Source organism: Echiichthys vipera (assembly GCF_963691815.1).
Source record: "Echiichthys vipera genome assembly, chromosome: 8".
Classification (NCBI taxonomy): domain Eukaryota; kingdom Metazoa; phylum Chordata; class Actinopteri; order Perciformes; family Trachinidae; genus Echiichthys; species Echiichthys vipera.
In genome coordinates this window covers 4,971,671-5,093,107 of record NC_139833.1, presented here as the reverse complement: position 1 = coordinate 5,093,107, position 121,437 = coordinate 4,971,671, and the positions used below count along the sequence as shown (strand labels likewise).

The window sequence follows — 121,437 nt, the reverse complement described above, 5'->3', positions numbered from 1 at the left end:
GGATTTAGAGAGTCTACTTTTACCGGTTTTGTGGTCATGTTCGTCTCTATGTGGTCAGTGCACTCTTATTTTTAGACAGTTTGTGGTCATTTTGTTTGTTTTCTTTGTGGTCATTTTACGTCATTTTTTAGTTCTCTGTGATTGTCTTTAGTGATTTTGCATCTTTTGTGGTGGTTTTGCATCTATTTTTAGACATTTTAGGTTTCTATGTTGTCCTTTTGTTTCTTTCTTTGGTCATTTAACATCTATTTTTAATCATTTTGTGTGTCTTTGGCGTATTTTTTTGTCTCTATGTGGTTGTTTTGTGTCTTTTCAATCATTTAGCATCTCTTTGTGTTCATTTTGCATTTCTTTAGTCATTTGGGGTCGTTTGTAGTCATTTTGTGTATACTATACTGTGTATACATTTTATGGGCCCCTGAATTTAAAGGTCCCTTTATAGGCCTGTTAAGTAATCCTGCCATGGTTCATAGTAATTAAATAACATGTCAGTCAATGCAACAGTGTGGCTCGTAGGTCCAACTCAGAGTGAGTCACCTACTTCTTCAGTGCCCATCAAAGGAAATGCAACGTACGTCTTGTTAATAGTCGGATCTCTATGGCACTGAGGTTAATGTTAGCAGGTTTTAGATGCACATAGAATACTCTGTCTTTTCGCTGGATTAGTTAACAATAAGAAAAACAAATATTCATAGGCCGCACCTCTGTTTTCTTTCACACAATGAAGATACTCGCATGCCAGTTCGATATCATTGCACCACGTGCATTGGCGTAAGAATGTGTTCTGCTCACTGGGTCGAGTACAAATCACATCAGCAGTGGTCAGGAAAATCTTTGAACGCTCGAATGCACCAGACAACTCCACAAACATCACCCATGATGCACTGACGGCTGCTACACTACCTGGAGAAAATGCACGATTGTGTTTCCCCCTCTATCGTACACCTGGAATCAGATCATCTACTACATTTTAAAGTGAAATGTCTTTTTAAATGGTGGCCTTCATCTGAGTTAGTGATACATTCAAGGGGCACATCTTTGGATCCAGCTTTCATTGTTTACGGTTTATACTTACTCCAAATCGTGAAATTTATCTTTTTGCAAGCAGTTACATAGTGACACAATGCTTTGACAGGAAAAGAAAAACATTTGAAATTCCCGTCCTTCATTTAATAATACTCTTATTTGAATACATATTGTGTCTGATGTGTTTTTTTTTCAACAAAAATCCAGATCTGCACAAATTAAGAGTGCGTCATGTCTGGTTTTTGTGCAGCCAATCTGAGTAATTCCAGTTTAAAATCTATAAACTTTTCAGAAAGCCTCTGGTGTCATCACTATCACTCCTTTTCAGCCAACTATCACAACAAATAAAATAAATGTGTGGGAGCAGATACTGAATGTTGCTGGTGAGTGTTGCTTTCATCCACCTGTGCATTTTAAGCTCTTGTTGTTAGCTTGTTGTTAGCTGTGTAGTCATCCTCCTGTAAACATAGTGTTAAGTTAGCTGACTAGCTAACGTTAATGTCCTTGTTATACCGAACCTACGTGCATTCAGCACTCTTTGCTGAAGAGCAGGGACAAAGCTCTCTCCGTAACCTGCCAGTGCATTTCTGCCAGAGGAAAAGCTATATGGACCCAGGCCCTTAGCTTAGCATAAATACCAGAAACGGGAAAACAAAAGGGTAACAAAAACCTCCCAGCACCTCTAAAGCTCACTACTTCACACGCTATGTCTTGTTTCTTCAACCCTTGGCAGGAATACAATAATTGTTGGTGTCTAATGTGTCTTACATCTAAATAATGTCATTCCCCCTTTATCCTTTTATTCAAAATTCACACATCAGCAAACGCATACAATTTTTCTGTAGGACCTTCTTTTTCTTCATTACATGGCAGATAGGAAGAGCGAACACATGGGATTTGCTCCCTCAGGGCCACAGAATGTTCCAGTGACTCATGCTGTGATAATATAGTTCAATGCTCTGCACCAACTGTCTGTAGGGGGACAGAAGGGAGTCCCACTACACACATGCATGATTGCAGTAAAAGTAGAAACATGCAGGCTGTACGATGCTCTATAGTGGCTGCATTGTTATAGTGGCTGCAAATTATGAACAACAGGATGGTGTGTATGATAAACACACACTACTCGCATTTACCGAGCTCTCTGAAAGAGTATCTGAACACGTGTACCACTTACCTTGCACAGAAGCCGAACTCTCACAATAACACAAGAGCACCTTCACGTCACATGAAAAACCATCTTTTTAGGCTCCAAGTTATGCGTTTATGTGGTCAAATCGAAAATGAACCGGCCAATCAGCATCCGATGAGGAGCTACTGGCAGCTTGGGGAGGGGGGAAAGTGGTGACGATGACACGAGAAGCATCCGCTCTTTAAAACAACGTTGGCGGCTCCTTAAGAGGTTAGCTTTGATGCTGCAAGTTAGATTGAATTGTTATGAAAGTCAAAGTGTTGTAATTTTTACAAAATCATGTCAATAGTTTTTTTTATCATGAAAGGGAAGAAAAATGGCTTTTCGGTAAAGATCATAGATTCTCCGCTTTGTCTCAGCAGGAGGGGAGTGTTGTGTCTGTTTTTGTTTGACAGCAGCTGGCAGGCTGTGCTCCAGCAGGGGAATGACGGAAAAAATAAAAGTTGCATTCTCACCATGCCAGCATCTAAATGGACCAAAGTGATACTTGCAGGGACATTTAGATCTGAACACCTTATTGGCTGCAAACTGCCGCAAACAATGCTTTTTTTCTTAAAGAACAGGACACAGGCTAATTGTAGCCACCCGTGACATTGCGTTTCCTCCAAAACATATTTTCAAAAGCAAATGTTGTGTATATGATTGTAGTTTGGGGAGTGTGAATTGTACATGTGCTTTTAAAATACTCAGTTAAAGCAATTACAATTGTGTCTTGGACATGTGACAGTCGGGATTAGTACTCCCTCCACATACCGGGACATTTCCTGAAAATGGCAGCCCACAGGCTAATATGAAGTGTTTGTACATTAATGTCAGTCTTTTTTCACTCTTAATGCTCTTTTGCTTCAGCCTGGGGATGTAATCTGACTGAGGGAGACCCAGCTGTCCATTATCTTGCCGGCATCAATGTGGCCTCAGCCCCACGGGAAGGAAGACCCAGGGTCAGCCTCTGTTGATGCACAGGACAAGACCTTACATAATGGTCCCATTATGATACATGGTGTTCTACACCAGACTTCACACTCAGGCTATTTATAGCACAGTGTGCCAGAAGTGGGGTAGATTGATGTGTTTTGGGCTGCTGACAAAGTCAGGGGAGTCATGGTTGTGATAGAGTCACCAGCGCTCCTCTGAGTAACAGGGGGGTTCAATTGGATCTTAGAAGTTGTAATGTTGATTCACGTAGCGGTGCATTTATTCGACAACCCATCTGCTGCTCACAGCAGACGGTTCGGGCTGCAATATGTACCACATGAGAAGTGCTGTAATCATCTATGCATTAGCATCTCTTAGAGAGTCAACACGACACAGTGTTGGACCTCACTGGCCAAAACATAGTTGCCAAGGTATAATAATAGTGATTTGAAGTAATAATCTCTGACATACGGTATCTATGTAAATAATAACATGATCTTGATACTGTTTCAACCCATTAGTTAGCATGAGTAGCAATTAACCACAGCTGCACAGAGAAAAGAAAATGAACCATCTAGGCATTGAAATTTGACCAAGCAAAATCTAAAGGAAAAAGGAAAAATATGTAAACAATAAAAAATAATTAATACATTTTCTCCTTTGACCCTTTGTTTTCACAGTCTTTCTTGCTGTCCGTATTGTCCTCATGCAGATGGTACAACAAATCTGACCATTAGCTACTAGTAAAGGGCACACAGTCCTGTACAGTTATAAATGGAAACTGCTTTCACAATCCATTGTCAGAAAAAACAAAAGAAACACTCACCTCAAGCATTGATCCTCTGAGAAAACAGTCTGCTGACTCAAGATAAATAAATAAAAGCCATTGTACTGTCAGGTTAATGTATGAGTCTATAGTTCAGCTTGGCTACAAGTCTCCTATGGCCTCGAAATGATGCTAATGTTGCTTGTTGCTATGTTAGTGTATATATCAGAGCAGACACCACATTTCAGTGTTTATGGAGATGATGCTGAAGTGACAAGTTTTCATTGATCGCAGTGTGTGATGCAGTCAGTTGCCGGGCAGGCTACTCTAACCTGCCTACAGTATGCCTGACCCACATGCATAATGACCTCAAGAGCTGTCGTGATGATGCAGGTCTGATGCACTCAGCAGTGACGGGCACATACGTATGATGGCTAAATACAACAAATCGCAACAGCAGAGGTTGTTTTTTGTAGTACCTTGGCTGAGGGCTGTCTTTCAGTTAGTGTAAGGGATGTAGAACGAGCAGGGTTTTGCAGGGACCACGTCGTAAATATTAATAATTCTCAATTTATCAGTCATAGGTCTTGGTCCAGATAGGACGATGGGTCCGGACCTGCAGTCTATTAGTGGCCTCGAGGCAGATGGGAGGCATGGCAGGTCAAAGAGGGGGATGCATTTTGGTCATTTTGCTAAGGAATGGCGTCTTCCGTCATATCTCCAACTGCTTGTAATTACAAATTCACAGAGACGAGAACTTTTCAGCTCATTGTTTTAGTTAGGGTCCAGATGACCCATAGTAACCCACTGACAGTCGCATGGGAAGGGCAGGTCAATACTTCAACTGCCTCTGCCTCTCTGATACAAATGTAAACACCCACATGACCTACACAGGCAGTCCTGAGGCAGCACTCAAGCACAAACGTTATTTGCACACTGGTCAGCTGCCACCCACGCACACCACCCATATCTGTGTCATTGTTCAGCGATCTTTCATGAAACTAAATCCATGCTGAGGCTCGTGGGTCGGATTAAATAGTGGTTCCTGTGGGCGGAAGGCTACGTAAAAGATGTGAGCGATGTAAAAGGTTATCTAAAGGTGGGTTGGTAAATGTATTGAAGATATTAGGTTTGTTCCAGGTAGCAGCATGCTTATAGCTAAGGCCTTTTATCCTTACAGCCTTGTCTGAAAGGCAGAACAGCAGGAGTGAAACTGGTATCGAGTAACCTTTATGTCTCCCACAGAAAAGTTTTGCTGTGAACATAGGCTCTAAAAATCTAGACATTTATATTGTAGAGAAGCTCCACCGTGGCTGGAGGTTAAATGTGTGATACAGTAGTCCCTGTGGAGTGGAGAATATGATTCATTTATTTTAAAGTCCTCTCTAGAAAATGGATAAAGGTGTCCTTAAAATAATACAAACACTATTGACCTTAAATGTTTTCCAACAAAACCTTGTACTTGTATATGAAGTAGTTCTTAAGACGAATACTGAATCGCAATTGAATCATCAGACGTATGGATTTGTGGCCTGCCATCTTCCAGAGTCAACATCAGTTACAATAAAGGTAAACCCTGACCAAAAGTAGAAAGAAGACCTCATTCAGGTCATCCTACTGTGCTGTTTTGGGTACCACAGGGCTCAATACTTGGTCCATTACTTTTCATTGTTTCCATGTTTTCTCATTGTGATTTTATTTGTAACTGTACCATAATGTTCCACTTATATGCTGACGACACTGAAATATTCATATCTATCAAACCTAGCAGTCCCACCTTCATATGGTACGTCATTGCATATATACTTTATAAAACCCTTGTGTGAAATTAAGAGATGGGTGTGCACTGCAAACTAAATCAATTCAAAACATGGATCAAACCGATACAACATAGCAAACAGCTTTGGTTAAGAGAAAGCAGCGACGTTCAAGGCCACTGAGCAGCGTTTACGAGCCCTTACTATTAGAAACATATCATATTCATACGTCTAGGCACTGTAAGCAGCGACCGTTGAAGGGGCAGCTACAGCATTTGAGAAACACTGTAACAGGTTGTTTTCGTAGTGGAAATTAAATATCACTAAGCAGAATTGCAACTCTTACAACAGCTACTTCTTATTTTATTTAATTTAATTTTAGGCAGTCCACATTTGTTGCATTTCATTAGCATTGTTTCTGTCCAATTTTCTAAAATGTAATATTATTCTAATTTTCTCCTTTGTATTCATTTCTTGCTATGCATTAGTTTTAAGCCTGTGTGCTCATTATGAGCACCTGTCCCCCTGCATCATCTTCATCCTCTTTCTCTCTCTATTTGTCCTCATTTCTCATCTTTCCTTCCCTCTCTCCCCGAACCCCTCCTCCCCTCTCTGTCTTTAGCTTTCTCTTTTTCCCGCCTTTTCATAGCCCTCTAAGGGTATCCCACAGGTTGCTGCACTTACCGCCTGTCGTGTTGAATGCTAATGCGGCCGGCTGATGCGTGCCACAGTGAGTTCGGAGTAGAGATGGCTTGAAAAGGAGTGGGGAGGTGGGGGTAGTAGTACTGAGAGAGATATGAGAAAGACGGAGAAAAAGCAGGAGAGCAGAGGACCTCTGGGCTTTTTTTTTTCAGGGGAGGGAGGGGAAGGTGAGCGACTGAGGGGAGGGATGTGACGTGAGCGAGCGGGAGTATGGAAACTGATCGTTGCAGGCAGAGCAGTGTTGGATCATTCTGCTCTCCCTCTTTCTCTCTAACCACCCCCCACCCCCCTGCTCTCTCTCTCTCTCACCACTCCACATCCCCGGCGATGCTGCTCTGACCAGACAGCACCGGAGAAAAACAAACACCATCCACATACTCATACACTGGCACGCAGCGGAGAGGGCTGCTGCTACTTCGTCTCCTCTCTTTCATACACATATACTCGCACTCCATCTAATTACAAACCCCCACTTTTGCCTTGCAGTTGACAGGAGACTCAGGGGAGTATACGGCAGGAATGTGACTGAGGAGCTTCATCTGAAAACATCTGTGTGGAGGACTCCTCCCTCATCCTCTCTTGGAGGTTAACTCCGTTTCTGCAGCAGGTGAGCTTCATGTTGATACATCTCATTCATGGTGCTGTATGTCGCAGTGGCCACTACCTTCTGCATCTGTGTGTCATGGCATCAGTGGTGTGTCAGCTTTGATCTTCTGTCAGTGGCGTGTATGGCGGCGTGAATCCACGCTGAATTTCACTGCATCACCGGAGGACCATAAAGCTGATCCTATGATGACATTTGTGGAAATTTATTTTGGTTGTTGAAAGGATGCCAGCCGAGTGCCGTGAGGATGCACTGCAGTTAGGCAACACCGGAACGAGAGAGAGGATGATTACAGTGCAGTGCACAGCAGGAATATACTGCACACATCAGTACTATATCAGAGATGCTATCACTTTGTTGGGATATGACTCACTCGAGACTCAAGCGAACAACGTGATTCTCTATCAGCTCCTTTTTGCTGTCTGTGCGAAAACATTAAATGAGACCTTGCAGAGCGTTTTCTAGTTTAAGCTCCAGCGGTAGATCAAAGTTTATGCGAGGGAGGCTGATTCCCACGCAACCCAGGGTGTTCACACGGAAACATTGGTGGCTGCACATTGCGTTGGCTGTTGCTTTCCCCTTTCCTGTGTAGTCCACATAATAATGATGCTCCCCTCTTAATTTATATGGCTTTTGTTTGAGCAATTACCCTTTCATGCAGGGGTTCATCACGGTAACATTTCCCTGCACATGGATAAACACACACACACACACAAACACACGCACACACACACACACACACACACACACACACACACACACACACACACACACACACACTAAATTTATGCCTCACTAAAAGCATCAGTGTAGATCATATTTTATACCACACACATCCATTTTCCACATGAACGTACACGTCCACTTGTTGAGCCACAGTTTCGGTAATTGGAACAAATGCTTTACTGGCAATGTAACATGTACACACACACACACACACACACACACACACACACACACACACACACACACACAGACACACACACACACACACACACACACACACACACACACACACACACACACACACACACACACACACACACACACACACACACACACACACACACACACACACACACACACACACACACACACACACACACACACACACACACACACACAGACACACACAGATGCTTGAGTGACATCTACACAAACATACAATTACATCGTGCTTACTCAAGAGGGAATTCAAGGCCTTATAAATCTCAGCAGCTGTGATGTACCAGCATGGTGACTGTTGTGTTGAAAATGGTGAGACATGTTACCCACCCTTTGATATCTTAAACAGTCCAAAAAGATGATGCCTTAAACGCTCTTTTAACACCTTTTTTGAATGCTAGTCAAATAGGCACGCTGACACCTTCTACCTCCAGTGAAACACTAGATAATGGAAAAGGATTCAACTTGAACTCGATCGTGTTGTCATCATAGCAACCAGTCGGGCTGATGCAAGGTCATCTGAAAAAGCAGCACCAACGCAGCTATGAATGCCCAAATTAGGCTTTTATTTTCACACGAGGACCCTTCTGCTTACCTTCCACTTGTTGCAAACATATCACAACGCTTCACTCCCAGCCGGTCAGTTGAGCTGGCAGAAATGAAACATGAACCCTACTGTAGCTCACTTGATCCTTTTTTACTGTCACAATCAATCACAAATATCCCTGTACATGTGGATAGTCTGGATCTGCAGGTGTAATAGTAGAACAAGGACTTGAAATGCAAAACATGAGTGGGATGAGCAGTGATATTTCACTGTTTCCAGATGTTGCATTGACATTGCACACTGGGTTAGTCATCTGGGCATGAAAATATAGATGTATAATAGTATAAATCATTTCTATTTTGTGATTTGAACTATTAAAAGGTCTCCATAATTTTCTCATGATGGTGGATTCTGTACTCCGGCCTCATCCTCCTCCACTGGCTGACAGACATGAATGTCAACGCCTGAAATGTCAAGTCCACGCAACAACTTTGGAAAACATGGCGAGCGGGAGACAAAAGGGGACGTTTTGGCTGTCGTTTTGCTGGGCGTTGACATGACAGTTTCAATAAGAGGAGCAGGCAGAGACATATGACATATCAGTGTGACGGGAAATTAGGAAAAATGACATTTAGTTATATCTGTATGTATTGATATTTCTACAGTACTTCTGACCTTTTACAGTGCAGAAACAACCGCCGTCTCTAATTGCAAACAAGCGTCTCCAGCTCCGATTCAGCCACATGTTTGGTTCATTTAACCCGCTTTGTCAGTTTCACAGCCATTAAGTAATAAGAGATGTCTGCAGGTGATCTGATGTCTGTTGTTGTTGTTGTTTCCAGCGCGTGACGCCCCGCCGTGTGTCGCTGCCCGGGGAATGCTCAGCAGACGGATAGACAAGGTCTGAACACAATGAGCAGCCAGGACAAATGGGTCACACTGACCCCAGCTGAATTCGCCCTGCTTCAAGAATACACTCAGTGTGAGTCTCTCCGTACGTGTGTGTGTGTGTGTGTGATCCTGTTTTTCAAGACCGTGTTATTTTCCAGGACATGACGCCCCCACATACAGACATCACTTAACTTTTAATTGGATGTTCAAATCTTCGTCATGTGTATCTTAGAACATAACACAGTATAAACTGTTAATGTTGTGCATGCTATAACGTTTGCCGCAGATTTAGTTTGGATTATGTTATCATCTTTGCAACCATAGCTGCACTAATCCATAGTAATATATCAAATTGCAAAATGTAAACGAGGTCCCTTGTAGACAAACCCTACATACACCAAATTTCACACAATCTGCAGTTCTTCTCAGCTTTTCAAGCCTTTTTTAGTGTCTTAAAGCTCATTATTTTGATTTTGCAGCCCTTCTAATGCGGCAAACCGTTGCGGTGCGGCGCAGAAATTGGTTATCATGGGTTTTATGTCGCTGCATTTGGTTTGGAAGGCCCATAAAGGTGCAAATATTTCCCTCAGGAGCTGGTGGAGCAGTCCGCATCCTAAATGACTCCTCATACAAACGGATAAATTCATATGCGCTACCTATGAGTGATTTAAAAGTACGTGTTGCTTTTACTGACTTCCTCCATATACAAAACTGAAGAGAGGTCTGGGCCTGTCGTACCAGTCGGGCACGGAGATCGTTCTTTCTCCACACAGGAAGAAACACTTTGACTGAGCAACTAGAGCGCTGTAATCTAAATGAAATATGAGTGTTGTGCGATTGACATGACAGCAGAGTGAGTTAATGTCCAGGTGAACATCCTTTATTATAACACCTGACAACATCGCTTACTGAATAACAGTCTCTCATCCCTCTCCGTGACCCTCTTGACACCTTTCCTCATGGGCCGAGGTTTATGTCGAACCATTCATTTTGTGGAGTGATGGTGTCATGTAGGGGGAATTTCTTTGGTTCACTGGCGGGTGGCCATTTTTATGAATGAAACTTGCCCTTGAATTAAAGTGTAATAGGTAGCTGTAAGTTCTGACCGTAGAACAGGTGTCATTCATCAAGTTTACACGACCTATTTAGGACAGTTAAGGTGGTTTGCTGAAGCTGTTGTGGCGTGGACCAGTCTGTCCATGAGATACACTGAGCTCAAATTCATATGAACCCTCTCACCTTAGTCCTCGTAAGAAAGCAAAATAACGCATTTCCCCAAATCTTAACGTTCTCCTCTCCTTGTTACCTTGGGTCCGTGTTGAGTCTCTTCTGTTTACCCTCCGATGTTCACCTTATCAGTTGAGTCAGACTTCTGCTCTCAGATCTTCAGTAATCCTCACATTAACAGAAGAAGACACCCTGTAAATTCTGCCCGATAGCATCAATCCACCAACTTAACAATAACAAGAATGTTCCTCCGTCTGCTGTAAACTGCAGTATTATTCAATTCACTACACTTAATCTCAAGCATCTTCTTCTTTTTCTTCGTCTTCTTCTTCTTGTTCTAATGATGAAACGTTGACGTAATTGCACACTGCATGTCCGTCTTGCTGACGGAAGGAAGCTCAAGCTGCTCAAGCATTTAATCGGCGTGGTGCCGCTTTAGCTCTGAATGATTCATTCGCAACCCAACAAATGGCTCCCCTGCTCACCAGACTGTGCTCTGGATGCCTGGAGTTTATGTTACGCTCCAACATGTTGACACATTTCATCATTTTGAAATGGTACCGGGGATGGAAAATGTGACGATACCTGGCAGGCTGACGGTGGGATGTTGCGCACCACCCACACATACTTTTGGGCCGACTTTGAAAGCACAAGTCGCAGTAAATCGTTTTGTAGGCAGACAAACGATGGAAGTGACTTCCAACAACAAGAATTAGACTCGTTGAGGTGTCCAAGTTTTTTTTTAGATCCTAAGTGCTTTTTTTGTTTCAGGGTAGAAAGTGGTGGACTATATTCCAGAGCTGTTTCCAGTGGCATACGAGACATCTTAAATGCATTTCAACCTCTGCACCAAGTATGGATCTTAATTATTAATGCTTTTCACCCGGGATCTCTTGTTCCACTGTTTCACTTGGTAATGACATTCCTGCCTTTAATTGCTCTGTGCCTGGTGACACCATTGTCCCTTGCTCTGAGGAGCTTCCCTGCTCTCACCGGTGGATGCTGCGCTCCAGAGCCAATCCGTTTCTGGTTTTTGTTTCTGCGTTTTTCGCGTTTGCTTCGTGGGTGGCTAAGGAGTTTGTTGAATTAAACAAGAAAATGAGGCTTAACAATGCAGCTTAAAATGAAAATCGTGTGGGAATAAAAGGCGTAATGAAAGAAAGCGAAGCAGCAAGAGAGAACTAAAGAGTTTTGGTGATTGTGTGTGCCTGTGTGTGTTTTTGTTTGTGTGCGTGCGCGCAGGCGAGTGTGCATGCTAGACAGATTTGGATAATCATGTTTCAACGAGCTCTGGGCTGCTCTTTGTGTGCTGTGCAGCTAAAGGTTATAAAATATCCCATTCTCCGAGCGGCAACAATAGGCATCACCTTCCCTCCTCATCTCGCCTCCTACTGTATCTCTCCCTTCCTTCTCATTAAAGTGAGCCGTGCACACTTTTCATAACATTTTAATAGCCGTGCGCAGTCAGGCTCCTCACATCTGACTCACAACTGTTTAGAGTTTCTCTTTATGTGATACCGCTGCTTTACGGAGTGAAAATGATTTTGCTTTTAAGGGTAAAGAAGTTATTATGTATGTTTATGAACCAAAAAAACATCAAATGAGTCTTGTGCTCTGATCACTGCGTGCCACACAGCAGTTTAATCATTAGCCTGATTGAGAAAATACATTGTAATTGAGCAGTGCCTGTTGAATGTGACGGCCAATCAGTGGATACATAATCACTCGGCTTCATAGTGGTTTTTGTGTAGACGGTGTCCTAATGAAGGCGGTCAATAACGATGACACACACTCAGTCCAGTGTGAAGCTATTATCTGCAGTCACAGCTGTGTAAAATGCATCCGGAGGAAACCAAAGGTCCAAAGCCATTAGGTGAAAGAGGGTACACAATGTTACAACCGACTAAAAGCTGTTCGGGGGAGCTTAGATGGAGCGCACTCGCACAGTTTATGTCTACTTACTAATGGAACTGTAGGGAGAGATACATCTGTGTAAAGTCTGATACGTCAAAGGTAATGTAGAGCGAGCTGGTCATTATTGGGAATTAAACCCTAACGATGATGCAGGACTGAGGGAGTTTTATTCACCACACAGTCCTGCTCGCTCTACATTATCTCATTACACGGCTGCTCACCAAAGAAATCAATCATATGACACGAAATATTTGATTTCATTTATTTAAATGTGGTCATATGATGAGGACAGATGACCAAATAGAATCGAGTATTCAATAAAGCTGTGTCGTTTGTTTTCATTCATTCATTCATCTCTTGTCCCTGTCGGGGTCGCGGGGGGCTGGAGCAGATTTCAGCTGACATTGGGCGTGAGGCGGGGTACACCCTGGACAGGACGCCAGTCTATCACAGGGCACATAGAGACGAACAGAGACAGACAACCATTCACACCTACAGGCAATTTAAGAGTCATCAATTAACCTGACACCTGCATGTCTTTGGACTGTGGAAGGAAACCGGAGAACCCGGAGAAAACCCACGCAGACACGGGGAGAACATGCAAACTCCACACAGAAGGGATTTGAACCAGGAGCCCTCTCGCTGTGAGGCGACAGTGCTAACCACCACATCACTGTGTCGGCCCTCATTTGTTTTCAAATCTGATTTAAAAAAAAACGTATCAGTGTTGTATTCCCTCAGTTTGAGAGGACACACAGCATCCTGTAACATTTACGGTGCAGTTTCACCGACTTTGAATGATTTTGTGGGTAAAATCCGGTTTCCAAGGCTGAACTCTCAACACACCTGCTGATTATCAATCAGTGACGTGCTGTGCAGCTTCATGAACAGCAGCTTTACCTCGGGCTCCCTGGCTGCTCTATTTGGTTGATGGGATGCAGCTTTTACACTGCAGAACTGCCTGAGAAGCAAACATTAAAGTACCAACGGTATGAACCTAAGATGCACGTTTTTGTGCTCATTAAGCCGGTGAAGAGGCAGCTAATATGAAGCACTAACTTAAACAAGCAGCTCTGTGAGAAATGAACCAGGCCCTCCAGTGCATGTGAGAAAACGGTACTTCTAATTAACTTCTGTAACATTTAGAAGCTGGTATCTGTGGCGCGGCAAATTGATTTAGCAGCAGGGCTCGTAAACGCTCTGCAGCATGCAGTAATTATCACAGCAAATCTCTGTCTGTTCAGGTTATTTTTGTATTTTGTAACACAATCTAACACCATCTAGCACCGTCTCCTATTTTCTTAAAACGTGAAATAAATCCAGCTGAAACGTCGGAGCTGTGTGAGTTTTTCGTCCTTTTGGGTTTTGGACTTTTGCTCCGACAAAATAAGACGTTTGTAGAGTTTTTAAAGAGCAGAAAACACCCGCAGTTCATTTTGGATTCAGTCAAATATCCACGTTTGTGTTTAAAAAGGAGAATAAAAACATATTTATCGCCACAATAACCAGTTAAACCAGTTAAACACCTGAACACGACTGATTATCCATCAAACACAGAAGGCTACAGGATGTTAAAGGGTGTGTCTTCATATTACTTTCACCTCCGTCGAGGAGGTTATTTTTCTGTTTCTTCTTTGTTGGTGGGATGATTTACAGCAGCATGTGCTGAGGGAACAGCAGATCAACGTGAGAGGAAGCCAAACTTAACACCAACACAAATGCAGTAACTTGTCCTCAATCTATTTCCCTCAGACTCAACCAAGAAGCTGAAGGATGTGCTGCAGGAGTTCCATGGAGATGGTGTGTTGGCTAAATACAATCCAGAGGAGGTATGTACAGTTTATACTTGATTATATAACAGATTTAAAGTTTATAGTCTGTTGATCCAACTGCGCTCACATCCCCCAGATAGCACACGATCTGCATATTCACAGAAATGACTAGTTTCTACTTCTGTTCAGCTGCAGATGATTGAACATGGTTACCATCTAGATACGACTGTAATCCTCGTATTTACTGTAGAGATGATGTCCAGAACAAAGAAGGGAAATAAGGGGCCGTACTCACAAAACATGTTGTCTTGGTGCTAAGAATACTCCTAAGGAGCAGTCATAGTTCTTAGATCAGAGTCATTTCTTCAAACCTACTCCCCAAAGCCTCTGAGACCAACTTTAACTAAGGAGTGAGAGGGACTCCTGAGCTCAGACCAGAGGACAGGGTTGACCTCATTGCTATGGATGACATCATGTTCATCCCTTTTATGCCCACTGTGAGTGGATGAGAGGGAATGAGTCCCTAATTAATCTCAATATCTGATAATATCGGGTGTTTTTTACTGGTTGGTGATGGGATGGCATCCCTGACCAGCTCTACCACGCTCATAATGCCATCTCTAATAAGGTGATACCTTTTTAATCTCTCCAAAATGTTGACTGCAGCAGCCGTGTTAGGTCCTTCCTGATTTACTCTGAGTGACTTAGGGCGCACTCTCACTGTCCATCCGTACCATGCCCCGTGCTTTAGGGTCCTTGTCCCCCCCTCCAGGCCCGTTTGTACTCACACTGCCTGGGCCTCGGCAAATGCTTCTTGCTGCCTATACGTCATCACGTCGTAACACGTCACACGCATTGATTGACGTCATCGCGATGCTTCGCTTTGTGAACTCTGAGTTTTTGTGCGTCTTGTCGACTGTTTTTGAATCTTTTCATCGACCAAATCTGCAGTAAACACTCCACCTCTGCATCACACCAACGTGAACCTATTGCCGCCATTGTTGTTGTTGTTAAATGTCCGCGCGTGATCCGTCTTTTTTTTTCTTTTTTCTATGTCTGAACAGGCGCACATAAAATGACGTCAGAACCGCCGTAGGCCTCGTGCTCGTACACATGCGCACGTACAAAACCCCACCTCTCCCAAACGGTCGGTGGCTGGCAAGCTGGCCGCAGCTAGGTGCGGTGCGGTTGCACTCACACTGGTCAAACGAACTAGGCTTTACCTGTAAAACCTGTACGGAAGGACAGTGCGAGTGCGCCCTAAGAAGCCTGCTTGAGGACTACGTCATAGGTCATAGGAGAATGTTTTTTTTTTTAATTTGAGCTCCTTTTAGCAATAAGATGCTTTGTTAATTACACATATCTTCAAAAGTTAGCTTTGAACCTTGCATTGTAGCATTAATGGGGTTTGGAGAACGATTTTACATACAATTCACTACTGAAGATGGATTCCCCATGTTTTTTATTTTTAAAGGGAAATCTGTAAATTCCAGTTTCTTAATTCATAGTATTCAATACAATTTGTGATCCACTTTGCATGCATTGATAGTTACTGCATGACAGTTGTAATACGCTTAATGTCGTGGCAGTTATTCAAGAGAGCTTGAAATCTGCATTCAGAGGCGTCATGTCTTTCTGCTTTAGCCTATTTTAAATTTGAAAAACTGTACGATAGATCCATGAACATGTTGGGTATCTTTCTTTCCCACAATGCTGCGGGTTTAGAAGCAAGACATCCTCAGCCAGGTAACTACAATCTCTCTCCTCTCTCCTCCGATTTTATTGTTGTTGTGTGCTCAGTGATCATGTTTCACATTTCTCATGTTTCTCGTGCATAAGTCAACTCTCTCAAGCAGAGGAGAACGCAATAAAACATATTTTTTTAATGAGAAACAAAATTAAAGGTGTAAATGGGGGATGCCAAGCTATTTACAGGGAAATATTACTCATCTAAAATGTGTTTCTTGAGCTTGTAATAACTGTTTATTGGTTGGAAAAAACCAAAGCATGCACTGAACGCAGAACGTTGAAACCACTCTGAAATAGATCTTCACCGCCCACAGCAGAGAAAACACTTCAGCATCTTTCTGAGAGCAGAAATCTGAAACATAAATCGTGCAACGATCACTGATCCCCCCCCCCCCCCCCCCCCCCCCTCAAAAACTGAACATACCAACACACTCTCCTTATCTGTTTTCTTGAAGCCTTTAAGGTGTTGCCTGCAGCTCACCGGGACAAACAACTCTATTTCTGTTGTGTTTTTTTTAGGAGATTGACTTTGAAGGCTTCAAGGTCTTCATGCAGACGTTCCTGGAGAGCGAGCTGCCCGAAGAGTTCTGTCAACACCTCTTCATGACGTTTAGCAACAAGGGACCCAAACTCAGTCCCTCATCCTCTGACAAACCCAGAGTGTCTGGTAAGTGTAGAAAGGAAGTCTTTACCATAACAGACCCTCCATTTGTAAACACAGCGGGTTGCTGTTCTGTAGCCACTGATATTTAGAAGAAATCATTGCAGCTTTTGTTGCTAAGGTGGTGCCGATGTGTCACTTCAGCCTTCATCCTCACAGCCTTTCATCAATGACTCGTTCGTCTTAACTTGTGTAAAAAACGGCACTATTTCTGTTTATCTGTTTTATGTGTCATCACATAATAATAGATTTTCTGGCAAGTTCAGTCCGGTGGCACACAATGTAAATAGGAGTGAAGTGGCTGCCAATTGTCTTGGCAATTGTTTTGTTTGTTTACAGTATAAATACTAATATCTTTGGTGTGGTAATGAGTTACTGGTTAATATAGCCAACACTCCCCTGCACTGACACTTGGCTTCACACTTCTTTGACTGCCTGATATTTCTGATGTCTACTTGATTGGACCTGGAACCTCATCATTCCCAGGGTGTCAAATGCTGCCGTTTTGTCACGGCCCTCGCTGTTTGATACCAAAACACAAGCATCTTGAGCATCTGCATAAAATGCATAAGGCATAATGAGCCGCTTGGAGCAAGTGCTAGAGATATAAGAGTGACATCTGGAAGGAGGGTGGGCCAAACAAACACAGGAGTTTCACCCAGTGTGTCCCGAGTGTCACTGTAGTTTTAGCCTGGCTTACTGGATATACAGTAATGGGATAAAGCCTGACATCCAGTGCGCGGCTGGATGTCAGGCCCTCTCCTGCACTGGAGTATGGTCTGACAATGTGAGACTACTGCAGTAACCCACGATACTTTCCTGACCAAGTGGATTTATTTGAATTTACCACAATAACCACCTAACAGCGACAACGTGGGGCCAAAGGGGTCCTGACAAAGCATCCATATGTGATGGGTTTGGATGAGAACAAGATGTTTGGAGTGTGAAATCTCAGCATGTGTTGTTAGGTTATAAGAGCATTTTACACTTTGTCCATTGCCTCTGATGAAAGCACAATAAGCGCTCACATTTTAAGTGCGTTTGAATGAATTATAATGACTTTGGAAATAGGACACAAGAAGGGTCTAAAAAGCAATGTTATCATATCTATCTCCAAATACACTGTGGTGTTTATTAGTTGAATGGAAATGGATAATGCATAAATGCTTATGTGTGTGTAGCAAACACCTGAGTCATCAAACTGTGAGATTCCCGCTGACAGAGATGCAACTTGTCAATAGTTCCTACATCTTTTTAAGGACGATGTTTCTCGCCAACACAACAACCGTGTAGTTTTCGCTCATTGGGCCGACAACTGATGCAGGCTTAATGAGCTACAGCCGCGGAGGAAGTGTGTAAACAAACTGTACTCGTGAATAGACGTTGATGTCCAAAACAAAAAAGCACAGATTCATTGAAATAATTTAATTACCTTTTAATGTTTTGTTGTTATTGTCTGCATTTGCCCCACATCACTACAGCAGAGAGTGTCGGGTCACTGAAAAACAGATTTAAAAGACTGTATTTTAAGATAACATAATATTGGCTGGCAGCAGTCAGGGGCAGGAAACTCCCCCCGGTAGGTTGATCAGTACTGAAGCGCATTTGCAGTAAACAGTAGGATGCTACAGTACAGCTGTACATCTGTGAATGCAGCAGGGGATTCCCACGCTGGCACAATTTCAAAAACCTTAAAACAAGTTGTTAACCTTTCTTTTAAACAGTATTTGACCCGCAGCGTAGCACTGAATAATCTATAATTTAGAGTCAGTTTATGCTATGAAAGCTTTATTTCAGACTAAAAATGAAAACAACTCAGAGTGGGATTTACAAGAACAGCAATGATACTATTCCCAGATTCCTCCAAATGTTTCATACATTTGAACATAAGATTTATTAGTGTGCATGGACTGTGCTCACTCCTGCAGTGACCGACATCTGGCTGGCACTGCCCCCTCTGGGTATCTTTAAAAGGATGCGCGTAGAATCACTGTATGCAACATGTAGCCTCTGCATGCTAGATTTTGTGTAGCTTGATCATAAATGGGCGGTGTAAAGAGGTGGACAATATGCTTAGAACAGGGCGACCTTCACCTGTGTTGAACTGAAGCTGAACTTGCGTGCAATGGTGTTTGCCTGGGCGTAGAGTTTGCAGCATGAAAGCAAGTAATCAATAGAGAAAGCAATTTCACTTTTAAGACAGTTTGACTCACTAAACTCACTAAAATATTATTCTAAAACATCACAAATGCATTCTGACACTGACATACAGAATATACCCTGATTATTGTTTTTATTTGTTGCAAAGCTAAAACTTCTTACTATCTTATTTGTGAAAAATACAAATATTTGCGTATTTTCCTAAAGAGTAAAAGACCCAAATATTCTGTACATTCATGTCATTTCACAAAATCTGACCATAGACTTCAGCCTCAAAGCTGTAAAGTCTAATGAGTAAATTAAAATGTGGGTAAACTAAGGATCACCTCCACATGATTCATCCATTTGGTTCTAGCTTCACTCGTGTGAATTCAATATTTAATGCACATTGTTTGCTCCAATTACCTCACAGAGCACATGGGGGACTGTATCAGTGCAGCCTGCTGTATGTGAGTGTGTCGATGAGGCCTCATTGATCCAGCTGTTAACACCAGGTCCTCCCACCACCCCAGATGCTCATCCGAGTGCAGAACTAGCAAGTCCTGTCTCCCATACACTGCTGCCTTCTGCAAACAGGAGCCTCTAGTTTCCTACCTTAAGGACCAAACCGCGTAATTACTTGTTTGAGGGATGAATTTATGGCTGTAGCCAGATGTTTACACTGACTTTATGAATAAATTACCATCGCATAGCTCCTTGGTGAGAGGTGAAGTGAAGAATTAGCAGATTCCTTCACAGCTTATCCAGGTCTGGATTACATCCTTTTCCTTAGCCATGTCCTCCAGCTGTTCTTAGGGGATGCTGAGGTATTTCCATGCCAGATGTGATACATAATCCTTATAGCACCAGCACGTTCTGGGTCTGCCATGGGTCTTGGTATACCAACGCAAAGAAGGACAGATCTGCTCCAAGCTCCTTCCGTCTTTCTGAGCTCACCCCACTCACTCAAACATCCAATGGGTTTTGGCCGCTTGTATCTGCCGTGTCAGTCTTGTCATCTTTACCCAAAGCTCATGAGCGTAAGTGAGAGTTGGAAAGTAGCTCCACCAGTTAATTGACAGCTTCGCCTTCAGACTGTGTCAATCTCCCTCTTCACCAGTCTGCAGCGATCTTGATCTTTACATTCACTGTGGCCTGAAACACATAAGGATGGCACAGAGCACTCAGGTTACTGATTGTGTAATAGAAAATGTTGTCAGAGGAAGGTCAACGTTACTGCATATTGTCACCATGTAGCTGTGAATTTGGGTTTAAGCATCTTGAATAACAAATTGACCAACATGTCGTGTTTTCAGGCACTTCGGTTGTGCCAAATATTGGAGCTTTCAGAAAAATCCTAATTTCCTTGAAACTAAAATATTAATACAAGCCCATCCCAGCTATAGGCTAATATCTTAGCCTGCTAATGTATGCTAATATTTTTGCATGCCAGCTTGTGTACCAGAGTAAGTGCTTCCTTGTTAGTGAGAAAGAGAAACATTTTTTTGCGTGTACCACTGGACTGGAGGTGCTGCTAACTTCGACATAAGCCTGTAATCTAATAAAACAGACAACATAATTAAAGTGTTTATCTCTCATTTTGTTAAATAATTTTCAGTGTTTGTTGCTATGTTAAAACGTATATACCATTGTGTGTTGCTATGCTAACTGTTTCCTTGTTTAAGCCTCAAATTAAATATACATGGGGCAGAAAAATGAATTGGGTGACGTAGTAGAAGAGCTCTAAAATCCATGTAGGGAGGAGGGCCGAGGCGGTGACAGGGTCCAGTGTTCATAAAACCTTGATTTAATTGGACTGGTTTGAGTGTGCAGTCTTTAAGACCACAAACACTCTGTGCTGCCTTGTGTTGGTCTCTCCCATATCACCACTGAGATAAACTAGTGACTACAGTGCCACTGAAAACGCTGTATGTGGTATTGAGCTCGAATCTGGATTTGATTGCTGAGAACTAGCTGGTGTACGTTAGCCGGTTAGCTAACCAGATTGGGAAATCGATAGGGGCAGTGTTAATGACTTTTACGCCATGTATTGATCGTTACGGTGCTGTGCCATTAAAAACAAAGAGAAAAGGTTGTAGTATATTATGTATATTTCATCCATTTAATATCACTTGCAAGAATACAGCCCTGCTCTGAAAACAATGTCTTGGATAAGGCTCAAACTGGAGGATCTGTTCGCCTTTTGGTGGACTGGACTCCACCCGCCATTGATCAGTCCGACTGTATGACTAATGTCAGGCCAGCAGGTTGTTGAGCTAACATTAGAGGCATTGTGGAGGATGTTTTGACCTTTCATCTCCGTTTCCCTACAGGGCTGAAGCTGATCAAAGGCACCTCGACCCCTCTGAAGATGGCCGCACTGCCCCAACCTCTGGATACGGTGCAGCTGAAGGACATCGTGTGTTACCTCTCGTTGCTGGAGGGCGGTCGTCCTGAAGACAAGCTTGAGTGTGAGTGTCACCCTAGGTCACATGACTTTAAGTTCTTCTCTTCATTGCAACGAGCATCTGAAATGGCAGAGATACAAGAAACACTGTGAGCCGAGGCAGAGGTAATGTCGCCTGTGCAAACGTCAGTGGGAGGAAGTGCATTTTTCAGGCTCATTAAGGTCAGACTCAAAAAGACAAAGGGTAAAAGAGGACAAAACCATGAATGTTTGCTCTGCTGCTTTGTGGAAAAATGCAACATCATGCCACACTAAGATGATCTTTCAAGTTTAAGTAACCGCAGTAGCCTTGAGCTGTCTGGGTAATTCGATCTGAGAGCTGCCTCTTGCCCTCTTTTTGTTTTAAGAGAAAGACAAATATGCAGATTTAAACCCTGATCCAACTGGATTTATTACAGTGACTTTCAATCCATCCTGGAGCGCCAACATGGTCATTTTTCACCCCACACCCAGCAATAACTATAGTGTGTTAGTATTATTTTTACCGGATGCTTTTCAGCAACCTGATCTTTACATAGAGGTGTTTTTCTTGAATTGGCTCAGTGAGAAATTTGACTATTAAAATTGGAGGATGTCGGAAATGTTTTGCTAATTTGATAACGATGATGTTAACAGCCTGTGACGATGTTAACACCAACATGTAGGATTATTTAGGATACGTCATGACATTGTTAAAGATTAAAGCCATCAGGGGATAGCTCATCAAATGGGTTGCTGTATGTCAGCAACATGTTGGTCCTGATATTGTCTGTTGGCTAGTTTGGAAGAAAAATGACTGAGGAGCATAGTGAATATGGGGGTTGGGGAGGCTGGGGCCACATGCAATTTGAGGAATACCCCCTGCCAATTGTAGATTCCTGTAAGGATTGCATTTTCGGCAACTTGGATGACGATCATTTCTGTTCTGGGAACTGCTGAGAAACCCCTTTTATTGTCAATATACCTATGAAAGCCATACATCCACTAAATGCCCTAAGTCTCTAGTTTGTGGCTGGAAACATGAATAAAATGGGGCTCATTGAATCCACAAGACTCTCAGCTTTCCCCTCTTAACCAATTTATGCATATTACTTTTTAATGGTGTGCAGAAATATTCAAACACACCGATTGACAACAGGCGAAAACTCACATTTGCACCGCACAGGGAAAAAAAAACATGCACTGCACGTGATTATCATAAAGTAGTCGTGTCTGTAAAGGGGAGGCTTGTTTGATTTTCATTCAGATATCTTGAGGTCAGAGGTCCAGGCTCCAGGCTTAATGTTAGCGGGCACTGATCCCTCCTTAGAGACCCCGCTGAATGTGCTTTGAGACGTTTGCCTTTACTGTTATATTACAATAATAATGATGAAGGATATTCAGACTAATAACTCTATTCTCACTGCCTCAATACAGAAAAGCCCAACCCTAATTCATTTCATGTTATAATGTGAGCTTTAAAATGCGATGTAGAGTCCTAATTACAGTTTAATCGATAAGCTATTAATCAAGCAGTTAATCTGCAACTGTATTGATAATTGATTAATCATGGAAAGTGTTCTACAGTCACAATTAGGGCGCACTCACACCGTCCATCCATACCGTGCCCAAGGACACTTCACGGCTAAAGTCTAGTTCGTTTGACCAGTGCGAGTGCAACCCTCCTAGGAGCGGTACGCTTGCCGGTCACAGCCCGTTTGGGAGAGGTGGGCTTTTGTAAAGCACGTTTGCACATGTACGAGCACGAGCGTGCGCACGTATACAAGCACGAGGCCTACAGGGACTCTGACGTCATTTCCTGTGCACCTGTTGGGACATAGAAAAAAGAAGGAGGGACCATGCGCGGACATTTAAAACAATGGCGGTGAAAGGTTCACGTTGGTGTGATGCGGAGGTGGAGTGTTTACTGCAGATTTGGTCGATGAAAATATTCAAAAACAGTCGACAAGACGCACAAAAACTCTGAGGTCTACGGAAAGATTTGTAAACAAAGCGACGCATCGCTTTTATTCATCGTGGTTTATTTGATTAACAATAAGTAAATGAAAACTGACTTTTACTACTCAAAACAAACAAAGTGGGCTAAGGCATTGTGAAAAACTTGTTGCTGTGTACTCAGCCACACCAGGCACTCTGCAAAACTCCATTAAGAACACAGTCACTCAGGCCCTGTAGAGGACGCCAAAAACAAGCATTGCACACAAATAAAGTTGAGGTGGTTCGGGATCATCTAGTAAGGATGAACCCTGGGCGCCTCCCTAGGGAGGAGTTCCAGGCACGTCCAGCTGGGAGGAGGCCTCGGGGAAGACCCAGGACCAGGTGGAGAGATTATATCTCCACACTGGCCTGGGAACGCCTCAGGATCCCCCAGTTAGAGCTGGTTAATGTGGCCCCGGGAAAGGGAAGTTTGGGGTCCCCTGCTAAAGCTGCTGCCCCCACGACCCGACCCCGGATAAGAGACTGAAGATGAGATGAGATGAGATGAGAAAATGGCTCCTACAATCACTATTTTCTCACATTAAATGGACAAAACAAAAAAAAATGATGGGCTGATTTATCAAAAAATGAAAATAAGTGTTAGTCGCAGCCACAGTCCTGATGAACACAAGTAAAAGACGAGGTGGAGGCTGTAAGCAGTCTCACTCTTCTGTACAGGGAAACGTTGTGCTTATGTCATGGCAACTATGATGGTTTAACTCACGGTTGGGTTGGTGTGATCTGGTAATGCAGCATCGGGCAGAACTCCTGTTGCTATGGTTACCTGCAGAGTGATATAACTTTCACATTCACTGTTTAACAGTTTGACTGGATCTGTGTTTGACATGTTCTGTCACACACCTGCCAGCCAATCAGCAACAAGTGTCATCCAAGGTAATGGCCTTCAACACCTTTAAAATGTAGCTTCGTCTACTGACAGATATGTAACTTTATTCTTTAGATACACGTTGGTGATAACTGCCATAACATATAAGTCATATTCACATTAGTATAGATATTATTATAGTCTCTGGAAGTGTGTCTGTCTCTGTCTTTGTGTCTGTCTTTGTCTCTCTCTCTCTCTGTCCGTCTTTTCTCTCTCTCTCTCTCCCTTTCTTCCTCTCTCCGGTGCAGACAGATGTCCGTCCTCCACAGAGCTGGGTCTGTCTGACGTTCCTGTCTGTTATAGTGAAGGTTTTCGTTGCCACCGTACTCTACGGGGGAATTGTTGGGTCTATGTAAATCATAAATAAGTCATAGAGTGTGGTCTTTACCTACTCTGTAAAGTGTCCTGATATAACCTTTGTTATGATTTGGCACTGTAAATAAAATTGAATTGAACTGAATTGATATACTCATCTGAACATTTCGAATGACCACCTCCATGTTACACTTAAGTACTCAAATCGTTTATTTAAGTCAAAGTAGCAATACCGCAAAATACACAGTTATAAGTCCTGCATTCACAGTTTTATATTAGCATCATAAAATAAACTTAAAGTATCAAAAGCTACTATAAAGTAGAATGGCCCATTTCAGCATAATATATGTTCTACTATTGCATTTTTATTATAGATTCATCGATGTGTAGATCATGTTAATATATGTTATATATCAGGGGTGTCAAACTCAGGCCCGTGGGCCAAATCTGGCCCGCGGTGTAATTATATTTGGCCCACAAGATCATATCAAGGTTCTGTGAGAGCTGGCCCGTGAGTATAAAGCACATACATGTCTACTTTTCTGTTGACAAACATGAGCATCCATGCTACCTGTGTCTTCGGACTAACTAAACCCACCCCTCCCTAAAAACGGCCAAAAGAAAGATGGAGGACAGGAGCTTTCAGCAGCGGTGGGAGGCAGATGATCTGTGTCTGAAGGTAAAGAGCTGTTTGTCACCGTGGCTGTAACAAAACAATAAAACATAAGAAACACCACGACAGGAACAAGGACCTGCACTGGAAAGGTTCAACATTACACATCTGGAGAGAAGGGAGAACATGCACATTTGCAGTTTTTTTTTGTAGATATTGAGTTTGGCCTGCAACTTTGTCCCAGTTTTTGAATTTGTCCCACTGTGAGTTTGAGTTTGACACCACTGTTGTATATAAAGCTTTCACTATATAATACAGTGCGTACATGCATACATGGACAAAACCTGAGTTAATGTGCTTTCCACCACTGGTCTGCAGCAGCTTTGACATTATTTTTCCTGCTGCTCCCTGTTCGCCACCTAAACCTTTGGCTCTATTGTCTGAAATGAAAGAATGAAAACACAAAACAGCTATTTTGTTCAGGTGCCAAAAAACCTGTAACCGTGAATTTCATCTCCTCAAAGGACCCGCGACACTTCTTTATCACACGTTTGGAGCTCAAACTGGCTCCGTGTCAGGCACAAAAGAAAGGACGCACATTAAAAATCAATTAATCCTTCATATTTAATTATTTATGTTGTTGTTGTTTAAGTCTCGTTCTCCACGGAGGTTTCAAACTCACCCGATGACATTATTCACGTCTCTGTTTCTTAAGGCTCTGAGAAATTCTTATCCGAATCAAATCCTGTCTGAGAGGTTAACATGACACAAGGTTCATGAGCCTGAACAAGCACAGGAGCCTGACGATACAGATTCATTATAATTACAGCCTTTAAATATATCAACACGTCGTCAACAGGTATGCTAGGAACAGACTTGGATTATAGCTTAGCCAGTGGCTCTGGCTGAAGCGAAACGACCCCAGTTGGGCCCCCAAATAGTGTGATATGAGGTATGCGGTCAGCTGGATGCCCCTGCCATGCAAAGTCCCCTGAGATGTCCGCCACTTGACAACAAGGTGACTCTCACGGCTAATTGGGCTTGGGACGCAAGCTCAGGGCTGATCACCCTGTGGCTGGCCGCCTCTGGGGAGGGTGTATAGTGTAAATGGCCGAAACACCCCACGATCCAGAGGAACACTACTGATGATGCGTCCCGTAAATTCAGTTCTCCTTCAAGTCATCCACCATTCACCGATAAGTCCAGCAGCTAATTGTATGTGCTTGCACAAGGATAACAACATTTCATCCCTACGTGGTCTCATTGGAGGGCGTATAAATAGCACGCCACTTTTCATGACTTGCATGACTTTTCGCGTGCATGTCTACGCATATTAAGCTTTTCGCGTGTCATTTAACGCCCGTAGTTCCCCAGGGTTAGGGTTAGGGTTAGGGTTAGGGCTTAGGGTTAGGGTTAGGGGTTAGGGGTTAGGGTTAGGGGTTAGGGTTAGGGGTTAGGGTTAGGGTTAGGGCATTTCACGCCCGTTATTTCAGCCATCCTTCACATGAAATATTGATTTAAAAACAACCCTCTGACAGAAAGCTCCACCACTTCGTATTTCTCTGGAAAGTAGCGGAGAAATACGAACACGTGGGTTTTCCCTCAATGACATTTGTACGTGAAATGACAACGCCCTCTCTGCACTACACAAGTCAATTGAGACTACATGGCGTGAAATGACACACAAAAAACATGACATGCGTTGTAATTATATGCGAGATGGCTTGAGAGAAATAGCGTGTCATTCACACACCTTTTGGTGATACCAGGCTGCTCATCCTGTGTATTCTGGAATCTATAGCTTACAAAAAAATCCATAATTATCATTCATCTTTTAGTAATTCAAGTGTTTTAAGGGAAAACTAGACTTCTGCACCATAGTTTTTACATTAATAATAATACATGGGTTACATACGGATTGCAGTACATTACTTTTCGTAGCTAAATGTACAAACAGTGAAGGGTTTTCATTCAAACTGCATCTTTCCTGTCATATTTTTACTAATTTTGTCCTCCTGGTGAAAACAATAACTCAAATAAGTTCTTTGAGCTTAAAACCAAAGTTTAAAATCACACCAAAGTATAAAATATGGAGCTTTTGATGTCTTTATTGATCCTCCCTGTGTCTTTGTTATCCCCTTCCTCTGCCGCTCCCGTAAAACAGTTTATTGACACATCCTCCCACATCTCTTATTGCATTTATCACATCACTTATTCACAAGGTAACGTTGGGCTTAATTGGACACGCGTTTTTTATTTTCCCGTGTTGCTGTAATTCTCATCCATCTGCTGAATTATTGAGTAGAGTAGCTCTCATTAAGGACGACTAAATAATTCAAGAGATGTTGCCTGTGTGCGTGATTGAGCTCTCTCTCTCTCTCTCTCTCTCTCTCTCTCTCTCTCTCTCTCTCTCTCTCTCTCTGTCAATTTTCAATTTTTTCAATTTCAATTTCAACAAGCTTTATTGCCAAAACTTACAGAATTACAGAAAAAAAAATTAACAATAATAATAATGATGATGATGATGATGATGATAACAATAACAACAATAATAAACATCATATCAGTGTGCCGGTAAGAACCCAGTCAGGATCAGCTGGTTCATGTGGAGGAAATCATGTCAGGTGTTTTTGTGCAGGCCGTCTCTTCTACTGTGGCAGGCGTTCACAGTTGTCTCTCTCTCTGTCTCTGTCTCTGTCTCTCTCTCTCTCTCCCAGTCTCTCTCTCTCTCTGTCTCTGTATCTCTTTCCATCTCTCTCTCTCCATCTCTCTCTCTCTCTCTCTGTCTCTGTATCTCTCTCCATCTCTCTCTCTCTCTCCATCTCTCTCTCTGTCTCTCTCTCTCTCTCTCTCTGTTGTTATTACTCAGGTGGATGTTTCCCTCTGCTGGTTAGTTTGAGAACAGCTCTAAAATGTTTAAATGCATCTTGTTCCTGAGCTGATGTTTTTCTTCCATCATGATCAAATTCTGGTCATTGAACACAAATGTCTGCACGGCAATAAACACGTTTGTTAATAACTTAGAAAGTGCAAAAAACTACAAACTACAAATACTGTAATTTCTCCCATATAGTTTCAGGTATTTGTTTAGTGACAGTACATTGAGACAGCAGAATCCAAATTAATTAAATTAAATAAGTATATATATATATATATTTAACTTTGTAATATCCTGTTAAGATTATATTATTGGATTTTTTTAAGCCATGTCCCGCACAAGGTGTCACTGAAGAAGAGAAATCTCACGAGAAAATGGCTTTTAAGATAAAATAAGATAAGATAAATTCATCTTTGACAGGGCAGGTTCAATTTACACTAAATAAATAAATACATACAAAACAGACAGACTTCTACGCATTACATTATTATAAAAGTTTCCAAATCACCTTGACATGGAGAACACAATAAGATTATTTTAAAATGGAGTATTTCAGTGAAATACAACAAAAAAGGATCCGATGAGCACAAAAAAGAGCAAATGTTCAAAGAGAGCAGCCAATTAAACATACTTTTATGTTTACATTTACTCTGACGTCCAGTTAAAATCAGTAGTTCATGTTATAAATACACTTTGATAGCCTTGAGTTCATTCTCAACTATCAAGTTAATAAATGTGGATATTCATTGTTTATCACTATTTTGAGTCGTTTTGCATTTCTCTGTAATCATCATGCAGCTATAATTGATCCTCTTGCATCTCTTTGTGGTCGTTTTGCATCGATTTCTAGTCTTTTTTAGATTTTATATTTCTTTGTACTAATTTAGCTTCTCTTTGTCGTCATTTTGTGTTTTTTGCAGTAACATTTTGTGGGTCAGGGCCCCCTGACCCTATAGACCCCTGAGCCTGTACCAGGCCGTCCCCCTTCAGTTACCCATCCCTGCTTAACAGCAGTTTAAATTAAATATGTAAACAATTTGTCCCAAGCTTTAATTATAAGATGTCACAGGAAAAGCGTCTGTTAATTACAACTCATCGGGAAAAGACTTAGTTTTCCCTGAAACTAATTTGTTTCTTTGTCTCATTCAATGATTTGGTTCAATACATATTTATGTTTCCCTGCAGAGACAGTGCATGTCTTATCTCTGTATTTAAATCAATTAATCTCTAAACAATAAATTCCTATATTGATATTTAAAAGGTTTAAGTGATTCAGAGAGTTCTTTACTTTCATGAGAACAGTCGTGGAGGAAACTCTGTCCGACCCATTTGTACTGCAGGCAGACGTTAACAACTATCCTCATCATCTTTAGCACTTTATTGCCTCTTTGGGTCGCCGCAATCACCTCCTTGTGTCACCGTCAGCCTCCACCCAACATCAGACACCAGCATCACTTCCCCTCCCTTTGCCGCCAGGAGGTCACACCCCCTCAGGAAACTGGCACTTAGCTCCTCGTTAGTGGCCTGACGAACGGCCCATCTGACGTCAACTCCTTGTGATGTCAGCACCCACCCTCTGGCTGCAGCTCGCCCGCGCTCACACGTAGGGCGGGGGTGGGGCAGCGGTGGCTTCTAAGTATAGACATAAGTGTGGAAATGATCTGCAGACAGGTCATGATGTTGTTGTTGTTGTTATTGTCACGATTCTGTTACGTTCAGCATCCCTGTGATGTAAGGGGAAGGGCCAATCACAGCTGTGATGTGGGAGCTGTCTGTTTCCATGGCGACACTTTTGACTGGTAATTGGGGGACACTTAAAGTTGCAGCAGTCAGATGCTTACGAAGGCAGAGATTTGGGTTTTGCTTGTGTTCGTATTCAGTGAAGTACACAGTGAAATAAAAGCCGTTTTGTGGAGCGGTGGGTGCTTCTGCTGCCAATAACGGCTTTAATGTCCACTTCAAAGGTGGGAGTGCAGGGTGTTAACGCTGTAGCTTGACAGTTCTTGTGTTTTTCTGTCTCCACAGTTATGTTTCGCCTCTATGACACTGATGGAAACGGCTCTTTGGACAGCTCGGTAAATATTTCTCCTCTTTAAAAGCAACTTTGAAGTCTGAAATTTAATGTTCAACAGGGAAACATTTAAACTGAAATATGTCGCAGGTGTTTGTGCTGTTGCAGTGTTTCAAATCTAACCCAAGAAGTTTCATTTTGATGTGTGCACTTCCAGAAAACTAGTCAGGTTTTAAATCGCCTGTGTTAAAATAAGAAGCTGCAGCAACGAACAAGGGAAACACAAAGTACAGTTATGAGAGGAGAAACCTCACAATTATCTTCATTATGTGATTATTTTCTTTATAATCACGTCATTATTTAGATTATAAAATGTCAGAAAACAGTGAAAATTCTGCCCAAAATTCCTTTACTCTCGGAGTAATTTCATCAAATGTTGTGTTTTGTCTGACTAACAATCAGAACCCCATAATATTACATTTATTGTCTCAATGGAGGCCTTTAAAAATAATTTACAGATGATTATTCTCGTGGATCTTTAGCCCCTTTTCAGTGGCTCCCTGTAGCTTTGCTAAAAAAATAACATGGAAATAAATAGCATGTTTTTTTTGCACAGTACACAATCTTGCAGAGGGAACACCTGTAATCTTGGAGTTAAAGGTGATTTTGAAAAAAAAAAGTTATGTCAAACTTAAATGTGCGCCACATCCTTGGTCTATGGCCCAGCGCCTTTCACTGCAGGTGGCTAATATTGAGTTTCAGACACATGCTGTCCGTATGCTAACCCTGGATGAACCCCCCCTCCCAAAAAACCTATCGTGATGATGGCTTGATATGTGCTGAGAAATTAGCGAAAGACAATTTTTAAACAGGTAATAATAGGAATAAAATGTCAACAATTTTCTTTATTGTCGTTCTATGATTTCATAAGTAGCATATAACTATATAGAAACCTTTATTAACTATATACTGTGACATCAAATATGTTTTACGGCTCCAGACACATTTTGATTGGTGGAAGAGGGGGCAAAAATGGCTCTTTTGACAGTAAAGGTTGCAGACCCCTGTTGTGGATGAATCAACTACTTGTTTCAGCCCTGTGTGTTTGTGTACGTGCATTAAAAACCCTATATAGTTCTTAGATTTTTACATTATGATACTGATAAAAAAAGATGCATAAAAATAAACCTACATGATAATAAAACATATGGACATGGGTAATACAGTTATAATGGGTAATAATTCACTTAAGCGCTATATTTAAGTACAATTTTGAGGTACTTTACTTGAGTCTTTCCATTTGATGTCACTGTATTCTTCAGAAATCTATTTTTTACTTCACAACATTTATTTAACAAATAATTGCAACTACTTATTTTTAATGGTGCAGATTAAAGGTTGAGGATACAAATATTATATATTGATTTAATTCAAATTCAGCTTCAACACCATTAAAATGCTGCTTAGTAAAAAAAATCTTTAAAAGCGGTACATGTATATATTAGATGCTTTAGGTACTTCTGTCGATCTTCAGGGTTCCTGTGGAGACTTAAAAGTCTTAGATTACATTTTTAGAAAGCCATAAAAGGTCTTGAAATATTCTATATTCCTATCTATGGTCGGTCTGAAAATTAAATCAAATCAAATCAACCTTTATTTATTTATTTGGCGCTTTTCATACAGAACAGTATCGCAAAGTGCCAAGTTACAGAAACATCAAATAAAATCAGGAGAGAGAGTTAAAAGAACCCTCCCACCCCCACAGTCATGCACAGAGACACACACACGTATGTATACGTTCATACACACAATCACACACACATACACACACAGCCACGCTGACACACAGACGCACAGACACACACACTCACACCTACACAAACACTGGCTGTCACAGAGACATGGCCGGACAGCGAGACCTGAGGTACAGGGGAGTCAAGTTGTGAGAAATACCCCCCCCCCCCCCCCCCCCAGATCCACTTATTTAAATGTTCTTTAAATGTTCTTTTATGGTTCTCCACAGGCGAGCTGCTCACACAGGTATCAGGATTAAAGAACAGAACAGATGATGCTACGCTAAAGACAGTTAGCACGGGGGTCCAGAGAGGACACAAAGCCCTCTTAAAATTTAAAAATGAAAAATATTTTTCTTTAAGAGTTGTATCTAATGTATAGTGTAACAGTGGGACAGAGTGTGTTACACTTACATTCATTTGATAACTTTATCAGATTTTACATATGGCAGTTACATCCATCCCTAATCATATTGTCAAGTTAATTAAAAACATAAAGATGAAGCCCTAACATGCACTTGTTTTGCTGCAGAAAGAGTACTAATTTTCTTTGTGGAGGTCTTTAACAAGTCTTAATCTCTTAAGTATCTTTTTTCTACGCTGGGATCTGCTGATGCAACAACATGATGCATATTATTAGATATTATACAAAGGCTGTTTTCCGTGGGGAGAGTTGATGGTTACCTTTTAAGGGAGGGAGTTTGAATCATAAGCGTTGAGTGTCAAGAGTCTAGGTTTTTTTTTGCAGTAATTTGTTTTGTATGTTTCCATGTATTGTGTTTGTTGTTTCTGTCGAGGACCACTTTGGAAATTAATATGTTTTGTAGTTGTGCTATCCTCTGGGATAATTGTGATACTCATTTGTGCTTTTAAATTTCAAATACAAGTGTGCAGCAACCCTATGTTATACTCTATGTATACGTAATGAGACAAACATATGATCTATCTCCTCCCCTTAATTCCTCAACACATGGTCCATTCATGGTCAACACATGAATGGATGCATGACAAAAAAGAACAATTACAGAGAGGGTTTGGGTCTATTTATGAATGAAAGGGTTTTAATGTGTATATGTCGGCCTATAGAAAGTGCGTGGGAGGGAGCTGTGGTGGTGCGGGGGGTGCGGTGGGCGTGGGGGGTGTAATGTATCCCATTATTAGAACGCTATTATTGGCTGGGAGAGGGAGTGTAATGAAAAAGGGGACGGAGAGCATTCGAAAAAGGAGATATTAGGAGATATAATAGGACCAGACAATGGTTGGTAATGTGTGTACTCTCGATTTGAACTCAACATTTTAAAGAAGTCCATAGTGCATCATAGTGATTCAGGATAATAGATAATAATATCACCCCCCGTTGCACCCCAAAAAGCAACCATTGTAATTAAACCATCAGCCTCGGAGCTCTTCCCACGCTGCCTTTGTTTTTCTCTGTGCAACTCTTCTGTGCAGGAGAATGAAAACCCCAACCTGCTATTACACACTGTTTATCGGTCTATTCAAGCCAAATACACTTGGCAACATCAACGTGTAAGGCTGCAATATACAGAAAGGTAAATACAGTTATTTCTGTGGCTGTGATTGACTGTCCGTCTGTGATCTCGCCGCAGGAGCTGGAGCACATTATCTCCCAGATGATGCACGTGGCTGAGTACCTGGAATGGGACGTGACGGAGCTGAAACCAGTAAGAGAGACATTTCACCCACTTTACAGAAGGTCTGCAGCTTTCTGAGAGCTGTTTTTTCCCTCAACAATGACATTTTTGTGGCTGAATTTTAACACTTAAATCATGACCCTGAAAGAAAATTAAAGATGGCCCTAAAATGCAATATCACAATCTAAGAGAAGACGCTTCTTATTTTGACTTCTTCTTTGTTTATCCTGTAGATCCTCCAGGATATGATGCGGGAGATCGACTACGATCACGACGGCACGGTGTCACTGGAGGAGTGGATCCAGGGAGGCATGACAACCATCCCACTGCTGGTCTTGCTGGGCCTGGAGACGGTGAGTGAGCACCGGGATTGATTTGCCTCCAGTTTTGAAACTAGTAGGTCTTCATCAGTCAAAATGAACAAAGGGAAACAATGCATACATTTAAAGGCTCAGTAGGCAGCTTATTTTTGGCAGTATTAGGCAAAAACTTCCATAATAACCTTGGGGATAATGTAAATGAACTGATGCGAGAGAGGATCAGACCTCTGCGCCTCTCCTAGGCTTTATTTCTAGCCTGCAAAGAATCTACCCCATGACGGAGAACTTTGACCAATAAAGCAGATGTGCGTTCACGTCTCTTCGATGGAACCCGAACCCAGAGAAAGATCGTGATTCCACGATTGGAAACATCCGCGTTCAGTGCAAAACAATCTAAGAAGAGGAAGAAGATGGATCCGTCAAAAAGGAATCTAAAAGAGTCCGACAACAATAAAACGTGTATAAATGTTGCCGTTGCGTTTCAAAGATGGAGAGAAGTCGGATAACCTTGGTGTGAACTTGGACTCGGAGCTAACTGTTCGTCTCTTGGACAGGTAAACTGCTAAATGATTTTTCCTCCAACAACTCCAGCTGCTGTGATGGGGTTTGGTTGTGTGGGCGGATTCACCATGGAAACAGCCTGGTCACAGCTTCTACCCATAACACATTATCTGAGGTTGCTAATACGTTAGCCTCCTGCTAACCGTAGCCAAAGGCTAATACAAGCTCAGGTTGATTCTGCTACGTTAGAGTCCTGAATCACACTATTCCACCTCAAACGTCTTCACATACCTACAAGTTTGCCAAGAGTGACAGTAAATTTCCTTCTTTAACAATCGCAGTCATGATCGGGACGATTGAAATGAGTGAGGCAAGAGCAGACTGATACAGGTGAACACATGAGTGAAGTTAGTCATCCATTTCAGTCACCCCGGCCGTCTAATGAACTCATTCAGCACTGTTCAGCATTCTCAAATCATCATCTCATCTTCAGCCTCTTATCCGGGGTCGGGTCACGTGGGCAGCAGCTTTAGCAGGGGACCCCAAACTTCCCTTTCCCGGGCCACATTAACCAGCTCTAACTGGGGTTGCCTCAATATAAATACTATTTACTATCGCTCATGTGTTCAAAAGAGGATTTTCTCACCTGTGACTCAGACATTATGGAGGATAACGTGAAAAAACCAGAAGCTTTGGCAAGTTGGCGATCGCCTCGGGCAGGGACCGCCGGGTGCGTGTATGAAGCGTGTGCATCAGATGCCCGTGCTTATCTGATGGGAAGAGCTTGGGTCAGAGCTGAGGAGATGAGACCTGTGCAGACTCAACAATCACCCTTTTCTAGGTGTCCTGCCTACTCAGCCTTTAATCAACCTGGGATACAGTAGGAGTGCATTCACAATTAGTTATATTAGTTGCACAGGTGTCAAAATGTGTGATGCAGCTTACATAGGTCGTCTCTTTGGTCTTCAGTTATGCATTTCAGACCTACAGATCAGCTGTCAAAGTGACTGTCTTGAGGTGTGTTAGTTCACTTCACTGAATCATTTGGGCGGATATCACAACAACGGGGGGAATGTGTGAATTCCTCTCCTTGCTTAGCAACTGCCACAGTGTACAGCGTGTACTGTTCGAGGCATCTCACCCTGCTTAGAGGGTTCAAGTGTGGTGCTGACATTAAGGGCGCTCTGTCAAATATGAATAAATGTTCATTATTTCATGTTCATTATCAACGTGACACATATTACTAGAATGTACGAGTGTTTCTACACAGTTTTTGGTTGATCCCCCACAGGCTGTTCTCATTCACTGATCGTACATATAACTATGAAAGGTAATGCACTGTAAGTCGTGTGTAATCCATGTATTTATAGGAATTGCGTCCGGACCAAAACGGAAATCCGGTGAATAAGTATAAGAAGAAGAAGATCTTTTACTTTTATTCAATTTTTTCACTCTGTTATTATTATACAGGTTACACACACACAGGCCCAAAATACACACACATGCACAGGACCTATATACGTGCAATTAATGGAGAGATTTCGGAGCGAGGGGGCTGCCAATGGTGCTCCGACAGTGCTCAACAGTACCTCGGCAGTGCCCAGGAGATGAACTGGCACCTCTCCAGCAACTAATCCACACTCCATTCATGGTCCACACGTGGAGCAGCGACCCTCCGGTTCCCAGCCGAGTCACCTATGGGCTGAGCTACTGCCGCCCCAATAAGAGCGCTAAAATCAACATAGGGAGGAGGGTCAGGGTGGTAGACGGGTCCCAAAACAGGACTTTCATCAGGGAGGACTGGTGTTTGTGTACCAGCAGTACCTAGCCAAACCACAGGGTCATATTTCTGTGAGAATATGTTGATCATCCTGCAAGAGTAAACTGTTTCTCTCTCTCTGTGTCTCTGGTTTACTCATTTTACTTTACTTCAACTCATTCCTGAAAAAGATGATTACGCTGCTCACCCAAAGGTCACTGTAATACTTTTACATGCATTCTCTAATAGCCCCTTGTTAATTATAGTGTCAGCTAAATTACTAAAATTTTAAATGGGAATGTAAGTTTCCTTCTGGGCCTTGCTGCTGTATTTTACAATCTGGAAAAGACAAGTGTAGGTAAATATCAACAAAATACATTCATTACTAATCTGTTGTCTGCTGTTCATAAATGATTAACAGCTCACACTCTCCCCAGCGGTTTCCTGAGATCGTCCTCCTGCATGTGTGTCCCCACTGCTGCTGTGTGATCCCTGAACTAATGAGCATCATCAGCTCTGCCCTCAGTTCAGCTTGCATCCACTAGATGGAACCATTGGACTAGCTTCAGCAGAAATCCATACCGAGCGTCATCTTTTATGAATGAATATCACTGCAAAGGGGAGAAAGTGAGACTCCTCGGTCTTTGCTGCATTTGGACAGCACAGTTGGGAAAACTAAATTAAAAACGCATATAAAAACACAACCCACTGACTAGATCGATCATTAAATGATGAGTGATGATTCTCACTCCAGAGTTTAAAAGGGTGTAATGAAGCAGTTAATCATTCATCATCGACGAATCATTTGATTGTGTGTCTGCAGAATGTTAAAGATGACGGGCAACACGTGTGGAGACTGAAGCACTTCAACAAGCCGGCCTACTGTAACCTGTGTCTCAACATGCTAATTGGACTGGGGAAGCAGGGACTCTGCTGCTCATGTGAGTAATTCACTTAGCATTAGGGTTCGACAGATACATCGATTTGCACAGACGGATGCAGATACACTATACTGGGCTGGTATTGTCTGTTCACGTGTTGCAGTGACGATGCAGTACCTTATTTTTTACTTGGCCTATAAAAAAAAGATGTCATATGTCAGAGATTCTGTGTCACACTGTGGTTTAAGAGTTTCAGAGGCTCTTTCCAATAATATTCGCTGAACATGAAAATGTATCTACTCAAAATATCAACTGTGAAAAAAGATATTCAAGGCAAGTCTAAAAAACGCCATGATCCTGTTTGTCTATAGTGCACCAACTCTACACCCATCACAGAGGCTGAGAGAGTATTGGCAACAAGCACCTTCAGCACAACTTTCACAAACACATTACTCAAACCCTAGTGTATATCACATATAACTGTGTGAAAGTCAGTTGTTCCTTTGCTCAATGTTTCGTCTTTTCCTAGTTGAAAGTCTTAAAATCCCTTTTTTGTTTTTTTTATTCCTCCCCAGTCTGCAAGTACACCGTCCACGAGCGCTGCGTGGCTCGTGCTCCGCCGTCTTGCATCAAAACCTATGTCAAGTCCAAGAAAAACACAGAGGTGCGTCCAATTGGAGTGTTTACCAGTCGGCACGCTTGGCTCAGCGATGCTCCATGGGGCTTAGGATGAGGGCTTCTCTCCCCCTAATGGAATTAAAACAACTCAATCTGCTACTAAGCATTGCTAATTACCAGGACAAGCCTGGTTTACAGACACAGACGGCCTCATTTGTCGGGCCTTTGTGACTCTCTGCTGTGCTTCTTTCCCTTCTTGCTTGTTTTCTTTCCGTCTTGCTGTCTTTAATTGTTGTGTCACTTGTGCCTTTGTAGATAACTTGTTTTTCTGCACCATGTTTCTTTCTCACTTGTTTCCCTCCCTGTATGCTGTCTCTCCCTCTCTCTCTGCAGGTAATGCATCATTTCTGGGTGGAAGGGAACTGCCCCACAAAGTGTGACAAGTGTCACAAAACCGTTAAGTGTTACCAGGGCCTGACTGGGCTCCACTGTGTGTGGTGTCAAATCACGGTAAGCCGCCACCCGAGGAGAGGCAGCCACCTCCTCATTATATTCCCACTGCTTCTGTTTTTTGAGGGTTTGGTTTTAGCGCCTCTGATACCTCACAAGTCATCCCACCAATTTACACCCAGAAAACACTTGTTTGTGGTTGCAAGTTAATAGAAAATAAAATAGAAGCAATGACACGTGTAATGCAAATAACATACCTGTAAATGTACACTTCAACATGTGCTGTTGTGTACCGACACAAGTTTCGCTGTTAATAACGGCTGCCACCTCCTCCAGCTCCATAACAAGTGCGCCTCCCATGTGAAACCTGAGTGTGACTGCGGACCCCTGAAGGATCACATCCTGTCCCCCAACTCAATCTGCCCCGTCGTCCTGGTAAGACTTCCCTGCTCTCCGGTCAGCCGTCCCGTGGTTGAGCGAGGCTAACCTTGACGTCGTGTTTTGTGAGGATGCAATCATCAGGCTGTGTTCTCCCACTGAGCTCTGAGATGGCAAAGCGTTTCTGTTTTAATGGGATGATTCCCAGAACGGTTCAGACATATTTCAGGGGAAAAGACTGCACCCAAAACAGCTCAGTATCTCTGACAGTACCTCTGAAACAGATCATCCACAGAGTGTCATCATTTTCATTTTGACTTCTATGATAAAAGTTACCTGGTTTTGTTTAAATCAGGAAAAACTTTCATTACATCGACATGTTACAACCTGGAGCCATAGTCTCTCTCTCTCTCTCTCTCTCTCTCTCTCTCTCTCTCTCTCTCTCTCTCTCTCTCTCTCTCTCTCTCTCTCTCTCTCTCTCTCTCTCTCTCTCTCTCTCTCTCTCTCTCTCTCTCTCTTCTCTTTCTCTTTCTCCCTCTCTCTTTCTCCCTCTCCCTCTGTCTCTCTCTTTCTCCCTCTCCCTCTCCCTCTTTCTCTCTTTCTCCCTCTCCCTCTTTCTCTCTTTCTCCCTCTCCCTCTTTCTCTCTTTCTCCCTCTTTGTCTCTGTCTCTCTCTCTCTCTCTGTCCCCCTCTCTGTCTCTGTCTCTGTCTCTCTCTCTCTCTCTCTCTCTCTGTCTCTGTCTCTGTCTCGGTCTCCCTCTCCCCCTCTCTCTCTTTCATTTACTGTATAAAATGTAATAATGTAAATGTCTTCCAGAACCTTCATCACGCTGCCAGGAATGAAATTTGGCTGGAAAGATGTTAAATAATTTATTTATTATTTATTTATTTGTTCATTTTCGTTCACCTAAAAGAAAACAAATGCCAGCACCATGACCCCAGTGTCCTCAACGTTAACCACGGCCCACGGTCACAACAATAACTCTCACACATTACAAAAATGTATGAATATGAGCTTTCTGGAAAAGGGACCATAACTTCCTTTTATTTTTGTCTCATAAGTGAGGAGAGTGGAAAACCACCCTTTTGGATCCTCTAACACCCTCTCTGTTTGACCTTTGACCCCAGGAAAGACAGTCAACGCTGAGGAAAGACTCCCGCTCAAGCCAGTCGAGCCGAGGGAAGATGCAGAGAGCCAACTCGGTCACAGTGGACGGCCAAGGACTGCAGGTGAGTCGAATTCTCCTGCTTTCATTGTACAGATACAGGGTAAAATTATAATGTAAAAGGTTATAAAAATGCCACGCTACTGTTTTAAAGGCTTTAAAGACACTGACCCAGCCTCAGTTCCTAACACAGCATTGTTACACATATGCCGCTTTAGCCGCTGCTGTCAGTTTGAGCTATGCGTCATCGCTGCCATCTTGGGACAGAGGAGCTGCTTCTCTTAATGCATGTATGTCTACGGAGGCCCGTCTCCTATTTAAGTCCTGCTTTCTCGCTTAATTTACAACCTGTTTTCTAGGTTTAATTTGTTACAAATGTCAGACATGTGTTTATGATATACAATACTTGGTTAAATTCAAAATCTACCAAAATAGCTTGTTTTGTGTAGATGGGAACAGTAAGTGGCTTTAAGCCTTAATATAATTCCAACAGGTGAGTTATATAGAGCTCTAGAGACCAAGTGTTGTTTTTGCACCAGACTGTAAACATGTTTATTTCTGCTTTAAAGTTGGGCATTTTAACATGTGGGTCTATGGCAAGGGTTTCAAAGTGATCCAGTAAAGGGCTGTGTGTGTGTGGCTGCAGGTTTTCATTCCAACCAATCAAAAACACACCTGGTCCAACAAATCAACTGTGTGAAGACAGTTCAGGTGATTGAGTAAGTCGAGTCAGGTGTGTTCTTGCTTGGTTGGAATGAAAACCTGCAGCCACACGACCCTTTACTGGATCACTTTGACACCCCTGCTCTATGGGGATTGACTCTCTTGGAGAACGCCTCGAGTGGTCGTTGGTGGAACTGCAGTTCAGCCCCGTGGTTAACTTTTGAATAACATTCAGTGACAAACAACATTTTCAGCCTCTTACTGATATATTACCGATTACTAAATACTTAACATAAGCTAAAGATAGCTTCATTTAGTATTATGGTCACCTAACTTGATGTTAGCTTTAAAGGATTAGCCTACCTTTGGTGATATATCAAAGTCAACACGTTCATAATGGTAAAATATTGAAAAACAGCTTCTCGTTTGTGACATGTTATTCCATGGTGCTCGGTTTTGGTATTTCTCTTGTTGGAACGTCCAAAAGCAGCACAAAAGTCTGTCTTTTACTACGAGATGCATCTCACAAGCCCCGACGCACCATCTAGGTGTTTATATATCTGCTAAAACCAGCTTTTGTCTTGAACCTGAAGTTTTAACAATATCTGTCTTGGTGCAAAATAAAGGGTTCAATTATCTGAAAGTGCAGAGCCAGGATTTCCAACTGATCAACAGAATCCTGAACATAAATCTAAAATGAATATGTGACTAAAGAGACACGTATGTTAAAGGCCTGTTGCTGCATTCTGCACACTGTAAACCAGCAGTCGTAACATTTATTTAGAGACCATCATGCATCAGACTGTAGTTTTTTAATTGAAGCTCTGCGGTTGGTCTGCTGGGGCTCTGCAGGCCCTGCTGGTGCTCAGTATTTCGCAGCAGAGCCCAGTCCGCCCCGATCCTCTCCATTATCTGTCAGCCAGGCGATGGATGCCTGCCGCTGTCTGTGGCGACTGCTCGTCTACGCGTGGCTGGTAGAGAAATATGATGAATCATATCCCAGGCACATCCATCTATGCCTCTCGCCGGCTAACCAGCATAATAATCAAGATTATTATTTATAATTACAGGAAGTAATGGATCACTCTGCACTGGACAGGGAGCTCATTAATTCACCCTCGGCCTGCTGGGATAGCAGACAGGGGGAGTTAAGTGTTTCATCTGTGTCAGGCAGAGCACAGGGCGAGTTGTCGCGGACTGACTGCACGAAGGGCCATTCAAACAGGGGGCCGCTGGTGGATTAGAGCCTGTTTATGTGGCGCTTTGTGAGTTCGTCCTCCGGCACCGCAGGCTCCGTCTGCCCAGAGTTTCACTGGCGTTCGGAGAAAATCCTTCCCCACGTCACACGAGACAAACTGCCCTGCCAATTAGGAATCGTGACAAATAACTACTACGACTGAATTGTGAATCGTGAGTTATCAGGTTGAGGGTATCGATTGGCTGAGCGATGGATGGGTTGTTTTACTGTACTGTATATCCCCCGCTGTCTGCTCACTGAAAACAGGCCTGCATCTGATATTCACTTCTAGGAAAACAGTTAAAGCTTCTACATTTTGGGTAAAAACTTGAGCAAAAGCATGATATTATTAGTTCGTATGATACGTTTTTCTGGCAATATTCTATGTTTTTCTTTGTGTCAAAAAATCCCCTGCAAAGACTAAAACAACACTATATTGATCGTACTAAAAGTGTGTGTATCCTGTAACATTGGGAATAACGTCTAACGTCTACCTAAGGAATTTACTGAGGCTTTTAAGAAGCTAAACCAAATATATGTGAGCTGTTTTTTACAGATATGTGTTTTCAGTGGGTTTGAGGCCGATTGCCACAGACAGGGCATTGATATCTGGACTTACACACTGTTGGTTTTAGTCCTTTCATGGGATCTTGTGAATATACATCACCAACATCAAAAATCTAACTTAAAAGGAACATTTGTGTGATTTATTTTGCCTTAAAATACATTTTTGGGGGACTTTATCACTGTTCTCCTTTTTATAATTAGATATTATAATTAACACAAGATTCAATTTGGACTCCGGCAGAGAATTGGTGAGGTGAGCGCCCACGCTTTGACCCATCCAGGTGCCGCTTGTGCGCCTCTGCAATGAAAACAGGAAAACTATGAAACGCATCAGATGACTGGCAGTGCTTTGGAAGTGCCGTGTACACTGGGTGAAACGTCTGAGGGATATGGCTTGAAAGTGAATTCCTGTGAAGCATCCTGCAGTCTCCAAACACCAACAGTTTGTTTTGACATCTCCCATTCAGATCACAACAATAGAGGGCACTCATCCTCTGCTAGTGTTTGTCAATCCGAAGAGCGGGGGGAAGCAGGGAGAGAGGTAAGTACACAATCTGTCTCAACATGCTACAAGAGGCCTCTGAAGCGCCGCTCCTCAGCCGCGAATGGAAGGCGGCAGCGCGGCCTCTGGCTGCCAAGTGCTTTAGGCTTACTTAGTCAAATGAAAACACGATAACATGAACCTAACGCGTCGACCACCTTCCCCCCCGTCAGCTCACACCTCCCCCTCTCTCCTCTCCGCAGACACCCTTCTCGCTGTCATGTCCCTGGCTGGTCCCCCGTCTTTAACCCAGGGCTAATTGGGTTATTACTGAAACATATTCATTCATTCCTTATTACGCGGACCCTCATTTGTTTAAATTATGAGATCAAAATATGACTTCAGCCAGTTGATATAATGAAATTGAAATTAAAATGAATTAGTCTTTCTAATGGTTTCTCCTCAAGGGGACTTTGGGTATGTCCCACCCCGTTGCCCAGTCCACTGTCGCGCTCTGATTGGACGGTGGTCTGCGTTGGCGCTCACAGGACGAAATCTGACATGAAATCCACGTTTTGTTTTTTATGAAGAAGCACTTACACAATCTCTCAATGGGGAAATTCAATTTATACACTCTGTTTTTACATTAAACAAGCACACACAGACCTGAAATACACACACACACACACACACACACACACATGTAGGCACGCACGCACGCACTCATGCATGCAAACTAAGCTTGTGAAAAGTATCGCTACGTTGATACTTTTCAATGCCGCATGTTTTAAAATGATTTTATATTGACATTCGATAGCATTGAAAGTACCAAAGCTATAAAATAAGCAGATCTAGGATCAGATTTCCAACCCGAGGCTGGACGGATGAAACAACAGGAAAGAAAATCCACTGTGTTGTTGACTGCACTGTTTTGGATTCAGCTAAATGAATGAAATGTAACATCCTACCCTATTTATTTGCATTTGCACGGTGATTTTCTGTTTGTTGTCTGTCTGTTTTCTCATCTCTCTGCACGTTCGCTCCTGTAGGATCTACAGAAAGTTCCAGTACCTTCTGAACCCGAGACAAGTGTACAACCTGGCCAAGAATGGACCCATGCCAGGGTACGTCATGTGTTCACACAGGAAAAGATCAGGTGCACATACGCACAGTACATTAAAGAAGGTATTTGCTTTCTGTGATCATTCTTTCTGTTGCAGTGGTGGAAGAAGAACTTGTGTCTTTTATGAAGTAAAAATACAAATTACAAGTAAAATAATATCATTAACAGCAACATATTGAAATAAGAGTACTTATTGAGAAGAGTGATTATATTATTATAGATCATATTATTGAAACACTAATGCTTTGACACTATTTTAATGTTACAGCTGGTGGAGTTGGATTTGAACTACTATATATATATTAATATAATAGTTTTGTCAAAAAGCACAGTATCATATTTTATAAGTTGATCATATAATCTTTGTTTGTAAAGTCTAAAGCTGGGAACTAAATGTCAAGTGTGTATCTTTTAAAATGACAGTCTTTTATTGTGAAAGGGCTTCTTTTGGAGCTCTCACAGGACGAGTGATTACAGCAAACTCATCCTTTAATTTGTCAAAGACATGATGTCACTTTTCTGTTTTTGTTATTTTTAAAAAAGAAAGATGAAATTTATGAAAATACTTTAAACACTTTGTGAACAGAACCAAATTAAAAGATACATTTTTCCAAAATAGCACTTCAAATGTTTGGCTGAATACCTCTAAAATACATGTATTTAAAATATGTGTATTTTATAGAACTAATTGAGTTATATTCATTTTAAAATGCACATGGAAGTGAAGAAATGTACTGCAAAAAAAAAAAAACGTAATCTTCAACATATTTTGATGCGAAATCGAATCCTTCTAAACTCAAAATAGAAAGATGGAGAAAGACTGATAAAAACAAAATCCTACAGCGTCTGTTAATGATCTTCTGTTTACAAACAGGCTGTTGTTGCTCACACATAATAACCACCATCACATGCAAGAGAGGCCTTTGATATTAGAGCCGTCACTTGCTTCCCTCACACAGCACGGACACAAATGAGGTCGAGTTCACACAACAAATCCCGGAGACCACGGTATCGTGCTGCATATGCATAAGCCTGTATGTGAACTGGAAGCCGGTGACACGGATGACTGACGGATGGAGAGGGGTGACACTCTCACCATGACACATGTGATCACGCATACAGACGAGGAGCTCTCTGCAGGCCGTAGGAGCGGGCGGCGCCGGGTTTCCTATGGCTCACATCTGTGATTAGGAGAATGAATGGATCATTTACATGCATAAGGCTCCTTCTCCACTTTGGTGCTACACAACATACAGGAATGCCTCTCTGTCGTGCCGCTGCGTTGTTTGGCTTTGATTAGACCCTGAAAACAAACTAAATACACAGTGGCACACTTTGAAAGCTTTTCTCGCCTGTCTGTGCGAGAAGCTGGCACGGTGCGATGCAGCTCCAAGTTTTCGGGGGGCTGACCTCGTGTTCGCGTGTTTCATCTCTCTCCTCTCGGTGTCCTGAAACATCGGCTGCATCTCCTCTGCAGCCTGGAGGTGAACCCAGAGCTTCTCCTCAAAGCTGACAACACTCAAGATGACCTTGCCCCGCTGTAACCTTGTTCGTGTTTAGTCAAGTGTACGCACCGTGGCGCACATTAGAGAGGTGAGCGGTCACCGTCGGACACTGCAGGCCAAGGCCGCGCACACTGCTGTCAATTAGCTGCCTCGCTAATGCAATTACAGCAAATTAAGTGTTTGTTTCTTGGTATTTGAATATCCCCAAAGTTGCCTTTCATGTTCGCGGCCGTCTGTTCTGCGTCTAATATGGTTTGTTGTCCCAGTTGGAGAGTAATTGAGCGAATCATTTACCCGCCATACGAGGCTCGGAGGCTGGATCATTCAGTTAGGGCTTTGTTATTGTGAAGGAACGGAAGAAGTTGGACTGAAAATTGCCTGTCATGATCCAATTAGCCCTCCAACCGGCAGGCTAGCTCGCCTAATGAATAATTGTCAATGTGGCATGTGTTATTTTGTGGGATTAGAGGGGTTTTGCAGTGCGGGCTCAGAGATATACTTATTATCTGACATATGTCTGTGAAGTGAACACTTTATTTTATCTTCTATCTTTTATTTGGTGTAATAACAATGCTTCTGTTGCCACCAAATGTTCTTCGTTGCCTTCATCAAACGTGCAAAGTAAGTTTGTGGCAAAGAGAAGAGTTTCACCTCAGTATGATGAGTGGAAAATTGGATTTGCAGTATTATCAGGAGCTTTACTCACACAGTAGTGTCTGAGAGACTCCAAACAATAAGTGAGTGAAGCCACAGTCAACTAAACATAAGAGTTAAATCCTTCAACCTTATACCAGCAGCCATGCAGTACATTTCATTCATTCATTCATGAGGTTTATTTCACATCAGACAAACTACAGACACCAACATACCTACACGGCTAGAAAGAAGATCACCTGGCCTGAAAAGGAGCTGGACAATGCACAGCTGTTAATTCAATTCAATTTCAATTCAATTCAATTCAATTCAATTTTATTTATAGTGTCAAATCATAACCAAAGTTATCTCAGGACACTTTACAGAGTAGGTAAAGACCCAACAATTCCCCCATAGAGTAAATAAATGTCCACCCCCCATTTACATACATATAAACACATAAAGACGCCATCAAGACACATCACAACAAATAAACAAGTAAAAAAACAAACACTCTCACTCACTCATCTTCAACTGCTTGTTCCTATCGGGGTTGCAGAGGATGGCACGGTGGTATGGTGTTTAGCACTCTGCCTCCCAGCAAGAGAATTCCTGGTTCAATTCCCAGCTGGGGCCCTTCTGTGTGGAGTTTGCATGTTCTCCCCGTGTCTGTGTGGGTTCTCTCCGGCTTCCTCCCACAGTCCAAAGACGTGCAGGTGTTAGCTTCATTGAAGACTCTAAATTGCCCGTAGGTGTGAGTGGTTGTCTGTCTCTGTTCGTCTCTATGTGCCCTGTGATAGACCGGTGTCCTGTCGAGGGTGAACCTCGACTCATGCCCGATGTCAGCTGGGATAGGTCCCAGCCCCCGCATCCCCGCAAAAACAAACAAACAAGCAAACAAAAAAAACTTTTATTTAAATTTGACAGAAGAAGAAGTGGTCTTTAAATATACAGTCACACAATAAACTCTAAAGTGTAACTGAACCTGTGCTGTGGCAGTGATGTACAGAGTGGACTGTGTTTGTTTGCAGGCTGAACTTCTTCAGAGACGTCCCTGATTTCAGAGTGCTGGCCTGCGGAGGGGACGGCACCGTGGGCTGGATCCTGGACTTCATAGGTACAGAATATACGACACCTTTCATAATCTGTAATAACGTTATCGAGACTCTGGTCCCGTTAATTATTTCACGCTCATTACAAACTCCCAAAGCTCCTGAGGTGTTTTTATATTTACTCATACGGTCTCTACCTACGACATAGTAAAACTTACAGACAAATTCATTTTTGCCCAAAATAAAGGAAATGGGGTGTTTATTTGTCTTCAAAGCCAGCGGCACTCTTGTTGTTCAGCCTGAAATGGTAAAGCGCACTTTATGGTTTTTTATATAAACACTTTGATTACGTCCGAGGCTGCGTATTCAAGGGTGGTAAAATGGGGATGATTACGTGAGTTGGAAAACAACAAGTCATCATTTGAGGAGGGGGGGGGGGGAAAGAAAAAATCACCTGGCCTCCTCTATTTGGTCTTGGAGATTTGTTACTTGTTCTGGCGCTGAAAAATTGCCTCAATTTTTGATCTATCAAAACAAAGGGGAGGTAATAACCTTCTCTTGAAATAGACTGTAACACCGCACACGCTCACATTGACTTGTAGTTTTAAAAAGTGGGGCTGCAAAATGGATTCTGTGCTTTCTTTGCAAGTCTTCGCAGTGAGTTTTGTCTTCTCGCTTTGGCCTCGTTTCACATCGTGTTGTCATATTTGTCTCCGCTGCTCCAGATAAGGCCAACCTGGACAGGAACCCCCCCGTGTGTATACTTCCTCTTGGCACGGGCAACGACCTGGCAAGATGTCTGCGATGGGGAGGAGGTACTGACAGAAAATAGACATTGCGGTGAAATGCATGGCTTCAATTCACCTTATTGCATTCAAGAGTAGATGATACTAATAATCATATAAACATGAGGACTAGCTGGATGCACGTATTGTATAAACTGTTCTGTAGGTTTAGTATTTAAGTTGGTGATAACTGTGCGAGGGTGGGGGAATCAGGAGGTCATCACATGTTTCTGTTGTGTTGAAAAGCTGCAGACAAGTATAAGAACTTTATTCCTCTTATCTGCTCCTTTCCATTCATGTTAATGTTTGTAATTGTGAACTGAATGTATCATTGTGTGTGTACAATGTAATGAACAGGCATTTTCATGAAAGGAACACATTAATACAAAAATACAAAATATTGTAACCCAGCCTTATTATTTAAGGAATTCATCCAAAGATATTCAGGTATAATATATAATTCAGGTGTAATATATATCATATAAAGCAGACAAAGGCAGACTTGAGTCATTCAGTTAATTGTCAAACAACTGAGACATTAATAAATCATTTGAGTGTGACACTAAATTACACTTTGAGGGGTTTTGAGAACCTCCCAAACTGTAAATCTGAGTACAGTTCAGTTTACAGTTTACATTTTAAAGCTAATATTTGTATTCATTTCATTTTTTTGAAATAACATTCATGCACTCATTCAAACACTTTCATGTTTCCCTTTATTCATGTCAGGGTAGAAAATCATATTGGCATTGGGAACATCATAAAACTCCAACAGACACTTTACATCGTTCTAAGGAAGTTTACATATATGACACATTAGAGCTTTACAAACAGTGCATAAGAGCTCAGTTGTGTCATTAAATACAAAATCAGCCAAAGTAAAGAAAATATACTAACAATGTATCTCTGATTACACAAATTCCTCTGGATCAGAAGCCCACATCTTGTTAAAAACAGCCAGTATCATGTCTATAAATCAATAAACCAAGAACAACTCCGAGGTAGTTTGCACTTGTGTTCCCGTAAGTGACTTTAAAGCATCAGCCAAGTATCACAAGCTGTTCTGCACCCATTTTAACACGTTACGTTTGTTTTCCCGAGGCTACGAGGGCGAGAGCCTCCTGAAGATAATGCGGGACATCGAGAACAGTTCGGAGGTGATGCTGGATCGCTGGAAGATCGACGTCACGCCCACAGACAAGGAGGAGCGAGGCGACCCGGTGCCTTACAGCATCGTGAACAACTACTTCTCCATCGGAGTGGTGAGTCCGACTTCAGTCAGCACTCAGGGCACTGGGGAATTATTAAAAGGTATTTATTTATTATATGGTTTTTGGGGTTGGGTTAAATGATAATTACAGTTAACTGTTGTTGAAAGTTTACCCATTTCTATCAAGGAATACCCAGATTTTAGTACTAGTATTGTCTTATGAAGTAAAAAGCAGTTTAAAGGGACATATTTAATTGTAATGTTTGTAGGGTCATAACTAATGCACACAGGAGAGCAAACTACAAGTCCTGAGTGTTATAAGAAGTCTTGAATATTGGCGTCTTGTTATTGTGTTTCCTACAACACCACATCTTACAGTAAATACATATTTATGTAAAATGTGGCTGTGCTCGTTCACTAATAACTGACAGCCGATCCAATTACATTACAAAGAACATGTAATCACAAAGAGCAGTCTCAGGTTTTAAATGTCAAATGTGACCGACACACAATACAGCTACAGCTAATACCTGCACCCCAAATGTTATTTATAAGAATCAAAATTTGAAATAATAACAATTATCTTCCATCTCAACAACTTCATTTGCAGCATCGACAAGGACGAAAAAATGAAGACAGGGATAGAAACATTTAACATGACGTCGTTACAGTCACCAAAGGATATTTATTCAAGACCCTAAACAAACATTTGATCAATACACAAGACCAGGGAGCCCTCCTGCTCCCATAATGAGAAAACAAGGTTAAATAATGATCATAACTTTACTTTTTATAGCACCTTTAATGCAGAGATGCAGCACTAAACACTAACAATACAACAATACAAATTAAACCAGCAGGGAAAAGAATCATGTAGATGCCAAAGATACAAATATTAAACAGTTGAACTGCTGCAAGTGGAAAGCCAGACTAAAGAGAAGTACTGGTAACGTCCTGTTTTTAACAGCCATTATTTCCTTTTATTTTTATTCCGGTAACATCTTTGATAGTGTTTTGAAAGATGCATTTGTTCCGGTTGTATTTGTATTTGTATTATTCATTTATTTCAGACTTGTAATCCAAAGATGAGAAAAAAAAACAAAAAAAAAAACCCAACACATTGAGAAGAGAAAAAAGAAGAATTAACAATTTACACATACAGTCTGAAAAGGGGATGGAAGGAAGCAACGCTTATAAATTTCCAACCCCTCACCCAGCACCACCCAACCCAAAATAACATATTATAACAATACAATATATTGTAGTGACACAAACATACATACATGACAAACAAAACAGACATATAGACAGACAAACAGACAGGCAGGCCCAAACTTTTCCTGCTTCTACACCCCCTCTTCCCTCCAGAACATATAGGCAACAGAGAAAATGCCAGACAGGCAATTAGACAGATAGACAGGCATTCAGACAGACAGGTGTTTAGACAAACAGACAGACCCTCAGACTGAGAGACAGGCAGGCATCTATACAGACAGGTGTTTAGACAGACAGAGAGAGACAGGTAGCATTACATTTTTATTTTTATGTTACTTTTTATTTTTAAAGTAACATTACATTTTTATTTTTATTTAGAAATGTTCATTAAAAGTGGACAATAATAGCACAAAGAAGGGGGTTATTGGCCTCTTTAGGTTGCTTTTGATCTTATTAACCGTTGTTCTGTCATTGACAAAATAGCCAAAAAAAGCTAAAATACCTTTTTTAATATATGTATTTGGAGGAAGATTTCACCTCTTGGTATCATAGAGCTTTAATTGTTGCAGGATATTTTAAAGCAGGAAAGTACAGAAGCCTTAACAAGCAGTGAACGATGAACACAAAGACAAACCGTACCTGACTGTGTCTGCTGGGTTACAGTCGCGGCACACGTGTGCGCTGCTGTTGGAGGAAGCATATGGCAGCTTTTCAAAGCTTCGCACCCAAGTTAAGTTAGATAGTGGTGACAAAGAGTCTAGTAGAGGTGCCAGTAAACAGCTTAACCCAAATACAAACTTGAACAGAACAAAGACACAAAGAGGGACGGAGGGACATACTGCACATTTAAATTCCCGCCAATGATTCTTGGTTGTGTTATTAAGGGTTGAATAAAAAAAAAACACAGCACCTGCAGTAACAGCATATCAGTCACCTTATTTGTTTTGATCACGTTCTGGTTAGGCCTTTATTGAGATGTGCTCCAGCCTCAACCACCCCTGATTGATAAACAAGCCTTGTTATGTCTTTGCATGGTGTTACGCAGCCGTCAGCAGTCTCCCCCCTGTCCATCTCCGACATAATGACAATGATTTCACGTAGCTCATGTTAGCCATTACTGATAAATGTCAGGGGGAAATATGGTAATTGACATTTGCAGGTGGCAGAGGAGGGAGCCACTCGCTGTTGTGCGACTCGTACAGACTGCGGCAGGGACATAAGTGATGCATGGCCTTACAAATGTTACTTGAATAACACCTCCAGCCCGGGCCCCTAATGACGAGGTTGGAGGATATTAGAGGACAGGTCTTGTTAACATTGTGATAGAGGAGAACAATGGCTGCCATCCGTCTACTGTGCTGAACATATGGACATGTGTACAGGGGGAAGTGGTTACAGTGTGGAATAAATCTCTGAGCATCCATCCTGATGTTTGAGTGCATTCAATTCACAGTATAAATATATTTAAATAACACATGTTTAATATAGTATTTCTTATATGTATCGAGTGCATTTGTTGTGGCAGGGCGTGGGTCAGCGCTGGAGCGATGATAGGCCCAAAAAATCAAGCCCGACCCCACATGAACCTGCACAATTGCCGTCTAAGCCCGAGCTGAGTCCAAACCACGGCAGCAGTTTTGGGCCTGAACCCGATTTAAATAAACAAAAATTCCATTCATTCATTCATCTTCAACCGCTTGTCCCTATCGGGGTCGCAGGGGACTGGGGCCAATCAGAGCTGGGACAAAAATTCCCAGATTAATTCAGAAGACAGCGATCACACCGAATGGGGTTCTGACAGAGAATAAAAGCTTTTGTCAAAGCTTCTTTTTGATGTCACTGTCAAGTAAACTTTCTTAATATACAATTTTAAAAACTCCAGGATGAGTGTGGAGAAGGAGAAGAAGGGAGTCGCAGCTCTTAAAACACGCAGAAAATTTGAGATGTTGCGATATTTTAGCAAAATCTATTATAAAAGTTTTAATGGGGACGTATGATGCTAATTTTTCGAACACGTTTACATGTTTAAGGGCGGACTCACACTGTCCTTCCGCACCGCGCCCCGGGCTTTAGGGTACTTGTCCCCCCTCCCTCTCCCCCCGCGCCCCAGCCCCGTTTGTACTCACACTGCCTGGGCCTCACTGCTTCTTGCTGCCTATACGTCATCACGCCGTAACACGTCACACGCATTGATGACGTCATGGCGATGCGTCTCTTTGTTTACAAATCTTTCCACAGACCTCGGAGTTTTGTGCGGCTTGTCGACTGTTTTTGAATCTTTTGATCGACCAAATCTGCAGTAAACACTCCACCTCCGCATCACACCAACGTGAACCTTTCGCTGCCATTGTTGTTGTTGTTAAATGTCCGCGCATGGTACGTCCTTCTATTTACATGTCAGAACAGGCGCACATAAATGTCGCAGAACCGCCGTAGGCCTCGTGCTCGTACACGTGCGCACGCTCGTGATCGTACATGTGCAAACGCGCTCTACAAAAGCCCACCTCTCTCAGACGGGCCGTGGACGGCCAGCTGGCCGCAGCTAGGCGCGGAGCGGGTGCACTCACACTGGTCAAACGCACTAGGCTTGACCCGCAAAACCTGTTTTGGCCCGGTGCGGAAGGACAGTGTGAGTGCGCCCTAATGCTCAAAAACACATTTTTCTCCTACTATCTGTCTGAATATACCTTTATTCATCCTCTGACTGAAACGCTGCGTTTTACCGCCTGTCTCCTTTTAGTGCAACTAAAAGTACAATACACTCCGAAGAAGAGTAAGTTGTTCTGCTTTTATGGGACCGGTTGATTCCATCTTGTCCTGGTTCCTAAAGTCATTATAACCCCTACAGTCTCTGCTGTTAGTGGGATTAGCACCCAGCAGGCGTGATGATGACAAATGAAGTTGTTTGTGGGGGATTAAGAAGACTTTGAGCTCTCTATGGATTTGAGTGTGATATAATATTTTGTGACACATTTTTTCATCAAATTTTTTGGCTTTCCGTTGGAATGAAAAAATATAAAAATTACAATAAAGATTACGTGACAAGTCAAGCTAATAATTACCTCAGAGCTTATGCAGATGAAGGGCAGATTGTTTCTGTAATGACACTGTCGAAGTCAAAAGATCAGCAGTAGCAGAGTGTGCGCCAACGACGTGTGCTTGAATCTGGATTCATGTACGACGAAGTTCTTTATAACATTATACTTCTCCGATTGCTCTCGTACCTCTCGTATCGTCCGTGTCAGTGGCTGACGAACAAACTCAAACATTCATTTCATTTCCCCTTACCTCAGTCCAAGCACTCAGGTGATTCTTCCAAGGAACGAAGAACCATCTTTTTATAAAGTCTTCTAACCTAACCTTCTGCCATGGCCCTGTTGGATTGAGAATTAATGGCCGCCATCCCTTTGGGAGGATATGGAAGTGACGTGAAGTGTAATGATCTCAATCAGGGCCAGGGGTGAGAGACAGAACTAATCACTGAGCACGCTCCACTACCATAATGCAGTCAGTCGCCCTAATGACCCTGGCCCTCCTGTCAAAGCCATTACTCTCCCCCTTAGTGAAAGGCACATCAAACTGCTGGGGCCCACTCATAATTGGACTAAACTTTGAGCTATGAGAGGACATTACACATGTCCTGTATTAATTCGGGTGCCACATTTTTACATTGGTAATTATTTGAGGGCAGCTAGGGGGAGAAAGAGAGAGAGAGAGTGAGTGAGCTGACGACGTCCCACTGCCGTGAGGCGGTCAAGGCGAGCAGATGTGAATCCAACGTGTACTGATGGTGCAACACACTCGTCCTGTTATTTAGCTTTTACGGTTGTGCTTTCAAATAAGGCTCCGGATGAGAATACATTTTTTAATGATGTCGTAAAAATATACATAGTGAGTTGACCACAAGGTCCATTTATTAGACTAGTGCAGTGCCCGTTCAAAACATGCCCTTTGGGAATGGGCTGATTGCTTGGCCTCCGGCATTGCTGCTTGCAGCTTTGTGCATCCTTGGGTCCTGAGCAAGTAAAAGTTTATAGGGGTCCCCTCTCAATACAGTACTCAATCAGTGCGTTTACATACAGATTAAAAAACAGATTATAATCGGGTTAAGGGCATACTCCGGTTTCTTGAACACCATGTAAACACCATACCCCGGATAAAACAACTAGATAACTGTTTTCCCCCCGCTTGGGATTTTGACAAAGGTGACTAGGAAGATAAAGCCGTATTAAGGGCGCACTCACTGTCCTGTTTGTGCTCACACTGCCTGGGCCTCGCGCCAATGCTTCTTGCCTGTCCATACGTCATCACGCCTTAACATGTCACACGCATTGATGACGTCATCGCGATGCGTCGCTTTGTTTACAAATCTTTTCATAGACCTCAGAGTTTTTGTGCGTCTTGTCGACTGTTTTTTAATATTTTCATCGACCAAATCTGCAGTAAACACTCCACCTCCGCATCACATCAACGTGAACCTTTCGCCGCCATTGTTGTTGTTGTTAAATGGCCGCGCATGGTCCTTCTTTTTTTTTTTCTATGTCCGAACAGGCGCACATAAAATGACGTGAGAGCCGCCGCAGGCCTCGTGCTCGTACACGTGCACACGCTCGTGCTCGTACATGTGCAAACGCGCTCTACAAAAGCCCACCTCTCTCAAACGGGCTGCTGCCAACTGGCCACAGCTAGGTGCGGAGCGGTTGCACTCAAACTGGTCAAACGAACTAGGCTTTACCCGAAAAACCTGTTTGGGCACGGTGCGGAAGGACAGTGTGAGTGCGCCCTCAGACAAGCTGTATGTTGGCGGAGCGCCACCAACTGTACCGGAGGTTGAGTTACTCCTGTCATTTTCCCATTCAACCCCCTTTCATGTATACGTGGGGAACCAATAAGCCGATCATTCCCTTAACCAGGGAAAGACCATTTACGGGTTACTGTAATGTGCATGGAAACACTCATACGTGGGTAAACATAAAGCTCTATTAATAAATATCTCCTGTAGATCTCAAGAGCTGTCTGCCAAGTTTGGTATAAATCCATATTAAAAAAGAAAATCTTAATATAATATTTGTGAAGTTTCAGCTAAACAGTGTTTGGCCAGTTCATTTAAATAGTTTTACCACTTAAAGCACAAACGCTGCATGCATGTAGGATGACAGAGGGCCTCAGCTTCTCCCGGTTGCTTGAAATCGCTGTTTACTGTTGCGAAAGCCGCAGCTCCACTTGTACACATCTCAGATAATAGACCCCAAACCAAAGGGGAGACAACCTCTCCTGGCTTTTGCTCTCTTGTTTGCAGCTATTGTCCTGTTTGTACGAAAATCAAGTTACAATCTCTCAGATATATCCATCATCTCACCGTTCTGGCTAGCATTGGAAGCGTGAGGTGAGTCTGCGGGGATCTTGAAGAATTCTTTTGGTCTTCTGCTTACAGCGTCTTGAAGAGACATCAAGAGGAGCTCCATTGATTTTTTTTTTTGGTATTATTTTTTTCTCTTTTGGCTTCTCCTAAATTTCTTTGCAGAGAGCTAGCAGGGGGTCCTCCCTGTATGTGCCGTTTCAATAGTGCCACTCAAAAATGAGTGGGTCAAAACAGATTGCTTCAGTGGAGGAGAGAGGGGGAGAAGAACGAGCCCAAAAAGTTTACAGCAACTTTCTCTCACTCTTTCCTGAGAGGTTTTCAGAGCCGGACAAGTTTGTCAGAGTTTGGTCTGTTTTTTTTTTTTTACAAAGGCCTTGCCAGCATTTTTCTGCTGACACAGACTTAGAAGTGTAAATTAAAGGAAAATCCTCTGTAGTTCAGTACCTCCAGACTTCCCAATCTGTTGACGAGTTCTCTGTTTACTTTATGACATGATTGATCCCATATATATATATATATATATATATATATATCAGTCATTTGTTTCTCATAAACGTCTTGTTAAAAAGGTATTATATATATATATCACATAAGACCCAGAAGCAGGTGGAGAGATTAGATCTCCACACTGGCCTGGGAACGCCTCAGGATCCCCCAGTTAGAGCTGGTTAATGTGGCCCGGGAAAGGGAAGTTTGGGGTCCCCTGCTAAAGCTGCTGCCCCCGCGACCCAACCCCGGATAAGCAGTTGAAGATATATATATATATGGAAACAAATGATTGACATATATAAGTCAATCATTTGTTTGTCATTAACATCTTGTTAGAAAGGTATTATATTAATATCACACTTGTTTTTAACAAGTAACTATGCAGGCAGCAGTTTAATGTTCTTACCGTGCATTTGGAAAACCAGCATGCAGGTTTATACAATGACTTTTTTTTTTTTTTTAGAATTTCATTCACTCTCAACATTTAACACCTATTATCTATTATAATGGTATCTGAACCAGGACTGCCCCCGACCAAGGATTTTCTTGGTCGACCAGTCATTTAGTGCGACTAGACGACTAATCGACGCATAGCTAGCATGACCTTGTCCTTTGTGACATAAACAACAGTTCGAAAAAAATATATTGACGTAGGAATTAATAAAACAAAACAGAATGCCCCCAGTGTTTAGCCTTATTTCTGCTAAGGACTTGACTTGACCAAGAAATAATGACTTGAGACTTAGATTGAATGACTTGAGTCACATTATGGAAATATTAATGTGACACCTGGTGACAATGCAAGGCAGATGACCTCCATACAGCATTTACTGACACGTCTGAGCTACATACGCACAGATATATACAAATGCACAGATCACCAGTAAATAAAACGTGCAACCTACATCATCTGCTCTAAATAGACTTTACTCGGTAAGTTCACGCTTTAATACTAGAGAAGGGTCTAACCAGACTGAGATGGTGTTAATATATGGTGATGTGTCTCTGTCAGTCACACCACACTAACATATGTAACATAGAGGGTGGAGGAAGGGAGAGAGAAAACAACTTGGTTGCCGTGGTGTCTGCAGCATCCTGTAGGTTAGCTGGGAGCTGTGATTACTCACAATGTGTGTTTAATTAATTAGCCTGTGTGGAGACAGCGTGCTGTTCATCAGGATATCTGTCAATACCTCTCCATCCCAGGTTCAACCCCGCTGCCACCTCCTGCACACGGCTCCTTCCATCTAATCCATGAGGGACACGCAAGGTGTGACTGCACTGTTTGGGAAGTTTTGAAAGTTAGTTAATGAGGAAGAAGTTGTCTTGGATGTCTTGGATCTTAAATAGTTATACTTCTGTTGTGGCTGTCGATTGGCTTTTATCATCTCCAGATGACAGGAGCATAAAACATTGAATCGCATCATATTTGCCTTCACACATACTGACCAGGATGTAGAGTCATTTGAGAAAGGAGGCCCAAACTACAGGCTTTAAAGGTACCTTTCCCCGCTTCCCATTCATTGTCAATGTGAGCTAGGGATGGAAAGTCCGGTTCTTTTCAGGGAGCTGGCTCTTTTAATTCAGCTCCCAAAGAAGAGCCTTTCGACTCCCGAATGGCTCTTAATTCAGGATTTTTTGGTAGGCTTTTATTTAACCATTTTTGCAAAAATTAATTGTTTGCGTGTTGAAAACTCTTTCATGTTGAGTGTTTTTATGAGAAGCCTTATAATTGCCTAACTGTGTGCATTTAATCTGTTACAGAACCATTGTTTTGTTTAATATTTTAATCAATATTCAAATTTTTTATTGCACAAATGAACAAAAAACTGCAAACAAATCCAACGAACAGAACCAAACTCAAGCAAACAGTATTGATGTCCTCAGTGAAGTTTGGCTTTCAAAAAAGTCAGATGCCTCACAGAGGGGGGGCTCTCCACATAATGGTATGATCCTATATCCTCACATCTGATTGGCTGCAATGCTGACCAATCAAAACAAAGTTCTGCCTTGAGCAGAGCTCAGGTTGAGCACTGAGGTAAGACGCAAATGGGAAAAACTGATTCACTACAAAGCATCAGGGCCGCATCTTTTGCGCATGGCACATCACTAATGTGAGCGGCTGTGCTATGCATTCTAGTAGCTTGGCGGTGAGTTTCCTCATTTGCATAGAGTTGGGGTCCAGGCTAATTTATGCAATTCACAGTCGACCAGGACTACTCCCAGGCTCTCAAAAATCTTTCAAACTAACCATTGTTGATCTGAAATGAAGACAGATTCAACAACTGCAGAGCTTATTTTTTGCATAAACTGTTTCCAGAAACACATTTCGGTGAACGATTGTCCTAATATAAGAGAAAGTTCCAAAACCAGCCGCCATGTTGGTCTGTTTTGAAATCTGGGAGCAGACAGCCCACAAGGGAAGGGTTCATCCGATCAGGTGCAGCCATCACGGTTGTGGGAGGGTCTGGCCTGTTTTCTTAGTTTGTCATTTGTCATTGAGGAGAAATTGATAACTGCTAGTGACAAGTACAAACACGTATGTATAAGTTTGAGTTGAAGCACTTGCAACAAACTCCACATTGTTTGCCGTACCTGAACTAAAGATGTGATTCTCTCTTTCAGGACGCATCCATTGCACATCGTTTCCACGTTATGAGGGAGAAGCATCCTGAGAAGTTCAACAGCAGGTAAGTTTGTGTCCGTTTGCTTTTTATTTCTCGTATAGAATTAGTGACGTATTAACCCAACGGTATCTAACTGGTCTGTGATCGGTTTAAGAAGTCAAAACAAGCCAGCCCCTGTATCCCAGAATGATAAGCCATTGTAGTCCATCAGGCTATAAGAGCCCGACTATAACGGGTTATTACAGCTGCTGCAGTGCTGACAATAATACAATAAGATTTATTTTCTTTCTATCCATTTGGTTAAGGTAAAACCAAGTTTAATACATATAAGTCTCATACTTGTGTTCAATCAGGTGTGGCGTTAAATTCTCCTCAAGTCTCTTGTACAACCAGCGAAAAAGGACCTTCTGCCGATTTGTCCCAGTGGTCACTTGTGGTAGTGCAGCAAAATATCCCTTCGTTAAAAATGAGACTGTCAAACTGTTGACAGGAGACCTCCGAGAGGAAACAAGGTCCTTATTACTCTTTGCATTATGAAGTTTTAAACCATGAAGGTTTGATATTTATAAAACTTTTAAAAGCCTTTTAGAAACACCTAGAAATGTGTATGTAGGAAGAGCAGAAGAAACACTAATGAGCATGTTCCACGAGTGAAACCCTGAAGCTTGAAACTTTAGCTTACGCACTTGTCAAGCTATGTCTGGGCGCCGTCTCTGAGCCTAGTTTCCAGTTCTCAGAATACAGCAATGCAGTGCACACAATGTACATTAAAGTTGTAGCGTAGCGACTCACTAGGAAGTTGGAAATGGTTAATCAAAAGGAGAGCAGCATTCAAGAAAGCTTATGATTCAAAGTAAAGCTTTTTTGACCCACTTGCAACCTACTGTACGTCCATTCAGAATCCAGAATCTTATGGCGGATGTTGATATTGGTTAGCCTCGCGAGACCAGCCCGATCTCTGAGCTCCGTTGTATTTTACTCTCAGATCAGTCTGGTAACATGCGACAGAGAAAATTTGGAGAATTTTGCAGAGCGACCAAACCAATCGGCGTTGGTTTTGAGGCGGATTTAAGTGTGATGAACCGAGAAGCCACTCTTCAGTGTTAACAACATGGCGGCCCACTAACACTTTATCTCCTGGATCGTTCTGTTGGAATATGGACCGGGCACCTGTAATTGTGCCTTTTATCCGTTACACAAACGGCAAATATCCTTCATAGACATGTTGTTTACTTTCTGAGCTTTGGCCTCAACGCTGTTAGTACGTCATACGCTTCGTTGATCTGATTGGTTGATTTGGCCTGTATGTTGGTCTGGTGGTTCATCCAATCAGCAACCAGTATTTTCGCCCCTTCCCCAAAAATCCCCAAACGAGAGTTCCCAGATAATATAGGATATTTGCCGTTTGTGTAACGCAAATTTACGGATAAAAGGCACAATTTCAGGTGCCCGGTCCATGTCCAACACAAGGATCCAAGAGATAAAGTGTTAGTTGGCCGCCATGTTGTTTACACTGAAGAGTGGCTTCTCGTTTCATCACACTTAAATCCGCCTCAAAACCAACGCTGATTGGTTCGGCGAAGCAATCAATCTGATGGAGCTAGGTTAGATATTGGTGATGGTCCAGATAAACACCACTTTTTCTCTGGAATTTAAAGTCATTTATTTCTGCGGTAAATGTCCGAATATAATGCTGAGTAATCTTCAGGGTCCTTGAGTGACGTTAATATTCTCTCCTTTTTTGTTTTTCAACCAACGACCACGATGGAAATGTTTCTAAATTTAGATTTTTTGTTGTTGTTGTTGTTTGAAGGTAAAAAAGAAAATATACTCCCTGTCTGAACAAGCCCACAGTGCATTTCCAGGAGCTGTGCATGACAACAGACAGTGTATGTGCTCTGGAGCTCAGCGTGACGGATGGACCGGCTTCATATTTAGCATTTGTGATTACCTCGAGGAGATGCGTTCACCTTTGGAGATGAACAAATGTGACATCTATGTTTCCATCAATATTTAACGTCTCCCATACGTCTCCACTAGCGCCAGGGAGTAATTGCACGCCTAATTGAATTTGCTTGGCTAGTTTGACATCATGAATCAGTCAGAGTGATGACACACAGCCTCCTAATAATCCCATTTGTACTCATTATCATATTTTACCCTGGTCTTAGTACAACATTTAGCCAACTATCCTTCTGCGGCTTGTTGCTCGGTCATGCAGATATGCCGGCGTAATGTCCAAAGGGAAGTGAAGAGGGTTTCAGATAAACTCATGCCTGTCATATAATGGTTACCGATGGTTACAAGAGATGCGGCAGCTATAAAGTTAGTGAATTTTCCGATCAAACAAAGAGGGTACAGTCACCGCCACGTAATTCCTCCATCGGTCACACATGTTGGTAGCCGATTTTCCTGTTTCCTAGTTGCCCCGCACACTCTGTGTAGGACCCGCGGACTGCATCTCTGTTGTTTTACCCCCGTTTTAAGGCTTTTGTGAAAAATGATTTCGATATTTTAAGAAAATGATTCTGTCTGTTATTTGAATCCCATGAATAATTCAGGAGGGGGAATGGGTTTAGGATCTCTCTATTACACACTATCCTTGCCAATTCAATAATGCATGATTATAGTTTTTCAAGGTAGCAGAGATTTTGTTGGATTTGTCCAAAGGGCTCGTGTCCGTTGTGAGAAGCGTATCGCAACTTATCTCAGAATCATTTTCCTGCAGCTCGAAGCGCTTTCCAGGGAACTTCAGTGACAATGGAGGCAGCTCGTCTGTGGAGGGGGGCGACTTATTTCGCTTTTCTCTGCAATAAGAATGTTTTTCTCAAAAATCAATGGGAGGAATTTTATGAGTTTTTAACAAGCTTTAAGCACCATGAAAGTCACTTAATTATACATTAATGCACTGGAAGCTTTCAGTCAAATGAAGAAGAACACTAATATTCAAGCGTGTCCTCAGAGGATGTATTGAGACTTATAATGATATTAATTAAAACAACAATGGTGGCAATACTAATAATAGTAATAATAATAATACCACTTTGCAATCATATTTATTCAGAAACTACTGACTACCTGCAACATAATGAAATTAAATTGTCATTATAGCACAATTAGAATGATTCAATAGTTTCAGTTATATGTTACACAGAGCACATACACATTTAACTTATTACAATTATATGTTATAATATAATTATAATATTACAGCAGTGACACCAAACGAAATTACAATTAACAGATTTTAAACAGTTACACTTTGTTACTTTTCCTGATGTGGGGTGTGATTACTACAATGCCTCATTCACATGATTATGTGAATATATGTCATTTAAAATATTTTCATTTCCATTGTCTGAATTGGAAACGGACAGAAAATGAGCAATATTAGAAAACATGTTATAATGGGAAATGAAAAGACGTGTGTGTGTGTGTGTGTATAAGGTCATCGTGAGGTCAGTTTGGAGCTTTTAACACAAACATGTTTATCTTTAGATATTTTTTCAATTTAAATTAGTTTTTGATTCTTTATTTTAGTTCATTTCTGGGTGAATAATCTACATTTTCTTTGACAATTTATCATTAATCAAATAAATACAGTATATTGACAGAAAAATAACATCAATGTACTGAATCCTAACAGCATCTTTGCTTCTCTTTCATGGATTAAAATATTTATTAATTTTAAATTTTATATTTATATATTTTTAATTCTTATTCTGGTGTTCCTGTGTATTTTTGAAACCTTGCCCTTGCTTTTGAACATATTTCAAAGTAAAAATAAATAGATAAATACACACATGACATCAGTATAGCTTGGAAAAAGGAAAATGCCAAATTTTGCATTATTGCCTCTTTAATATCTCGCAGCAGTAATGGCTGCTCTTCATTTTCCCATATGTGCCAAATCTATACATTTTGTCACTGGTTTGACCTTTAAAGAAGCTGAATATTTAATGAGCTTTAATTGCCACCGAACAACATCATGTAGCTTTTGTTAATTATGAAATGAGGGGATTTTGTTGATGAAATGCAGGGGTCATACGCTCTCTCTTCCCCCCCTTCATCTCTCTCGTCCTATCCATCTTTTGCATTTGCACCTTGGGGTGATTACCAGGGCGAAGGTGTGAAGATTTGACACTCTGCAGATAGATTCATTTACTGCCACTGCCGGACCTGGAGGTGATAATGAGGTTGAGGATTAAAAGCAGACAATCAGTCGGCCCGTGACGAGGGCTGCGCCACCTCCTCCCCCGTCGCCACTCCTCCTCCTCCACCGCCTTGTTAAAATATACTACTCCCTTTTTTCACCCCGTTTTTTTTGCTGAGCTCCCATGTAATTACACACTAATCTCTGACTCTGAGGGAAAGAGACAGATTGTGAGAGAAACAAGGAAAGAGAGGGTTTAAGGAATCCAGAACTTTGTGATGTTATGTTTTATTCTTACTTCCATGTTTTATTTTCCCTCTGATGTTCACAACGGTAGACTGTGAGCCACTTCATCAGATTCCTCTTTCATACTGTGTTAACCACTTATGTCAGTCATACCGCCTTTAAGCTTTTTGTGTCATTTACTTTGTAGTGTAACTCATATCCAAGACCGGTTTTTCATACAGTCTGTGCTTCATTTGTAAATCAGGAGCTGCAAGAACACGGAGAGGCTGCTGATCCATTACAGTAGTGGGCCAAATTATTGACTGACCTACCAGTTTGAAGAAATTCAACACGTTTGATTGTCTTTTTGACATTTCACCAGTTTCGTTCTTGGTGCTGACAGTAGCCTAACTCAAATTGCACGTAGCGTTAGTTCACATGCTTCAGGCGTCCCTGTGTGAGCTGTGTGATTACAGCCCGTTCTCATCCTAACTCGTCATATCATGCCGTTTTGTCAGGACCCTTTCGATTCATTTGTCAATGCCCTGGGTAGCTCTGCATGTCTAAAGCATGATGCTCCCGGTCGCTGTTTCAAACACGGGGAACATGTTGTTTTGTTGTGAACGCTCATAAAAATGTGGGTTAGGTAACGAAAACCACGTAGTTCATGTTGCAGAGGAAACGTCTGATTTGGGATGTTTCTGCTGAAGCGTTAAAACCGCAATGGCTTCACCTGCAATGTTTGTTTATTCTTTGGCATCAATCATGGCGCCTTGATGTTCCCATGATATTTGCTCTGCATACCCAGATCTATTTTTGGTCCCGAGACATCTAACACCGTCACGGCACTCCTCCAGAGCCGCTCTGCCCCCGTGCGCCCACGGCCTCTTGCTGTGCTGTGTAACCATCCTGAGTTAACCTTTCCTGAAGGCACAGGGAAGCCCAGGCATGGAGCACTCTTTAGCATAATGAGTATGTTCATCAAAGCGCTGCGATGTGCTGGATGGGGCCGCCGGAATCACCAACACAAGCACCCATCAACACACCTAATGCTAATGTGCGTGTAGGCACGTATGTGTGTGCGTGTGTCCTGCTGAGCTGGGAACAGGGCCACAGGTGATGGCACTCTAAATTACACATGCGCACACACTCATTTACACACACACACACACACACACGCATGGTGGACCTCAATAGTAGGCCGCCCTCGGACCTCATTTGAGGATGAAATCGTTTATGGGACCAAAGTGTCATCTATAATTAATGACCACTTGTGTGTAATTTAGAGGGATCTCACCTGTGGCCCTGTCCCCGGCTCAGTGGGAACACACACACACACACACACACACACACACACACACACACACACACACACACAAACTCAAGTGAACACACACACAACTCTGCACAGACAGTATTAAAGCTGAGCAATATTTAAAAAACAACAACATTACAATTAATTTAAAGCACCGTAAAGCATGGGGCACGGTACGAATAGACAGTGTGATTGCACCCTTAATGATTGTCTGAGCGTAGGTTCCTCTGGTGAGAAGTGTCTGCAGATCTTTCTCTCGTTGTATACGTCCCCAGCAACCACCACCAAGAACCTAAGGCAGCCTTTATTCCCTTCGTCAGGACCCCATGGCGTCACTTTTTAAACAAACAAAAAAAACGTATTTAACTTACAATGTTAGTTTATATCAAAGGAAAAAACGAGTCTTTGGAACAACAGGATGATCCCAACAAAAGCACACTGCTCACATCAGTTTTCAAACTGAATTACAAGGTAGACAGTAAGCCTGTGAATATTCTCATTTGTCCAGGTCGTCGTTATCCTCAAAGCAATTTCAGTCAAAAGCAACTGGACTTGGTTATTTGTCTAGGAAGACGTTTCACCTCTCAACCAAGAGGCTTCATCAGTTCATGTACGCATCTGACCAGCCTGGTCCTGGTCCAGGACCAGTTCATGTACGCATCTGACCAGGCTGGGACTGGACCAGGACCAGGACCAGAGGCTTCCAAGAGGCTTCATCAGTTCATGTACGCAACTGACCAGTACATGAACTGATGAAGCCTCTTGGATGAGAGGTGAAACGTCTTCCTAGAGAAATAAACCAAGTCCAGTTGCTTTTGACTGAATTGCTTTGAGGACACAAGGTAGCCAGCTTAAAAACCTACCTGTAAATTTCAAATTGGTCAGTTTAGATGCTAAAAGTCGTGGTCCTTTTACATCAGCACCACTGCTCTTGGGTTGTTAGCTAACTATGCAAGTTAGTTCACGAGGGGTTTCTCTGATGTTCCTCCAAAACTTTTCTTCAGAAAATCAATTCGACATCATTGACTGCAAAACGTGATGGCATTTGTAATTTTAGCTGCATTTTAAATATGCAAAACTATCAAAGCTTTTCCATTAGCACTAATGAAAAAAATAATAATGCTTGTTTTGAATGACAACGTAGAGAAAATGTGGAAACATTTCAACGATTATGATGATTGAAAACTACAGGGCTGTTTTAGGGGGCGAGTGACTCGGTTGCGCTCTCAGAAACTGAAATCAAACTTACCCCTGCAGATGTGTTGCTGGAGGTGTCAGACCTCAGATAAACATGTCGCTGCAACGCCCCAGGCCTTGTAAACAATATGAAATCATTAATTAACAGCATTGCTTTGTTAAGTTAATTTCAGGTGTCTTAACAGTTCCCGAAATTAATGGTTCTGCACCGGAGTAGTATCACAAATTAAATCCTGTTTAAATTAATTTTGACATTTTTAAAATGCTTTTTTTTTTTTTTAATGTTCAGCAGCCAGCTAACAACACACGTGTTGAATTCAATTACAGGGATATCTGCACAATGCAAGGAAATCCAACGAAGCCTCCCTGCAATAAACACATTAGTTGAGTTAAACAACAATAGTTTTTCACGTTAAAGTAACCTTTAAGCTTAAATGTTAAAACACTTTGTTACATTATCTTGATTTGTCTTGATTATTGAGAGATTATTGATTTATTTGGGATAAAATGTGCATAAAAGCAAAATAGTTGCGGTGTCCAGGCCTGGGCCGTAATCGTCCTTAAATGGAATCGTATCATAATGGATCAAGATATCGTGATACACAGTGACTTCATCTAAATTGATAAGAACAAGCACATACTAACTCACATTTCCTTTAAAATGGTTTTGAGTTCATATTTTGCACTCAAGTTCGTGTTAAAATGATAAAATGCTCTATTTTTCATTTGTTAAGTATTCAAGTCATGTTGTGGAAATAGATTCTTCAATAAAGATCAACAAACAGGATCGGCTTTTTCTCCGTGGTTTATTTTGCCAGAGCATTTTCCTCTGCAGACAAAAATACGTTCATCCCTACATCCTCACAAAGTTAGAGTCTAGTAGAAATGACGATGTGCCAAATCTCGCACAGTCTTTTAGGGAGAGGGACAGGACGCAATAAGCCTTGGTTGGGTGACGTCTTTAGACCAAACAAAAACACGCCTTAGACATTACAACTCTGAACACTCTGAACCTCTCTCATCACAAGGTTTCTAACACAGGGTGCAGATGCACAAATGTGCCAATATATCATCACAAGTTAGTTATTTGCATTGTCCATTAAGAAGGTGAGACAAAGGAGACACTGAACTGTGTCTGACCTGACAAAACTATGATTATGAATTACAAATATCCAAAATTCCCACAACAGTCACAAAGGCCTATACAGGAACAGGCTTCACTATGAGCGTTTTTACTTATTATATTAGAAACCATGCTATATTGTGATACAGTGTACTGTATATTGTTATAGAGATATGATATTGGGATAGGAGATTTAGGCCATATTGTCCAGCCCTGTGTCAAACGTATCAGTTCACTTCAGTGTTTGTATTTGTTACTCAAGATGGTGGATGTTTAACACCAGTATCTGTACCTTGGAATCATTGCAGTGCAACACAAAGAAATACATTTTTCAAACCGCTCGCTGCGTCTCTGAAGGCAAGACCAAGCAACTGGGGTCATTTCTCAAACTGCCAGTCGGAGTCGGAGCACTCCAGGCGGTGTCATGTTAAACAAAACAGTGCATTGATGCAATGCACAAAGAGTTGGTTATGTCAATGCGATATTTATCACCTCTGATCAAGAAGAAATTAGTGTGAAAATAAGGTCGTAGATCATCGTGGGTTAGATTAAGTGTCAGAGGGGGTAAAAAAAAATCAATGACTCTGTGCCTGGCGTTCAGTGTGGCCGGTAGAAAGTGCATCTGAAGGTGCTCTGGCCTCAGGACAGCGACGCTACACTGAAGCTTATCGCCTCTGACATCCTTTAATGCGGTGACCAACCAGTGGAAGGTTGATGAACACGCTGTATTGTTCAGATTTAGGCAGTTTGAGCTACGTTTGTCCTTTAAACATGAAATATTTCTCTAAAGCCTTTATGTTTTTTCTTTTTCTCGGCCGCACAGTTTGTATACGTCCTCTTCTTTCACTTTTGTTTCATGATTTGTTTGTGCAAATAAAAGACACCTCGTAGCTCTGGAAACCCGAGCCACTGTTTTCTTTTGGTGTGCCAGCTGTGACTACTACAGCTGATCTCACATGCACACCGCTAAAGTGATTATTGCAGTACACTTTGCATTGATACACTGCAGGTGCAATCACACTAGAGGCGTTGTGGCTTCTCTGAGAATTAAAAAAAAAAACCTGCATACAGTATCTGCTACTGAGAACACAAATGGCTCCCACAGGGAACATAGTGCACATCTAAGATGATCCTGCAAGGATGTGGGAGCTTAAAGTCAGCCAACAGTTTAAGGAAATGGGCGATTTATGTTCACGTTTACTACACTTACCATAAAGTAAAGTCCTTCTAATCTACCTTAAAAGTATCATCTAACTCAAATGGACTCCCTATTAATCCTAGCACAAGCTTTCCACTGTTGAAGATGCTCCTGTCAGAGGAGTCCAGTGTTAAGCATCAGTCTGCAGATAACAAACGACAATCCGATCCGGCCAATGAGATGCTCCTAATTACCTAATGAACGGGGACATGAAGTGATTTGTTGCCATGGTATGCTTGTTAGGTTAAGTGGTGGGAATCGACAGGATGGTCAGATGTTGTCTCTTACTGTATCTAGTCTTACAGTAGGTCTTCAGTCTCCTTTGGCTCCGGCTGTCCCAAGTGTTTTTGTTTGTGCTGTACTGAGCTGTACTGTACACAAGATGTAAGCCATGCTGTAAAACTTGAGGAGAATCAGTGGGTTGTCGTAACAAATGTCCATTTAACAGGTGAATGATGTAACATCTCGGAGATAGCAGTTCTTCCCACGAAGAAATCATCAAAATGTATGCAGAACCAGAGATATCGTCTTTTTTATTCAACATGTACTTCTTTGTCAAAGCCCGGTGCTTAAATTACCCACGATGCAACTTGACCATGTACAGTTCAGTTGGAGATTTGGGTATGTTAAGCTTGCAGTAGCAGCTTAGTGAATATTTATATCTACCACAAACTGTTTCAACTAGTACAGATGAGTTTGTGGCACCGAGAGAGAGTCACGTCCACGCTTTTTCACCACAAATACTTGCTTTGTGTCCAGGTTCAACCATAGACTGTATAAAAAATGGACGTAGCCTCTCCGTCAAGGTCCGTTCTCTCAACTTGATCCAATCATACTCGCCTCTGGGAGCTGCCATCTTGTCAGACTTTGACCCCGCCTCATTTCCTCAACACGTTGTGTTCCTAAACCATCTGTTGATACAGTTGATGGAAGAGCAAACTATCTTGTCTCTTATAGTAACACCACCACAGGAATGACTGTAGTCCAGGTCGAGATGAAGGAGTTAGCATGCTAATCCTGACAACTAGCCTCCGAGGAGAAGTGAGGGTCTGGGGCTAGCTGTCACTCAAGAGGCCGGGCCCTAAATATCAAAAATCACACCCCTCAGTGTTGTCATGGAAATATGACCTTAACATACAGACTAGAATACTTTTTGTACCAGGCCTTAAACAGGTTTAATAATGGTCTGAACAAAACAGCCTGTTTAACGGGGGTCAATGAGAAACTGCTCTAGTGGACACTCGGAGAACTGCAGTTTTTGGCACTTCCATATTGGATCAACCAGGAAGTCGCTGTGGTTGGGGCTTGGGTTAAACACAGTTTCAGATATCGGAGGATCTTGAATGTCTTACTCAAAAGGTCGTTTTTCTATATAGAAACAGAAATAATTTACTTGTGTTGAAAGAAAAGGACGGCTGAAGCTTTTTTTCTTTCAGTTATGGATTATGGTGATGGCTGTTTATCACTCTGAACTTAGGTTTATTACTTTTATACGTATTAGTACTCATCATTGCATCCTGTATGGAAAAGTTGGGTGGATTTCCCTAGGAGGGAGGCGTAACAAACACTGGTATTTGTCTGTCTTTAAAGCCGTCATTGGTAAACTAGCGCCGGGCCGCACAATAATGCTGAACTGTAACTCTGGAGCCCATCTAACGAAAACCTCCAACACATTCAACTGTTGGAAAATCGTCCTTCTCCGTCAAAGCCTAAAACATACCAAAACCAGAGTCAACACAGCAATAACAACAACCAAAACAGTCCCTGTGTTGTACCTGGCTTCATCCTCTCTATCAATCACAGACCACTAGGTTTGAATATGCTTTTAGAAGTAGCCACCTTCATTTGTTTGTTTGCAAAATTGCCCATGCCTGTGTCCTTGTGTTCTCTCGGGTTTGACTACTGAGCTTACAGACTGATGAAGATGATGATGATGATGATGATGGTGGTGATGTGAAAAGCCTCTCAGCGGCCTGTCGCCCTCCTGCCTCTTCCCACCTCCCTCTGCTCCCATCCCTCTTCTATTGACCATGTTGCACATTATAAATCAACTGTGAGTTGGGCTACCTTGCAAGTACCCTAATGAAAGCTCATTTATAAAGTGGCTAAATGGTCCTGACAAAAGTCCTAATGAGGAAATCAATAATTCAGTGATTGTTACTCTTCTTATACTAATACGTTCCTCTTGTAGCGCTTTGATTCCAGCTAAGAGAAGGCTATTTTTTACTGTGTTCAGTTCTGCGTGTCAGCACTGTTGTAGGGTTTTTTTTTTCCTCTCCTTGAAGGTTTGTGATGAATCGTGTGTTGTTGTCTGTTGTTTCTTGGAGAGATTAGAAGGCTACTGCGATTTGTGGGATGCCGTGACGCCGCTTCGATGCCATGATGCTGCTTCTCATCACACACATTTTGATTCCTTTGCGGTCTTTCTGCCTACTCAAGTTTCTGTTTTTATCTCTTTACACTTCTACTGTGTTACTCTTGAATCAATATCATATTACACTTGTAATTAGCATATCTTAGCATTCGAGGCTAGCCTCCTTTACTGCCCTGTTAGAATTAACTGTAAGCCTATAGCCAACAGTTAATTCAACCTCGTTAACTGTGTTGTGATGGTTTGTGTTAACTGTTCCGCCTTTGGGTGTCTCTGTTAGAAACATGTCCGTCCGTTGGTATGATCTTTCCTCTTTCCTCACGATCAGGCAAACATGACACAAGACTCCTTTAAGGCTCTTACAATTGCTTAATCTTCTGTGACTGATTAGTATCATTTTACGTCTTTGTTTTGATGGCAGAGAGAAAGCGCCTTTAGTTCTTACTCTGCATAAATCAAACCCTTTCTTTTAAAAAGGACAGAGGGAGTAGCTAATTTATATTATATTGTTATCACCTGGTCTACTGGAAAAATCCAATCCGTAACTACCCACCAGTCGCCTTCATTTGGGCAGGTGACCAATTCTAAAGCTTGTTTCCTTTCATGATTGAAGCTGAACTGAAACATTGTGCTCATTCATGATTGTTGTTTGGTAGAAGTGCTTCGTACTGTCTTGGTCACGTGATTCGACAAGGCTTCGAATTACATGGAGAAAGAGACATTTAGAAAGTCTACAAGAGTTGTCTGATTAAATAATTTAATCCCCATTCAAGTTAGTCGTAGAGCTGAACCTACTGTTTGGTCACTATGTCAAAAAAGTAATTATAAAGCACCTTGACCGGCTTTATAATAAATATAAAAACAGGTCATTTTACAATATGGGACCTTAAAATCAACTGCCCCCAAATATTTGTTGAACATGTAATTTTTTATTTAATTCCTCATGATTTCTCTTAGATTTTGTAAGACGTCTCTTTGTACCATGAAGATTATGCAAACTATGTTTTGTCACTAATAAAAATGAAAAAATATACTAAAAGGGGTACAACAAATAACAAACTATCCTCCAAGAGAGAGAAAATAACGTATGTGTGTACTCATCGAGAGAATATAATGTACTATAACAGTATGTGAACAGATGGTGACTCACCCCCACCAGGTCATTGATCATCAGCCTTAGCAATGGGAGTGTGTGCTGTAGGAAGCCCGGGGAGCAGCACCCCAGTCCTCTGTTAATTGCAGGGGCAGTTAGATTACCCTCTTACGCCCCTCACTGGGCCCTGATGTTGGGCATGGGTACCCACTGGCCACCCCATGTGCTCCCTCAGATTCCTCTTTAACTGGCTTTAGATTCATCATCGTGCTTCAATATGTGATTAATGAGACACATTATGCATTCTTTGGAGATTAATGACTGTGGGATTTTGGTCAGTGGTTAATATTAGAGGTATATTTCCTGTGTACTTTAGAAGATCCTTTTATCAAAGATGTATCAAAGATAGCTTTACAGTGGTTACTTTTTCCTAAACTTAGTATATAGGGGACTAGAGAGAGAGGAGAGGACGAGATGCTTCTGTATGACTGTACAAGCTTCATATTTTGATGTGGGGAAAACACTCCTGTGTTTCCTCTTTTCACGGCCCCTTTGTAGTTCCTGTTGTCTGGTTTCTTTCAGAACAAAGAATAAGCTGTGGTACTTTGAGTTCGGCACTTCAGAGACCTTTTCGGCCACATGTAAGAAGCTCCACGACTTTCTGGAGGTTGAGGTAAATCAAACCGCACCTTTTCTGTTTTTTGAGCCCTTTAGAAAAGAAACTTAAACTAAGATTTCTTTTAAGTCACTTCTTAGGTGAATTATTCTTTCATCAACTATTTGATGTCAACCCCAAGCTGTCATACTTTCTCTGTTTAATTTGAAATATTCGATAAAACCATATGTACACGAATGCAGATAATAAGGTAAGGATAATGGCGCCTGTTAAAAATAACCTGGTCAACTCCATAAGCGACACAAATTTGTACTAGTTTCATATTAACTCAGACAAAGTGTTGACGTGTGAAGGCTATCTGTGCACCTCCCCACCCGCTTCTCACCGAACATCAGTTCAACACACAGGTAATTAGCCCTACACGACCCTGCTGTGTGTGATATTGAGTGATAATGAAGATGGTGTCTATACAATTCATCCCCCCGCCCTTTCTCAGTGCTATCCACACGGTGCAGAAGTTTTCATTAATTAGTGCTTGATAAGTACCTACAGTACAGGAGGAGGTATGAAGATCCATACTGGTATAAGATCCACTATTCTGAGTATTACTGGCCTTTTACAGCTTAATCAGATTAATTTGACAAGGGGAAAGGTGGTTTTAAACAAAGGTTCAGGCTGGGAGTGACAGATTCCGGTTCTTGCTCTGAGAGACAGGTTCAGGATGAGACGGAAACACCTTTCACACATGCACCGCAAAGCTGTAACAGTCTATACATTACCTGGGCTGGTGAAGCTGTAGTTGAGAACATAAATGTCTGAATCAGTTGGATCATCAAACTGTGTTTAGCCTGCTAGCTACCTAGTACAAAGACTGTGTGATCAAATAAGTGCGCTAGTGAGTGGGCGTGTTGATGAGGTTTCCATCATGTGGCTCTACGAAACTTGAGAAATCAAACATCAGGGGGTGAAAAAGAGATGTCATTTATACAAATGACCAGTTAGACCTGGGGTGTCAAACTGATCCAGTAAAGGGCCGCTGTGGCTGCAGGTTTTCATTCCAACCGAGTAAGAACACACCTGATCGAGCAAATCAACTGTGTAAAGACAATTCAGGTGATTGAAAAAGTCGAGTCAGGTGTGAAGCCACAGCCGCCCTTTATTGGATCAGTTTGACACCCCTAGGTTAGACGAAAATGTCTAACTGGAGATTTGTGAACTTCTGTCAGTAAGGGCCGACACCGAAGTTGTCAGACAAATACAGATCATACAAGGAACAGCAAGAGCATCTGTTGTGTATGACCAAATTAAGAACTAGCTACGTGACCACAGCGTAATCCGTGTCTCTGCTACGCTCTACCCCTTACCTAAACCAAAAGGAGTATCTCCAGTTAGTGAGAATGTGCTTGAGATGGACACTCTCCTGTTGTGTGCTACATGTATGAAAGGGATACTTCAGACAATACCTGCACCTGTTTTGTTGGACATTGTTCGGAGTTCATATGTGAATGCAACTAGAGAGACAGATTTTGGTTCAGGCTCAGACGGAAAGAGAGAAGCAGATCGAGACTCTAACCGCTTAGTGTTTTCAGTAGATATCCATTTTATCTTTTCCCTCTGTTTCTTTCTCCTTTCTGAAAGTGTGATGGTGTTACTCTGGACCTCAGCAGCATCTCCTTGGAAGGCATTGCCATTCTCAACATACCCAGCATGCACGGCGGCTCCAACCTTTGGGGTGAGAGCAAGAAGAGAAGAGGTAACCGCAAGGGGGGCAAAAAGAGCCAAGACAGGAGAACACCAGTGCTCGACCCCAAGGAGCTGACGTTTGCAGTTCAAGGTAGGATTCATCCATTCATGTTTGTTTTATGGTTGTTCATTGGTATTAATCCTGCAGTCACTGAAGTAAACAAGCCGATTAAGACACATCCAACCCATAAATCCAATAACAAGATATGCCCTAATGAAAATACCGTCACAAGATGTGCAGTGCAATGTTGGTCAGGATAACACTTTGGTTCAGTCTGAAATGTCTCAATATTGGTTAGATTGACAAGAAATTGTGTGCAGACATTTATGGTGAAGAATGATGAAGCCTAATGACTTTCATTTAGCGGTGACAATATCTCACAATCCACCACATACATTGACATGAAATCTTTTAAACATTCACGTTGCCTGGAGGATGAATCCTGATGACTTCTTAACTATAGCTAAACTAGGAAACATGGTTCAACTCTCACTTTAGAGAACCTATACTGTCCTTCAGGTATCGTAAAAGGCCTGTGGCTACCTGATCCGTACTGGAAACCTGATTTCTTCTACGCATTTGCGAAGATGGTTGAGATTAGGCATTGACATTGAATGGTTAGGGAAAATGTAGCCTATTGGTCAGGGGATTTGAAATTGAGAAGGACCTCTCTAGAGCCAGTGTTTGTGTTTTGCTACCCTGGGCTACTGTAGAAACATGGCGGGCTCTGTGGAAGAGGAGTTGTGTGACCTACATGACATTACTGTGCAAGGTCCAGATGACATTGAGGGGGAAAGCAGTGATGTTTGGGGACGCAGCGTCACAAGCACAGAGGCACTGGACACCCTCTTCAGGGAGGACTACTTCAAAAATATGGATGTCAACGAGCTAGAAGCTTGTTTCAGTGAGCCATGCATTCGTCCTCAGCGGAATCCACGGGAGTGGTAGAAGTCCAACAGGCATGGGTACAAAAAACTGAGCGTTGTGTCAAAGCAGCGCCTGCTGATACCTGCCACCTCTGTGCCAGCAGAGCGCCTGTTCTCCACAGCAGGACTGATCATTAACAGAATGAAAACGTGAATCTAATACGTTTTTGTCCATCATTATTCCTGCAGGAAGATGCGTTGCATTCTAAAAATAGATTTGGAAGAACGAGTAATCGATTGGCCCTTAAGGAATTGATGCGATCCCTCGATCTTGGAATGAACTACTCATGCCCATCCCTACTCCCTATGTAGATATGTAGGGCTCACTCTAAGCTTATGAATACACAACAGTACTTTGTTTCAGGTTGATGTACACAAATGAAAACATAAATGGGAGTATAATATTCCATTTCTGCCAACAGACCCCACTTAATCGTGCACACTGCTTCTTTAACCACAAAGGGTTTTTAAAAAGTCTGAATATTTGACGCACAGTGAGGTAATTGGTGAGTCATCAACAGCACTTTCAAAGCCCTACGTATACTGTAGATCATGGTTGGTTTGCATTATTGGACAATAATGCCATATATGAAATAGGTTTGGCTTTGTCGGTGTATGGCAGCCTCTTTCCCCTGGAGCTGTGCCCTTGCTCCCTTCAGATAAATCAAGACTAAACTTTGGACCAAACTTTTCTCGAGTGCATGAATATTTCACCGATGACAAGGTGAATCATAGCCAGCAGGTTTTGTTTGCAAAGAAGAGGTACAATCATGTCACTGTTTGGAACTGTCACTTGTGTATTAATGGTCTGTGTAGGCTCCAGTGGACAGGCTCAGTTAATGGGAGCGGACTGAGGGGGGTGTTGGGCATACCCCCGAATCCATTTACGTCAAAAGGAAGCCCGTCAATGGGAATATATGAATGAAGGAAGCAGAATGAGTCAGCTGCTCTGTGGTAGCTGCTGAAATGGTGTGAGCCACTTGACGGACTTGTTAGGAGAAGGAAGAAGTATGCAGAAAGCTATAGTAGGTAAAGTATTCCAATCAAATATGTGACGTCAATATAATAATATATATAATCAGAGTTTGATTTTGATCAGATAGATTGGGATAGCATTTAGTTGACACATAACTCTAGCACAAGGGCTGCCCAACCTTGCTCCTGGAGGGCCACTGTCCTGCATGTTTTAGGTTTCTCTCTGCTCCAACACCTGAATCTAATGATGTGCTCGTTATCAAGCAGCTGAAGCTCGTCACAGGTTTGAAAATCGTTAGACTCAAGTGTGTAAGAGCAGGGAGAAACCTGAAACATGCAGGACAGTGGCCCTCCAGGAGCAGGATTGGGCAGCCCTGCTCTAGCACAACCAGCAGGTTGAAAATTATGGATTTGTACAATACTTAAGTTTATGCCCAAATACCTGCAAAACTACTGACAGTCCCATCAGCTTCAACTGTACTTTAAGTTTTAATTAGCAGGTGTTAGCATGCTAACATGGTAAACTGTATATCTGCTTCAAGTCGTTGTCATTGTGAGCATGTTAGCGTGCTTAGGCTAGCATTAGCTCCAAGCACCACAGCCTCACTGAGATGCTAGTGTGGCTGTAAACATTTAGCCTTGTTATTAATTATGTGGACAGTGTTCTGAAAGTTGTTGGTATATTTCTTTTTCTTTTTTGCTTGTGTAGTTCTACACCCATAAAGTTTTGTTGCTGAAAACCTGGAGCTCTAACTTTGTTTAGTTTTTTCACACTCAAAGATAAATTAGATACAGATAAAGGGTTCAACATACTATCTACTAGTACATCTGTTCTATCTCATATCTACATACTAGTAAATTATCCAGATTAATCTCTATACCTGCCTATGAATGCAGAATCTGTAGGCAACGGGTCAAGATTTTGCTTTACGTTTGTAGTCAGACAAGTACTGACCAATCAAATTTGAGTGAGCTTTGATTAAATCTGAATCTCTGAACCCATCGGCTATCTTCTGACGGCCGCATACATATGAAAATATGTTCATAGAGCGCATGGAAGAGGAAGTCTTGTTGAATATCCGCTGGCTGCTTAACTGGCAGCTAATTGGTTTCGAAATTGGTTTTAGACACTTCATAGAATAAATTGTCATTGAGTTGAAACCAGGTTGTTTTTAAGAGTTCTTGAAAAGTTGACATTTTGAGAATACCATAATATGCATCTTATACTGAATGCCAAATCGACATCACAAGACTCTTTCTAAATCACAAGGAATGAGAATGAGAAGAGTGTAAATGAAATCAATCAACGTATTGGGATGGCAGTAGCTCAGTCTGAAGGGACTTTGCCCGGGAACCTGAGTTAAGTCCCTGTATGGATCAAGGTAAGAGCTGGACTGGTAGCTGCAGTGTCTTTTGTGTGTTGTACTTCGGGCCGGTTTGTGTAATATGCATAAATACAAAGTGATAAAATGTAATTTCTTCTCCTAACAAATGAGCTATCGCCATGAATTCTGGATTAGTTTGTTTTTGGTCTTTTATTTCCCATCATGCCCGTTCAGACGATGCACAGTGTGTTTTTAGGCTTCATGGTGAGATGCTGAGTGCGTACCCAGGGATGAAGTGGATGTAACAATCAGTGTCTGGCATGAAACATGGCGGGTCAGAGAGGATCTCTGCCAGTGATCCCTTATGAGACTTCACTGATCAGTACCTGACTGTGAAGTTGTCTGTGAAGCTTTTTTCCTTTCAGTGATTCCATTTTTTTTGTTTCCCTGAGATTTCAGTAGCAGCTTCAGAGTAAAGCGTAAAATATGTCAATATATCGCAAATGAGTCCCTAATTTATGTTTGCAGAATTTACTGTACTTGTGATAAAACGAAAAAAATTGTTATGTGTTGTTGGAAAAGTCAAAAGAACAAGAGAAAGTATCGAAGATCACAGCAGGGGAGGTGAGGGAGGAAAAAGCAGCTCAGCCTCAAAATAATCAACCAAAACAAAACAGACGTTCCTTTAACAAGTGCTGCTGCACGCTGTGATGCTTCCCTAAGTTCCCTAATGTGATGATGGGACTGTTAGATGAAGGTGCGGTGTGGCACAGACTGCAGGGAGATAGTTGATCAATTCAAAGCCCAAGTTTGCTACGATGAACACTCCATTAATCCCTGAATAAAAATCAATCAGTGTACTTTAAAAGAAAAAGGCCACCAACTGAACCTGGAAAGGCACTTAGTGTGAGTGAGGGAGTGTGTACTTGTGTGCTGCTACGTTTCTGTGTGTTTGTCCCTGTTTATTGATGTTTGTGTGTGTGTGTGTGTGTGTGTGTGTGTGCGCGTGTGTGCGTGTGCGTGTGCGTGCGCCCTTGTCGAAGGTGCCCTCAAGGTGAGCAGCCTAACTTGTCAGATCAAGAGGACGTATTTACAGGTAAACACAGGAGTGCATTAGCCCAGAGGGGGCACTGCCGAGTACGATGCATGGATCAAACTGTTGGCAGGGATTAGTGTGTGTGTGTGTGTGTGTGTGTGTGTGTGTGTGTGTGTGTGTGTGTGTGTGTGTGTGTGAGAGAGAGAAGAGGGTGGCTGCAGGGGGAAAAAACCCTGACCTTTCTGGAGCTGTTAAATCGTCCCGCTGGTGACGCCAGGAGACAAGCCCCTCAGGTGGAAGGGAATGGCTGCGGAGTGAATTATTTAGAATGGGACTGAGGTTTTTGCAGGGGGGTGGGGGAGTCCATGTGTGGGTGGAGGGCTTGATGCTTGGGACTGATGCCCCGTGACAAGCTCCATGAAGCTTCCATTGGAGGATCGGCCTCCACACCCTCCTCCTCCTCCTTCTGCCGCCATTCCCCCTTAGTTTAACTTTCAGCTGACGGTCCTGCTCTGCTCCCTCACCGTCTCTCTTTTAGTCCTCCGCTCTTGTTGCTCCACATGTGTCACTGCGGCCACCGGTCGCGACAGATAGTTATTTGACAGAGGCAAGGACGGCGTTTCTTATCCCACGCTCTTGACGGGAAGACATGGCTGCTGAGATTAAAGCCACAACGCTGCTCCTGTGAATCTCCCATATGGACTTTCATTCACATGACTGTCTCACTCCCTCTGTCACCTTCAGGGGCTGTTTGTTTAACGCAGTCAAATATTGCCTCCCAACACTTGAGTGAGGCGCATCATATTGATTGTAGGTTAGGTGGGTGGGGGTTGTATTTGGCCTCGGGCTGCTTATCTTTTGTGTTAATATTTCAACACGCTTCTTGTGTAAACAGTCAGGTGACTCCGTTTCTCTCCCGGTTTATCTGTGGGAAGTAAACATGATGGCTTTTTTCTAAATTTGGAATCCATTTTTGATTATTGTTCCAGGTATTTCATTTGCACTAATATAAAGAAAACGAATGGTCTGCGAGTCAAAAAGGAAATGGAAATTCACCATTAAATCATAGCAGATGAAATCTGACTGCCACTTATTAAAACCATGTATCGTGTGCAACTTCGAATCAAAAATTGGGTTGAAATAATGATTTTTCACCCTTACATTTATTGTCTCAGGGAAAAAACAATGGGACATCTTAAAGGGGTAGTTCTACGTTTCGGGAAATACAAGCTGGGGTGTAAAATGGGGTTATGTACTATTTTTCTTTCATGTTTCTTTGGACAGATTAAACGAAACCTCTTACTCATTTTAACCTGTACCTTTATTTTTTCTTTATCTACAAAGTAAAGTTTCATGTCTGTATCTTGCACGGTTCAGGTGCTATCGTAGTCTCAAAGTCTCACAGACGACATGTAATCATCTGGCAAAATATTCAAAACATCCTGTGGTAGGTCCTGCTACAGTAGGTGTCTCTAGGACCACATTTTGCCATGATGACACACACACACACGCACACGCACACGAACACACACGCACACGAACACACACGCACACGCACGTAGACGCACGCAGACACACGCACGCACGCAGTCTCACAGGGTGAAAACAATACATGTTTATTAGTACACTTTATGCCTAATTCACACTACACAAGGAGACCCCCTTTGAACTCTCTCAAGGACCCAAGGGGGTTCACAAACCCCTGGTTGAGAACCACAGATCTAGACGTTAATGGTTTTATCCAAAACATGTAGGTCAAATATGTGTAGCTGCTTTTATTAAACATCTGCTTGTGCAGACTGCCCTGACCTTGTTATATTTAGCAGAGAGGCTCTATGGTCTTTTCAGCACTATAACTCTTGGAAATACTGGATCTTTGTAGCCCAGGCCAAAAAGGAATCCCTATCGCCATGGTGACGCTGTCCATCACAGGTGTCAGCCCGCGTCTGTGTGAGCCGTTTGCATTAACGTGAGAAGTCACAATGCTTTAAAGCCCAGTGCCAGGAGGTCAACCTGCTGGGTATGTACACACACTCTTCCACTCTGACCCTGGAAAGCACCGCACTCACAGTCCTGCACCGAGATAGGGGCAGACGCATGTCCATCACCATGGTGACAGCTGGACACCGCAGCTCGGCAGCGACAACAACACCTCACGACAACAGCAACATAACCTAGGACACTCCTTCAGGAAACCAGATAAAGTGACAGCGGTGGAGCAGCACCGGTGACAGAGAGTTAAGTCACTCTCACGCACCGAACGCCTAAAAATGGGTCTTAGTTTCAATTAGTGTCTGTATGCTCCCAGCAGCGAGGCAGCAGCTTCTTAATTTGTGGAGGGGACGAGTCGATGGAGAGTCAGAGGCAGAGCGAGTCGCTGAAACAGATGGGCCCTGCGTGACACTGGGCTTCCAGCAGGGGCAAAATCAATGCTCATAACTGCAAAACAGAGGAGAAATTAATAATTATAATATCACAAGATTGCTTTGCATTGCCGGTGCAATCTAATTAATAGCTGTTTTGTTTGTAGGTTGTTGTTCTTGTTGCCTTTTTTCTTTTTTCTTAACTGTTAACGTTAGTGTGGAACATCACGTCATGTTCTTTTATTTGTTCTCACTTTCCTTCTCATTTTGTTCCCTTCAGCACTCATTCTTCTTCTTGTACTTACCTCTGGAAGTACAAGAGGTAGCTAAAATAGATATAAATGTTGTTCTTACTTGATATTAAATGGTGTATTTAAACATTTAGTATATTAGTCTAAAACATTACTTAATAGCTATTGAAATGGCTCTGCTCTCAAGGCACATTACATTACATTGCACACAAACAAAGTAACAATACTAATATATATATATATATATATATATATATATATATAACACTATAATGTCTAATTTTCCATTTTTTTAGAATATTAATTGGCAGGCACGACATAAACAGTTCATTTTCACGTTTCTCTCCATGGGAGCAGCAGCTCTGGTTGATTAGACTTAAAGTATTTATAAAGATTTGTTCTGTGTGTTTTAGACCTGTCGGACCATCTGCTGGAGGTGGTCGGGCTGGAAGGAGCCATGGAGATGGGCCAGATATACACCGGCCTGAAGAGCGCTGGAAGACGCCTGGCACAGTGCTCCTCCGTGACCATCAGGTCAGTGTTTATAGTGTTTATGTCATGATTCTGTATCAGTTTTGTTATGTTTTGTCGTGTTTTTTTGTTTGCTACTTTGCTAGATTTTGTTAGCTTTAGGGCCTGAATCCCCAGGCTGTGTTTTTCTCTGGCAGAAAGGCACTGACACGGACCTCAATTCATCAGTTTTGTTTCTATGACGACATTAACATTGTACGGAGTAAGGTAGCTAACTTAACGCTACGTTAACCAAGCCTCAAGGATGTTATCCAGACTTTGAAGCCAATTTAACATAGTGGCCAAATGGTGTAACTGTTACTTCCGCTTTGGTCACTTCACCCCAAAAATACTTTTTCCCATTGACTTGCATGCTGAAAAAGACGTCTGTAATTATGTGGATACATTTTTTTCAAGCCTCGCAAAATGACTCAGAAAGTTCAGAATTATTTGATCCATTGAGTCTTAGAACATTCTGGAAGTGTAAAAGAGCCACACGATCAAATAACTGAATTCAAGCGAACAGAGCGCTAAACCAGAAGTAGCCAGCTGGGCCGGCGAAAGTGCCTAGTACGCCTGCTCTACGGGCTCAACAGTGCAGAAGCAGCACTGATCATTTGGGTATTTTTAGACAAAATTCATGGGAAGAATGGGGCCCCACGTCCAAGGCTGTATCCAGTTCTCTCAATACATCCATCTGTTGACAACGAGGTAACAACACGTTCAGGGACGACACTCACCAGCAACATTTTTATTTTGGAGCCAATCTGCTTCCTCAAATGGGTTTTTCTGTCTTAATGGTGACATTGCTCTGAGGAAGAGCGACAATGACGGCACTTTTTTTGAAAAGATTGAAGATTTTCAACTGGAATCGCTCGAGGCGAACGCATTTGCTCTCTCGTCAATGGGAACAATTGGAAAAAAGACACTCGGCCTCAGGTCACCATCCAGAACGTTTTGGCCGGGAGACAAAAAAACAAAACAAAAATGTCTGTCGGCAGTTTAATTATGCTGAAATTGAGCTTTTGCAATATTAGGCATGTGTTACTTCCTGTCAGTTAAACATTAAGTCACCTGGTGTAACATTTTACCTAAAAAGTTGAATCGTAACATGTTTCCTTCTCCGACAGAACCAGTAAATCCCTTCCCATGCAGATTGATGGAGAACCTTGGATGCAGACTCCCTGCACAGTAAGTCATCATTTAAGCCGTATTAAGTCGTCTTTAACCTCATTTTCCTGATTAGAGCCATTAGTCCATTTTTTCTTTGCCTTCTCAAGAATCACAACGTTTCTATTGGATGTATTGAAATTGCATTTAATTCAGCTTTTTCAAACCCTCGTGTTTCCAAGCCTTTAAAGGTGAAGTTTAGTAAATCCAGGGGACTTTATTCACAGCTCCCCCCAACATGAACCTGAGCAGTGGAATAATCTGCCAGAATAACTAAAAACACCTGTGTGGACTGGATAATTATGCTTGATGTCACTTCACATTATTTTGTTACACTTATTTATATGTGACAATGCATATGAATCAACATTATTATGATATGAATTCTAGATTTTAGCCCGGTTGCTAATGTTATCTGCAGTTCCTGGGCCGATTGATGTGAAGAATCAACAACAAACAAAGAAAAAAGTCAAGACAAACCACATCCAATTAATGTGTCGTCCTATATGATCTCGAAGAACTGGTTTCAAAATAAAAAGGCAGATCTAGTGCAGGATCTCTTCCTTCCTTTTTTCTCGCAGTCATTTTTTTAAACAAATACTTAACGATGCAAGTGGTGCTTCTCTGATTTGCTTACGTCTACGTCTCGAACATGTGCTCCGACGAGTGTTTGCCCTCTGTCCAAGTTGTTCACTTCTCAAAATGAAACTCCTCAGTTTGCGTTGATTACAGTTGTGTTTAGCTTTTAATTACAACGCCACTGCAGATGAAGTGCTGCCGAGATTTACATATGGATTGCTCAGGCAGAGTTAAAAACCCAGCGCGTGACGGAACGAGTAGCCTGCAAGTGCTCTCGTGTGTGCCGCCGCAGCTCCGTGAAGCAAAGTTAGGATCCGACAATCCATAATTGTGCCGCAGTGATTTCCACGGCGAGGTATTTGTACTGTATGTTGGAGCTGAATTTGAATCAGTTGACCTGTTAAATGCTTATAAAAACACCACAGTTCAAATGGGATGTTAACCCACTAATTATTAACAACAACAACTATGCAAATGCATCTCAGTTCCTCTGCGTGCATAACATATTTAACACCATCCAATCATTTGCATTTTTGAAGCGACATATGACATGTATCACTGTCTCTTTGATAACTAGGTCTGAAATAACCGCCACACACTGTAAATTCACTTTGTTTTCAGAAGTGATGCTGGTACGATGCAGCTTTACTTTGTGTAGTCTTAAATGTAAAAACCCCTTCAGTCGTCTTGTTTTGGGAGATGGTGAATGCATTACACAGATCATTTGTTCCAATTGTTCTTAATCTCTAAGAGCCACATTGATTCATGCATAGAAATGCTTGATGTTGCATTTTCAGTAAGAAATGCTGCTACACGTTTAACACTGTTATCACTTATCGCTCCTTATCATTTATTAAGTTTGTACTTATTTTATTTCAATCTGCTGCTAAACTGCATGCTGCGTATTGTTGTATATTGTATAAACCTACGTTCAACCACAATGTCTGTTGCACTCTGTCACATTAGTTATTGTTTGATTTAGTTTAAGTTAGCTTTACTTTTATTTGATTTATGTTTTGTTATGCTTATTGTCACTCTGATCCTTTCCCACCTTTGTACTGAAACTGTTGCACAATAATTTCCCTCGGGATAAATAAATAAAGCTCCTTGAATCTTGAATCTTGAATCTTAAACAGAGCTCAGTGACCATCCAAATTTATGTCAGGTATGTTCTTTTAGATCTTCCACATGTGACCAATGTCTTTCCCGATAAAGGTTCTCATTTCATGTTTAATGTAAAGTACGTCAGAAACATTAAGCTCAATCATGTTTAACCATAGGAGAGCCTACAAAAGATGGAAATTGCTTCAGAGTCAGAGTACAAGCACAATAAATGGCAGCTTTGCTTTGAAGTTCACATGTTCCCTTTAATGCACTTGGTAGCATTTCCTCTGCCCATGACTGTGTTTAGATTGTTAGTTCAGCAGTTTGATGAACTGTGTGATTTATATGACAATCCTTGGTTGTTGTTTGTTGTGCCATTGAGCTACAATTTCAAACTTCAGTAGAAATGGCATCATGTTTGGGAAACAGCATACTGTTAGATATTATACAATTAACAACATACTTACCATAATCCAGCATAATGTATGTTACCATTCGCTATCAGAGACAAGTGCCGCGGTGTGTGTGTGTGTGTGTGTGGGGGGGGGGGGGGGGGGGGGGGGGTATGGAAAACTAAGCAATGGTCGATTCAATGATTTAGATTTTCATACTCTTCATTCCACTTTCAAAATTAAATGATTAAAAAGATATTTAACTAATACAACCTCACTATGAAGTTTGATTTCAACACATATATTTGAAGCTGTAATGCGTGACACTTGGGGGCCCTGTGTTCTGAGAGGAGAAAGCACCAGGTAAAATGAAAAACATCATTATTTCATAGGAATAAATTCTAGCGATTTGAATTACGGGTAAAATGATGTTCCTCATAGTCTGAATAACCAGATGGACGCGCAGGTATAAAGACATCTGCCAGATGTTGCTAACGCGCCATATGTCTGCTGATATCTGCGCTTTGCTTTTGCAAAAGCACCGTAGATGCATCCAGGGCTTAGTAATAATAATAATAATAATAATCTTTATTTATAAAGCACCTTTCAAAACACAGTTACAAACTCTTTTGCAATAAGAACAGAAAAAAAATAATACACAAAGAGAATCAAATGAACAAACGGCCTCAAATAATTATATCTAAAAAAGATAAAACAAGCAGACAACTCAGATAAAACCAGGATATGCGTTCAGACAAAAGTGAGTTTTAAGAAGGGGCTCGTCCCCTGTGACTGGAGAAGACCTCCGCCCAGGATCTGAAACTACGTAAATGTTCACGAGGGATTAAAAGGTCAATTATGTTATTTCTGAACAGCCCAGATCATTTCCCCTCCTACCAGAATGTTAACTCCTGCAGCCGGACAATACTGCAGAGATGAAGTAGGGCAATGTCAGACTGCTTTCCACATAATGCTTAAGACCGGGTGCGAGCACATCGCATTGGCAGAACTTCAGCACACGTGTAACGTTAAACCCACAGAGGTCAGTGCAGCTATGCTCTTCTTCTATTTAAGATCTTTAAAATGCAAGATTCATGTGAAACAAGTTTCTCACCCAGGCGAAGTGTAACCTGACAAAGCGATGAACCTTTCACAGTCGCAGAATGTGAAGACGTCTCCAAATACAGACATTCTTTCACCTTTGTGGTTTTTTCGCGTTTGAGAACCTGAAACCATGTTTGCTTAATGAGTTGATTGAATTATTAATATAATATCGAAATTGACTGTCTATTGACAAATTGAATGGCACTGATATAATCCAAGGAGGAAAGGGGGGATCTGCTGGTAGGGAGAATTAGAGGGTGGAGGATGAGCGGCCTTTGAACACTTTACTCAGGTGTGATTTATAATCCTGATTAGATTATGGACAACTGGGATGTTTGCATTTGTTGTATGTGCATGTCATGTATTAATTAATGCTTACAGGTGGTAACTGTGTATATTTTTGACTGTACCACGACCTTTTCATGAACCATGGGGTCCCCGCCTATGAGCTTTTCTAGCTTCCTTTGGGAGACCCATGCACTCTACCCAATTAACTTTGTAATACCAACTGTGTTATATTATATTATGTTATGAATGTTATGAAGTGGTATTTGTGAATAAATGCAAATCAAAGCAGGTGGTTCATTGGGCCACAGATTTCCGAAACAAAGGAGGGAAATGGGCACAGAATTGAGGATATGGTACCCAAACAACATTTCCTTACACATTCTTTGTAATGCAGCGAGCCGCACCAAACTAAATGTAAGCTTCTTTGCTTCTCTCTTAACACCAGATTGAGATCGTCCACAAGAACCAGGCTCCCATGTTGATGGGGCCGCCACAATGCCGAAGCTTCTTCTCTTCGGTCATCAGACGAACGCGCACGGAAAGCAAAGATTGAACGGCTACAGACCTCGGAGTCCTCACAAGCACCCGCAGAGCAGTGAAGTTGATCATCACTCGGCCCGTAAATGAAGGGGGGTCTTTGATGTCTGTTTGACAGCCCAGCGTAAAGTAGCAAACTGTAGGTTCAGTACGTATCGCCGGCAGCGTGAGGACTTCTCTGAGAAGCCCTTATTTAATGCAGAATGAAGTGTGTTTAGGACCGAGGTTGCGATCTACGGTACGTAGTGGAGCTCCAAAAATACTGAAGCTATTTTGGGAAGTCCAATTTTATAAAGGTCCGTGATTCTTTTTGCTGTTGTGATCTGTGCCATGTGGAGAAAAAAAAACTCACTGATGAATGTGTTTTTGTGATATGATGTATTTATTTATTTATTTCTATTTTGCTGCTCTTGATGTTTTTTAACCGTTTTTTGCATTTGCATAGCCCTTGATGCATGACGGACAGCGAAAGAGGTTGCTGCCGGTGAGGCTGACATATCTGGAGCTTGCAGCTGATCCTTGCCAAGTGTTTAGTAAGAAGTGAAGTCTCTTTGCTCAGCGTTTCTTCAGCGCTTCACTCATAAATGGCCTCGAGTAGTAGTAAAAAAAGAGAAAGAGAATCGCTTTTGCTTTCTTTTAACGGTTCCTGTAAGTCACCCTTGTCATGTTTTGATCTGCTGTGTTGCCGCTCCGTCAGTGGAAAGATTAGGAACGATTATTGATCCTCATGAAAAATGCATGACACTCTTTGTTTCACGTCGCACGAGAGATTTTTCCCGACAGTTTTGCCAATTGTGTGCACACTTTCTGTTGCATGAGTGACCGAGATCTGTTTTGACACTTGTGGAAATTGATTGTTTATTTAAATCTACGTCTGCAGCGCCGCTCAGTTCAACCATATCATACTTTATAGGACGGCAGCATTTTTATGTGATTATTTCCTGACCAGGTACTCAGGTACTTTTAAACTGAAAAAGCAACAAAATAAGATTCTGGTGTTCAGTCCGACTGTATGTTGGTACAGTGGCTGCAGCGTTGGATATTCACGAAGCAGTTTGACCTCCTCCGGTCATTGATTTGCTTTGATGTCTGCCGTTGAGTGTTTACAGTCCGTTGCGCATAAACGTGTACATTGACCAATTAAGGTCTAAATACAAAATGACTATTGACATATATAGTAAGCTTGATCTGAAGAATCAATACTGAAAATCAAGCCCGTCTAATAATTATCTTTCGGAGGCATTTTACAGCCGCTGACGTGCCCACATACCATCTCTAAAATAATGAATACTGCACCTTTGACACATTTTCATTCATTTTGAACTGCTTATTTTATATAATACAAATATATATATACAAATAAAACTGCATTATTATGGATAGTGGTAGTGATTCAGTACATTTCTGCATTTAAATAGTATTTATCTCATTCAGTCTCACCAAAGACACACTTCAAATGTTGGGTGATTTGTTACACACCTGGTAAATGTGTTATTTTAATTGAATTGCACTGCTTGTTTTCTGATGAGTGTGGGCTCGACTGTTCCAGTCTTTTAAAAGTGCCATATACGCCAGTGGAGACTGAGGTCTGATGAGTCTCCCATCTCTTTGCTTTGTACGGTGCTGCGTTTGTACAGTGAGGTTGTATTTTTGTACACAGTTTATTTATTTTTCCGCTTTACTGCTTTCACTCTCGAACTCACACCATGTTGTTCTGCCTAAAAACAAACTCTGCCTGCCAATGTTGACTGGGAAAAGTGATCATGGAAATAATAAAAAAACAAAAAAACAAGCTTTTGTTGTTTGACACAGTGTTCTGTTGTTATTTGTACATTGACCTTGAACCCCTCGACCCTACGATAAAAACTGTTTTCGGACTTTTCACATGCATGGCCAATTTAAGGTTTTACAAAGTCATTTTTGTTTGTCCGTACTTCACAAAGCTTACATAGTTGGTTGCTGTTAGGGATTTAAAACATCTCCACAACTTTCAACATTTGGGATTGCACATCATGCTGTTACATTTGTATTCCACCCAGAGAATAAGGGTCTACGCACACTTAGCATTCATACCGTGCCCAAACTTGATTCGCAGCTAAAGTCTAGTTCATTTGACCAGTTTGAGAGCAACTGTACGCTTCTAAGTCGCGGCCCGGTTGAGACGGGTGGGCTTCAGCATGGCAGGATTGCACATGTACAAGCGCCAGCACTGAGCAGTCCGGATGTCTATTTATGCAAGATTGTTCCGCACGAAAAACATTTTTTAAAAAGCCACCGAAGGGTTCACTGTGTTCTGATGCGAAGTTGGAGTGTTTACTGCAGAAATGGTCAGATGAAGATATTCAAAAACCGTTGGACAAAACTAAAACTCTGAGGGGTGATGGCGTATACAATCTTGCTATGGCCTGGATTGTTTAAATAGTGTGAATGCAGGGCAGGCCGGGCCGGGGGCGAGGGGGGAAGAGGTACAATCACGGATCAACTCACGGTACGAATGGCAAGTGTGAGTAGACCCTAAAGTACTGTATACTGCTACTAGTTAGTCTAGCTCGCTAACTTTCCCACACGGTTTTAGTTTTACCTGCTGAGTTATGGCAGCTCTCACACACTCAGTGCTGCGTTCATCCTGCATCATACAAAGAAGAGAAATGAGAGATGACGGCTAATTCATTGGTATCAGTATCGGTTCAAAATCCCTTCCATCTTGCCTGTGTCTCCAATCACACACTTTTGTTTTGTCGTTAAAAAAGTAGTGTTTAGTACCTTGCACACAGTGTTTTCTCTCAAATCTCAGAAACAAATCATAGATCGTAGAAACAGATGTATTGCTAGCAATTAGGTAGTTGTCATCGCTACAATGCTAACACTTAATAAAGTATAACATTTTACCTGGATTATCCACTGTCTGTGCAACCGTCCAGGCTAGCTGTCTTCTATCCACCTCCCTCCATTTTATGATTTTTTTCCTTTTAAATTGCAAATGATCAATTTGAGCGGAGGGAACATGACGCTCCACACCGCACATGCTCTCTCTGTACCAACAATGTCAGTCGTTACCAAAGGTTCATGCCCCATTGGGAAAGACGAATGGAGGGGCCACTATCACAGCACACACACAGTTTTGACCCTATAACTACAAAACAAACACCACAATACATATTAAACAAAACCAAATATTACATTTCAAGGCACCTAGGACCTCATTACACTGAAGTAATGTTGGTGTCTTCGCATTAAATCAAAATAAATCTTCCTACAGTATCGTCTGGACTGGCACTTTGTGTAGTGCGTGTCTCGGTGTCAGATGGGTGGACGCCTGCACTTGAACTGTGTTTCCCCGTCCTCAGGGGGGGTTCAGCAGGAGTGACACAGTACTTCACTTCACATCCAATTCACCTGCCTGGTAATGGAACCCTGCCTGGATCCAAGATGGCATCAGCGTGACCACTGCTGACTTCCGATATGTCCGTCTTTCAGTCAAGTGTTTAATGCAATGGTAAAGTTCCCTTTCGGGGGTTTATCCTAGATCTGTCCCGTATCAGTGCAGGGGAAATCTTTGTTGATTGTTAAGGTAGAAACATTTTTATTTTTTACAAATAACCACTCAGGTGTTGGGACATCACATCAAGCTAACAAGTACCTTTCAGTATTGTCCAAATTAGCCACACATTTACTGGTTGCAGCAACACATTAGTCAATCCATGTTACAATCTAATGAAATGGGCCGTTTTGCATAATGAGTACTTTTACTTTTGCTTTTGGTAATTCAAATATGTTTTGATTATTTAGGTAAAATTTCAAATTCATGACTTTTACTTGTAATGGAGTATTTCTACATTGTGGTATTGTTACTTTTATTTAAGTACAAGATCTGACCTATTCCACCTCTGAGACACACTGAGACACACTCTCTCTCTCTCACACACACACACACACACACACACACACACACACACACACACACACACAACCTATGTAAGGTCGGAAAGGATGCCAATAACGAAAGAAAGTATAGTCCATCAGTCAGAATGGCAATATTAAAGGTTGAATATGTAGTATCTTTATTAAAAGCTATTTTTTAAAATAAAATAAAATAACACCCACAGGGGCGTTTCGAGGGGTGCAGAATGAAAGTATTGCTTCTCCATAAAATTGAGTCTGAATTGATAGTTATTTTTAAAAATTGAGGGGTTTGACAATGACTTTCTGTCACCTTCTGTTAACATTGTAGCAGCCAATAGCTGCCGGCTTGTGGGTTGCCAGGGTTGACTGTTGTTGCTAAAGAAATAAGAAATAATTTGGAGTTGAGAGCTAATCGATTACACTCAAAGAAAGACTTCCAGCTGAAGACTGGCTAACGTTAAATGCTGTTGTAAAATCAATTGATTAGTCCAAATGAGTCATTACACCGGATTTGATTCATCACATGACATGGCGCAGGCTGTTTGCTTGACACACTCGGAAACAAACCTGGCAACCCTTGAGACACCAGATGGCGCTGTTCTGCTCATTCTCCATATTCAACCTTAAAGTAAGAAAACTTCACAATATAGGCTGCTTATACTTTAACCAATATAAAATTAAACCGGGAACAATATAAAGTCTGTTGCTGAACAGCTTTTTTAAATGTAATATTTGCTGTCAAGCTAGCATGCCTGGTTAGCTTAGCTCACTTATCAATAAGCACTAGCCTACATTAGCTATCAGCTGAGTTAGCCTAAACTACCGGCCTTTCATTCATGTTGTTCCATTTATATTTTTAATTTTAAGTACTTTGGCAGTCAGGGATATAGTTTGTAGTTATATTTACAACTTAATTCATGAATTCTGAGAAATATACCAACGAAACAAATGTAACCCCTACACTAGCTTTATGTTGGGACACTTCTGTTTTGTATTAGCCCTGTGTGTTAGGGCGCCATGTTTTTTCTTATTTGCTTTTTAAAGCTGTTCTGAGTTTTCCCGGTGCTCTGCGCTTCACTTCCAGGTCAGTGCCTCCTGCGGGTCCTCGGCACTCCCGACAATGTCACAATGTATCCCTTACAGGGGGGGAAGAGCCGGCGCTTCAAGCAGGTCCCTCTGGAGACTCTTCAAAACACAGTTACCATGGACACAAACTTGACCGCGAGAGGAGTGAGGGGTGTGTTTGTGTACAGTACACAGTGTGTGTGTGCGTGTGTGCGTGTGTGCGAGGATACGAGAGGGAGAGAGGGTACTACTCTGTGTGCGTGTGTGTGTGTGTGTGAGAGAGGGGAGGGGTGTGTGCAGGTGCAGTTTGCATGTGTGTAACTTTTACAAATGGTGCTGAAGTTTGGTGCGTATTTTCTGCTTTTACAAAGAACTCCAAACTCCAGAGTTGTTGTGCCTTTATCCAAACTGCACGGTAGTGTAGTGTTCCCGTTGACTTCGGTGCTCACCGCCTGCAGCCCAGCGTGATTGACTGCCAGCAATCTGATCCTGTGAAAGACATTGACAACCAATAGGAAGCGGAGTGCGGCTTGTTTCCATGGGAGGCCCCGGGAGGCGATGCCAAGCCGCTAGAAAGCAACACAGTGAGCGGGGAGAAGCGCAGGCAGCAGCCGGCACTGTGGAGATCCTGAAGCCGCCCCGTGGCACTCTGCGCGCGGATGAAAGCGAGGGCTCTGGGTGAGTTCAAGTTAGTTTTTCCCCACACTTCCTCTGCTTCATGAGTGGATCATATCGCGTAAAACATGTCGCTGCGTCCGGCACCTGAACTCGCTCCGCGTTTACGCACGGAATTTGCAGATTGTCAATTTAACTTTAACAGCATCGCCGGAGGTGTTGCCGGTAATCTCCGTCATAAAACAGGAGCAAGAGGTCCCTGAACTGAGCTGAACTGAACTGTGCCTTAATGAATGAAGCATCCATTCATGTCTTCTTTCTCTCTGCTTTCTATCCATCTCGCTTTTTGAAGGGTGACCGGACAGGAGACTCTGGAGACTTGGCAGATCGCTCGTCAATTAAAGCCACAGAGGTGCAGAATGGAAAGATTTCTCGACCAGCAAGTGCCTTACTGTAACTCCAGAGTGAGTTATCATTGACCGAAAGCAAAACAAATAAATAACAGATGCAGATCTTTCACAGCATCCTTAATATCGTGTCTTCTACTTCTCTCTAATACTTGTTGTTCTGATCTCATCTGTCTTTCTCACTGCTGCCAAGACTCATTTCTCCCTCAGGGACCATTTAAGTCTCATCTAATAATCAAAGATAAACATCTAAACAAGGTGCCCACTACCGTACACACTGTTATAGGTCATGCACCGTGGTACGACTTGTTAATTATATCTGATGAGTGAAGCACAGGTCCTTTTTGCATGGCTTTCTGTGCGTGAGGCATCAATGATTGGCTCATTAAAGGCTCTTTCAGTTGCACGTGTGCTGCAGCCAACAGCAGACTCACTGCTCCAGTGAAGAAAAGAATCAACTCATTTGTGTCTCTTTGTTTTTTGTTTTTGTTGTTTTTCTTTTTACAGAAGCGGCAAGAAAAGACAACAAGCTGCGAGAGGCCAGCAAATGACAGAAAGAGAAAATTCATTAAGTCCAACCTGGCTCTGGACACCGAAGGTAGGCAGAGGGCAGAGGGAGAAGTTAATTTCACGGCTCCTAAACATTTAGAAAAATTCAATTGGTTTGTGGCCACCTGCGCTGCTAACTACAGAATCTCAATTACAACACAGCGGCCTGTGATGATTCTCACAAGCCCCTGTCAGTGGTCAGAGACACAAATTGACTTGTTATTAGCGGCACACGTGCCCACTGAACTCCAACGGCTCTGACGGCATATCAGCCCCCGGCGTAATGAAGTCAGTTATTTCTGATGCTCCTCCGGGGCTTTGACTGTGTTTTCTAACTGCCTTCAAGCCCTTGTTCTCTGCTTCGGTTCCCCCTCCAGAGCTCTTCCAGGACCTCAGTCAGCTGCAGGAGACTTGGCTGGCAGAAGGTGAGTGTTTTAAATCTCGAGCAAAAAAAAAAAAAAGGAGGAGACATGGGTAAAAATGGATAGGTTGTGAGGGGGGGGAAAAAAGCTGCCTGGAGTTACAAGCCTAGCGTTGCAGTCCAATTAAAAGCCTGTGTGGAAGAGGCACCTTGTGTGTCATGCATACATTAGAGACTGTGAGCGAGGGGTCTTGAGGGAGACAGAGGAGGCTCTACCCAGAGAGTGTCATCACAAATTACCAGGAGAAGGCTCTCCGACGCTCACTGTCTCTTCTGCTTTTGGCAGGAGCTAACACGCTGCACGCCAGCCGCCGCCACCACCACCTCCACCTCCACCAGAGCTCTGCTGTAGCCTACCAGCTCTCGCTCTCACTCTCTCATCTGCTCTCTCTCTTTCCCTCTCTCTCTCTCTCTCTCTCTCTCCCTGCTGCCTCTCAGCACACCTCTCTATCTTCTCCAGCTGTACCATCACCTTGTCTTCTTCAATTTTATTTCTTGGCGGCAAACAAAAAGAATGGATCTATAATTTTTCTTTTAATCGCAGACTTTCCAAACACCATAATCAGTCTCTGAAAGCGACAGTTGATTTTTTTTTTATAAATATATATATTTATCAATTTCTTTGCTTTTTAATATATTTTTCTCTAATGGCAAGACTTGCTCATTGTGGTCTAACTGAGACGTGATGCTTCAGGATTTAAGTGCAAGTGTCCTCTTTCCAGCGTGTCTGCAGCACCGAAGTTTTGGTTAGTGGTGAATATTGTTCGTCTTTGCTCTGACTTTGAAGTATTTTGATGTGCATGTGCATGTTCCACTTGGTTTCTCTGGCCTGACTTTTTGTATTTGCATCTCACTCGTTTTGAATACTGCACGTAATCTGAGAGTTGATATGTCAGTAGAGTGCGAGGTTGGGTGTTTAAGAGTTTTACAGTGAAAAGTAGAACATTTTCAGGGTCATTTAAAGTAGTTTTTTATTTGTTCTGTCAGAGTCAGACCAGAAATCCACACAGAGTGTAAAGTTTTACGGCGTGAAAGTACAGAATTGCTTTAAAAGGCTGATATTAAGTATTTTATGGATATAAATCTGAAAAGTAAAACAAATTTCCAGTATTTTCTCTGCAAACGAACCGAAGCACAGCTGTAAAAACAGTTATTTTAAACACGTAATAATAGTAACGCTACACTGCATATTCACTTGTATACATACGGAGCTTTATGTAATATGTAATTTAATATTAAAGGTTTGTGTTAATTTACTTTAAAAAATATTTGTTTAAGTTCAAGTAGAAAATGTGATGCTTTTGAAAAATCAGCTGTTATTTGTAAAATTACTGTTGGGGATATTTTTAGTCCTTTAATAGAAATTTGGATGATTAGAAATGATAATAACAAATTGATATCTACTGTAAAAAACCCAGAAACAATAGCATTTTTAATATTATGTTGTTTTATTTGTGTAAACCAGGTCAGTTAGAAGTTCTACTCTTTATAATTTCATTTATTATAACAATAAAACTGCCAACCTCTCAAATGCCAGCGTCTATTTCCACACATCAGTCAGTGCATAAGTTGTACAGCCATAATTTTAGTGGTAAAGTAGAACTCTCAAGTGCACGGTATAATTGAATTGACTTGAATACCTGTTTTAAAAAAAAAGGATTGAGGTGTAATACATCGCTTGGAAAAGTGTCTTGAGAAATTTGCACACAGGTGAATAAGACTCTCAATCATTGATGGGCTCCATCTATTCTTTAGCACGTTTGAAAATGCTCCCAGTGCAATCCAAAGCTTTTTAAAAATGAAAAGTATGCTTTGAAACAGATAGTGGAGTAGTTGAGCCAAATCTGGACAGCAGTTAGATTACGAGGCGGCGCGGCGCGGCGCACACACACACACACCGCAGGGCGTTGGAAAAAGAATAAGACACCGTTTTAATATTTCAGTATCCAAAGTGAGAAAAGAGACGGCGGCGGCTGATAAGAGGTATTACTGTTAAAGATTACAGTTCTGCCTGTCGTGGATCAACGTGATGATGTGCGCTCTTCAAGATTGTAGATTTAATGAATGACTTCCTGTCCATTAAGATGAAAAGGAATACCGTCTCATTTTGAGATTTATTAGTTCAGGTAATTGGAACGAGAGGGGGAATTAGGAGAGGGAGTGAATTTCCGACTCCAGGGCCGAGAAGTTGAGCACGTTCGTCAGCTGACAGGCGCACTGACCCCCACGAACCGCCTCTGCCTTCCACCCTCACCGAGGTTTTTTTTTGCCTTTCTTACCAGGAAAAAAAAGTCTGATTCTTTGGATTTTTTTGCTTTTATTTATGCAATGATTTCTCCGTTGCTGACGGTGTAAATTGTCTTTGAAATCAGCTCTCTTTAAAACTCAAGCTCGCTCACGTCTGTCGCAGGGAAACGCCTCCAATAGTCTCTCTTAGGCGCTCGACCTAGGCCTCATCTTTACAACTTCTCCCTTTTTTTTAATCCTCGCTCCCTTTTCCCCCTTCTGTCCTTCTCCCCATCTTTTATTTTTTTCTCTTTTGTGAATGGCGGCAGATTTCCAGCTCTGCCGTTCTCCCCAGGAGTTTGTTGCAGAGATCAGCTGGCTCATTCACAGGCCGAGGCCAGTGACTCATCCATCCTGTACTTCCTCTTTGGACACAGAAACACTGCTGCCTTCTCTTTTTTTTTTTCTCATCTTTCCTCTCCGTGTCCCTTTCCGAGTTAGGTTCGGTGAAGTTTTTGCAAGTTTGTTTGTGTTGTAATCACGAGATGAGAGAGTTTCACCCTTGTAGTTTTCATGCGTTCTTGTGTCGGTTTGGCAGATTTGGATGATGTGGTTTGACTTTAGAGAAAAGGGGGAAAAAACGTCAAAGTGTTGAGGCCTTTAGACGGTTCGAGTGTGATTTACACTGTAATGTCTTTCCTTTAAAACTGTTTCAGTTAATATTATATTCAGATTTCCGTGCTGTGGCCCTTTATGAAAGCATGTAATAATGTAGAGTAAAACAGCAAAGTTGTTTTCCAGATCAACAGTAAATCAACCAGGCAAAAAGGCCCATTTTAAAGAACTTCATACAATAGATGTTTATGTATTTGATAGGTTTAACTGGAGCAGAACCTGGAGTGAAATCCTGCCACGTCTTTGTTTGCTGCCCTCTGCACTTGCTTGACATTGTTGGAAAATACGGAGCAAATTATCCTCTTGATCTTTTGATTGTTTACTGTCCTCAATTCACACCTCTGGCAAGAAAAAAAACCCCTCCCTGATCATATCAGGAGTGACAAAATTAGAAAATCAGTGATTTTTTTTCTGCTTCCCCAAGATCTCTAGACATGTCGAGACATGTTACTGATCCTGTGATAATGAGAATCCACCTCATTGTGTGTATAAATAGACGTGCTAATGACACATTTAAATCTCCTCTTGCCTTTCGCCAGAATGAGACGAACTTGAGGGACGTGGAGAACTGTCACTGAGTGTAAATACGTGTGATATAAATATGTGCATGCCTAATTGGAGCCGGAGCAGAGCGCGCTTCATTATTTTTGCATTAGCCTGAGTGCAGGGGCGTTTGAAGCGCAGGTGAAGCGTTGGTAGGCTTGGAACAGACCGAACTCGGTAGGTACAGGTTGATTCAACAGTAGGGAAGAAGCCAATTAGATACTGTTAACAATGGGTGTTTGGCTGCTGGCAAGGACCGAGAGCAGAGGCTGCGGCGCAGTCAATGGACAAGGCGACCTCAGGAAGTGGAATTAAGAAGATTATTAGACTGTCGCCCAAAGCAAAATGTTAAACCCCCTCGCAGGCTGAAAAAAATGGTTCATTGCACAACTTCTTTAGTAAATCACGGAAAGAAATTTGTTTAAAACATTTCAAGGTTATTTTGTACATTGACGTTGTCAGATCTGTATTTTTGGTAGTAGCAGTAGAAGTAATTGTTTTGTATGATCAAGCCATAGAAGTCTCATTTTCATTAAATTATTAATTACATTATTTTAATTTTGTGAATTGTTTTAAATGTTTCTGTTTGCTGATATAAGACACACTAAGGTAGATGGTTGAGAAGAAAAAAGGCTTCAGGATTTAATTTAATTAAAATCTGGTAAAATATATTTTTGATTTATTTTTAAATAGATTATTTGATTTAAAACAAGGTAAAATAATCTCAATTATATGTGTTCAAATTTTAAAGAAACAAGACGTCTGGGATTTAACTGTAGACAGAAATGACTTTGATAAGATGAATGTTGTCGTGACCCAGAGGCTGCTCAAACATTCGAAACCTTATTGCACTTTTTTTTTTATTTAACAAAACACGGGCACCAAGGAAATGAAAGTGCTCCTCGCTCTGATTTCCTGTAGAACATATTTTCCTTAACCGACAGCAGAAGCAAACAATGCTGGGATAAGCCAACCTGCTGTCCCAGGAGACTGTTTGCCAGAGGAGGGTATTTGGGCTGCAGAGAGCTGTGATCAATGCTGCGCTGTCCATAAACATCAGAAACAATCATTCCCTTTCTTCTTCTTCTCCTCTGCTCGTGTCTTTAGCTCAAGTTCCTGACAATGACGAGCAGTTCGTTCCAGACTTCCAGACTGAAAACTGTAAGTAAGAGACCACGCCGATTTTCTCTCTCTCTCTCTGTTTGTTTGCATGCTTGTGTTTGTGTGTGTGTGTGTGTGTGTGTGTGTGTGTGTGTGTGTGTGTGTGTGTGTGTGTGTGTGTGTGAACCGTGTCTTTTGTTTTTTTCACTTGTCTCCACTGATGTGTTTGTACTCTGGGTGAGTGCATGTGGTGGTGTGTGTTTTTCCGTGTCTCTCAGTACCTTCACCTTTGCTCGCACAAGTGCTCTCTGGAGAGCTGCAGTAGTCGTGCGGGTCTGCAGACAGGTGCATCTCTCTCTCTCTCTCTCTCTCTCTCTCTCTCTCTCTCTCTCTCTCTCTCTCTCTCTCCCTCTCTCTATGTCTCTATATCTGTCTCTCCCTTCCCTCTGTTTTTCATGCACCTCTCACCACCACTGAGATATTATTGCACTGTTATTTATTTGCATAAACTTCAGAATATTGTGGCAGATTTTTTTAGGGGGTTGAAGTGATATTTTTATCTCCACGTAAGCCAAACTGCTGTCAATTGATGGCTGTTTTTTTTAAATTCTATTTAGAATAAAATTGTGCTCCTACATGACCTTTCCTAGAAGTGCTTTTTGTGCAAACCATCCAGTGTGGTTAGATTCTCTAAATCGGGCAGTTTAATATTAGTTAATACTACATTTATCCCTTTCAGTTGAAGGCTTGTTGGCCCCCTGATATACAGCATGGATACAAATATACTTTTATTTCCTCCTGTCTCCATTTATAAGGGAGAAAAAAATAAAATTTCAAAGAATACAACTCAAGAATTGAGTAAAAATGTATAAGACCTGAGCTGATTTTCCACCCGCAGTAATAAGGATGAGGTAGTTAGTCGTACTTCACCTGGTTGTGCACGGTGGTTGCACAGTGACTTGGCACAGTCACTTCTGGAGGAAGGTAGTGCCAAGGTGGGGACAGAAACGGAGTGAGTGGAGCTCAGTGGGACCTGGAGAGAGCACATGTCTTTCAGATGAGCCAAAGCGCTCATGGAAACTGTGAGAAAAGACACAAAACAAGTCTTCCCTATGTCCCCAACGCCCTTTAACCTGGAAACAAAGTTTGAAAATGAAGGAAAAGTGAGGAACTAGAACAAAGAGAAAAGGTCACCTCTCATCTAATATAATATAATATGATCATAGCAGATTCTCATTGGTTGTCTAGATTAAAAAAACAAAGGGGAGTGTATGTTTGCTCACTTCCAAACACTGTTGAAAAGTCTTGCTTTTATGTTACAAACTTTGTGCATGCCTTTTAAATGTCTTACCCTACGTTACCCCTTCGTTTGTTGAATATTCTTCATGAATGTATTCTTTTTTTAGCTATTTTTGCTCAACCAACTAATAAAGACAAGCTTATATTGACTTACCCATAGTCAGAAAGGGTATAAAAACAATAATCATCATCCTCCCTTTTGGCCTTGACATATTTGCCCTCTCAAATCCTTTCAATTAATGTGGCTTGCTTTTGAATTGTTCAGAACACAACCACAAAAGTAAATTAATAACCCAAGCCTTTGGTGTAAATCAGCCTACCCTCTAATCAAAGATGGAGGAGTGGTGTGGTGTACAGTAGAGAACCAGAGGTCAACGAGACTGTCCCGTTGTCCTTCAGAGGTAGCCAGGGTGGGTGGCCACGGTGGCAGGAGACTGCTGACCATCTGAATTGTCCTGTTGGCAAACCTGCAGCAGACTGGAGAGGCACTAACAGATGGCGGGAGGGTGAGGGCACCGTGGTTGGGCGCTTGAGTAGGCATCCCAGCCGGCAGCTCTCCCATATGGGTTTCACCAAGCCGAGAGATGGAGGGGTGGACGGTGAGGTAGAGAGACAGTGATGGAGATGGAAAGACAAATAGCTAGAAGTTGTATGTAAGAGTGAAAAGAGAACGACCGTGGGAAAGAGTAGAAGTCACTACATGGAGTAAATCTCTTCACTGCAGAAAAGCAGCTTTGATGTATACTTTAAGGATAGGCCTAGCAACTTACTATATGCTCCTTATTGTCAACAAATGCCACAAACAAGTAAAATTAACAGTAAATTGATCATACTAACAAGTATCTTCCTCATTCCTTTGTGCGATAGAGCGCCATTGTTGTTCAAAAACAATTTAAGTTCCCAACAAATGCATAATGTACTGTTGTTTTGAGTGTTGTTTGCTAAAAACTACAGCGCCAAACTGTTTAAGTAGTGGGTCTAGTCAAATGTAAAAATGTAAACTAAATATTTGTGACCTGATTCTCTGTTCATCTAAATTTGGTGACAATAAAAAAATAAATGATTAACAGCAGCTTTATTCTTTAAGATAATTCAGTAGCCTATTTTGGGGAGGTTAGTATACTTTTATAGTCAGTATACGCTTTAATTTATTACATGAGAACAATTTGGCTCAAGCGTTGCATTCAATTACAACATAAATTACATTTCGGTCTAAATTTTGTCTCTTCAAATAAGCATGAAGTCATCAGCTGTGTTGGCAACTTGGAGAACTTCTCGCTAGATTTACTAGGAAGTCAATTTATTCCATTGCACGGTGCAACAATAGAATTTATTTCATAAATGTAAAGGTACAGTAGCTAGCGTTAAGTTTAGGCTAAATGTTAACAATAGTCAAAGTAGCTAGTTTGTGATCTGTGTTGCTAGGTGGTAGCCATGCAGTCTGTAGCATTATCAAAATAATAATAAAATGTATTTGATAGAAGCATAATTAGCATTAGCCAAATATAATTTGTTCAGTAATGTTGTTAGCCTATTGTTTGCTAGCTATAGTTTGCTATCTGCATTTGCTAGCTAGTAGTGTTAGCTATATAAACAACTAGTGTAACAACAATAGTATTGACAAATGTATGTAAAGTTAACTAGTGTTCACTGTAAATATTCACATTAATTGATATTACAGTTAGAATTAGCCGAAATGTAATTTGTCCAGTAGGGTTGTTAGCCTAATTGTTTGCTAGCTAGTTCGCTATCAGTGATAGCTTTTTGGTAGCATTAGTAAAAGAAACAATTAGTGTAGCCTCAATAGTTTTTCATTGTTAAATATTCTGACAGTTTAATTAATTTCAGAATTAAATTCTCAGAAAATTAAATCCATTAAAATTTAGGCTTCAAAATTAGAATAACTCTTTTCTAGGCTACTCTCATTTTGAATTAGCTGCTTTTTATTTTTACATAAATCGATTTTTACCCGGGTAGTTTTACGTCTGCTTCAACTGAACTGTCGTAAAGTAAAGCAACATATTTTTATTTATGTTTTGGTATTCTGTTCAGTTGACAGCTAGAATTATAATAAAAGCTGTAAACTAAAAAAATGAACTAGAGAGGGAGTGTTGGGGACTACTGTCTCATCAAAGATTGTATCAGAAAGGACGGGTTTGAAATTCCTTTCCCTGAGTGTTATTTTACATTTCCTTGGCACCCGATTTATCACCTCTCAAGAAGCTATGGCAGTTTCTCTCAATGTCGTCTTCGCACTCTCCATCCATGCAGCACAGAAGCAGCATGTGAGCGGCCTCGAAGCAAAAGTGTCCTCAGGCTGAAGGAGGAAAAGGAGAAATTTTCTTTGTCTCAAACTCCAACACAGATGCTTACCATTAGCATAACTTAGCAGGGAACGAAGGAGTAGAGGAGGTGTAAAATGAGGCCACACGTTACCAGCAGATCTGAGCTTCCATCATTTAACAGCAAAGGCGAGCACCTACAGTAGGTGAAAATGGAATGGAGGGGTTTTCGCTGTTGCCAAAAGACCTGTATTTTTTTATGAATGGACTGGAGAAATATCTGCCAAACGTAGACTCTGGTTCTGCCAAAACACACCGTTTGTACCTGAGAATACACAACATTTCGGGCCAAGAGTTTAACGATAATGGCCCAAAAGGATTGCCAGAACATTGGTAGTTAAAATGTCATTAATAGAAGTTTTATAAGGAAATGTAAGAAGATCAAATAAATCTGGCACCTTAAATCTTTCCTTCCTTATGTATTATAAAATTGAAACAAACAGAGTTGTGTTTTTTTCAGATTACTGTTGAATCTGCACACCAAAGACCAAAGCAAATTGCAGTATATCTGAGTTAATAACACAGAAGGAGGAAAAAAACATTTGCATTCAAAATAGACCCAGTAATTGTTCTAACTGCTTCTACTTTTAAACACCCTACCATCTCAGTTAATCAATATGTAGATAATGAGAGCAATCAAGGAGTGATGGGCATGACATTCTGGACTAAAAAGGAAGTCTCTGTTTTAGTCAGAGGCAATGCCCTCGCTATTGATTTGTGTACCTTGGCACCCCACTGACGAAATCTATTGTGACATTTCCATTTCTAATTTAAGGCCCTGGGCTGCAGCACATGTGGAGCTATTGTTAATAGCTGATGTGATGCATAGTTAAACACAGTATGTTTTATAGACACATGTAAATTGAATAAACTCGTGTTGATTTAGTGTGAAATGAAGAAATGTAGTGCAGCATGAGGTGGGCTGCAAACCAGGAGTCTAAGGAGTTGTTCTGAACTCGGAAAAAGAAATAAATGTATGCTTATTGTAGCTGGTAATTAAAGTGACACTGATTGTTATCCCAGCATTCAAAACTAAGGCATTGTTTTGACTCTGTAATCCCTTAACGAGGCTTTTCCATGCCAGCGTCGTCAAAGGTCTCCCCTCAGGAAGTGTCCCTTTGACCTCCGATCGATGACCCGGAAAGGTCAGGCCCCCAGCGAGGGCTGCGAACAACCCCTGAGCTTTGTCATGCCGGGCCCGTGTGGCCCGTCCCCCAGGGGCTCGGCTGTGCGTCAGATGGGGTGTTGGCAGATCGACCCCTGCTCGTACGGCAGCTGTCAGTCAGCCGTGAGAAAACTCCCCAAAACATCGTCTTCTCTCAGCTCCTTAGAGCTTAGAGACCGTCTGGACTGTGGGTGTATTTAAAAGAAAAATACCCCCAAACCCCAGATTTGAGCCTTTTGGGTCATCAAATGTCCAAATGTTTGTACTTTAGTCAAACCAGGAGTTGATGGATTCCCTTTCTCCATTCATGATTTCAGGTTGTTTTTGTTTTTAACTCAGGAAAAAAAAGGTTGTCTCTCAAACTGAAACATCAGTCAAAAATCATTCCCTTCAACTGTGGGATGCTGTGGGATGGCTTCACCGCCGCTTTGTGTGCAGCCGCGGTGAGACGGCGATCGCAGAGGCAACCCGAGCCTGACTTAATTCTGACTGACTGGGTTTTCGTCAGAAGCGCAGCCAATTGGATTAGCGTTGATCATGACTTGAGATGATGGCATGTTAATCAGGACTGATCAGGCACTTAACAGCCTCTCAGATGCACCAGGCTCACTGTGGGGCCATAGGTGGAGAGTGCAGTCCCCCCCTCCCCTCCAGATCAATGAGCCCTGTTGTTGTCGTCTGGAACGTATTGACAGCCAGCTGAAAGCGGATAAAGCATTTATAGGAGCCCGTCGCACACCCACTTTTATGATTGTCATATTTCACTAACAGAGTCCCTGTCAGGATAGAGGCCGAACAAATGAGATTTAAAGTGAGTTGTTTGTGTAAGTGATGTCAAATATGTTGGCGGACGGATGCTTAGAAAAGTCTTTTAACTTGAACTTATCCATCATGAACTCTCTTAATCAGCGATGGCCTGGTGCACATTCAGGAACACGTACCGGTATCTGCATCTGTGTGTGGAGAGAGCTGATGCATGTGGTCCACATTGTAGTACGCAGAGGAAGGGCTAGGCAGCTTTAACCTTTAGTTAAATACTGTTAAATATGTAGTTACAGACCAGTCACATCATCCGCTACAGGAACATAAAGCCACTGATTAAAACCCGAAGAAAATATATTCATTTGATTGTCTTTGTGAGTGATTTGTAGGATGCGACCTAAATGAGGATAGAGGTGGCTCAACCAGCTGCTTATTCTAAAAAAAAAAGTTTACTGAGTGAATTTTAGTCTAGGGATATTAAAAATGCTATTTCAGAGGCTTATTTGCCCTGCCAAAAATAACGTTATGTTGTAAACACTCGCAAAAACACTGAGCACTAACAAACGTCATCCGTCTGTAATTTGCTCTTAAAACCCCCCATTCATTATCTGATACCTAACAAGTTAAGTTTTCATTTCATCCGGTATTTAAATTAGATTTCTCTCCCTCTCTCTCTCTCTCTCTCTCTCTCTCTCTCTCTCTCTCTCTCTCTCTCTCTCTCTCTCTCTCTCCTCTCTCTCCCTCTCTCTCTGTGTGTAGTGGCTTTCCACGGACTGCAGCTGAAGATCAAGAGGGAGTTGCACAGCCCGTGTTCAGAGCTGAGCTCCAACTGTAGCCAGGAACGGCCCTTCAAACTCCAGTATGGGGAGAAGTGCCCGTACAACGTCAGGTGGGCACCACATGACACCAATACATACTTCCAAAAGACTTTAAATGTCCCCCTAAAAGACAACCGCTTCAAACTGGCAACATTAAAAAGTATCCACCATTTGTTCTTTGGTTCCACAATGAAACAAAAGCTTTATTGTTTTAAAAAAAATAATAATAATAATACTATTTGAGCACGATTATTCGCACCAGTATTGTCATTAATTTAAAATGATGACAACATTTTTATTATTCATACTTTGACCCAGCATCAGTTTATTTCACCCAATCATGTTGAACTTCAGTTGTTGTTCCATCCATTTTCAATTGTTCGGCTGTACATCTTATATATTAAGATTTTATTTATCTGAAAATGACTTTGCAAACACTTCTTAACAACTTTTTATATGAACTAAACCAGAAACTGCTGGATGTCTTACTTCCCTTTTAAAAAAATACAATAAAGCACCTTATGACAAGTACAGTCACGCTGAACTGATTTGATTTGCAATGCATACTATCCATTATATTTGCATGCTCGTGTAATGACCTCGTATGCAGAGAGGAACGGTTTCGTAAGTGGTGAATCATCTGCGTGATTCATTTGCTCACCTGGTGACAGAAATCAAGTCGGCATGTGTCCGAGCTAACATTTGATTTGAAAAAAGACACTAATGAAGGACAAATATATGGAAAACAAAAGAGGTTTAAAATAATACAGAAAATATAGGATATTTTTACCAAACGTCCTTTAAAAAAATTCAACCTGAACAGGATACGGAGGGCAAAAGCAACCATTAACTTTGATTTAACTAATCTGTCTTTCGTTTGACAGTTTGTCAATTCAAAGACGAAGTAAAGTAACAAAATAAGATGTATTTTAATTTAAAGGAACAATCTATTTATTCTTTATTTTCTCAAATATATTTTCATTTTCATTTGTAGTATCTTCCACATTTACCTCACCAAAAGCATATGAACAACAGAATCTGTAAGATGAAGCACAAAGCACATGATGACTGCTGTAATGTCAGATCCTCCATCATCATGTCAGCTCACATATTCACTCTGGACAAACACTTGCAGTACCCGAAGCATAATGTGACTCTTCTCCTGTTTGCCTCAGTGCCTATGAGCAGAAGCAGCCTGCAGGAATGAAGCCCTCCAGCCCAGTGACGCCCCCCTGTAGCACCCCTGTGTCCCCCCTCCATCATGCCTCACCCACGGCAGCCCCGACACCCAAACCAGACAGGACCTACGCCCACATACCGGCCTCGCAGCCGCTCCCTGACAACGCCTACTCTCTGGACCACAGGTACTGCAGCTCAGCCCCGCGGCCTTTTACATTTACATCTTATTTACATCTGAGGCTTTTAGCTCAGAAGAGATTTTAATAAGATGTAGAGCACAGTTTTAGTCACCGTAGAAACTCACTGGTTGAGTCGAATGTTCAGTAGGAGGAGCCAACAAACTGCCACAATTGTTAGCTTACTATGCGAGACTAACCCTCTGGCCACCCTTCAGATACATGACATCTAAAGAGATCCTGACCCCAGAGTGTCAGCAAGCTACTGTAGCTTTCTTATTTAGATACTTAGAATGGCTAAAGTGCCCTTTTTCTGTTGAAAGCAGCGTCTTTACATGATGCACACAGCTGCAGTAGAAGTGAATGGAAGGTTTGGAGCCGCAGATCGTTGTGAACAGATTTTTAATTTTTTCATTTTACAAGACTTGGCAATACTAATTCCTATTTAACATAATTTAGGTTCTCTGTTCTGCCTTTGTTACATTTCTAATCTCATTTCAGCATGGAAGCTCATTATCGACAGTGAACAGTGTTTTCATCTCACTTATTAAAGCTTTTGGGGCTTTCAACTAAAACAATTGGCAGACAAATATTACTAATATTTATTTATTACCTGTTATTGCTGCTTAAAAAAGGTGAAACAGTCTCTAGTTGCAGCTTTTCAACAGTGGGTATTTTCTGTCATAGTTACGTGAATATTTGGAGATGTTGTACAAATAAGCAATTTGAAGATGTCAATGAGCATCTTCTGATATTTATAGATCAAAAGATTCATGAATTAATCAACAACATGAGTTGCAGCCCTGCTCTCGACCACCTTTCATAGCACTGCTCGTGAAAGCGAGTAAATGGGTTGTTGAGTTGACATCATTTTAGTCTGCTCACTTAATGTCATGTAATATTAATTATTTTGCTCTAATTTGGCCTTCATTGTCATCCTTTTGTTCTGTAAACACGGTGAAAGTAAACAAAATGTAAGTCCACGTCTCCTTGTTGTCTGTCTGATGATCAATCCACTGACTTTGTGCCCCTCGTCAGATTTCGACGTCAGCTCTCAGAGCCGTGCCACTCGTTCCCCTCCCCGCCGACGATGGCTCGGGAAAGCCGGCCCATCTACCACAGGCAGATGTCAGAGCCCAACATCCCCTTCCCTCCTCAAGGCTTCAAGCAGGAGTATCCCGACCCCCTGTTTGAACACCCAGCCATGATGGGGGCACCGCTACCACACGCGTACCCCGCCACCATGATGATCAAACAGGAGCCGCGGGACTTCACCTACGACTCAGGTGAGAGATTTTTGAAGAAGTATGTTGTTGAGCTTGAACTTCTCTAGTATAGTAAGGGAAAGAGTCATGAAGGGAAAGCTGCCAGAGTGTTATCATTTCAGGAATGGTAGGAGACATGGGAGGCGGGGGTGGCGTTTATTGAGTTTGCCCATTATTAGGGCAGGGGATCTGGTTGGGCCGGGTGTCTGTGCCGGTCACCATTTCCTGTGGTGCTCTAATAGGAGAGAGGAAGAGGGGAGTGGGGGGCCATGCCTGGTCACAATCCAAAATCCGCCCTCCCACGCTTGTCCGCTCTCTTTAGTTAGAGAGTAAAGGGATCATCAGCCCTCAGCCTCCGCAGAGCCTGAGGCTACATCAGGACATGAATGAACATACGCCGGACTGCTGGGTTCATTCACAAGGCGGACTGAGAGGACCCAGGAGAGGCCGAGCTGGAGGAGGGTCTGTGTGACCAGTCAGGGAGAAAAGCAGCCTCTTCCCATGGCAATGACTTCTAGAAAGAAACACTGTGGGCCTATTTCAGGTCTCTTTATACGTTACAGCTTTCGTTTTTTTCAGGGAAAAGCCAAGAAACTGGGTTTTTGGTAATGTTTGTGTCACTTAGATGCCATAATCTATTATAGATGCAGCATCCAGATACAAAATAATCTACTACTCTCTGTAGCTAGCAGGCTGCAACTAGTATTTCATTGCATTTTGTTATTGACGTATCTATTATTTATTCATTTGTTATCAGTTTTGTCAAAATTAGAATGAAAAATGTAATTCCTGTAGTCCTATATGATGCTATGTTTTCAGTTTGTTGGTTAATTTGTTTGTTTTGTTTGGCCCGCAGTCTAAAACCAAATTCAATATAATTCATAATGATCTAAAACAGAGAAGAAGAAGACGCATGAACCAGGAAATGGCTCGTGACATTTTCACCTGATAAGTGGCTTAAACAGTTAATCAATGATCAGAATGGTTGTCGATTAACTGTTTCGAAGCCAGTCAGGATGTTAAATGTACATTTGACTTAATTACAAAGAGGAAAGCTGTAACATGAAGTTCAAGAACATAACATGCTAACAAGCAATCGGTAGTCAACACTGTAAAAATCTTTAAAAAGGAGAGAGAAGGTATATTCTTTAAGGGACTGTGTACGGTTGAAAACATAAATATCACCATTTGATGCATCAGATTGTAGCTTTAGGCTAATTTGGATAGGTAGTCATTTAGTAGGTACACTGTCCTGTCCCGTCTGTCCTCTCCTGTCCTGTCCCGTCTGTCCTGTCCTATCCTCCTGTCCTGTCCTGTCTGTCCTCTCCTGTGCTGCCCTGTCCTGTCCCGTCTGTCCTCTCCTGTCCTGTCCTGCCCTGTCCTGTCCTGTCCTCCTGTCCTGTCCTGTCCTGTCCTGTCCTGTCCTGTCTGTCCTCTCCTGTCCTGCCCTGTCCTGTCCCGTCTGTCCTCTCCTGTCCTGTCCTGTCCTGTCCCGTCTGTCCTGTCCTGTCCTCCTGTCCTGTCCTGTCCTGTCTGTCCTCTCCTGTCCTGTGCTGTCCTGTCCTGTCCCGTCTGTCCTGTCCTCTCCTGTCCTGTCCCGTCTGTCCTGTCCTGTCCTCCTGTCCTGTCCTGTCTGTCCTCTCCTGTCCTGCCCTGTCCTGTCCCGTCTGTCCTCTCCTGTCCTGCCCTGTCCTGTCCCTTCTGTCCTCTCCTGTCCTGTCCTGTCCTGTCCCGTCTGTCCTGTCCTGTCCTCCTGTCCTGTCTCTCCTGTCCTGTGCTGTCCCGTCCTATCCCGTCTGTCCTGTCCTCTCCTGTATGTCCAAGCTGGAGCATCAGAGTGAATTTATTAGCAGTCACAGTGGAGCATGTTGACTGGAGCAGGCCTGTTGGAAAGGATGGGAGGGGAGCTGGTAATTTCATTAGCAGCAATTTCCTCTACAAGCCCATTACTTTGATGAAGTTCAGAGAAATGTTTATGGGCCTAAATGAAGGGCCGCTGTCTGTTTATTGAACATTCACTTTGTAACCTGTTTGGCTGTTTTTTGATGTCTGTGTTGTGGGAGGTTCTGACATATACGGCAAATGGATGAGTCAATTTGGACAGTGTCGTAAAGCGAACGGGTGGATACAGGCTTCTTTGTACAGAATGATATGATCAGATACAAAATCTTTTAAATATGATGATTGTTGGTTCATAAATGGCACAGAATCACGACTGTAGTTAGTGATGTTGATGAAGGAAATAAATATATATTAAAGAAGGATTGAAGCTTTGAGATTCAGACGTGGACTCATGCACATTTTATGTTAAATCCCTTATTTTAAAATAAGCAACAATCAAAGTTAAAAAAAAAATAAAATATGTGACAAATGTGTGACATTTTCCCATCATCATTACAAACCAATAAGAAGAGCTCAGAGAAAAATAGAGACCTGTGTTTTAATTTGAGCAGAAAATAGTGTTTTCATGTTGTTCAAGCTCCAAACCTGATTGAGAAAATGTGTTTTCAGGGCCTTTAAATCAATAACAACATTTGCTGCAGTGACACAACATTCAGTGGAAAAGTCAGGGACGCCTCCAGGTCCGGGTGGTTCTGATCTGGGGAAAATAAAGTGTGTACGAGCTCTACGATGACCCCCTCCCATTATGAATAAAACTTACATCAGTTCAGCCTGTGTTTCCACACAAGCGCCGTGTTTTTATTCGGTAGTAAATCTTCCTCTGAGTGGAGACGCTGCGAGCGAGTATTAGCAGGGTGATATAGTGAGCTCGCCTGTGGCTGGAAGCCATTGCTGGGGGGCATGTTCTTTAATCAGAGCCACTGGTGCATTGAGTGAACAGGCTTTGACTGCTCTCAGATAACTGAGATAGTGTTCTTAATGCTGCCTTCGGGCCCTTTAACACCCACTCTCCATTCTTTGCCTGGCTTTCAGCAGAAGTGCCTAGCTGCCATTCTGTCTACTTACGGCAAGACGGCTATCTGGCTCACTCCAACAGGACTGAAGGTACCAGCGCTGATACCAGTGAATGTTGTGATGGGGCACTTTGGATTTGTGCTGAATATAATGTCAAACACTCCCTTCTTTTATCCTGTTTTCCAGGTTGTATGTTTGACAAAGTGGCGAGGCATTTCTATGATGATACCTGCGTGGTGCCTGAAAAGGTTGAAGGTGAGTGCTCCCCGAGTTCACCGAAGAGTTTTAAATACTACTCTAAAAACTGCCACGTGTGTAGCTGTGTTGAAACACCATACAGTACCGCTTTGTCGTGTCCTCTAGGTGACATCAAGCAGGAGTCAGGGCTGTACCGCGAGGGCCCATCGTACCAGCGCAGAGGCTCGCTGCAGCTCTGGCAGTTCCTGGTGGCTCTGCTGGACGACCCGTCCAACTCTCACTTCATCGCCTGGACCGGCCGCGGCATGGAGTTCAAGCTCATCGAGCCGGAGGAGGTGAGAGAGACATCATTGCTTCTATTTAAATGTTTTTTATCCAAAGTCTTTGTGGTAATAGATCTGATTTTAAGCACCTTTTGCGTCACCCGAGGACACTTTAAATAAAGAAAACAAGTTTAAAACAACGTCAATATAAAGCTTATCCTTTATATTTCTTATTTTTCCCATTGCTCTTTTAGCACAGCACTAGGAGCACGCCTCATTGTACTTCACTTAACATATTTCTTGTGCGTGTGACATAGAAACCTTTGAATACTCGAATCCTTAGTCCATTTGGTGGATTGATAGAAAATTGTCAACAATTGCATCATTTATTCAAAGGAAATGCCGATGCTTTGCTTGTTCCAGCAAATCAAAGTGTGAGGATTTGCTGCTTTCCTCACCTTTTCATCATTGTAAACTGGATATTTTTTTAAGTTTTGAGCTGCTGGTGTGATAAAACAAGACATATAAAGATGTCCACTCTTTAAATGGTAAAGTCATATCTGGATCTGCCATAATAGTGTCTTTTATTTACCTTGTGCTCAACCACAGTCATCCAGCTGAGCCTTAAGGCCAGCGCCTGCTAAATATTTCACGGGACGTATTCCTAAAAATATGACCAATGTTGACGGTTGGGCTTTTTCAACGAGAGACAGAGGCTGGGTCTGTGTGCGCCCACATCACACACAGTGGGGCTCAGTCACTGTCGCACACTGTTGGAGGATGAAGGAGGATGCAGGTTGGGGGTGGGGGTGTAGCACAGAGGAGATAGAGGGGTACCTGGCAGCCGTCCACGCAGCCCGACAGTGTCTAGAGGCACGGGCCAGCTGCAGCTAACAGGGGGACCCATTCATGCCATCAGGTGACCAAACGCACTCGCTTCAGGGACGCCGCAGACAAACGTTAGCGAGCAGCTTCTGCCTTTTCACCGGGCAGGTGTAGCATGTCGGCAAGAAAAGACGGCACTTATTTATATATAATTTTTATGAAAGGTTCCTAGAAAAAACCAAGAGAGGTGAACAAAAGGAGACAGCGAAAGGGAAGAGAGGAGAAGAGGAGAAGCTGCCACCGTGTGAGGCTGTCGGGTTTGGACTGCGAGGCCGGGTGGTGGGTGGTCTGGTAGACAGGTGCTGTAACATCTGCTGCCTCCTCCACTGGGTGTGTGACAAGCTCCTAATGAACACATCCCTGGTCAGGTCTGCTCAAGCTTGGGCGCACTCTAATTACTGTTATTAGGAAAATATGGATTAATAAGTTTGTTTAACAATTCAGCTGCCACATCGGTGTTGTCAGGAAACGAGGTGGAGCGTGCGTGCGTGCGTGCTTGTGTTTGACGCGTCTGCATTTTTTGGCATCCTGCTCTCGGCTTTGTTTACCGACTGCCTTTGTGTTGTTTATCTTTTGTGGTGCAAAGGTGGCACGCCGGTGGGGGATACAGAAGAATCGACCGGCGATGAATTACGACAAGCTCAGCCGATCGTTGCGCTACTACTACGAGAAGGGAATCATGCAAAAGGTAAAAGAGACACAAGAATATGTGCCAACAATAAAAAAGTAAAGAACATCTTAGGAGATCAGATTTGCTCAAGTCCTAAAAACAAGCTTGGAGCGTATTCACACCAAACGAGCCTGATTGATAGCACCTGTGTTAAAGGAGGGGCTTAGCTGATATAAGGAGGTGGAGCATCTCAAAAAACCTGATGAAGAGTGAGGCTTTTAAAACGTGTTCTTGCAAATCCTTTGTCCTCGGATGTTTTGCAGTTACTCAATCTGCAAATGTAAATGTTTGATTCTACGCAGGACATGATACAACACTTCCGTCAGACGTCCATGAAACTGCAACTTTAAAAGTGTCATAGTCAGTTAAACTTAAAGAATAGATTTCCTGGAGCTGTTTCACCTCCGTCCACAATTAGTCTGGATTGCTACCAGCTGTGAGCAGCTCCTCCATTTTGTAACCGTATTTAGTTGCTTTCAGTGAACACACTACATTCAAAACCTGCCCAGAGTTAGTTTGTGGTGTGTTTTTGGGACACAGATGACGTCTCAGTGAACACACTACATTCAAAACCTGCCCAGAGTTAGTTTGTGGTGTGTTTTTGGGACACAGATGACGTCTCAGTGACTGAGTTTAACCTCAAGTGTGTGGAGGGAGTTAGTAATCAGGCAAACTTCAATTAAACTGCTTAAAAAAAACAACCCACCACTCTTTATTCACCTTCATTTAAGTGTCTGAGGCACAAAATACTCAAATGTAACTTGACTTGAAACCGTTTTTGTTGCTTTCCTTTGTGATTATTTTGCGTTATCCGTAAATATTAAGAGATAGGAGAAATTCGAGTTCATGAGAATTCAAGCGGTTTAAGCACTGATCTGATGAACGACGGTAGTTGCATGAGATTGTTTTTGGAATGTTTGTGAAAGATTTATATTTTTCTCGGCCATTTTAGTATCTTGTGATAATGTTTTGTCGTGTTTTAAGCGTGATGGTTCCTCGCCTTGCTGTGTGTGCGTTCTCAAAGCCGTCCAAACCAAAATGCCCTCCTCATTTATTTCCCCACCTCGTCCTGTCCGTCTGCGTCCAGGTGGCCGGCGAGAGATACGTCTACAAGTTTGTGTGCGACCCCGAGGCCTTGTTCTCCATGGCGTTTCCCGACAATCAGCGGCCGGTGTTGAAGACGGACATGGAGCGGCAGATCAACGAGGAGGACACGGTGCCGCTGTCGCACTTTGACGAAAACATGGCCTACGTACAGGAGGGCCCTTACTGCCCACCGCACCCCTACAGCGAGGGCTATGTTTATTAACGCCAGCCCACTCAAACACACACACACACCTCCACTCTACCCTCCCCCCGCCTCCTCCGTCCACACACCTGAGGCTGTCGTGTCCTCTAATTCACAGTCGCTCCGGGAATAAGACTGAACAAACACATGCAGCGGAGCTCCCCTTCACTCTCTCTCTCTCTCACCTAAACACACACACGTCCTCTTTTTTTTCCTGACGTTCAAGCCGCACAGCAGGATGGAGAGTGCACTTTATGGACAGGAAGCGCGGTGTTAACCTGCCAGGGGCTAGCTACGTGTTTGGCTTTTTACCATTGTTTATGTTTGTACATTAATGTGGGAATCTTTACATTTTTATTCTTATGATTTTGAGCATGTGGCACCCTGGTGAGACAGGACTCAACGGCTAACTCACGGCCACCCCGAGGTCTGAATCTTGGACTTCCTGCAAAAGAAACTCTCGAACCGGAAGGACGATCACTTCCCTTTCGACTTGTTTGTCCTCAAACAGCCATCCTGTACTTTCACGCTCATTTAAAGTGAACCCTGGCAACGCATTGTAACGATGCTTTTTATGGTGAAGTGACACGATTAGAGACTTGAAAAAGTAATGTGATAATAATAAAAGAGACATTTAGCTACCGTCAGCGAGAACCACCTCGCTGTCAGTCTGATCACAACACCTCTTGTCCGTCCACGATCTCTGCCCCTTCGTCCAATCAAACTGTAGATCTCATCATGTAGGTGTTTTTGCTGTGATGACATAAATGAACCCCTGGATCATCCTGAAAGTGGGTCAGTAACGTAAAGACACAAAGACGCACCTTGAATTGCTCTGATGAAAATACGGCCTGTGTGTAGGAGAATCAACGAAGCGTCAGGCCGCTGTAAAATAACTCATCCACTATAAACGGTGGTTTTCCTTTGTATTCTGAGACACATCAAAGCAGCAGTCGTTTATTTTCCACTCAGTTTTTCAATGAATAACAGATGAACGTGTATGTACAGTTAAAGAGGACACAGCCACCACTCAGTCAACACAGTCAGGATATTATTTGCATCCCCTAATAAAAGACCCATTTTATTGGCTTAAACAATAAAAACCCTTAAAAAAATAAAAGAAAAAGTCAAATATTCTTTTCCTGTTTTGTTCCGGGTGAACATGAGATGTACATTTTGCTTTGCCATTGATAGGGTTGCTTTTCATTTGGTAAAAGAAATATTTAGAGTTTTTATAATGTGATGAAAAAAACGTTCATGTTGACAAAAATAATGTTCCATTGTATAATCAGGTAAATGCACATTTTGTTGCTGCTTCAAATTGTACGTGTATTTTTTAGTCTAAAGAAGAAGAAGAAGAAAAAAAGAGAAGAAGTGCGGTTACGACCTGCTATTCTGGATTTCTCATTTTTTTTATTTGGACTTTTTATTTGTTTTTGTTTCAATCTGAGCATTAAAATAAGAATCTGGTCTGAGTTTGGTGTCTCGATGTTCACGTGTGTGTGTGTGGGGATGGGATGAGCAATAGTGAAGATTCTGTAATAAAATAGCTCTGAAAAACAACATTTTCGGCACTTTTCGGATGTTTTTACGCAAATAAACGGTTTTGTTTTAGAGAGCTGAGGGATTTCCTCTCCCAGCGGTGTAATTCAGAGATGATCTCCATGTTCAAACTTTACGTTTAATATCACTTTATTCTTGAAAAAGAGTGTCAGGTCATAAATTTACATACTGGGAGTAAAAGAAACAAAACACCAAACAAATGTGTGTGTGTGTGTGTGTGTGTGTGTGTGTGTGTGTGTGTGTGTGTCTGTGTGTGAAGGACTAATAGATTACAGACTATGTCAATTTCCAGGTTGGAGATAAAACTCCAACCACGAAGCATTTAACCAAAGTGACACCTGAGGAAAAATCAATGGCTAATTTCAGACGCCACTTTTTCATGTAGGTGAACTGTTTCTGCTCTTACGAGACTGGCAGTAATGAAAAAAACACACTAACACTCCCTTAAAGTTATTATTTCCTTCTGCAAAGTGTCACTATTGCTAAAGAAATCAATGACTAATTTAAGGAAGCATTGTTTAATTGGTTCCACTGATGGGAAAAATGAAAACGGATGTGTAAGTAATGAAAAAACACTACTTGCCTTAATTTGTCAGAGCAGGTTACAGGCCGACCCTATTACGGTCCCGAATCTTAGGTTTTTTTATTGATTGTCTGTAGAGCGGGGAATTGCCCTTAACTTAAAACCCCTGATTGCTTCCCTGAGGATATTTAACAACATCTAATCCGACACACGCGAGCCCGAAAACAGCAGTGGAGCTTTTAATATGATGAATGACACTTCTAATTTGTGTTTTCCCCTCTAAAAATGGCAATAATCTGCAGTAATAACCTGTTCACCAGTGGAAAACTACTACACACACATCATATTTCTCCGAGTGCACGAGCAGCCCAGCACACACGTAATTATCACAAACAACATCGTCTGGGAAAGTTTGATTCTATCAACAGTCTGCACGAGAACGTTCTCACATATTGTACCGTAATTCTTGAAATACTCGCTCAGATGAAGCTTCTGTTTTCAAGAACATGTTCATATTTTCTGTATTTGTGACGGTGGATTTTACGAGCTTACTTTCCACAATTGAACCTTAAACTTGCTGGCTATGAAAAAGGCTGTTTACACGATATGATATTTCAAATTGAGCACTTTATGGCGAATAAAACCGTCTGTATTTTGCGTACTCTTGGCCACGTTAAGAGGGTTTTGAATCAGCAATCGTGGAATTTAAAGAAAATATAAGTTAACCTTGTAAAAAAATTTTTTTTAAATCCAAATAGACCATTTTAAAGGCTTTCTAGCAGTGGTGGAAAGTACATTTACCTTTCACAGGTATTTTAACTCCTCATTTACATTTAACAGCTGCAGTTACTGATCACCTTAGTAGATTAAGATTTTAACTGTTGTTATAAAGTCATTTAAAGCACTCGGCAGTGTATAAAATATGCTGCTTACACATGAATATGTTAGTCCTCTCCACAGAGTACTGTACAGTAAAGGATCTGCGTGTTTATTCCACTCATTCAGATTTTACAGGTCGGGGCCTCGCTGCCTCTGAAGCCCTGGTCCCGGCTGTGCGGAGGCCTCCGAGTCTGCGTGCGGTTTGACTTTTGCTCTTCAAATGAACTTCACGGTTACAGACCGGACACAAATGACTGTGGTTTATTCAAACTCACATCATTGAAATATCATGCAAACGCCTCGGCGCTTTAAATATGTGGCAGGTTTTTCATGTCGGCGGTGGGTTTGTGATGCAGTCTCTTCCACCTGGATGTTTGCGGGGAAGAAGAGTCTTAAAGGTCGCTCGCAGGATTACTCGTCTTACACCTTTGGAAGGTGTCGTGTCACTGAGGCTGAAAATCACCATGCAAATCCTGTTATCTGGCCCCAGTTCATTGAATCAGAGCCTCAGCTATCAACATATTCACCATTTATGGACATATGCTTTACATCCTGTGCCACCGGCCAAATCCTCCCCTGCTCTGCTGCACTACCAGCTAATATTCTGTGTATCTGAGCTGTGAATTGTGGTCCTCCCCCACTGTAACAAACAGATGGCCGCTCGATCTTGAGTCATCACAAAGCCATTACGAGAGTGACTTGTCCTCAGCCGGGCCGCCTTGATTCGTGCCCAATGGCTCTCGCCAGTGTTTGCTCAGGCTCTTAAGTCATCCTCGGGCTTCGTGACACACGGTGTTTGCTCAGGTTAAATGGCTCGTGTTGCCCCTGGAGTCCCACGATTGGCTGTGACACTGCGGTGTTTGACGAGCGAAATGACACCGAGCGGCCCCCGCTGCCGCAAATGTGTTTGGCTGTTTGAAACAAGTTGGCTTTTAATACAGTGTGTTTACACACCGAAAAGCCCTAAGTGTGTTTCTATCTGTGTTGCCAGGGTCTATCAGTGGCCAGACCAGTGAGCATAAATCATTCAGGGGTAATTCAGAGGAACAACAGAGGCTCTAAAAGGAAAAAGCAAGGAAATTATAAAGCCTCTATAATGGAGGCCCCTATTACAGCTGCTGGTCCCATTTAAGACTTCGAAATGGTTTTATTATCCAGGAGGCTCTACGTTGGCCAGTCAACCAACACGAAGCGTGCATCTGCCCAAGATCACTTATCAAACTCTATTTGTAATCACTAACTTTCCAAAACAAGCCATTTTCAGGAGTTACGATTCTCAAACCCAGACTCAAATTTTTTTCTTCTCATTTCTTTGTTGTCAGGTACAGCACACACACACACACTCTCACACACACACACACACACACACACACACACACTAACACACACACACACACACAGTTTTCAGCAGTAGTCACTGGATCAAAGGTCCTGGAGAAGCTGCTGACTGCAGGTCGTCGTGGTCTAATTTAACAGGGCTGCTGTGTTTCTTTAGTGGGTTTCAGGCAACGCCACTGGTTCCCCACTCATTACACTTTTTACTCTCTTGTTGATCATCTTCCTGCTCCGGAGCAGATGAAACACAAAAGCCAACCTCGCCTCCCCCCAATACAAAAGCTTGTGACAGTAATAAATAGCCTCCATGATCCAGGTTTAGAAAGCTGTGAAATTGGATATTGAGACGGTCTCCGGAGCTGCGGGTCGGGAGTAGTTTCAGACTAGACTGTGGGAATCGTCTAATCCGATCACCGGGAATGTAAGAGGGGCTAATCGCCTGACGGGCCCGCTCTCTCGTGCCCACGGGGGCATCGGCGGTGGGTAATTGATGCCGTGCTCGTTTTGAATGGGGATTTATCAAGTCTTTAGTTTCACAGACACTCAGGAAAAGACTTTTATGTCTTTTACCTGTCAAAATGTTGTTATTGTGTAATGCAGTGTCCAGAGCATGAAGGACATTTTTACGCTTTATACCATTTTTATTTGATCAAATCATGACAGTTATGGACATTTACACACATTTAAACAAATACACATCGCAGTGAGCGAGACAAAATATCACAGGATGACAAAAATAAGTGTTCACGACATTAGCCAGGTGTCGAACCTCATTACAATAATGAAGGAAGGGCTTTAAAAACATCTTTACATGAAGCATCTACGTTTGTCTGCTAACACGCATCTCTGCAGCCGGTCTGTGTGTAAAGTCACCTCAGGAAGGTTTGTTAGGTGACTGACTCTCAGCTGTTTCACGAGTAGTAGGTAAAAAAAATTATTCACTTTAAGTGAAGTGGTCGCACGCAATGTTCTCATTTCTGTGACTTGATAAAGACACCAGCGTTTGTGCAGACAGCTTTCATCAGAGGGTGATGAAACCTGATGAAAGCTGTTTGCTGTAATGTTGGTAATAAACAGTCCCCCAAAAATGAGAACGCAGCGTGCGGCTACTTCAATCAAATGAAAGACGCGATATTGGCCACTCACCACTGATGTGATGCAGTCTCTTTCTGACCTACCTATCAGGTATACATAAAAACACCCAACATATTTTTAATTAATTTCACATTTACAGGCAGACATTTGTCTCGTGTTTCCTCATCAAATAAAATCAGCACTCAAGCTTTTCACTTACAACAAAACTCTTTCTTGGTAACCATACATTTGAGAGTAAAATGTGATATGAAATTAGGTTTTCAGGATGATTTCTGTCTAGAGAAAAACGCTTCAACCAAGAAGAAGAAGTTTTACATGTACAAACATTTTCACAAACCCAGAAGACAATATTGCAATATAAAAATGAGTTTTCCTGGCCAAAGAAAAGGTAACATTATTAAATCTTGGATCTTTTTTTTGTCAAAATGCAAACTAATGGTACATTGACATGCTTTAAATTAAAGCCATGTGATCTGTTCCTGTTGACAGTTCTCTGAGGCAGCATTTATTCAGAGGAGGAGACTCTCAGGGATGCACGACCGCCTCTAAATCAGGACTGAATTAACAAGAAACATTATTGATCAATGAATAAAATGTTACAGGAAAGTGAGTTGTAGGGGGAGGTTTCATCAAACAGTCTTTATGCACTGTGGTCATGGAGATCCAGAGATTTACACTGGATTACATGCACTGATTGAGTATCAGGTATTTCATATACGCATATAAATATGTATGTATATGTGACTACAGCGTGGTTCGTTGTGGAGTGTCCCCTGATGCAACATTTTGGTCAAAAACATTGACAATACTGGGGACTTTTCCAGTATTTGGGGGGGTTTCTAGGCACTGAACGACAGAGAGTAAGGACTGAATTTATCAATCTCCGGCAACTTCCTCCACAACGCCTGAATCTTTTGCGCCCTTACCCCGTCTCTCCCGCTCTGGCCCGACACGCCACCCGTCTCTTCACCTTCCACAATGTCGTTTGATCTTTGCGACGCTGTCAACGCCGCAGATCAGCCACACGACAGACCTTGTAGCCACAGCCACCCAGTGAGGTAGCCAACCATCTGTCACCGGGGCCCACAGACCTCAGGCGGCAAAGGGCCCAACCCCCGCCTCCACCCTTCCACCTCTCCACCCCACACTCACCCCCTCGCAGGGCCCATTAGCTCTCCCCTAATGCAGACACTGTAGCTCCGAGAGGGCCCTAACAGGCACAAAATGGACTGCTACTTATCCTCCTTAATTCCCAAATGAGTTCTCTTTAGCGTATACATAATTCATTTCTCGGAGTCACTTACGGCCGCCTTTCACCCGTTTAGCAAATACTTATGTCAGGTTTATCTTTTTTTTTTGGCGTGTAAATCCGACTGCAGCTGCTGTAAACCTTACGGAGAGATAAATCTCATTGGTGAGAAATATACTGTACCCGTGTGAAAACAAAGGACAAAGAAAAACAGATGAGTCTGGATTTCAGAGTCATGCAATGTGATTTAAATAGCGAGCGAGGAGCCTGGAAAAGTATACTAATGTAGTCAGATGAGGATAGATATCACAGGGGTAAATTTAGACCACCTCACATTCATAATACCTAATGCTCTTTAAATAGGCTTAAGAGGAGGACTGGAAATAGGCTTTGATAATGAATTATTTTCAGTACATTTCTTCTTCTTCTTCTTCTGCTTTCGTTTCCACAGGCGTATTAATTCTTTCTCTGCGAATACGTGGCAGCCATGTCAAATCTACTGAATAATGCACTTGTTACGATACACCTTAATTTCTGGGAGAGAGGAGCTCATGGGGTATTCGCTGGTTAAATTGAATGCAGGCGCTAATGTTTTAGTAATATTTTTCTTAAAGTTATTCTGTTTCCCCGCACAAGATGAACCATGAAGAGTAATGCGAGGAAAGATTAGATAAAGGGGTGGAAATTAAACGTGTGCTCAGAAGTATTAGACGGTAAATAGGACTTAACAATCAAAACAAAGCAATTAGGAAAAGATTCACGACTTTGTTTAAGAGATTAGAGTTGATTCTGAGGGTCGGCAGGTATAAATATCTTAACGCAACAATATCAAACGTAACTGTTGTACAGTATGAGCACTGTTTGCCTGCATGAAGCTGACATGAGGTAACTGTGGAAACCATAAAAGGTCTTGGTCTTAAATTAGATCACAGTGAATGCACACAAACTAAAATGAGCAAACAATCGTCGACATACAGAAGGAGTTCACAGTCACTATAAATGCCAGAAAAACAAACCCCGCTGTGGTTAACAGTCGTATTTTAAGGCTCTATCTCCAAACACGTGTCATAAATAGAAGCGACACAGATATCTCTGGCTATCACAAAACCTGCAAAAACACACAGCACAAGCACAGCCTTCTTCTCGTAGCCACATGAGAAACAAAGGCGTAGTGTGATAGCGTAAAACGGCGCGCTTCCAGGAGCCTCTCCGCAAGCCGCGCCGCGAAGAGCCGGGTAAATACATTACACTCGAGGACCTGTACGCACTGACACAAAAGGCTCAGGAGCGGGGCCGTGGCAGCGAGCTGACCATTACCGAACCGCTCATGTGAGAAGAGATTCTGTTCTGGACCCCCGTCGTCTTGCTTTGGCAACAGAGGGCAGGGGGACCGAGTGTTGAGCCAGGACAATATGTTTTTTCAAAAGCCCCTCAGCCAATATTTATTTAGCTACAAGCTGGCACGTCTGAAGAGCTCGGCGCAGCCAAGACCAGGCGCACAACCGTGATTTTCAAGATGTTACAAACATCAGGCTTCAATATGACGCTGACCTCGCTAATGTCCAATAAATGACAAATTATTTTTGTGTGTAAAAACTGCTGCAATACAACATTTGATGATGCTTCATGTGGAAGGCAAAAAAAAGCAAATTGGCAATTTAGTTATTTACCAGGAAAATAGATGGAATAAAATAGTTTTCTCAAATAAGAAATTGGCTAGTTTCTCGTTCTGGCTCAATTTGAAAGGCCAATACAGGGCAGTGGAGATTCAATAAAGTCGCGGCAGTAATTTCAGTAGCTGGCTGTTGATTGCAAATGATGAAGAGAGAGGTGCAGGATAATAGCAGAGCTCTGCTTACTGTAGACTGGGGGTAGAAGGAGAAAGCGGGGGAGAGAGGACGCACGAGAGGGAGAGAAGGTTCTTTCTTTATTTATTTATTTCGAGCTTTTAAAACAGATGGTTCCTTATGTGCTGAACGGAAGTGTCTGTTAACTCAGTTGGCTCACTATTGGTGGCTGTCGGCCAATGATAACAACGGGATCGGGGAGTGTGAGCAACAGTGC

The 121,437-nt window shown here is 42.1% G+C and overlaps 2 protein-coding genes across 5 annotated transcripts; both read left to right on the top strand.

The window, feature by feature from the left end:
* Positions 1–6,846: 6,846 nt before the first annotated feature.
* dgkb (diacylglycerol kinase, beta) lies at positions 6,847–86,034 on the top strand. The gene is made up of 25 exons (XM_083918201.1): positions 6,847–6,965; positions 9,297–9,436; positions 14,239–14,315; positions 15,984–16,004; positions 16,527–16,674; positions 21,141–21,278; positions 29,948–29,997; positions 33,337–33,411; positions 33,615–33,734; positions 36,785–36,902; positions 37,418–37,506; positions 37,854–37,970; positions 38,247–38,345; positions 39,417–39,518; positions 42,389–42,462; positions 43,452–43,526; positions 46,695–46,780; positions 47,441–47,530; positions 48,602–48,762; positions 58,402–58,466; positions 71,661–71,751; positions 73,333–73,528; positions 80,728–80,848; positions 81,955–82,015; positions 85,907–86,034. Exons 2-25 carry the CDS (start codon positions 9,367–9,369, stop codon positions 86,012–86,014), a joined length of 2,352 nt encoding a protein of 783 aa, XP_083774327.1. The 5' UTR covers positions 6,847–6,965; positions 9,297–9,366; the 3' UTR covers positions 86,015–86,034.
* Positions 86,035–92,000: 5,966 nt separating this feature from the next.
* Positions 92,001–112,823, top strand: etv1 (ETS variant transcription factor 1; the record flags this gene model as incomplete). 4 transcript variants are annotated; one of them, XM_083917655.1, is made up of 12 exons in its annotated part: positions 92,001–92,045; positions 92,496–92,586; positions 92,915–92,962; positions 97,510–97,563; positions 103,831–103,960; positions 105,065–105,253; positions 106,283–106,530; positions 109,447–109,515; positions 109,612–109,680; positions 109,789–109,958; positions 111,358–111,459; positions 112,529–112,823. In XM_083917655.1, the coding sequence occupies 12 exons, from the start codon at positions 92,001–92,003 to the stop codon at positions 112,748–112,750; spliced, it is 1,437 nt and encodes a 478-aa protein (XP_083773781.1). In that variant the 3' UTR covers positions 112,751–112,823. The 4 variants fall into 4 exon arrangements, with proteins under 4 accessions (XP_083773781.1, XP_083773782.1, XP_083773783.1 ...); XM_083917656.1 differs by lacking the exons at positions 92,001–92,045; positions 92,496–92,586; positions 92,915–92,962 and adding an exon at positions 93,644–93,704; XM_083917657.1 differs by lacking the exons at positions 92,001–92,045; positions 92,496–92,586; positions 92,915–92,962; positions 97,510–97,563 and adding an exon at positions 93,644–93,704.
* Between the last annotated feature and the right edge of the window lie 8,614 nt (positions 112,824–121,437).

Coding starts and splice junctions, on each gene's coding strand:
- dgkb (XM_083918201.1), top strand. CDS start 9,367: ATGAGCAGCCAGGACAAATGGGTCACACTGACCCCAGCTGAATTCGCC. Junction 29,998..33,336: donor ACGGCTCTTTGGACAGCTCG/GTAAATATTTCT, acceptor ATCTCGCCGCAG/GAGCTGGAGCACATTATCTC. Junction 37,971..38,246: donor GTGTGTGGTGTCAAATCACG/GTAAGCCGCCAC, acceptor CACCTCCTCCAG/CTCCATAACAAGTGCGCCTC.